We start from the raw sequence: 142,449 nt of genomic DNA, 5'->3' as shown, positions 1-142,449 counted from the left end.
AATGTCTTTGTTAATTCAGTACTTAGTGGCCTTCATCAAACACCAGCAGACGTCCATGAGCGAGTCGAGGGCCACGGCGAGCTCAGACGTGTCTGTGACAGCAGGAAAGAGGAGCTAACGCTGTCGAAGGGTTGAGACTGCAGAGGTTAAAGATGGAGAGCTGTTTTCACGGATGTGGACGAAACCAAGTAACGGAGTATGCTGCAGCTAGAGCTTTTTCTGTGCTCACTAAAGAAATTGTTTGTTTAACTTTGTTAAAATCACAAAGGTATCAAGTTCTAATATCCAGTCTGTTGTAGTGGATGGAATGGAAAGCAACACACCTCATTTCTCAGACAGGCCGATGAAAGAAAAGCTGGACGAGCGATTTCGCTGAGTTACAGGCGCCAGTGGAGCGGAGGCTCGGCCAGGAGATAAGTTCAGCTCTGAGTGTTCAGCAACAGAAATGAAGATGGTCGGGATTAAAAAAATGGGTCGTTGTCGCGCTGCGAACGAGGGCACATGGCCACAAATGGCACAAATCAAGTGACCTCTCCGGCAGATAAAAGCCTCATATGTTTCAGATGCTTCATACTGCAGGGCTGCGGGTGGACGCTGAAGATGCAGTGAAGCCGGCCTGAGAGGGAGAATAACAGCAGGTTCTGTTGTAGCTCATAAAAGTCTGTTGTGCTTTGTTGCGAAATGTAACAGAATCCCAATTGGTCACGCATAAACATATCTGTGCTGTGAAAATTAGCCGTGATTACTAACCAACAACAGACATCGAGCCGGGGAGGGCGTTCTCGCGTTAGCTTTGCTGTACCTAAATCAAACTGACCCGACATGTTTTTTTCTGGCGTCTTACTTCACTTCCAGTGCTCAGATGTGCGCTTGCCAGGGTGGCCTTTCTCTCGTAATTACTCGCTCGTTCGATTGGCTCTCGTCCCTGCGCCGTTTCCTGAAAAGAAAATCAATGTGTATACCAACAAACAACGATTCCCCCGCGGGGTTCTCGTAAATTTTAACACTCCGATAGTTTGGCAGAGGCGACACTCGACAAAGCCAAAACAGATGTTCCAAGATTGAAAAAGCGAGAAAAGAGCCACGACCCCGGAGGAGCGCTGGAGATCAGCCTCAGGCAGGTGTAAACGGGTTTATTAGAATGATGGAAACGCTGTCAGGAGCTACAGAATCAACTCGAGAGCTCCTCTGTGATCATGTGCTGCTGAGTTCATCCCATCTGCAGTAACAGAGGCAGTTATATCACCTGATTTCAGACCATTAAGGCTTGAACGTATGTGGACGTGCACATATACAGACATCACCCAGCAGGGGTCATATATGTGGGCTGCTGTGCAGATGTGAGGCCGTGAGACAAAAGGCAGAGTTGGAGCACATGCTGTCGGATTCATAACTTCTGCATGAAGTAATTGGATCTAATATTTGGATGTCCTGCTTAATGTCCACATCAACCGTCCATCTGAAACTTCTCAGGACAAATATATGGACAGAGCGCTTTGGCAGGACGCCATGCGGAATTGTCCGCTTGCTTTGGACTGTCTTTCAACGTTTCCCTGCCCTGCTTTTTTAAAAACTGCAGTTTACAAAACTTCACAAGTAGAAAAACAGAAATCAATAAATGTAAATAACAGACAACACAGACAGAGAGGGGATTTTTGAGGTCTGGCGTATCAACCAGCATTCCTCCTTTGCTGCATTTCAACCTGCCAGAGATGGAAAATCTGTCCGTCTCTCTCCCTTGATGTCGACTGGCACTCAGCATGTCCTCCCAGACAAACACAGGTGGCAGATAAAATAACTTCAACCGAAAAAAAAAATCACTTTCCTTTGAAGTTCCTTAATAAAAATGGCAAACGCTTCAACCTCGATGCCATTTTCAGCCGTAAAAGACGTCCGGCAATTAGCGTTTTAATGTGAGCGTTCTCAAAACAACATGGGACAAATAATCCGGCTTCAAAGATGTGAAATTGTGTGTGACCAAATTCCAAAATTGTTCGATAAGTCCTGAGGAGCCGTCTGGAGAATTATGAGACCATGTGTCAAACACGCAGGCGAACTGCATGAGCAGAACACAGTGGACATTAACCCAAAAGACTCAGCTAGCCGGCGTCTAAGCTAACACGACCTTTAGCGTTGATGCTGCCGTATTTGCTCATAATTCAACGTCTCCTCCCGCTCAAAAGTGAGCATTGCTCATTGTTTCGTCACTTGGATGTTCGAGCTGGAATGATGTTTGTCACCTTAAATCTGAGCTGAATGAGCTCAAGTCCCAGCAGGATGTCCAGCACACAACTTGAAACCTCCAGTTTACAGAAACACAGAATAAACTCTGCATCTGGCAGCTACTCTTGTAAAAAAGAAACACGTTTAGCGATTTTCGACTTTTTCATGAGGGAGACGGAGTGGATGTGCTGTCCGGATTTCAGCCTTAAAACATCTCTTCAAAGTCCCTTTTCCTGAAATGTTTACATCACTCTGTCTACATCAGACAATGTAATTATTCTAAATATGAGACGAGAACAATAAGATGAAAGTGGCGGCCCGGGTAGCAGCTGTGCCCCAGAAAAAAGAAGAAGTTCAGTCACTGTCACCCCTCTGTAATCAAGCACCAGCTCATGCTATACTTAGACGCACAGACACACAAGAAGGACGTGATTGCAGATGACAGGAGGTTTCTCTGGACGCAGCTTTGGACGCATCTGAAGAAATCATCTTCTCATTGATCAGAACGAGCTTTAAGAAGTGTGAACGCTTTGAGTGCAGCTTCACTTCAGTTTTTCTACGTATTGCAAATTAAATTACAATCAATCAAAAGTAGCATAAAGGAGATGCCTCACAGTGAACCGAAGGTAGTATTCCTTACTAAATGCAGTGTGTTTTCACACACAGTAAACATTTTGAACTGCAGGATTCATTACAGTCGACCTCACGCTGACTCAAAAATTGCAGGTGTTTGGCTTTAAATTACTAACAGCTAACAACATAGCGACCGATTTTCAACCAATGTGCTCGGTTCAGCTGTGATCTGACAGGCCGAGTGCAGAAAGAAAGACAGAAACTGTCATATAAACGCTTTCTGTATCCCAGCCCAGGAGTGGAAAGCACCCCATCATCTGCTTCTGCCGCTCACGGACCAAACAAACCCGCGCTCGCGTCACAGCCTGTGATGGACGAGGATAAACAAATAGATCCGCTGACTGAAAGCGTTGCGTTGAGACGTTGGTTAACGGGGAGGGAGAGAGAATCGCAGAGGGAACTGGGAGGATTTGAAAAGCGCAAATACAAAGTGAGTGTTGTAGATGGAAGGAACACGGTGGTTTTCAGAAGATAAGACATGATTTGCTCATCAGTCATGTTTAATCTGTCATGACATGACACAAACTCTCTATAAGACACTTAGTGCAGCGTCTCTGGCGGTTATTGGACTGCTGTTACACACACTGTGGTATTTCCATTAAGGACCAATGCAACTGTTTAATAACGGTGCAGCAGAGATACTGAGAGCTGACAAAAAGCAGCGGTTGGCCAGGCAGGGGTCCAGGGATTGAGAGTTGGCGGGGAGATTTCATCTATTTGGATAACCTCTGATGTAAAAACGGTTCTTTTCTTGGAGCAAACGCTGCAGCAAAGAGGGGTCGTGGAAAATAATAGCCGTGGACCTCGCTGGAATGATAAAACGGAGACTCTGCCAGCCGTAATGAATGCTTCAATCAGAGCAGACGTAGATTTAGATAGAGAAGATAAGCACAGCGGGAGAAGCCCCCAGGCCCAGACGTTATTCTGCATGTGATGCAGCTTTGGCTCAGTCTTTACGTTTGTAATGCGCCTTAATAAAAGCATTTTCTCTGCATATAACGATCCAAAGTGGCTTCTAGGAAAGTGGATGTTTTATTTATTTTCAATCAAGATTTACAGACATATTTCCACTTTTCTCCGTGACATTTCATTAATCCCTCCACTAACATATTCATCCTTTGAGTATTTCACATTTTATGCTCCTTTATTCTTTACACTTAACTGCATTTCAGAGGGAAATAAGTTTCCTTCGCTACATTTACTTGACAGATATAGTTACAAGTTACTTTTCAGATCAAGATTTTACATAAAAACATATGATAAGATTATGAAATCCAACAATTTGTTAAAGATTAAATCAGCAGTTCCCAAAATTTTTGGTTTCTGAACAAAAAAAAAAAACCTGGGTGCCCACTTGGGGCCCCTTGTCACATTTCAGATGCCTTTGACTTGTTAGCATTTCCACTTTTTCCCCCTCTTTCGAGTTCTCACATGGTTTCATTTAAAAAAACATTTGAAGCCCAAGAAATAAAGTTATCCTTCATTTTGCCAGAAAGCAAATATTAGGGAAAAGTCAAAACTACAATTACAAATTTCTGCAGCAGAACGTTGTTTTTCCTTCTTTCCAACCCCATTAATCATCTGGTGACCCCTCAGATTTATATGGAGGCCCGACCCCCACGTTGGGAAACACTGAGCTAAACTACCAAATAACAGTAACATGTAAATCAAATTAGCTGCAGCTCGCTCAGATACAACAGTAAAATACTGCTTACATACTGAAGCATCAGCGCTAACAGAGAGCTAACAGTGAGCTCATCAACACTACCTGCATAGTTGGATGCATTTAGATGCAGTTTATGACATATTTTCCTTTTTTTTTGTCTTTTTTTACTTCCTGCAGAATAAATTACTGCTGTGATTCCCTTTTAATCGCAGGGTGAAAGTACGTTCCTGAACGTTCAGAAAAATCTCAGAGTGACCAACGGGCCGAGTGGCAGAAGGGCAACATGTCGCCAAGCGTCCAACCACATGTTTCCTGTGGTCAACCAAACTTTCTTCATATGTCCAAGAATTTTCACTCAGGACTTTCTGGAAGTCTGGCTTTGCTCAGGATGAGAATGTGCTTTCTTGCTAAATGAAGACATAGAGATTGATAGAAGCGTGGGACGAATAAAAGCCATCTCTCTGCCGTAATTGTCCTAAAACTGATCATCGTGGGCTTGTTTTTTTTTGACCCGAAACATCCCACACAGATGCAGGAGTCCATGTGATAAACTCATGAAGCCTGCTCGCTCGAGAAGACTTTTCTTTCTCTGCCACAGTGAATGATATGAGCCATACAAACCCAAATTACATTTATGATTTACACTGTGCCAACACGGGCACCGAATCAAAGCCTTCCACTGAATCGTTTAGCATATTTATTTAGCTGGCAGCTTCATGGGCAGTGAAACCTGTCTGTGTGAACTCCTTCATTTGTATTTTCTGCTGACACACGCTGGAAAGTGCAGAGCCAGTGACAGTCACTCTCTCATTAGCAGGTTTTTGGTGGAGACTCCAGAGCCCGTGGGTGGCCTGGAGCTGGAGAAAAGCGCCTTCTGTTGGTATCTACCTCCTCTTTCCATAGAGTCTCCAGTCACCCTGAATGTACCCTTTCCAGTGTCTGTGCAGATAAAAAGGCGTCCAGTATTTCAGCAAAAAGAAACCTTATCCAAACAAAGGTAGGGTAGAGTCATTACTTTCAATCAAAAGCACATGTGAAAAAAACTGAGTGGACACTCGCTGGATTGAAAACACAACCTTGTAAAGTGCCGAGCACGGAGTTTGCTGCTGAATAATTATTGCAGGTTTCTGCTTTTTACTGTCCAGGAATGTGAGAAAGTGATTTACTGTCTCTCTCACCACCTTAAATTGAAAAAAGGTAATAAAATATCCATCAAAGCTGAGCGCACATGGTGGAAAAGTCCTTAATAATTTCTGTTAGATGACATTGCCGCTATTATAAGAAGAAGACAAAGAGGGAAAACAGAAGAAGAAGAAGAAGATAATGGTGTAAATGGGTATACCTTTAGGAGTCTGCACCTTTTTTCAAACACAAATATTGAACATCTGGCGAACACGTTTACATAAGAGGTCGCTCCCAGTCTTTCCACACAGTCTGTAAAATAAGCTAATGACTGCTGAGGAAAAATTGAATATGCATTATTAAATGATTTATAGAGGACTTAAAGAGAGACAACAAATTAAACCCAGCAGCTATTTAACAACAGCACTCTTGTACAGAAGAATATAATGTGTGCTCCGGTCATTTCATGGTAGCACCAGATGTTTAAGCTAAAGAATTTTTACTTCCTGATCGCAGTGAGCGGAGCTTATCTTGGCATGCTGGCTGCACTGTAATGTAAATGTATACTGAAGGTAAGGCTGGAAAATTTACTGCACAAAACTTGTAAATCACAAATAATATTGCAGTACATATATTGTAGCGCCGCAGCGGCTTCTAGGGCCACGTGAACCCAACATCTGGCTCAAAGTGCATTTACAACAATCCAAACAAGAGCCTCAGAGAGGTGGCGTTACTGCGAAGAGCGTTTTCAACAGCTTTCATTTCGCTCAACATTTCTGTCGTTTGCAGCATGAAAAGCTAAAAGTCTCCTGGCTGATAAATAAAAACTTATTTTGGCCGTAATGAGACACCCTGAGGAGAACAATGGCAGCCCCACAACGATGCTGCTGTATTTGATGTTTTTGCAAGTTGCACATCTCCTGTTAGAGATGATGGAAAAAATATGTCACTCTCTTGCGAGCAGGACCCAGCGAAGTTGTATAATAATGTTCTAAAAATTGTGAGTTTTGTCCACAAAGAGGCCTCTCGGAGAGCTTTCAGCACATCGTCTGAAGTGGTGAGGAAAGCAATGGCGTTCAAAGATGTCGTTAAGAATCCCCAAATTTCTATTTAATCATATTCAGCGTATCATATGCAATAAAGCAATGTAAGTGGTCTCCACCTAACCAAACATGTCCTGCACATTTCTGCTGTAAGAGGAGCAAATCAAAGCATATTGTCTATAGATCACATCTGCAAAGCATCAGGCCATAATGGCTCTTATGAAGTCTTATTTGTAGTCATGAAAAAATCTCCAAATGCAGACGCAGTCAGCCGGTCAGCCCGACTCCAAAATTCATTTTAAATTAGGATTATTTCATCTTGGATTATGTGGTCAGTTGATGTGGTAGCCTATATAAACTCATATACATTTTAACATTTCAGAGCCCTGGTCATCACACTTCAGCACTGCAAGACACTTCAGATTTATGGATGCGGCTTTAATTAAAAAGATTATTTTGTATTTCTTATGAAGGTTCCTTATCAGGATGCTGGACTAATAGAATTAATACTGTTTATATTTAGCTGTGTGTTTTTATTGTTATGGAGAAAAACTTAAAGGTGCCCTGCGCTCATGTGGAGAACTGTTTTTATGAGCGGGTCCCTGTTTTGTTTGTCTTGTGCATGCACACAACAACACAAACACACTCTCCTGCCAATGGTTTCGTATCATTCCACTGATCTGCGAGTAATGGTAGCGCGCCAAGAAACAGCGAAGTGCAAACAAAACGCAAGAAAGCAGAAGATAGCTAGCCAGTAAACATGGTTATAAACAACTCAATGTTTCAAACTGCTCCAAAAATCTGCTTTTCAAATGTTTTCAAGAGGAAGGAAATACATTTAACAACACATTTGTTCGACCTCCAGGATGCACACAGCATGTTTTGGTGAGTAACGCTGAACGTAAACATAACTTTTGTTTGTTTACATGAAAACTTCACAGGGGGCCTTTAATATCTGAGTTTTCAGGAGCTTTAATCTTCATGTTAATCAAGGAAACAGGTAAACGGCCTGCGGCTCGTTGGAAAAGTCGAACCTTCTTCTTGATTTTTTATGAATTTAACTTAATTATTCAAAACGTGAACACGAAGCATTTCTCACTTACTGTTCGTTGGTTTAACTTCCTGTTTTACATGATTCAGCATAAGAAGTAATAAGCAGCCACATGCAGCCAGTGATACAAAATACATTCTTTTATTCATTCGTCACTGTAAATACACAAAACAAAGTATTAACACAAACAATATTTAGCGGGATATAAATCTTGACACCATTTACACGCCATTTACACAAACTATTCTGGAAATTAATGTGCTTGTCTCTACTTTTGGATTTACCCTTTTGGTGCTTCCAGTCCGTAACATCAGCCAAAGCTATCTATGCCTTTCCCTTTTGTCTATACGCACAGTTTTTATCGTTTCAACTACATTATTTAGAATCTATCCGACTGTGCTCATCCCGTTTCATCCCTCGTTACTCTTCTCACCTAGATCATTTTGCTGCAACGTTTAAGGTTCATATTTTTATTATATGTACATGATATACACTGATTCTTAAATACGCTTTCATTGTTTCCAATCTATTTACAATATAAGAGCTTATTGGTATCTTAAATGGTTACAAAATATGTGTAGTTGATGCTCTAAAAACATTAAAGCAGAAGAGGCAAACGTGATATTATATTGACTATGTAGGTAACGAGTGGTTGTTTAAAGAAGTTGTTCTGGGCTAAAAAAAAAAAAAGGCATCGCTTCACCTCCAGTACAACAGAACTACACAGTATTTCATGAGAAGGAAGACTGCAGTCATATTTGAAAAACAGGAAAATAAACAGGGCTGCGCGCCATCAACAAAATGTTGACTCAAACTGCGATTCTCTTTGAAAACATCAGGTTTACGGAGCCTTTTTGCAACTCTAATCAATCTTCTCGCGTCTCCATTCCCACTGGCTTTGTAAACGGAAAAAATTGCACTTCCATCGTATCCTTGAATCCCGTTCATGTGATTGGAAAAGCAGAACCATTCTGTGTGTATCGGAACCGCTAAGTCTGCAGCAGAGCACTACTGCACCTCAGTGCAAACTGTTTTAACCCACACAGTTGTATCACAATAGACTGCAGCTGTATCTGACAGATCAAACGAGGTTTCCACGACGGACACAATGCATTATCTCTCTTCTTGTGGCTAAAAAATCGAGCTGATGTCCCAGATGAAACTCATCACTCTGATGTAAATGTTCTTGCATTCTTTGGTTTAAGAGTATTATGCTTCGCGCTGGAGTCTCAGGATGCTGTTACAGTACACAAGTCGAGCTCTGGGGTAAACAGTGTATGCAATTAGCTCCTCATATGATATGACTGGTATTTGGTGGGTCTGGACATTGTTACTGGTTGTCAATGTCTTGCATAGGAATGGCTGAATTCCTCAAGACTTAGACAACATGAGGAGGGAGATTCTGAGACTTGACAAAGCAGACAAGACATGACGGCGAAATTCAGATCCAGTAATGAAACACAGGTTATTACAAATCCGACCTTTGACACTGGAGTTTGGTAAAGTTTGTACTGCGCGGTGAAAATATGGCTTGTCTGTAAATGGTCTATCTGTGTTACTATTATGAGCAGAAGCCTGCTACGTCTGTCGCCTCCATCGAGAAAAGGTCCACACCTATCACAGCATCTACCGGCTAACTTTGTGGCTCCCTGAATGTCGTGAGAATGTGTAAAAAGTTTGTCGTATTCGCGAGCGAGCACACCATGAACTCTCTGATCTCACGAGCCCATCAGATGTGTGTGTGCTTGTGTGTGTGCGAGGGTGCGTGTTTGTATGTGGGCGCAGGGATGGACCACTCACAGTAAACACATTAAAGCAATCCCATTTGCTCTCCGCTTGCCGAATAGCGAGCTTGAACCCACACAGTCTGTTCTGTCTCTTGTTAGTCTCTGTCTTTTACTCCTTTCAATACAGCCACAACCCATCCTTTAAAAAACTTTCCCTGGCAGATGGAGACAGAGGCCTCTACGCCGACAGCAGCTGCCTGCACTTTAGATCTTCTGGCACATGTGGAGCCTGGACTTGGACGAGGAGGTGGCGTCTTTCCACACCTTGCAGGAAAGGCCCTTGGCACAGTCACAGCGCTGGAAGATTTCCAAGCCGTGAGAACCTTTCTTCCTCTGCTTGGTGCACACCTCTCCCTGCCTCAGCACCGGCTTGCAGATTTTGGTCCAGAAATGGCGGGCGCAGCAGTAGCCCTCTGAGCAATCGGACGAACGCAGGCAAGGGTCGCCCTCGTGCCCTAACAGAGGAAGACGAGACACAGCGCTGGTCAGTGGGGAACCAGCAGACTTCACAGCACATCTCCAAAACAGTATATGAGTCTGGTATATTTAAGGAAAAAACGAAACAAAGGCTCCATCACAGACTTAAAAGACCAGCATGAAATTATAAACCGTTCAGCATCTTGCAGCTATAGTGCTCAAGTTAAATAAAGCAAAGGAAATGTATCATTATTGTTCATTAAGCCGTTATGTTTTCCATACGGATAAGTTTATGCAACCCTTTCTTCACGTTTCAGTTCGGATTGCATTATGTGTGGCCGTGTCAGAGACAAAAGAAATGCACGGAGCTGTCACCATAAATCAAGCAAACAATTTGCTTATTCTGTATATTAACCATATCGTCCCATCTGGAATTGGTCTGATATTTTGGCAGGAGTCTAGCATTACTCTTACGAACGCATAATTACTGCAATTTTGTCGCGTAGTCGCTTTTTTTCCTCACTTTTAAATGTGCATCACCTCTCCCCAAAGGCTGCTTCACCCTTCAAACAGAGCCACCCCGCTTCGCTGACAAAACCACGCTTTGCTTTGTTCAATATGAAGATCCAACCATCAACGCAATGGACTGCTGAGCTCGTTCGCCGCTTTAACACCGTTCATCCTCCTGGTGGATTTCTCTCCAGCAGTGAGTTGCATAAGGCCATTATAATGTCATAATGTTTAAGGAGAGGGAGTGAGTCAAGCACAAATAAAAGTAAATGGTCGTATTTATAGCGACTTTAAGTAGAGCTGCTATTTCCCCATTGATTTTACCGCTGCGGCCTGCTGTCTTGAGGGTGCATTTAGAGTTGAGTAATTTAAGTGTCTCATTAAATGTATTGCTTTATGGATAGGCCTTTACATTAATTTAAATAAGGCGACTTGGATGCTAAGCAGGGGGCTATAATCGCTCCATACCTGCATTCTGTGGTTTTCACTTGTGTATCATACACTGTGTGCTGTCAGTGTTAGTGTTTGTATGGCTTTATGTAGGTGCAGAAACAGCAAGGGCATTGTGGTTTCTTCTCGGCTCCCCATGCTGTGCTTTGGGCTCACAGACAGTGACATACGAGCAGAGGGGTAATTATCAACATAGTTTGTGGACTGGCGGCGCCCATGAACTCTGTAGGACACGCAGACAGCGAGGACGACAGCAGGAAAAGGGAAAAAAACAACAGCGACAGTGTTTAAAGGTGGCAGGGTTTCCAGCGAACACGTTCTAAACATACCTTTAAGAGAATGCTTAGCGTGGGCCTTCCCACTCTTCCTCCAGTTCTGGTCTTTGGTGGACAGTTTGTTGTGCTCGTCCAAAGCTGAGATGTGAGGTGAGAGGACACTCTCAGAGATTGGGACGCAAATATCTGCGGACAGAAAAAGACGGGAACAACATGAAGGTCAAACATCTGCTGACTTTGTCAAGAAACTACAGATCAGATCAGATTCTTAAACGATGGGATCAGTGTGAGTCACGATACAAGTCTGTGTGTCAGGTGCGTACAGTTACTGCAGCGGTTCCCAGGACAACACATGGCATCTCGATGGCAGCGCTTCTTCCTCCTGCGGCAGGTGAGGCAGCGAGACGGAGCCTGCTGAGGGCTGTGGCAGTAGCTTCCCACGCTGCACTCCTTATCGTTGCTGCAGGGATACACCTGCTGAGGAAAAGGATGCAGGCACTCAGTCTGTGAAAGCGTATATTTACTGGGGTTATGAAAGACCCTCCACTGTACGAGTATGCACCTGCTAATGATGGGTTATACTTCTTTCAACTAGTCTTATTTCAGAGGTGCAAGTTTGTTTAATCATGGTTGCAGCTGCATCGTCCACCTGCTCAGATTATGTCAAAGGTGCGCGTCCCTTTTTGTGAGTAACACACATTCAGCAACAGGAGGAAACTCCAGAAAGGCGCCATGGACTGCGAGTGGACACCCCCCTCCCATGGCCACACTGCCAAGCTGTGTTCAACATCTAATGTCATGGAGCCTTTTTATTAGGCAGTGGATCTTCATGGAGTGTAAACCAATGTGTCATCTCCTCCCAATGAAATTTAAAGCCCCCCTCCACTCAAAAATCTGTTTTTCCTCTTGTTCCTACAGTTGAATGTTTGCGCTTCACGGTGCAGAACAAGTGCAGAGTTTGACACTAAAAGGCTGGAAGTGCAAAGTTTCTCCAAAAGTTTAGTTTTAAAGCCAATCCTGATCCCAAATTCAACTTAACAAGCATGATATCATATTGGCATAATCATAGATTCTAAGATTTAACAAGATAATTCAACAAAAACCGTATCAGAAACACATTATTGGTCCAAGTACAGTGTTTTATATACATGTTCAAACATGTCTTTCATTAAATGAGGCTTATTTTTGATAGTAGTGATTCTGTATTTCCCACACAAGCACATCAGCTACGTCCACAAAATTTCTACCTAATTTTCCTCGTGCCGTGCTGCAGAAGCCACCATCGTTAAAGTGAAGGAACATAGCGGACCCAGCAAACCTCCACTTACCCAGACCAAACACAATAACTGCATTCCTTCTAATTCCAGTCCATGCACCTCAGGTCGCAAAATTAAAATTCTAGCAGTTAACAAGCCAAATAAAACCCTTGTTATGTTCAGGTTCGAGGTCTTTGGAGACCAGAAATCAGACGGCCCAACCCAGCAGAAAGAGCCATGGTGGGTACACACCTTCCAGTCCACATTAGCTCTTAAATTGCTGTGTAATTTAGTTAGACTGCTGTTGGACCAAAACCAGGGCCTGAAAAAAGACTCAACTGAAGCCCAATTTAAATGTAATTCATCATGTTAGAATATTAGATTTTATATTAACAACATGACATTTAGTCACGGAGGCAGTCAGTGCATGAATATCTAATAAAAGGCTATTTTATTTGTATTTGTGTGCGTTAATTTGCATCAGTGGCACTTAAATGCACATGAATAAGCTCACTGTCTGGAGAGAGAGATGTCACGGATGCTTTGAACGTTCCGCTTACTGTAAGAGTCATTTTGGACTGAAGCAAAGATTTCCTGGCTGCTTTCTCATTGTTAACAGACTGAGACCTACAAGTACGATTGTTTCCGGAAAGAGACGTTGCTGTTAAGTATTACAAATGTAATTTTTGATGTTTTGGACATGAAAACCAAATGCTGTTCACCCTCATTGTACTGAGGCGGTGGCAGAAGTCTCAGCGGCGTGCAGAGATCTAAAGTCTTGGCAAATTAAGGCAAAACTCTCTTCGAGGCTAGATACCATTGGGGGTAAGTGGGAAAATATGTGGGTTGTTTGTGTTTGGGTGTACTGACTACAGGCTGTGGTCCCTCTGCACCCAATTTTAGTGGACAACATGCTGTAGGGATTAACATGTCATGTCATTTTTTTCAGGTCCCAGACAATAGAGCTATTAGAATTCCCAAACCAAGAAAAACCACTCGAGTTTCTCTCAAAGTGCTCGGTCTTAATGAGCCTACTGACATAATTGAGGGGTGATTACCGATTACCGCTAGTCCTGCTCCATTATGGTGGTTTTTTATTTAGTATTCTTTGTTTATACAATGTAAGTTTGACATTCAGTTGTGCGGCAAAGCGCAGTAAGGAACCTTTAAGTCTTTTCCGTAAGAGGGCTGAAATGACCGCCGTGGAAAAGCCACCACCTTCACAAACATAACATCCACTGTCCACAGCGGTGGGAAGCACAATTAAATCCAAGCTCACTTTTTCCATAACAAGTGTGTGCACCAATGGGAAGTTTTACTGGAACCGCTGTCTTGATATAATTCCTTACACATGCAAATCCTGTCGCCATTGGACTTGGAGCGGGAGCAAAGGACTTTGACATAAATCGTATCACAAATCAAATGAACTCCGCAGACAAATGGAATAATGTCACACATTTGTACTGAACTCATCAAGAGAGGGGGACATTTCGAACAGCTGCAGGAAAGAGTCAGCGCTCTGGCTCAAGTCCACATCCGCTGAGTGAGACACAATACAGGTCAGGCCACTGTGTTTCTCCAAATGCTGCACATCTTTATGTGATTTCAAACCATTCAGTGTGATTTCAGGCTATTGTTATTACAGCAGATGGACTCAGTTGTCAGACATTTGCACAACACAACACCTTTTCAAATATGCAGATCAGCAGAAGTGAGCGGGACGTGTTCTGACTGTGTAAATTATGTCCAGTGCAGACTGACATTAGGACAACATGTTTGGCTGGCACACCACCACCGGCACCACAACCACATTTTAGCTGGCACTGCACTGACAGATCGGATTTAGTGTGGCTTACCACTGACAAACATGGAACAATAAACATGAGAACGAACAAGGAAGAGGTTTAAATCAGAGTAAAATCATTACAGCCACAACAAATAGCAAACTCCATTTGAGGTATAAAGGTCAGCTGTGGGGGGGGGGGGGCATCATGTCCAGAAATACAGACAGACGTGAATGTATGAAAAAAAGAAAATCAACTCTCAATCATATCAGTATTTCAACACGCTCAAAGCTGCTACTTGACGTGCTCGCACTTCAGAAAGTGAGAGAGATTGAAGTTGCTGGACGGACGCCATGCTGACTTTCTCAGGCTGGAAACACATGGAGGCAATGTTACAGGCATAGAAAAATGAGCAGGAATATTAAACTGAATGCTCATTAATCATTATGACAGAGGCTCATATTGCAGATGCTTAATGTGTTGATGAAAGTAACAAAGCCCTGATGTTTGATGGATTGTAAATATTTCTTAATTACTACTGTGTTCAGGACTGTTCTCAGAGAACTCAAAGGAACTACTTTAAAGGGACAGACAGGACCAGTTCACCACTCAGCAGCTGCATAATGTCGTCTGTGGTTCTGCAGGAACTTTCTAACCCATGAGAAAATAATCCTGCTGATGTCATTACGTTTGTCTTGGTTTGAGGTTTTGGGCTTTTTTTGCTTTTAATGGGGAAAAATATTAAAACATTTACAAAACAAACAAACATACAAGTTTGCCAGGCAGGAAGGATCGAATACGCCATCGAGTTGCAGTAACAGCAGAGATTTTGACCATTTCCTGTTTTAAGCTCTTCAAACCTGACGTCCTCTTTCACAAGCACAGACGTTTACAACCTTACAGGAAGAGTTTGACCATTTTGTCTTCCGTGCAAAGAGTTTGATGAGAAAATTGTTACGACTCTCACGTTTGTACATTACGTGTGGAGCGAGAGGCAAGAGGCAATTAGCCTAGCTTAGCATAAAGACTGTAAGCAAGGGGAAAGCTAACCTGGCTCTCTCTTCAAAAACATGGCCACCAGCGCCTCTGAAGCTTGGTCATGTTCCTCCTTTGTTAAATCTGCCTCTTCTTGACCCACCCCACCCAGCAGCCTTTTCCCTGCACAGAAATGCCCAGCAGACGGATAAACCAAGTCCATGACGTGGTTACTGCATGTAACTAAAGCAATGAATTTCCATTTTTGCATTTAAGATAAGAGATAAGATAAGATGTTCCTTTCTTAGTCCCACAGTGGGGAAATTCCCAGTATTACAGCAGCAAAGTGGATAGCAAAAAATAGAGGGCATCAGTTAAAAAGGAATATTGAAAAATATGAACAATTTAAACAAGAAAGAATATTTCTGTTTTGGTGTACAAAGTAAACAACATTTAGCGTGTTAATACCAGCTGGAGGAGCTGTGATTGGTGTATTTTGGAATTTATTTGGGAAAGCCAGGCTAGCCATTAATGCTAAGCTAAGCTAATCACTGCCAAGCTGTAGTTCTGTTGCTGTAGTACCGAACTCATCTGACTCTCAACAACAAAGTGAAACTCAGAGCTCACTTAATAGGTTTTCATCACATGTCACAGTCTTCCTCAGCTGAGTTTGCTCCACTGAGAAAGACCATTGAGATTTAAGTCGAGGCTATTTTTTTTGGCACATTACTGTTTGCAAACTCGAGGATGAACTTTTCTGTTTTAACGTCAACGTCGTTCGCACATTGCCACGGACTGTTGGCATAATCACAGCTGAGGAGGGAAGTATGCTGCAAATATGGTCTGAGGAGAAGTTGAAGAAAGTCCAGCGGGAGTTTTTACTTTGACATGAAAAATGTGCTGTTATCTAAATATGAAGACAAATGGACTCGGCCACGTGCAGTAGTCCTTCACACTACCTGCTCTGATTCCTATCTGTCTTTCTGACCGGCAGGCTTGGATTGATTACAGCGCGCAGTGCATATTGAGGGGGGAGAGAAGAGAAAGAGGAGCGGAGCTCACCTCTTCCATCACAGCTCAAACCGCAAGACAGCCCTTTGAAACCCAACGACACAAGGCCGACCCCCCCCAATCGCGGCTGATAATCTCGCCTTATCATGTTATGTTTTAAAACGCCTCATTCGCAACTTCTGAGGGACGACGCTTCATTGGGATGCATCTCATTCATCTCGCATCTCTCTCTCTGCTGCTCCCTTATTTTTCCCTCGATGGCCTTCACACATAAAAGCGCAGGCCTGGATCTTGAGCAGGAAGTGGGTTGAAAATTGTGTACTCTGCAGCCTCTCTTGGAATGCTGGTGAGACGATAAAGGAAGAGACAGACAGAGCCATAAGGGAAGCCCCCGGCCCTGTCTCGTGCTGCTCTCGTGCTGGTTAAGCGCCGTGGCTTTGAAGAGGAACCTCAAGTGTGCGGGAGCAACAATCTACAAGGGATTTACTGCAGGATATAAAAGGCTTTGAACCCTTCCCCCAAGTCTTTGGGTCCCTTATTTACTTCTGTAGAGTCATTCCAAAGTGCTGATATAATTCGAAGGAAATGCCTTGTAATGCATTAAAATAACACAAGTATGTCTCCTCTGCTTAGTTTGAGTCTGAGGGTTTAAACATTAGGAGCAGTATGAGAGTTATTGGGATAGTGAGTGGGGGCTGAACCTTATGTTTTCGTTTCCCAGCATTATTAATGTTTTCTTTGAGCCCTCCCGCTGACTTAAAGAAAAAGTGCATTGAGCAGCAGCTGGACCTCCATTGTTTTCACGTGAGGCCAAAAGCACCAAAAGCTTAAGCGAAGGACGTCTTCGCACACTCAGAGCACACATCCGCACTCCTTGAGCTCCGTGTTTGCACTTGACCTTCAGAGATCAGGCGCACAACCTGAAACCGTGAATGGTGTTAATGAGTGGCAGGGGCCCTCCGGAGTCAAATAAACGATGTCACTGAACAAACAAACTTCAGATGCCCTGAAAGCACAGACAGACGGTATCAGATAACATAGGGATGGCTGCGCACAAGTCACGGGTACAAACGTCTTCAAAAACATCTTGGCGTCTTTCATCACTCAAAACACATGTGTTTATGGGCATGTCCTTTTGACTGCGCCAATCCAAAGTCTCCAAAAACTAGACCCTCCTTAAGTTAAGTATACATTGTGAGTTGATGTTACTCATCGGACACGCAGAGAGGCGCACAGTCAGCGTGCATGACTGCCATCTTCAAAGGCTATCAAAGGAAAAGGGGAAAGCTCTTGATGGTAATCTGGGAGGTGTGCTGCTCTAAAAGGTGTAATCCTGTGGAATGAGAGGTGAGCAGGTCTCCTCTCTCATTAACAGGTCCAATTACAGTAAAGGAGGTTTCCACAGGAGGCCCCTAATGGCTCCGGTGCGGGGCCCGAGGGACCCGCAGACTGGGAAGGCCACAGGACGGGAGACTGGAGCACAAACCGAGCCGAGCGCTAACAAGCGCTCACACCTCTCGCTGCCTTTTCTCTCTCTTTCTCAGCTCATTAGGATCACTTAACAGTCATTCTAGGTTAAAGCGGGGGTCGGGCAGGCCCGAGAAAGGGAGAGAAAGGACTTTTATAGGCCGAGCCCTCTGAGATCGCTTGTTTAAGTAATCTCTGTCTTGAATTAAATGAATCAACAAGCTAAGGCTGACCGACCGGCTACTGATGCTTTGCAGACACGTACGGCATGAATGCCGCCACGCTGTCGGTTCCCTTGTGGGATCAGAGGTTACAGTGGTGAGCACTGCCTGCCCGTGCTATCCATTTCTGCTGGTTCCTTTCCAAGCAGCCAACGGTGCCACCCACGAGCACGGCTGTCAAGGCCTGAGAGCCGTTTTGGTTTTGCCGGTTTTACTCCAGTCTGGTTGATGTGAGGAGGGTGAGACAACAGGAAGGCACTCAGCAGTTCGCCAACAGATAGCCAGAACCTGACCCTGGTTTGTGTGTGATTAATGTGACCCGTATCGCCAAATGTTGTCAGCAACTACAGGAAATAAAAGCACATTAAGCTGTCAAACGCTTCCTATAACCAAAGGCTTTGAGCAGCGTCTCTAATCTGACGGATAAAACACCAAATTACACCCTTGTTTCCTGCTGCAGCGGCTCTTCTCCGCGGGGTAGCTGGACTCTCTCCCTCCATGATTTGCTGCATTTGAATGTAATCCAATGAGGGCAATTTGGGGGGAAATTTCTCGTAATTTTCTGAATTTGCTTTAACTTTGAGAGATTTTCAGGCCTCCAAAGAGCTGCCTCACACCATGTCTATTTTTGTGTCTCACCGCGGGGTTTTAAAAAATAGCCAGCGTTGGTGAATTATTGACATTTCTCGCTCACATAACTGGCACGCTCTCGATCGCTCGCCGCCTGAACACCACTGTGAATCCTCCAGAGGTGTGAAAATCTGCCAGCTATTCCTCACCAAACGTAACGAACGCGGCAGCAAGACAGCTTGACCGTAAATCTGCTTGCAGGATATCGCCATTGAGGTTTCCCATTATGCAGATGCCAGAGGAGTAATTTCACTTGATGCATGCCCATTTTCCAAACTCACACTCCAGCCTCAATCAGCAGTGATTCACTTCACAAATGCGGACGAGGATGAAAACATTTTGGGGTGCCTACTGTGAACCACTTCAGAAAGAAAATGACTCGGTGATGTGCTGCTTTGTGCTACGCAACCTGTTCCAAAGCATCTATCATAAAGAAAGAAAACATAAGGTAGAGTAATTGCAGTTGTGCGCTCCCTGTGATCACCCCTAAACTAAATATATGCCACACTTTGCCGTTACAGCCTCATGAAGAGAGCAGACGTGTTATCTTTGATTTACTCTGCTCATAAATGACCACTGTGTGATGAGATGCAGTAGGTCAGCGCGGTTTGCTTGCCAGCGTCAAGCCGCATATCTGGCCAAGGCTGAGCTGTGGCTGTTACTTTACAAGTCTGGAAAACCTCCTGGCAGCCAGAACACACACACACACACACACACACACACACACACATATGTATACATACCCCCGTCCTCCTATAAATGCTATTAGCCCCTTCATTTGGACACACTACACCATGACATTTCTCTTTTGTAACAGTATGGTGGTCTCTGCGCACACATATTGTTTCCCCTCAGTCCACTCTTCCAAACCGCTCCAGATTATTGCAATGGCAAAGATGTAAGCAGGCGTTCAAATTGAGGTCTGGCAGAGTTGCTTGAGGTTGGGTCTCCACACTCCGCAGAGGAGAGAAAGTGGCTTTTCCATAATTTCTTCTGTCTGAGCTGGATGTCAGAGCGCTGCTCTCAGCACTGCGCGCCTCACCGATATCCAACACTATCACTGCTGCAAGTGATATTACAGACCGCTGAACGGGCCAAGTGTAAACACAAGCTAGCGTTAAATCTAGAGGGTGAGACCATCAGGAAAGCAACTGCTTCAGAAAGTGAGCACAGCGTCCTGAGCTGTTCCACTGAGCTGATGTACAGACTGCTGCGGGGGGACGGAGATGAGGCAGTGCCATCTGCTGCTCAGAGAGATACCGTGAGGCATCAACAGCAGCTCTGAGATGCACATAATCAGATGTTTAAGACTTAGTGGTGATCTTTACAGCAGATCAGCATTTCTTAGAGATGACAGCCTGTTTGCTTTTGTCCGTTTTTTATGTTGATATGATATGTTTCTTTTCCTCACTGATAGCAATTTTCCAAACCTTCTTCACAATAAACTAGAATATCCTGCAGTTAGAAATGTTTGGTATACAAAGAACAAGCTATAAATGTACAGCTCTAATTCCCCTCTTGATAAAAATTACTCATAATGTTCACAACTTTTTGTGTTTACCAAAATGAGACCTGACAGATCTTGACCATTTTTGATCCCACGTTTGCTGTCAGACTACAGTAATATGGCACTTTGTTGAAACAGCAGGAACTGATAACTCTTTGAGTGGGTATTAAGTAGTTGGTAAAAGTATCCCTCAGAGGCCCCACAGTAAGAATGTCATAATCCCAGCGAGCGTCTGGACGACTTTAATGACACTAAGACCCAGACAGAAAATTACCCTAAGTGTTAACTTTTTCTCACATTTCTGACATTAATGATTTACGGTGGAAGTGCGCTGCACCCGACTGTGGCGTCAGGTCTGAAAGGCAATTAGAGTTTATGAGGGGTCCATTGCCTGCAATTTCCAATAACGATTCACACGTGAGCGCGCGTTTTTAAGGCATTGTGCTATGTTACTTGTACACCTCGAGATAATCCACAGTTTTGGAGACGTACCGCACAATTACGCACGCTCATCTGTCGGCACACTCTAACCCAAACCCTTAATTAAACGGAAAAACTACACCTCTTCCCTGTCATGCTTATTGGGATAAGTTGACACTACTTTTGGAAGTTTTTATTACCACTAATAAAAAATTATTCCACTTGTTCTCCACCAAATTTCAGGCTGTGCGTAAATGTAGCGCTGACGGATCCATTTCTAAATCCTCCAACAGTTCAATTATTAAAATTACCTGCGCAAGGATGTTATATTTCTTGGTGATTCCGCTGTGGGCAGTGGTGGAGCGGTTTGTAGCGGGTGTAGGTGCCTCTTCCATCAAAGCTGGCTTAATGGAGTTCGCCTTTGGGCGCGCCTCGGATACCTGGGATGTCCCCGTCTTCAGTGTAGCGGCGAGAAACATCAAGACCCAGCATCTATTCCAAGTTAAGACGAGCATCCTTAAAAAATAGTGTAATACCAAAAAAGAAAAAAATCTGAATCACTTGAATGAGCTTAACTCTGTGCCGCAAAAAAAGAAGTTTCTCAATGAGAAGTGTGCGCCCTGCCAGTGTCCATGCGTCACGCTTGCCCGACTGCAATACAGAGACTAGTGATGAGGCCAAGTTTTTGTTCCTGAAAATCAGATATTCAGAAGAATGACGGCCATCGACACAGTTATCTGGAAAACACAGAGAGCCCAGTGTAGGAGGGAAACAATGAAGCAGTGAATCTGTTAAAACGCTGATGCTCTCAGGGTCAGAAAGAAACTTGACAAGCGGTTTCCACTCTGTCTCTGTCTGGCTGTGAGTGAGCACTTGGTCCTGCAGCCGGGTGTTTTATGATCTCGGATACTTTCTTTTTATAGGATTCTAATGAGTTTGCTTCCTCCGCCCCTATTCACCACTGACAAAGAATGAAACTGATCTGTGTGCGGCACTGCTGCTTGCGCATTGTCGTCTCGACACCGGCACCAGGACCCCCGTTGGGAGAAAGCTATAAAATTATACACTGTGTACTTTAACTGGTCGCTTGACCCTTTTTACTGCGTCGGGCGCGCAGGAAATGGAAAGAAGTCGGGGTTAGGCTGCTCTAAAGAGGGTTTGTAGATAACGTGGAACATTTTCCAGAATCACAAGAATAGATTTGTGTTTCTACCTGTGTGCGTAAAAATCTGACATCACAAAAAAAAATTCACACTGAGCCCATCTGAAAAGCAAAACGCCTCATTATGAACACTTGAAACTGGTATTAGGTGTGTCATTGAAATGATGTCCTGACTAATGTGAAATGTAAATAAGCAGGAGGGGCTCAGGGTCCATATAAGCAGCATTCCGGAATAACTGGGAATAAAGAAACTATCTGATAACCATTGTTTTCCTCTGTGGGAAAGGCTCCCTCATGATGCAAGGAATGTCAATGGTGATAAAGTTAGTGATATAAGTATTATAGAGGCTCCTTTGTATAATTCTTAGAGCCTTGTATCAGTCAGCAGATAAGTTATATTCATGTTGGTTATATAATGTGTGTGGAGGTACAATGCAGTCTTTCAGTTTCAGGCAGGTAAATATGATTTTGGAAGAATAACGCATTTAGTACAGAGACATGAGTTCTACCTGAGATAAGTCATTTTGGTGGGATCAGTTTTTAAAGTCCAATGCATTAACTGCCTTTTTTGTGTTCGTATGTTGTTGTGATAGGTGCTGTGTCAAACAGAAATATCCATCAAATCAGCGTCTCGGTACATTAACTCCCATGAAATGGAAAATATGATGCACAGCTAGAAACCGCAGTGCATGTAAATCAAGCACAGAGGCCATCTTATCAGTGTAAAAAAACACAAACAGCCAGTCACCAAAACCATCGTTCCCACAATTGCTCTATGACTCTACGCTCAATAATGCCTTAGTCTTCACACAAGTTGGAACTATCTATTCAAGCCTGGAAGCTCGGCTGGGCTGGGATGAAACCAGTATACCGGTAAAGGCTTCTGACCTCAAAAGCGATCCATCACAGGCTCCAATTCAAAGTGTCAAGTTCTTTTGTTGAAGACAATGGACAACCAACTGAACTGGGGAGTGGGAGGAAGTATTGGACTTGTTTGATGTAACTGTAGATGCTTAGAGGTGATTCTATTTTCGCCACCTTTGTCACCCGAGTGCACAGTGATTTACCTTGAAAGACTGCCAGCAGACAGTTGCTTTTTTTTCTCAGAAATACATTCTTAAAGAAATCCTCCATTTTCAAAGGCAAAGTTACCTGCCGGACATAAAGTTTTGACATTTCAGAAAGAGCGAGACCGCAGAAAATAATCTTCAGCTGCCATTGTGAATATTTCATTAACTTGTTCTGTGGGATAAATAAAAGATTGTGCTCAAATAACCTCCCAGTAAAAACTATGATTTATTCCATAAACACCGGGTGATTCCCAGCTGGATTCTGTCTGCTTGCAATGCTGCTGATTAAACAGCCGAAAAAGTCCCTGAAGAGAGGGTGAAAGTGGCTCAAACTGAACCAGAGGACAGAGCAAAGAGGGATGGGGCTGTTAGGGCTATATGTGGCATTTCAAACAGATTCGTCACTTTAAAAAAAGGAGACACTTAAAATGACATATTGCTGAAACTCTGGAGGACTAAAAGGCAGCATGTTGACTCTCTGGTGCTGAGCCGTCCAGAGGAGCCACAGCAGATGAGACGTGACAGGCCTGAGCTACGCATGATGAAGTATCCCGGTGAAGGGAAGGAGATGTGAACGTTCTGGACAGCGAAGCTTCTGCTGCTTTAGACAGAGGTCATGTGGTGACTCTGCAGGGATGACAGGGTGAGTAAGCACCCACTCACTTTTTTCAACACTGTGGATTAACAAAGAGCTTAAAGGATGTCTCCAATTAGCATCAAAAATGTGATCTCTGAAAAAAAAAAAAAAAAAGGGAGAGAGGAAACAGGCTCAGTTTCTTCACAGCTTGGCCTCACAGAAACACAGAGGAGAGCACCTGGGCCAAGAGCTGTGATTGTTTTCTTGGCTCAAACACTTGGAAAGACTTTACTGTGGGATTATCTTGTGTTCTGACATGCTATCACCACGCCGGCCTCCACGCAGTAATCACATTTTGACCACTATTCTGCAGCTTTAATGCTCTGACGACACAACCTTTTGCCGAGTCTCAGATGTTGAAAAATCCAAACCATCTGTGAAATAATATCTGAGAACATATCAATATCAGTTCACCTGACAACGGAGAAAGCAAAGAAGTGCTGATGTGCCGTCTGTTTTGAGGGAAGATTAAAGACGTTTCATGGCAGGTAGACTCCCCTGACGCCAAACTGGATAACTCTGGCATCACTTGCAGGTGAATCATAACTGGAAAAGGTCTCCTCCAGTGGAATAATAGTCATGTTAATGCTCCCAGAGACAGTCGTGTGAAGCAGGTGGTCATCTGCCAGGCGCCACAGTCTCAATCTTTGGCTCACATGAATGTTTGTGCTAGTAGCATAAATAAAGTTTAACTGGTCAAAGCTTTGAAGAGGTCTTAGATTGTTGAGTTAGAAGAGTTTATTGTATAAATGTAAAAAAAAAATTACTTTACTTCCCTCTTTTTGTTTCTGCAGCTCTAATCAATATTTTTAACATTAAAACGTTAACCAGACATGAAATGTAAAATGTGAGAAGTGTTTCTCAGAGCTTCAAACTCAGCCATTCTGCAGCTTCCCTCATCTCCACAAAGCGCTTTAGCATCTTTCAGCTCATTGTTTTGCTTTTACAGCCCATAGCCTTAATGTTCTGATTGAGTCTCACGGCTCTCATCACAGTTGTCTCCAGAAGCAGCAAAAGCTCTTGTAAATCTGCTATGTGTCACTCACTCAGAAGGACCAATAGTTAGCAGCTAGCTGTTGAATATGGTGCAGCATTTAACACTGAGAGAACTTGTGGGGACCAAACAGTTAAAAGGCGAGCGAAGATGTTTATACCAAACATGAAGCAAATGTTTTGTGGGGCGTGATTAGATGTGAAAAGGCGCCAATTTGTGTCTATTCGCTCTGGGTGATGCAAAATTCATGAATACACAAAATTCATGTCATTCGCACATTAGCATTAGATGGAAACATTCAACCTGAGCAAGATATCGGTGGAAATCATGAGCTGATGCAGATGCAGTGATGTTAGCAGGGACAACCAGAGCTGCCGCTTGCCGACAAACAGTTGCTGCGTCTCTGCAGGAAAAAGGAATAAACGCCTGAAGTGACACCAGATCCTGCTCTGATACGGAGCTGTTTACTGGCACGAGAGCTCAGAGTTTCAGTTCTACATTTGTGGGATTAGGAAGTGGATTTGTCTTCACCCTCGATTCTCAACCTCTCTGCAGCAGCGAGCAACTGTTGGGTGTTTGTAATTAGTCTCTGTCCATGTTGACTAGAGGGAAATGTATTTTACGTCATGAATGTACAGACAGGAGAGGGGAAAATAAGAGAGACTGAAGGGAAACAGAGTGTTCAGTTCAGTCAAAGGCTAAACTGAACGAACAAACACACACACACACACACACACACACACACACACACACACACACACACACACACACACACACACACACACACTGATGATGCTTTCTGTTGCTCGCTAGCTTACAGCGAATGAACAGCTATTGTTGCTGCTTGGGGTGAATAAACACATGGGTTGATCGTTTGTCTACATTGCTCATGTGAGTAACGTGAATAAACACAAATGATCCAGAGGTCAAACTCACGCAGGCAACACAAGGCAAAAATTAGCTTCATGTTTGGTGTGCACACACCATTTCATTCATCAGGTCACACAAACAGGCTTCAAATGGATGCTAATGTTGCTCAGTGTCTGTTTGATGTGTAAATAGGCAACTGTTTGCTAACACGTTCATCCAAGGACTTTATAAGGTGGTAATATGATGACTCTGTGCCACCAGCTCGTTGCACTGCCCCCAAGTGGCCAAAAAAAATCACTGAATGCAGATTTAATGCTGCTCAGAAATGCAATTTGCAATTTGCGACATGTGAATATGAGTAATGCTTCACAATATGAACATGACAGACAGCAGAAGCAATTAATTAAAGGAAAAGAAAGTTGTGGGCACAAACGTTTTTACAAACATCAACTTTGGTTAGAACTAAGAGCCTCAGAGTTTTCAGAAAATGTCCACAAACGACATCATGAATTTAACATTAGTGTGACGTTCAGAAACGAGACTGGTGAGGGCCTGAGCTCACCAGCTGCCTGCTAAGTTAGCTATAACACATCAAAGAGTGCGAGACTCATCTTTATTAACTAAAAGCACGTTTTTCAAACAGCCATCTTTGGATATTAATTATGGATTCACACGTTCACTCAAGGTTCAGCTGGAGAAAAGTAGCTTGAGCCTGTCAGCCATTTTTTTTCTTAAAGTGTCTGGATTTTCTTAATATGACTGCACATTAGCCATGTAATAGAGCTTTTCCATTGGCACCTTTTGCCAAACTGCGCTTGATTTGCATTTCCGTTACCAGTTTAACTGCACTGTTGTGCCGAGTCATACGGTCGTGCAGCTAACCGCCTGCAAGCAGGCTGCTGTGACATCAGATGGGCTTCAAGATCAATCAGGGACAGTTCAGCTTCATGTTAAACAGCCTCTGCTGCTATTGTCAGACATAACAGACACTTGATCAGTTTCAATCATCCACCCATAGGATGGCGAAGAAAATCAAAAACAACAGCCTGAAAATCCATGATGATGGGGAGCAGCAACAGCTGCACACTGTAATACCAAACAGAGGGCGCTGCTTTTAAATGTTACCAGCACATCATCAGTTAAAGACACACCTTCAGGTGGGTCGCCCTGCTGTAATGGAGATGCAAATCCTTGCTGCGCTGGGCTGACACAGCAAGTCAAAACGGGTCAAGCGAAGCCTGCATGTGTGTGCAGAAAAGGGCTGTAAGGCGACGCAAGAAAGGTTTATTTGCACCTTTCAGGTTCAGAGGTAATTCAAAAGCACTCAACATAAGGCAAAGAAATGCATTAGAGGTCCAGGCTGCAGATGAAGTTCAGCATCTATCCTCTGCTCGATATCCTCTCACTGAGTGTGATTTGCTGTAAAACACGTGTTAAATGTCTGTGACACCATGTACAAACCCAATGAAGTGACATTCATGAAAGCAGTAGTGTTTACACACAGCCTCTTACATGCTGTGTGAAGTCCCACTTTCAGATTAAAATGACTGGATTGAGGTTAAAGCGATTGCGGCTTGATCCTTTCGTGTAACTGACGACAGTGTAAACCAGTTTGACTGTGGCACACTGAGACTGGTTCTTATTAATGCATCACACAGTCCAGAAATGGTTTCACCCTCCTGGTTGACCACCCGCAGCCACGCATCAGCACAACACATCAGTCAGCCCACCCTGAGTCTGCCTTTGATTCTGGTTTGTTCAGAAATGTGGGTGTTTATGTTCTGTGCAGAATATGGGGTTCCCCACAGTTGAGCCCCAGCAACATGTCTGTAAATCATGCTTTGTTAGTGCGGTGGAGCTCAGTGAAAGGCTGTCTTGCTGACTTTGATGTGACTCACACAGAACATGCATATGGACTACACCCATACTAGATGATAAACAAAAGATCCAAGAGACCGTCTCTCCGTTCTTTACTCCATCGCTACCTCTGTGGCCTGCAGATGTGAGCTGGCGGCGCGATGACGAGGATCATACGGCAGGTGGCTAACCATGAGCGCGACGGGCCAACAGGAAGCAGGTCTACTTCCAGAAAATGAAGCGCTTGAACGTCACAAGAAAAACACATTCATCGGGAGTTGTTTTGATTTTAAGGGCAGATGACTGTTCTTATTTTTATTACCGGAAATTTTCAGGATGACAGTGTGATGATGGATTATCTGGAGATCTCTTTTCATTAAGAGCTGTTTCCGAACAGGATCTGGATTTGTTTCATTCATCGATTTACTCCTCTTTTTTTTTTCACAATAAATTTAGATAAGAAGCATCAATAGTAGAGATGCAGAACTGGCAAAAGCGCTTCCAGCTCTCTCCAAATAAACTTAATTGATTAACTTTACAAACGTCCAGTGCATGTGTTTGTAATAAACAGTAAGCTTTCTGACAGATACAAGAAGTAGCCAGAAATGAAGAAACTTGGGAACAAAGGGTCTTGTTCAAACTTGACTGTAGGAGGAGACAAACACTTGTGTTTTGCAGAGATAAGCAAGACTACATGCACTTTGTCACCTCTGTAAGGTGCCAATTCTGTGAAGACTCCCTGTTCAAACACCTTTAATGGACTGATTCGACCTTATACAATCAATCTTATCTCTGAGTTCATCTTTTTAAGGCTGTATCTTTATAAGCATTTGTAATCATTCCTGTTGTTGGACATTGACAGATGTCCTTTCCAATGTGAGCAATAAGGGATAAAAACACACACTTGCATACAGATTCTTAAGTTCAGCTGAAGCTTGTATGAGTCTTTAAAAGTCTGACTGATGCAAATCAGGTGAGTCTTTTTAGTGTGAAATTCCCTCTTCGTGTTTCCTTTAGTCTGATTCATAAGCCTGCCATTGGCTAACTGTTTCGGTTGGTATTCTCCTCCCATTTCGCTCTCTGTGTTACTGTTTTCAGCGTCCCTGTCGCTATGAGAAACAACAACAACAACAACCTGAGAGTTATCCGAACCTTAACCTGGCCGCCAATGCTACAAACAGAAACAACAGCAGCTTTCATTGTGCAGGGAGTTGGCCATTTTTTTGTAATTTTGTAAGGGCGCCGTCGCTGCATCCTGGACGGATCTGATTGTGATTAGTTTCAAGAAATCCCAACAAACCAGTGTTTTTCCTCCTGTACTAGTATGATAATGGCTTCAGACCTTTCTCCAGCACTGGCACAGGGCTAACACCAAGCGTAGAGATGGGCACTGCAGCAGAGTGTTAGTAACACAAAGAGGAAATTTTATACTAAAATGGCTGCAGCTCTGGACTTGAAACAATTACAGTGACCAATAACTGTTTCAATGTACACACGGGCATGTGAGTATTGTTTTAAGCCCGACTTGAAAAACTGTGAACCTATCATTTAACAATGGGACTCAGTGCTGTTAGTCATGCAAAGCGAAAATAACAAAAGAAGAAAGGCAGCCTATGAAAACACAGACATACACACACAACATACACTAATTATAAGCCTGCAAGAGCAGCAAAGTCAGCCCGTTTGCTTTTGAACGTGGAAACCGTTGTGACTGGATAAATAAGCAGGTTTTTTTGGTGTTTTTGTTTCAGTCAGAGAGCACAAACGCATCCTTGCCAGATCTACAGTACAGAAAACCACCAGCTGATAGATAACCTGCAGGTCTGGAGTCAGTGTAGCCAAACCATTAGGAGCTTTAAGGATCATGTGATGCATGAAAATAACCTATGAGTGTTTTCCTTACAGCTGTAATCTCAGTGACACAAAGTGCTTAATTATACCATCTGTACTTGGGCAAAGGTACTTATTTTGTCATTATTGTGGTATAAATTCTGATTAGGTAATCTCTGCCATATGTTTATGTTCATTAGTCAGTGAATGAAAGTCGTTTGAAGGTCTTAACCCAGCATGCAGCTCTGGATGTTCACTCCAGTGACTATAATGGTTTTGAGCCACTGAATAGCCTCTGAAGTCAAATGCTTCATTGTTCCGGCAGTGTCCAGTCTACATACAGTGCACATCCTGGCTCGTTAACAACGTCACTTTAATCAAGAGTCCAACACTGCTTTCTTAACTTTTTTCTACAGCACATTCCAGGAGGATGAACTGCAGGCTGCAGCGAGCCGTCGGCACGGCTCCGTTTAAAAGAGGACATGATGCTTGGCAGATAATTGTTCCTATCCTCTCATTTCCCAGGAAGATGGATTAGGCCATTTCCGAAGAGTCGGGCCATCAGTTGGGAACATGAATGCGCCCTGTTTCTGCCTTTAACCGACTCAGATGATTTAATCGATAACAGTGACCCTTCTCTGGCAGAATGCTGACCACATGAAAGCAGGCAGGGTTCTGGTAATCAAGGCCGCAGAGGGCCGTCCTGCCTCTAAATCAAACGATGCCCTCTTTGCCTCGGGCGGCGGGACGTGGCGACACACAGAGGCGCACTGTCACTGCTGCCCCTGTTATTTGAAGTCTCCTTTAAAGATGCGGCGGCGCGTCCTCCTGAAGTTTCACTGCAGGCAACTGATATGAGAGAAAAGGCAGCTCTGACATTCCACCATCATGTCTCATGGGCAAATGCAAAGTATCCCAAAAAGACATTAGAGCGCAGGTATCACACAGAACAATAGTTTGCACACATACCAGCCTTTTGTTCATTCTTTAACACCATGGCCACTGCAACAGTGCATGGGTGGAGGAGGGATTAAATATAGTTGTCTATGCTGAGGTTGACAGATTTGAAAAGAAAATTTCAGCCTGTGGTTCGGACTTGTATGAACCATGAATAACAGGCACCAGGTACACACTGAGCAGAGCAGTAAGCGCTGGGGCCAGACTCTGGCAGCTTGTGGCCGACTCTCCAAATGAGATTTATGATGTGCCTGACCAATATAGGCTATAAATACCATGTTCTCATGATAAACTGTGATTTTCCAAATATTCCACTGAATCAATATGGTAAACCAGAAAATTAGATAATACCATCTGTGGGACTTTAATAGCATACTTAGAGCCCAGCACTGCGTGGACAGCACAGATAAATGTAAGCTTAATTATTCCTGCTGAGATCTCCATGAGGAGTGTTGATTAGTTTTGACAGTAATAGAGTTTTAATTGAAGCCAGCCCCAGCCAAATGCATGTGAGCCTGGTGGTATATATACTATGTCTGGCGCAGGCATGAACACGGCAAGTTTACCCCAAAGTGCTGCTTTAAAACGTCTGCAGTAATTACGATAGCATACAATTTTTGGCCTGTAACTGGCAGACCTGTCTTGTTGGTGCTGTAGCCAATAGCTGTATCAGCAAGTTGACTAATTTTATAACGAGTATACAGCGTGCTATAGGTGGCGAGGCTGTACGCAGATGTGCTGCAGCCAGTTCATAAAGAATCTGAGCTCTCAGATCAGCAGATATCATTTGAAGTTTATTATGTGGCTTTACTTTCATACATTTTCGAATTAATATGCTAACGTTTCTCTGCCTCGTAGGAAGGTTACAGACAAAAGACATTTTGTGCCATATAGGAACAAAAACCAGACACAAACTCATTGGGAGATCTATCCAGCAAAACATAAAGCATCAAAAATGTATTTTTTTTATTTAAAAAGTGCATTGAATTATAACATTAAATGTGAGTCGCATGCTGTGATGAACCAGCTTTGCAGCTTGGTTGAGTCTCTGCTCTTAGTGGTGTCAGTTTCAGTTGAACAAGCAGCAGCATTCAGGAAAGCGTCTCTGATAAACCTACTGAACACTGCCTGCCCAGAGTCAGACGGCAGCCAGCGGGCGACACAAGCTAACCATCAAGACTTTTCCTCAGGAGCTGGTGGAGGCCAAAGCAGAGCTAAAAGGACAGTGAATATTGGACTTATATTTATCAGGTGGACACAAACACGACTACAAATGAATGCTAACGTTGCTCCGTGCAAATAAACAAATGTTCATCAAGAAGTTCGCTACATCAACTTTGCCATATAATAAAATGACAATTTTTGTTTATAGCTTGTTTCTGCTGCCCCCGGGTGGCCAAAAATTCATGTATACAGGTTCAGTGTTTGAGTGTTATCCTTTGTTTAAAATGTTACAATTCAATGAGAGGATTCACCTTTAATGAGCAGATTTAGTACTGCAATAAGATTTGAATGTCCAAAAAACCCTTTTAAACCCTGACACAGGTTACAGGTCACATCTGAGACGTCCACCCAGCAGTGCCATGTAATCACCGTCTGTGTGTGTGTGTGTGTCACTTGGGCCTCCTCAAACACTTCCTGTCTGACTTCAGATCTGCCCATCCTAAAAGGTACCTCTTTGTTGTTCCTACAAGCAGCTGTGATGACATCATTTTTCTGTGATCACTCGCTATCAGCGTTACTGCGTAGTACTGGATTGAATGACTGCCACACAAAGCTCCATTGTCCCCAGACCTGTGATGTCGGTGCACAGGAAAGTCACGGAGGTGGACCTCTTTGTACATTTCGAGCGTGGGCTTCTATCAGTCTAATTCCCTTTTTATCCCCGCACATTTGTGAACACTCACTCCATTCAGCAGTGTGTACCTGTTTGTCTTTAATAAGCTGTAGATTTACTGAATGCATGCCATTCTTATGGAGGTGCTATACCGGTCCTTACTGAGCACTGAGCGGCTACCGAGCCAAATCCTTCTCCGTATGCACTCGTTTTTTATTGGAGATAATAGCTTCACACAGCAGAGGTGTTGGACTTTAACGGACCATACCAGTGTGTTTGCAATTAGCTCCTTAACCACAAATCATATGTACTTTACATTTTTGTTGATCATTTTCAAATGCTTGCATATTTCACATTTTTGCATGTAATTTTCTCACTCTTCCAGACAGCCAATTTTTTCTCCATGAACTTCCGCACGGTAAGAAAATCTATCAGCAGACTCACGAAACCTGCTTGAGTTGTGTAATCCATCACAGTGAACGTTTAACCTTTATTTATTCAGCAGAACTTTGCTGAGAACAAAGCCCTCTTTCTCAAAAATGTCCTGCTCACCTTCGTTCACACACTTGAACACTTTTTTTTTCACCTGCAGGTTGAAGGTCTGCATCAAAGAGCCGACACGCCGCTCCGGCAGAGCGGACGATACGAGCTCCAGTGACATGATGCATCACGATCATCAGAGAGGAAGAATAATGTGCTTTTTGATGTGGGAGACCGTGAACTATGAAGTGCTGGAAAAACTGACATATGCTGCCTTTATGATGCGTTCATGTCATATTGTTACCATAATTACAAGCGCTCGGCTTGTCATGTCAACTTGTGGAAATTGCAACCGGGGAACTCGACTTCCTAATGTGGAAGTGCCTGAAATCTTAACAAACATGGACGCCTGGCATCAGCTGGAGTCCATTGTTCAGAGTAATTAAACCCATATGTAATGGTTTCAGTGTTATATTGTCAATCCACAGTGTTTTAATCTTCACATGATCCACTCTGACACAAGCAATCACAAGTCGTCAACATGGGAATCTTTCCCATCCATCTCATATGGATTCTTCTTATTCTTTGTTTGTCCTATAAACCAGTTCTTTTCAAGCATACCCCAACATTTATAACCAAGTATGACTGTCCTCAGATCAGTTTCGAGCTCGAGAGCCTTGCTCAGTGGCTCCACAGCAGTGCTGATAAGGGAGGGGTGAGTGCTCCTGCGTGGGTCGTGTCGCAGTCACTTCCTACAGTGTTATAAGGAAGCACATACTCATTCCAAAGGAACCTCAGGGTGTCAGGAGGAAAAACTAGATACACATTTCAAATCAATATTCCCAATACCACCGTTCACCACGTCACCACAAACATCTGTAACCTCTCCTTTTAATTTCAGATGTTTTCCGGTTCAGTCACGGGTCACTCAGAGGTGTTGGCCAACGTTGGAATAGTTCTGGTTTGGACAAGTGTGAAGATATTGTGAAGTCAGAGCCCAAACTCTCAGACCTTCCCATCGTAAAGAGATCACTCATCTCCGGACATCCAGGCTTCTTGGTCAGAGACGGACAAACGATCGCCAGCATTCAGTCAACACAGCGACCACTCATCCTCAGAGGAAAATAGTTTGGTTTCTCATTGACACACACACATGGTTTAGGTGCGTGAGTCATAAATCACAGACATCCTGACATGGACCTTGAAAATGTCATTTTTCCCACTCAAGGCAGCAGGAAGCTGTAATTGTGTCATGGACTTGTTACCAAATACTGTTAAAGGATAATTCCTTTTTTATTACATCTTGGGATTTTGTGGCAGTGCAGTTTTGGCTACTCTTTCTTTTAGTTACTGTGACAGTAATTACTGAGATCTGGGAACACAGCAGCATCACCACAATGAAATCGGACGGGGCCAAGAAGCAGCCAGATGATCGTAAACCTTGAAACAAAGCCAACATCTCATCCAAAGACTTTCATACAATGTGACTTTGAGATCTGGGAACCAAAGAGAGCCTGCGTAAGATTTCTGAAAGCGTCAGAAATTTAGGACCAAATTCTCACGGAGCGGTTTCTCCTATGAAAACGAAAGAAGCGCCAGTTGTATTGCCTTTGCCTGTTCTTGCTGCATGCCAGTGGCACAAATGGATGGAGTGAGTTGACGGCATGTCTCTGTTAGATCACCGTTTTTCTGACATGCCTCAAAATTAATATCGTACCATCTGACAGAGATTTTCACCCAGATTTCTTAGTATTTTCTCAACAATTAACCCAATGAGCACCATGCTATGATTATCAATAGAAGTGAACATAAGAGGCTGTAAGAGGCGGAGGCACATGTTTGGTCTCTGGGTTTTCAAGTTCGGTGCGTGGGGCCTCGCCGAAGGGCTATTATCTCTCTGGACACCCACTTCTCTTCATAGAATAATCCTATTGGAATTTCAGGCCTCTCAAGTTGTCACAACCTTTCACCCTTCCAGCATCGGCAATATTGCCAAAGCGCAGGGCTTAACTTCCTGAGACAACCTCCGGACAGTCTCTAAAGTGCAGCTGCGTGCCAAACGTCCATCCATCAGAGAACGACAGAGAAAGAAATGTCTGCGAGTTTTTTATTACTGTCATCTGTCCTGGTGCTTGCTGTTTTTATTGGTTTGATGTGATGGGACCAGATGTCTCCAGGTGTTAACTTTGACCTGGTAAAATTTGTTTTGTTTTTGTCCCACCCGAAACCCCTGAAAGGTTGGTCAAAGATGAAGCACATTCTGGTGGTGTGTTTCTAATTTCTCTGCAGCGGTGTTGAACTGAACCAATCTGTACATGCTAACAGTGATAAGTCAAATCTGGTATCTTCAGAGAGAGCATATTTCAAGGAAAGCATTCTTTCATGTGTCCTCGACCAAATACTGAGCACTAAGCGCTCTGAGACATTTCTGGGATGACAAAATAAGGGACAGCAGTCTTCTCTCTGAGCCACCCATTCAATTAGCTGAGGGCTTATCTTGGCAGTGCATGATCTCATCACTCAAAAATGATGCTTTATGACCGTGTGGTGAGGTGCATCCTCTCCGCTTACAATATATAATCACTGGCTCCTTTGTGCCAGACTGGACAACGCTGCTGTTTACAGCACCGTACATCTTAAGCATGCTGCATCCTTTTCATCTGCTCGTCCTGCAACAGCCATCACCGAAGAAGCAGCAAAAGCCTTGAACAGAGCTGTTCAGGCTGGACAGCTAAGAATATTCCCTTAATGGTGCAACATCAACCACATGCTTCAGTTCAGCCATCGCAGGCCTGCTGGTATAAATGAAAATGGCAGGCTTTTATGACTGATGAAAGCTGCTTTCATGCGATTCTGACATTGTTTGCTTGTTGTTGAGGGTTTAAACTCATTTCATGTAGTATTATTTTCTTACAGTTTTTTTTTCTGCTATTGGGCAGTATGATTTTCAGGAACAACCAACACTGATTTCTACAAAATCTTCACATCTTAAAGCTTTCCTCCTCAGTCAGCTGTGCAGAGCAGTGACCACAGGAACATTATCAGTTTCTTCACTTACTTTGTCTTGCGGGCAAGGCCACAGATCTCATTACAACTTAGGAAGACCACAAACATGGAAAAAAACAGCGGGTGCTCACGCCCGGGCTATTATTGGAAGTATGACCAATGTAACATGCAAGCCAGCCGGCTACCTCTAAATATGGACCTCGCTAGGGATGAGATAATTCACTTTAGGTGGTAAACACGGTCTGCTTATAGGGCATGCCTATGCTGTCGTAGGACCAGTGCTCCTGCATCACAGCAGACCAACAGCCATTTTTTGAGGAAATCATCAATTGATTGCTTGAAGATCTAATCATCACTAAAGCACGTGTCCGGTATTGACTTATTTTCTTCTTTTCCGCCGTGTTCAGGATGTTCTGGGGCTGCAACCTTTGGCCAGTTAGCGTGTAGCCTGCAGCAGTGACTGCACACAGGAGAGATCAGGACTCAATAACAAAGGCAGCAACCAGGCACCAGACCATCAGCAACATTTGATTTCACTCCTCATCTGTGAACTATGGTGCGAAAAAAAACTTTTTCTCCTTGATTTTAAAGTTAATAATGTGAAAAAGTTCTCTGGTTTGGTTGTTCTTCTGCAGCTAGGACGCATGCTAAATGCAGCGACCTGCAGCATGATGCTGATGAACAGACAGTTTCTGCAGAGGTAAATCCCTCCACGGTGATCTAAATTAGCCAATGCACAGGTCAGATTTCTGTGTCTGCTTAAGGTCAGACTCAGAAACAAGTGTTTAAGTTATTTATTTGCAAAATGGAAGTTTGTTTTGAAAGTTTTTGGAGGGTCAAGTTGCTTACCCTCATGATTTCCATTGCTCTGGCTGAGTCTTTTTCCTGGAACACGTATTTATTCAGCGAGGGTAGAAAGTGCAAAGTTAGCAAGACTCCTGATGGGAATCAGGAGAATAAGACTTTAGGATGAAAAGTGCAAGAATATTCCACTAAGTTTCTCACTGATTCAATGCGTAAACTGTGTGCAGTGAGGTTTCTGTTCTCACTGGTGAATGTCAAAGCCAAAGCACTTGTTGCTTCCAGAAACGCCACTGGCTTCAAACAACGTGTCACTGGCAAGAGGGCCTGAAGAAAAAAATTAAACCCAAGATAAAAGATGAAAAGGGCTGTTGACTTCGGCTTTACAAATAAGATCCATGTGGAGGCAGGGAAGGTATGACAACTATGACTACACAAACTGTGCGATTCAGTGTGTTTATCTCTGTAAGTGTGTGAATCCAATATGTGCTGTAATAGATGCCAGGCGCTCGGCCGCTCTCACGTAGGAGAGCAATAAAGCGTAGAGGACCTGAAAGTTGACCTCCACAAACGTGAAAATGCGCCGGCGGTGGACGGGTGATGCTGCAGTATGCAAGGTTGGTTAAAATTATACAAGACAGCTTCTGTGACTGCATGAGATGACACCACAACATGATGAGTGATGTGAAGCAGAGCAGTGTGGGGCAAGCGTATTTACATAGCAGATGTTAGACTTCGTGGAGGTCTGCTACTTGAAAAGACCATTGATTTACACTGACTGTCTCAAAAACATTAGAAAGACTCTAAAAAGCACTGAGTCAAACCAAATTAAACGGTAACGGTTGGGTTGGCAGCCAGAGCAACACAGCCCAGTAAAAAAAAGGTAATTTAAATTCTCATTTTAAGAGAGCATGAACTAGTCTTCTGCAATATTTGGTGAAATTTCAGTTGGCCCTAATTGTGGTGCAGAACCACATTTGTCATGGTGGTTTTGACAACACTCGAACGCTAACGGGGTCTTGGGAATTTCTCAGAGGCATGTTGACCCATCACCTCCCCGGGGAGTTGTTGGGGGCATGTGTGATGCATATTGGGCATGTTTTGTTCCTCAGTCACTGCACAGATGCCGTGGACGTTGGTTGGAATTCTGCCTCGAGTTGAGAAAGTGAACAAAGTGTCTGTGGTCAGTGGGGAAAACCGCAGCACAACGAGAAGATCCATTCCTCAGGCGACAGTCAGGAACAAAATGTCCCCTTTGCTTTGCATGTAAATGACACGCTAAACATTTCCCAGAAATTTTTTTTTATAACATAATAGCTTCAGGCCATGTGAAATCGAAACCCTGCACCTATTACATCAAGCCCTCCAGCAGAAATCGCCTCAGACTGTGAGCGTAAAATGGAGAGCTCGGGCTGGATAAGAAGTTGAAGTGAATCCTTAGAAACAATTAGAAACTACTTAGTATCATCTCTCACAGCTGAATTGAATTAAAGCATGTGAAACGTGTATTATAAAGTACCATCGAGCGTCACAAAGTCCTGCGTCTTTGAGACAGACGTAGACTACAGGGCTGAAACATCATGCAGGATAATTACAAGAGGAGACGATGTGTCAGCGTTGTGCCGAGGATGTTACACAGAGTTCAACTCACGAGCCAGTGACAGCACACAAGTTTGATTTCTTGTAAACGGTGGCTGCAGGACCTGAAATACCTTTTCCAAGAAGGGTTTATGAAACCCAGAGTGCAGCCAGTCAGACCAGCAAACAAGCCGGTGAACTAAGCTGAGACTGATTCAGATCATGCAGGCAGGAATCTAAAGTATGCCTGCTGGATACCAGTTATCATGAAAATATTAACGTGGCCGCTCCACAGGACTGAGCGGCTCTGCTCAAAAATGGATTTTGAATTATTTACAATAAATGCTCTGTTGAGGTTTCAAATGTGAGCAATGAGGCAAACTTAATGTGCCTCTTTAATCCTGACAGGATCAGAAAGCTGTGAATTATTTGGTTTGGATCATGTCTCCTCATCTGACTGAGTGTTGAACCAGAATTAAATGAGTCACTATAAGTAAATTTATCCCACATCAGTATCAGCCAGTCCAGCTCCGGTCAAACGCAGACGATGCAGCAGCGTTCACCACACACCGACATGAAAGAGGGCAGTTTTGGTGAACAGGAAGCACTTTCTTCCTGTGTCATGATGCATGTTGCTGCTGTTATGGTGTAACCTCATAACTCATCATGTTTTCACATCATTTTGGGGGTTTATGCACTGGGGGAGGAGAAATATTCAGAGTCTTAAAACCAACTGAACTCAGACTCGGATTGTCAACAACACTGGAATCACAATGATGGTCAAACAATCGATCCCTGAGCTTTGAGCCAGTGTATTTGTTTATGACATAATAGACCATTGAACACCTTCAGACTGCAGCTGGGGCTTCCTTTTGGGGTAAATACTTTCTTGCTGAGAGTCAGAAGGAAAACTGATACCACTCTTATATCTGTCGATTAAATTTGAAGCTGGAGGCAGCAGCAAGCTAGCTTAGCTTAGCATAAAGATTGGAAACGGGGGGAAACAGCTAGTCTGAACAGGTAAAACAGGCACTTTGTGGTTTTACAGTGGGCTCTGTGTGCAGCTATTTCTATTTCTCAAGCTTTTGGTTCAAAGATGTGAATTAACATTCACTTTAATCTTTGTGTTCTATTTTCATATTTTATATAAACATTTTTATTGTTAAACACATAATACTCGGATGTGCTGAATGACTTTTACAGTAATGTAAGTTCATTGTGTTGCCTTCATGCATGACTCACGCAGTGACTTTGGAGTATGTCACGAACATTATCTATTACGGTTAAACCCCCTTATTACCCAGACACAATATCACGAGGCTTCACCTGAATTTCTGAGGTTGAATCTGAGACAAGACTGAACACTGCTTTGGACAGAATTGTGCCAGAAATGGGCCAAATGGAAGTGTAGTGGAAACAGTGGAGGCAAAACAAGAAGCCTTTTGAAAGGGTTGTTAGAGTGAAAAACAAACGGTGTTCCTGGGAAAGAATCACAAACTCTGAACGATCTTTTTTTATCTGTTTACACTCTGTATGATATTACTGCTTATGTGTACTTACAGTACATGAAAGCCAGCAGACAGGGTGTTCATCTACTGGAGGTCCTTATCCCCGGGCTAATGCAGGATAATATTATAATGTTGAGGTTCAGACTGTAATACGACTGAAAGAGCAAAGTGAGCCTCAGGCGAAGAGCTCTAACCACACAGCGCTGGATAAATGCTCGACTTTAGAGGGAATAGTAAACAAAATTACCTTTTTAGGCATTAACTTCACCTTGATGTATAGCTAAATTAATTTGAGGGCAGTTTATTACAACAGACTTGTTTGATTTTCAGAAACTGCAGAGAATATGGAAAAACACAGAGTCATTCACAGTGAGCTCGGATCACTTTCGTGCAAACAGTTTGATGTGAAAAGTGAAAGTTTTCTGCATACAACCAGTGTTTCAGTGACTCTACTTCATATTCAGATTCTGTTAACTGTTCTGTTTCACCCTCTCTGCTCTGAACAGCATCATTTGTTGCTGTTTTCAACTTAAAAAGCTCTGATGAAGTCACTGCACAGTGTACCTGCCCAGCACCAAAGAGGACAAAGTTACAGGAGAACATAGTGGAGCATTTAGCAGCTAAAAGATATTTCCCTCGGGAGCTGGTGGAGACCGTAACAGAGTTAAAAGGAGAGTGAATTTACTTTCATCAGGTGCCTGGAAACTCGACTCCAAATGAATGCTAATGTCTGTATCTGCTGCATGCGTAAACAGGCGACTGTTTGCTAGCACGTTTGCCTTTTTTCTTACTTAAACTCATTAGATTTCTATCCTAGCATGAAGCTATTTATCATACTTGAATTCATTGCTTTGTAAGGGAACATGTAGAACATTAATGTTACCTTTCATGTGTTTAACAGAATCAGCTGAAAGCTTTTCATCTGCAGCCCTTTGGCAGGCCACTCATATCATTAGCAATTTCTTCATCACAGAGAGGAGAATATATCACATTTCACATTTCATTACTGCCATTAGTTACAGCGAGCGAATCATTTCTGTGGCTAAAAGGGAGACAGAAATAAAATGTTTTCGTGATAACAAAATTGAGAGTTTTGAAACAAAGCTGTGCTCCGAGCCCAGCACTGAAACGAGAACATGATTTCCCTCCTCGACACTCATGTGGTAACAGGCAAAGGCAGAATTGATCTCTGTGAGCAACATTAAATCCCGGCCCTGGAAACGTCAAGAGTATTTATGTTGAACAGCAGTGTTCACTTGCAGAAGACAGTGAACAAACCGTCTTGAGGTGGATCATTACACGTTGGCATCTGAACATACCACATCATAAAGTAATGACCTCCCTCGGGATACACATTTGATACTGTTGGTGGGTGCATATTTCCCTCGCTGTGTGCTGAGGATGTTTTCCAATAAGAAATGTTGTGGAAATCAACCCAAGTGTTGCACAACTCACTGCGAGGCTGGAGCTCGTTCTGAAATCACTTTCAGTCTTGTTTTCCATCAGAAGAAGCTCTTTTCGAGGCACTGGCAGAGACTCTCTGTCATTTTATTTTGAAGCGCTGCTTTTAGTCCGGGTTTAGAGTTCCCGTAAACTTTATTATATGCTGTAATAATCCAAAAAGCGCTGTTCAGTCCTGAATACACATTGAACATTTTATCTCACACTAATGCGTAAGGAGTTTGGTTTGAAATTCCTGGAAGTATGACGTTCCCTAGATCTCGACTTTTGGCTCAAATCCCAGCAACAATGGTCGAATCCCAGTCATATTTTTCACATCAGATCAGTGTGTGTTTGGCTTCGTAGTGACTCAATCAGAAATATTTTGTAAATGAAGCAGTCGTCTTCCTGATGTGGGTCACGTACGTCTACTTTTTAACCGGTTTGTCATCGCCTCAAGGTCCATTTGGTAGCTGATTCAGAGCTGCATCACATGGTCCTCACTGGCTAATTGAGGTTGTAATGATGGACCTTTAGTCGGCCTGACATCCTTCACAACCCTTTGTTTTCTATGTAAACCCGCAACTTCTGCTGTCTGTGTCTTACATGTGGTGTCAGCACAGACGTCAGCTGACAGGACGCTACAAGACGCCACTGATGTTTGCTGCTCTTTGGACTTCTCATCCACGAAAAGACTTCGAACAGCACAAAACGATCTCACCTTAAAGTGACTTCAGAGTAAGATGTTTTGAAGTGAGAAACTCAACGTGCTGATCAGGACCACTGCGATTCAGTCAAAAGCTCCAGAACAGCGACTAATGGATCTTTCTGCTGCAGGAATTGCACTTCTCTTCCAAAAATGGCCAATAAATCCACATCGTCTACAGCGACTCCTGACGCCTCTCTCTCGGCAGGACACCATCATTTGTCCGTGCCTTCGCAAACTTTTCAGCTTCTTTTTTTATTTTCTGTCGCAGTTTGGTTACGTTGAGGCAACAAAATGACTTGGTTAGGTTTGGGAAAAGATCACAGTTTGGGTTAGAAAAGAGCCTTTCACAACATTAACCATGTGTTACAAAGGCTAACTTCTCGCACATTCGTGTTTTTACGATCTTTTTCCTCACAAAGCTTTGAAACAGCCTGATTGGTCAGTCGCAGTGATGGTCCTGGAGCAGCACAGTTACGATGCTGTAATGTCAGATGGTGCTTTGTGGGCTGACAGCACTACGGTCTCACAAAGGCAATGAAAAATATTAGTTCATATTTTGCTGGCTGCCAGAGCAAACGTGATTTCAGACATTACGGACAAAAATCTACCAAAAATTTCCCGATTGAGTTCAGTGTTTCGTGTTCAGCTCCAGTCTGTCTGATGTTCAGAGACCGGAGGGAGCTGAGGATGATCGGGTCTCTAACAACTTCCGTGTCCTGACACCACTGGAAGAGTTAGATCTCACATCATTAAAGGTTTTTTGGTTATAAATAGAGAATTTTTGGAATTTCTGTCACCATATTTTTGGATAACCACAGTGAGGTTCCACCGCGGCCTGATGTTTAATTCCCAGAGACGGAGGTTCATGATATTCCAGGAAGCTACAGTGCAGTATGACAGGAATTCTAATTACTAAATTTTATCACGGTAGACACGCAGCGCTGGGGATTCAAACATGTTTGTTTCCTGTTGAGGGGAGGCTACAAAGGACATCATTTTTGTGTGAAGTAGATGAAAGGCCGTGTGGCAAGTGGGGGGTTAATTGTGTGGCCCCTGTACTATTCAGGGACCAAAATGAGTCACACAGCCTGTTGTTAGTCCTGATTGCTGCTGTTTTCCAGAGTCCATAATGAACAATTCCCTGTAGTCACGTCTCAGGTTCTGCTCATTTATTTATTTGTGCCTTGAGACGAAAGGATGAAAGGAAATGGGAGGCGGAGGAGGAGGCAGAAACAGATCTGGTTCGATTACAGAACACCCTGTTTCGTTAGCACGTCCGGACTTAAGTGATCCGATGCTAAGTGGCTGCACACTGGTAGCCGAGCTGCGAAGTGTATTGTGAATGAAAAACATAAAGGCTGCATTTAGTCGGGCTTTTCATCGTCTCACCGGTGCTCCCACGTACTGTAGGCCTCTGTGTTGGTTCTTGTGTATGCACCAGCTTCTCCTGTTCCACGCATTGTTTCCAGAGGGAAGGATAAGGCCCAGAGTAATTACTGCAATTTATGATCAAAGCTAGAACAATGTCCAAGACAAATACAATCGTGGCATCGGATGGCAGTACATCTGATGATATGGGGAACCTGAGATTGCCTGAGCGAGTTGTGCCAGGCAGAGGCTGAAACCGCATCAACACACTCCTCTGCAGGCAAAAGCGACTGGAAGTCAATCACAGGTGCTCATTATGTCTCCATGTACGAGTCGACCTCATGAACCCAGAGTGAACTGCGGCGTGTGATTTACAACAACATACGGATGTTGGATTACACAAACTGGCTGTCACACACATTGTTTATGAGTGCAGAACATATGACCAGAGAGTCAAGACTCTTTCTGAGCTATGAAGTTACGATATGAGGACGCTCTCCTGAGCAATGTCATGTCTGGTGTCAATCAACGGATCAAGTGGCATTCGCACCAGTGCATTAAAGTTAAACCATCATATTTAAACAACTAATTAATCTCTGTCATAGTTCAAACTAACTTCACACTGACAATTTTTAAATTAATCATTCAATGCATTTTTGATACACAGATTGAGGAGCAATTGTTATTATTCTGTATTTAAACCCTCAGTCAAATAAAAAAATAAGAAAACTGTTCAACTAAATAAAAGTTTGTTTGTGTCTTTATTGGTTTTTGTCTATACTCAAGTGCTTTAAGTAAGAAATCCCCGGCAGCATTTGCTGAGAATCAGAGCTGGCCGGCCTTCAGCAGAGTCTACTTAAAAGACAAATTTAATGTTTATTTGATTAAGGCCGCAGATTTGTCTTTGTGCTCTGATCCCAACATGAAATCAAGTAATAAGGAGAAAAATCAAAGAGCTGGTCCAGGCATTAGCTAGAGGATTTGATGGTAAATGAATAAATGCAAAAAATTTCCCTTTCATGCGAAACAGGAAAAAAATACAGTCATAGATAATCAGTATCTATATATAATGCTCATAATCAGTACATACCCTGCCTCACACAAGTAGGCTGCACAAATAGAGGATGGAGCCTGAAGCCGGTGCCTTAAACCTGCATTCTTTCTGTTGGCCAGCAGGGGGCAAGACCACTGGCTGCAAGAAGAAGTGTGATTATGTAAGCTTATGAGAAAATGACCTTACTTCTCACTTGATTTATTATGTCATTAAATAGTTTCTTAATGAGTTTCTGGTCTCAATCACTGGTTTCAAGTCTTCTTCAATACAGCACGATGTTCATTTTGTAAATTATGTTCCCGTTTAGAGGAAAATACACAATAAAGCTGTGTACACTTTAGCATGTGGCTACCTGAGATTGACAAGTCACTACCAGGGTGTTGCTCTTTGTCAGAGCCAGTCAGGATAGAGGTGGAGGAATGCGCATCCTCCCCAGTTCCACCCTCTTGTCCAAATTTGGTCACTTCTGGCTGCAAAAAACCAAGATGGCGGCAGCCATAATGCCCATTGACCCTCTCTAAAGGATAACCAGCTATAGAGAGTGGATATTTGCCTGAATGCTCCCTTCTCTGACAATAACAGCCTAAAAACATGGAATACATAACACACATAGAGCATGTAAATGTAGAAGTAAACACAGTGTGAGGTTTACACAGCTGAGGAAAACAAAAGCAGGTGGAGGCTGGAGCGACGAAGGCTTCTGCCAACAGCAGCAACAGTAACGAGCAAACATCAGTGTCCAGCGAGAGCGACGGTGTGAATTCCTTTGAGCGGCTGCCCGATCAGCACCCTGAGACGTGTTGGGTGCGGTTGGCCGGCCATCAGCTGACTCAGCACAGTGTCATTCTTGACTTTATGTCCTGCCAGAAGTCATTTAATCTGCGCTGAATCAGAAAATGTAGGTTAATAAAATGCAGCCAAAGTAAGGGGCTTATTATATGATTAACAACTGGGCAAGCGACTTTCTATCAAATGCACCAGAGCTTTAATTTACCTGGTGGTCTGACCTCCTTATGCCCCTCTGCCTTTGACCTACATCCATTTACTTTAATTACTCCAATGTCTTTCTGGATCAATTTGTTGTTCCTCCTCTAACAATGGAGGCACTCCTTTGCTGGCTCGTTCTGTTCAACCACAAACTCGGTTATTTAATTTGTTCAGAAACCTTTTGGAACGAGCTGCTGCTGAAGCTAAAGTAGTCATATTTCACATTCCCTGTAAGGCCTGCTGGGTGCAGCCCTCCCCGCCGCCTTCAGGGAAAACATGCACTTATTTCCACATCCAGATGCTGCCTCGCTCTCGTCCGTTCAGCTGCAGTGAAGTGCATTTGAATAACACTGAGCATTGTGATTCATCTGCTCAGCAGCTCCCTCACATTTGATCCGCTCTCATCGCACTTATTTTCCAAAGGACAAACAACTGCGCTTCAAATTTTATCTCTCCCCTCCCAAAATAGGGCGGTTATTTTAAGTTTGCCATGGCCCACATGAATCAGAAAAAATAATTATCTCAACATTATAATTAAGCTTTCTTTATTGTGTGGACGCGAGTTGCCCATGTGCTATGAGAAAAGACTGTTTTGATGCATAAGATGAAACTGTAAAGCAACAGTTCGCCCAGCCTCTCCTCATGTGAGGCATAACTTCACTGTAATCTGACGACTGAACACGTAGCAGGACGGCCCTCAAAGTTCCATCTGTGTGCTAATGTCATACGGATGTGAAGCATTTTGAAGGGACGTCATCTGACTGAGCTTTTAACTGCCGAGCGTCCAACACAGGATCATTTTAATCGTATGTTTGTCGGCTAAAACTACACCTTGGTGCAGTTGTATGTGGGGAGCATTGTGACTTCTGAGGCCTCATTTCAGATTGTTAAAATCCTTTATTATCTGTATTATTAGAATGATTATGAGAATAAACCCGTGACCCTCACAAAGCTCACAAAACTATGTTGAATATGCTTTTATATGCTTGTTATTCATAACTGATGAAACTCATTTTGCATAAAACTGTAAAATGTTAAATGCACTTTTGCAGACTTACTATGTAATACAGTTAACAACATAATAAAAAGCTATTAAATCTGCTCTGCAAACATAGTAGGCTGACTTCAGATCAGTGTAACTTTTAATGCCAGGAGTGTTAATAAATAATGATAATGTGGTTGTTTTTTTTTTTCCATTTTATCAGTGTGTCTGCAGTCAATTTGCGCTGCACCTTTCCCAAATTTTGTTTACTTTGACACATTAAAAGCATTTCTCAGCAACATGTGAGATTTTCTCAAATCGAGAAATGCTCTGCTGCAATCAACCAATCCAGAGCCTACAGTGTGATCTGCTGAGTGGGCTGTTTTATGCCAGCAATGCTGTCCTTCTTCCACTGAATTACACCTGTGAATACACACATTGTGGAACATCTGTAGGGAAAAAGCAGAACCATGTTGCCTGTTACAAACTGTCCATGTTCAATAAGCCATTGAATTTCAATTAGGAATTGGCATGACTGACTAAATAAGACACATTCATGTTGAAGGGAATGACAGAGATTTAGTACATTTAAGATATATCCAAGAACCACATGCAGCTAAACAGAAAGTTCCTCCGATATTCAATCCAGTTGAGTGTGATCCAGTGTTTGTTCAAGGCTAAACACTCTGTCCCAAAGATAGAAACCAGAACAAGTGAGATGACAGCCTGTGACACGTTCAAGAGACAAAACCTTGAACCACACATTGAAAAGTCTGGACACAGAGGCAGAGAAATGTGTCTCTATCACACTCTGATACAAAGACTATTGATCCCTGTTCGTCTTCAAAGAGAATCTGCTGTGTCTCAGCCATGAAGCAGCGTGTGACAGAGTGCTAATCCAGACTGCTCTGTCACAGAAAATGGGTGCTCTGGACATTGCAATAACATGCATTTTAAGAAACAGCTATTGATTTAGTTATATATAATTTTATGTGGCTGTTTTTGCGTGCTTCAAAGACTCCTAAAAAAGACACGCACATCCCAGCGCCCAATAGGCTGCGTGCTGCATCAAAGAAATACCTCGCAGAGCTGAACAAATGGCGCCATACACCAAGTAGCTCCCGTCAGGAGGATTTTAATGCTGTGTAACATTTCAAGGCTCCTCCTCAGACGTCTGATAAATACAGAGTCACCATCTTAAATACCTACAATGCATCTACCAAGCACATGTCACATACAGCACCCAGTCATCAGTCAGATAGTAGTAAGAAAATAAATGTCAGATAAAACATCTAGGCTACATATATACAAATAGGTTTGATATTAGACCATTTTCGTGATTTATTTCTTCTTTTTGCATGTTGCGTTCCTTTTCATTTTTGAGTCTTTTACTTATATGGTGATTTTCTTCATGTACTTTTTGTATATGCTTAATTTTGAAATTTATTTTCTTACTTCTTTTTGACTGCCCATTAGCAACAGGTGGTATGCCATTTATGCTTGTAATATGCATTTAGTATTTAGTCTCCGTATTACAGGTGTTTATCCTGAGGCCTTTATGGTGTGAGCGTCAATTGTATTTACTGTATGTAGCCCAGTCTAAAAAAATACTTCATTTTAGAGCAGGTAAATAAAAAGAGATGAATAATCTCAGTGTTAAAAAGCATTTCTTTGAGAATCAGTTAATTTAAATGGGTGTTACAGTGTCATGGTGAATTTAAAAAAAACGCAATAAGCAGTTGAATCAATCTTTGTCACTGTTGATAAAGTTCTTTGAAATTTAAATAGTTTGTTTGCAGTGAACATATAAGCAACGTCGTCAGCTCACACTCTAACATCAGGTTTTTTGTCATGACATTCTGTTAATTTCATGGGACGTTGCCACATTGTCAGCCAATCAGAAAGGTGGAAGGGCGGAACGAAAATTCGAGCTGTAGGGCAGAGGAGGAATTAGCCTGAAGAAAAGCAGACAAGCTATGTGAAATGTAGGCTAGACGCCGTCGGATGTTTCTTATATAGTGGACGCAGAGTTTTTTCAAGGTGTAAGAGACATATTGAAATTCAGAAGGTAAATAACCTCTCTGTGTGTCTATCTTTTGTATCTCTTCACAACGATGCGTGTGTAAAATGCATGCTAACCGCGATTAGCGCATTAGCATGCTAGCTATATTAGCACGTATTTCCGTGGTGTACCAGCTAATGTTACTGTGTGTGGACAGTGTGTGTTGATGATATAAAATAGCTTAAAGGTCAGACGAATTGAGTGAGAAGTAAGAAGCTTTATTAGGAGTTAAGCGACTGAGAAACTTGTCATGTACACTCGTTAGACTGAGGACCCGGAAATACTCCGTGGACTTCATGGAGGAGCGGAGGATTCCCGCTCAGCTATCCTTCCATCAGGAGTGTTGTCGCGCGCCAGCCTGTACCTTCACTCACCTGTCTCCTCATCAATCCTGGCTGTTCTTCATCCTTCGGCCTGTTTACACCTTGTGGTCTGTGAGTAACACTTTACAAGTGTACCTGATATTTTATCTGTAGCTTGACTGTCAAGCCACCTGCCACAGGAGGGAGTAATTACTAAATAATAATAGTAGTAGTAATACTAAATTCTTAGCCGCCATATTCTAGAGTTCGTGTTAAAAAGGTAAAAGCTAGAAATTTCATTTGTTGCATGCAGGTTAGCACGGTCAGCCATAGGTAAAAGTACCCAGGCCTACCTATAGTATTACAACCCTATGTTATGCAGTAATAGCTATCTAGTACATGGGACGGGTGTTACATGTATACTGTGATTTTCTTTCAGTTCTGCCAACTCATGTTAACAAAATTGCAAAAAAAAATCATTAATCATTTTAAGTCACCTTTACTCATGTCGTGTCAAGCCTCCTGTAATTTATATCTGTGGATGTTGAGCAGCAGCTGTCTATCCTCTTTGTTTATACACATATACAGTTTCCTCTTTCTCAGCTTTTGCATCCTGCTCTGTAAGTAAGACCCTCGCTGAGGACGGTCATGCCCGCCGTGGGGGGTGCTGCGTGCTGATAGCCCACCTTTTGTGCCTGCCAGTATATCTGCTTTTAGGAGCCTGGGATTCTTCTTTTCCAGTCCTCCAAGGTTGTGAAACAGATGCTTTTCTTTGAAGTACTCACAAACCTTGATGCATGATCTTTCTCCCTCTGTATAATCTCTTCATATTGAGCCTGAGGTAATGTTCTTGAGGCTGTCTAGCCTCACTCTGACGTGATGTGTTGACAAGACATCCATAAGGCCGAAGGATTTATCAGGCTCTGGTAATCTTGTAGTAATGAGTGTCTGCTGAATCCCATATCAAAGGCCTATGTGAGAAAGAAGTACAGCATACATGATGGTGGCATGACGGATGATTTCTGGCTACCATCATGTACTGTACATAAACATCAAAGGGCTTATGAAGTGTTTGTCAAGCGTTTATTTGCTCTCTGACCTTTGCAACTTGGGCCAATGATATCATCAGATCATTGAAATTAAACCATCATGCATCAATTTTATCCGTTATTTAACACTAAGCTGCACATCACAGCGTATCATCATATTATGATGAGTCAGTAAATGATCACATTCAATACATGTAAATTTCCATGCAGCTAAGATAACATATTCCATAATTTGGGAGCAGAAAGTGAAGCATATGTGTGGACAAGGTATGATGAGGATAAACTAAACCTCATGTGTCCACTTGCTTAGACATTGGTAGAGGATGTATTCAGTAGATAGGAACGAAACAGATATTCCAATTTTGGCCAGTTCATATGTAATCTTTTTAATCTAACAGACAGTGGCTGAATTTCGTCTTTATATGAAGACTTAACTCCAGGTTGAAACTGCCTCTTAAGATCATGCCAGTGCTGTATGTTAGCCATATGTCAGAAACACATATGAGGTTTTACTGGAGCCCATGAAACAATATGTTAGATAGAGATAGCTATTTCCACTGCTGTGACGAAGATTCAGACGATGATACAAAGTGATTTGTGCTGATGAGCTCGGGCTCTGCCCTGCACACACCTCTGAGCTCCTTGAATTTTAACCATGTCCTACATCACTGAATTGCATTTTGCAAAGTAAAGCCTGTTTTTATCAGGAGTGGCTTTGAGTGAAACTCAAACCAGATGGAAGGAAATTGGAGATAAATGCAGCTGGAGTCCATGTAGGAGCAGAACCTTTTGGTGGTATGGGATGAGACGGCGGTGATGTCATTGCATACGATGCTGCTTGCGTGTAGGATAGTACATGTATGGAGGAGAAAGCTTACACTGGTGGCTTTAACACACTTCGCAGTGACTCTTGCAATAGGTGCAACTTTTTATTTCTGGTGACACTTTATTTTATAAGTTTGATCATTTCTAAGTAACTTTCAAGAAGAAGAACTACATTATTCAGTACTAATTTCAGAGAAAGATAGAGGCAATATTCTGAGTCAGTGCACACAGCAATTTATGTACCACTCATTTAATAAAAAAACAGGAAGTTATATGGTAGCCATGAAAGAACAGCTGAAGTTTTAATGACTGGAAAAACTGGCTGAGATTGAAACACAAGATTTCAAACATTGGAAAAACTTTACAGAGACCCTTTATTTTAAATAACCACAATAATTCAAATAACTAGCTCGACCAACATTTATATGTATATCTTATTCTTCATTAGTCATCACTGATGCTGTGTACTGGCTTATTAGAATTTTACAGTGCGACACAAAGATTATATGAACTGTTCATGCATACGGTTTAAAGCTATTTATTGGTACATTAAAAACTACTGAAAGCATGACTGCCAGGTCATGGTAAGTGAGGTGACACCAGCAAGAAAAAAGCCCTTTATGAATGTGTATTTATCAGTCATGTCTTATATATATCTATACTAATGTCTGTTTATCTAACATCTAACTTCTTTGATAGACCCTGGTTGCAAACTGTAAACTCTGGCATTAAACTCAGCATCCTAACAAAAAAAAATCATCCTTCAGTTTCACTGCCTGTGAAGAAATGTTGCTTTAAATAAAGGTTTAGATTAAATAAAGGTGAGCGAAGGCGTACAGTTCGTCGTGTAAACAGTAGTCAGAACACTGTAAATTCTTCTGACACCTTCAGCTTTTTCCTCTGGCAGGATGCCACACTGTAGTAACACTCAGAGAGCTGAAAAGTTCCAAAGCAGGATCTGATGGTGGTACAAATAGACTCTGCTAGTAAGATAACATCAAGACGTTATGATACACATAGAAACAGACACCTGCATTACACGGAGAGCACTGATCTCCTCCAGACAGTTAAAAAAGAAAAAACAACAAAAATCATAAGGCAACCTCTCCAAAATCATTTGATCATTTTCTGCGTGAAAACAGAGCTCGTCTTTTGAAGTTGCACCGAGGACCCAGCTTGATTACCATTTGAGATTGAACAAGATCTGGCGAAAGGTAGAAAAAAATGCTGCTGGCAGGTCTCTTCATTACATCTTGGAGTTGGATTAGATGAAGTATCCAGGGTATTTCTGACAGAGCCACTCTTCTCGGGCTGGATTTAACCCTGTGTGCTCCACTTTCACTGTGCCGCTGCATCTGGAAACCAGCTGCAGCTCTTTGTATACAGCGTGCGAGTGTGTCTGAGTCTGATTAGGGTCACTAGAGGGTCTGTCTCATTCAATATACAGCTGATTGACCAAACGGGAGGTCACAGAAGTTCCAAAAGGCAGGGCCAAAGAGATCATAGACATTAAATGCTGAAGAGTACACCTCTCATACACAGTAGATGACAAAATACACTTAAAAGACGTGGAGAGATTTGGAGCTATTGAGTCGTCAGAGGCTGCTGAAAGTCGGTGACATCTCATCAGTGTAGCGTCTAAAATACACCAAATCCAGCGCTGTCACTTAAAATTAAGTTGAGACGGTTCTATATTTAAACCTCTTCAGTGTGCTGCTAAAGAAAACACGTACCTAACGGTGTGTGTAACAAACCCAAAGATTACAGAAAGGAAAAGTAAACAAATTGTTCTTTTTGCTAAAAATGGTTTATTGGACAAGGAAGATTACAAATCTGATCCCTTGATGGTAACCATCAACCATCTGTTTATACAGGCCAGCTCTTAGAATGAATTACCACATGGAAAATATTAGCAACCCGGGAGGGAGGGAAAAAAGATAGAAATGATGAAAATGTAACAAGCACCAAAACTACATGCACATAACCGTTAAAAAGAGGAAAAAAATGCAACGTTAGGACAGAATAAATAGACTAAATATGACCAAAAAAAGTTAAAAGTTTTTCTAAGGAGTTGCAGAAGGTTAGGGTCTCACATCCCAATAAAAAACATCTTTAATGCTCATCTGTGCTGCAGACCGTCTCAAACTACTGGACCGTTTCAGTGTAACGTTAAGACAAATGGGACAAGAAGCAGGTGTGTGTGTCCAAATTCAAACAAGACATCATGTGAATTCACTTTCTGAGGACCAAGGCACTCAACTTTTACATCAAATACTTGTGAACACCAAATTCTGAGCAGTTTCCACCGCCACTGGCAAACGTACAGTACAGAGCAACTCGTCCGGGTTTCCATCGTGAGCCAAGTGAACTCTAGCAGGTGCAGTAACGTCTTCAATGTGGACATCACGAATACTCAACATTCATCCGTGTACGCCTGTTCAAGTACTGATCAACAGTACTTTCCACAGAGGTCATCACAAGCCTTTTTTTTTACACAAGTTTTCTGTAAGCAGTCATCAGAATATACAGTTATAAAGTTAGTGAGAAACACAAACATCTACTTTGAAGCATCTTTTTTCATTTGTTCTCTGACCTCTTCTACTACAGTACAGTTCACAGAGTAAGTTAAGTTACGTAAAGTACATACAGTTAAAACATGATAAGACTAAAAACAACTGAGTGTACAGGTGACAGACAGAAGCCAGAGTGTGGTTTTTCACAGGAGATGAGTGGTCCCCACGTTCCTCATTTCAAGCCATCGGCAGAAACCAGTGTGTTTCCATGCCTTTAGGCCTTCTCCAGAGACTTGTAGTATTCCTTCAGCACGGCCCAGGCCTTTGGCGCCATGAAGCCGTCAGGAGGATTCTCACCCTCGCGGGCCATCTTACGCATGCGCGTGCCTGAGATGAAATCATAATCTTGATGGCTGAAAGAAAGAAAAGATGTTCTTGAGTAACAGACATTTTTCAAACCAGTGAAAAGATGATTATCAGCAGCACAGGAAGTACGAGCCAACAGCTGCCTGCTGCTTCAGCTTCAGGCCCGTTAGCATTTCTGCAAACCCTGCCAACCCTTTAAAATAGGCCCGGATTGGACTCGATACTGAGGATGGCCTCGGATCTTTACATCCTGCCCAGTGAAATGAGACATGACGGCTCTGTTTTGATTGCTCTGTTCCTTCAAAATATCTTGCTTTTGTTTTTGATATTTAAAGGGTCATCCCTGTATTTTTAAACCTGAGCCCAATTTTTACACATTTTTGAGTCAAAATCACTTATCAGTACGAAAAGCTTTGAAAGAATTGGTTCAGGAGATCGGCTCAGTCGGCAGCAGCAATAAAGGCCACAACGGCGGCAGCACTTTACTTCAGATCCAAACAAACCAACCAAAGTCACACAAAAACACAAACAAACCAACCGTTCGAGGCGGCGGTGGATCAGCTGCTTTCGGTAGCTTTGAACGGAGTGGCTGTTTTTGGTTATCAAAAAGGATCTTACTCTTTGACAAGGTCCATCTCTGTCCTCTCCATAATGTTCAGTGGACGTACTTTGACGGGCACATTAACCCACAAGGATTACGCTGCAGCCGCTTCATAGCTGCCGACTGATGAGATCTACTGGACCAGTTCCCCAGCTTTTTATTATTATATCAGCTGTTAGTCATGTAGACACCAAAATATGTAAAAGTAAACAATTCAGGACTCCACCAAAGGTGAAACGACCAACAACAAACATCTCTGACAACATTCTGTTTACTGTGAAGAAAGGAATAATTACTGGAGCACTTAAGGTGCCATTTTACATAGAAGAAAAAGGAAAGTGCGATACGATGCATTAGCTCACAAAAAAACACCCAACATTGAGCAGATTGGTGCAACCAGCCAACTGCTCTTCAATGCAGCACAGCCTGATTCTCGTCTATGTATGAATTAATGTATGAAAAACAAACACTGCTGCAAACGCTCGATTAAATGAAACCCTGACCACTAGTTTAGACACATTCAACTACCTGGATTATCACTTCAGGGTATCGCACAGTCCTGTCAAACATCCCACCACCAAACTGTCTGTCTGCATGAAGGAATGTGGCTTCAATTTAAAGGCTGTCAGGAAGCTTCTTCACCATAGTCAGATTGTAGATCATAACTTTCAAACATTCGCATGTCCACTTCGACGGCTTCCTTCACAAGAGATATGCACAACTCTGTTTGGAGCGAGCAACCAATGACAGCCTTCATCTACAACCGCTGGCACGAGTTCATCACATCTTCGATGACTGTCAGCGATAATCGAGACAGTTTGAGACATCTTGTTAGCAGACATGTACACTTATCTTGCATTACACTGAAAGCCCTGCTGTGTATGAGAAAAAAAATCTACTCATTATGACACAACAGAGCACAACACGTTCCTCTAAAACAATGAGAAACTGGGGAGAAGACCCGACAGCTCTCATGGCGTGAGGTAAAAGAGCTCCAGGCGAATTCTTCCGAGAGCGTTTTTATACAGTGTCAAATTAGAAACAGCTTGCCTGTGATCTGAGCCATTACACTCCACAGAGAGACCGAGGGCTTTTGCTGGTGATTAGGATAAGCATCCATATTCCTCCTGAAATTTGGCAAGGCGCTGTCAGCGTGCATGAGAGGGTGGAATGCCATAAATCTAACGGAGTGACGACTACAGGCTTCGGAAATCCAGTTACCATCTTGCATTTGCTCTGTGGCGTTGGCGTTAAGATGGTATCAGGCTGCAAGGTCGATCAGATTCAATAATACATTGTATTTAATGAAGGGAGAGATTTCACAGGACATTCTCAGATGTGTTTTAAAAGCTCACTGAAGGCCAGCAAGGTGATTCGCCATGTTTTGATAACTAACGAGCATATTGTAAACTTGCGCATACTTTTTGTTTGCACTCCAGCCAATCCTTCCTCCCTTTATGATAAATAAACTTAGAACCCTTTTCTCTTCAGACTTTTTTTTTTTTTTTTTTACCTGGTCATGTCATAACTTCAAAGTCATGGAAACCTAAACAAATGAACAGATGGTCGGTCACATCTTAAAGCAAAGCACTACATGTTCCCAATCAACAATCTGCTTTGGACTCAACGTCATAAATACGCATCATGGAAAACAAAGCAAATCTTCTGATTATTCTGGCCATATTTACTTTTAACTTTCCTGGCCAAACTCAGCTATGGTTGCATAACCTGACGGCGGAGGCGGCATCAAATCCGGACGAGAGGCAGCGAGACTGCTCGATTGTTGTTAGTCATCACGCGCAGCGTCCATACACAGGCTTTAATTAATAGCAGGTCTTTGTAATTTCTGAGCAACAACAAAGCTCAAACTAATCCACAAAACCTTTTAACTGCATAAGAAAGAAAAACAATTCTTGTTATTCTTGGCTTGCCTTTTTACTGTAGATAGGAAAGAAAATGGATGAAAGGCTTTTTTTTTAAAAAAAAAGACAAGCCTAATGAGTAATTAATTTAGAGAATGTAATTTCTGTTTAGGCTGCAGGCTCTAATTGGGCTAAATGAGAGGTATTATTCTGGACTAAATCTACAAATAAGCCACTTAATTTAGTGTGAGTGAGCACTGCTGCTTTGACTCAACCGGTTCCTGTATTCCAAGACCTTAATGAACTTGAAGTCTATGGGAAACGAGACACAAGCAAAGTTAGAACTGAAACAAGGACTCACTTTTTGGGATCGTAGAAGTCCATTGCTCTTTTGACCTTGTTGTAAGCAGCGACTTTAAAGGGTACGATCTCCAGGGTGATGAGGCCCGGGGCCATGGTGAGGACTTTGGCCCCATGAGTGGGCTCGTACAGGTCCTTTCCTGTGTCAGGGTGGGGCATGCCAGCGGGGTCGCGGCCCACGATATAGAAGTTGGCTCCGGCCACCATTCGAGCTCTGCAATGCCACTGAACCTGTGGATGAGGAAGAAAGAAAGAACAGTCAACGGCAGAGAAGAATTAAAAAATAAATATTGAATTTATTTTCTTAGACAGGCTGCGAAGAGAAACTGCATTTTACTGCATATTTACAGAACTGCCGTAATCCTTGCTCTGAAACAATCAGAGACAACAGAAAAATAAACTTATAACATCAGATTATTACTATTGGGTGCATGGCTTAACATTGCATAACCCATTTATGGAGGCTGTTGGGAAGTTGTGATAAAAATGTGTCTTTCTGTTGTGTTTGTACTCAGCCTGCCTCTCATTGTGTTTGCTGTAGCTTACATGCAGTGTGCTGGGAAATCATGCTGCTCTGTTAAGTCTCCAAGCGATGCATGACACCTTATTAAGTGTCAGATGATCGACTTTCTCTTTGTGCTGTCATAGAAAAACTATATTTTTGTACACTTTGTCCCAATTGTGTTGACCTTTAAGTGTTTGGAGGCTGCAGTCTGTGGGTGCTACAGCATCTCACTACAGCTCCAAAAATTATCCAAAAAATGTACAAGATTAAGTGAAATCTGACATATGAACATGTGAAAAAACAATCTCAGCTCCGTTCACCACTTCAGCCAGCCTTTAGGAATGTGCATCCACCATCAGCACTGAGGCTCCTTTTCTGTGTCTCATTATCAATAATTGCTAGATTTCCACATCGCTCCTTGACAGTTATTGATGCTAGTGCCATTAGCTTCCTGCCCATACAGTTTGTGTATTTGGGGATCTACAGTTTAAGGGAAAACAAGTGGAAGTCGCAGGCTTTCATTGTGTTGCTCAAGACCATTGTGGCGAGGCAAACACTGGAGAGATAGTTTTAATATTTGAGTGGCAGAGAGACCACTGTGGTGGTATGTTGTTATTAGAGGGTAAACAAGGTCAGAACAATGATACTAAAGCTGGGGCTCCGTCTGGCTCTCTAAACCTCTCATTCAGAATTACAAACTGAATAAATCCACTGCTCGACGTCCACCAGCCTCCAATCTGCTCTCAATAATTTGCGCTGTAGCTTTTCCATTATCATAAGTGAATGATTAAAAGATTCCCTGTTACACAGCTACGCTCAGTCACACGAGGTGGTTTGCATATGGAATGGAAACACTAAACAGAGCGCCTCATGACAATTGTAAATCCCCTTTCCTGCCACTTTTAGCCCTCAAAAATTTGCAGACACAAAGTATATGAGAGCATCTGTTGTCATTGCTCGGTGCTGCAGTCGAATTTTTTGTTCCATGACAGTTTTAAGGAGAACATGGCTGTTTTAAAAGAAACCTCAAGCATGGAACTGCAAATACAACATTCTTGATAATCATCACCTCAGTTGGCCCGGCATACATCATGGGTGAAGGAAAGATAGCCACGATGGTAGAGTCTGGATTCAGGACACCCTCCTCCAGCACAGCGGCATGCTGCTTCATTCGCCACGGCAGCGGCACATCATCGTCCTTGGTCCAGCCTCCCAGCGGGTGCAGCAGCAGGACAGGCCGACGGTAGCCCTGCTCGATCAGACGCTTGTGGGTGTCCTGCATCAGGAGAGCATGGCCGTTGTGGACTGGGTTGCGGAGCTGGAAGGCAAATACAGCATCTGAACAGAGAGGAAGAGGGAGGATGGGAAGGGTTTGTTAAACTGCGACCAAACACATCTGAACACATCTGTACAAAACAAACAAAAGGCCGCAGTGTACCCAGAGATAATCAAGCAGCTAAGTGCCCAACCACTGAAACCACATACAGTAGAGGACTGAATCACACCAGAGCGCTCTCTCCCGTGACTTCTCCACTCTGTCTCCCTCACTGCCTTCCCAAAGACTAAACAAAGAACAAAAGTACTGAAGCAAGCGGATTACCCGGCATGTCCTCGCCTTCTTAAGAAAAAAAAAAAAAAAAGGTAGCAGTTTATAAATATTGTGACACGACTGTCTCTCTGAAAGTCCCTGGTTAAAGATCTCATCACCGTTTTATGGACAGAAAACAAACAAGCACCAGCAGAACTTGGCCCATACCTGCATTCATTTCTTTAAACTTCTGTTTGAGCTCAGTGGGCGTCAGTCGGTACTGATCCAGTCCATCGTTCCAGCGGATCCTGTCCAGAACCTGCAGGTCTCCCCCGACCAGCCAGTCCCCGCTTTCCATCACCATCTGAAATGGGAGTCACAATCATCATGACGGGGAACACAACTCAAACATAATCCAGACTTAAGACACTGTGGTCCATAAAACCTTCACTGTGCTGGAAGCAGGCCAGCGTGGACTCTAATAAACCCCAGAGTTATTACCCAGTTGCAATGGGGGCACACCAGCATAAATCAAAGGCCGTGTGGCGTTAAACGACAAAAACTCAGGCGTTCTGCCTGTTCAGCACTCAGCCGCACTGACTACCTTAATTTCAAAAACAGAGCAGAGACAAAATGCGATTGTATTCCACGATATAACCTGGAGATGAGCTCATGACCACAGCGGAGAGAAATTTTCCCCTCAGGAGATTAATCCAACAATGTCACAGAAGTGTTCAGGATCCAGGCAAAGGCAGCTATTGTTTCAGAGAAAATTCTCCTTCTGCCTCTGGTGAGACTGTAGCTAGAGTTACTGAAAAAACTGGCCTGTGCGATGTTAATGTGATACGAAGTGACAATTCTCTACAGGCTGTGGAATCAAAGAATCACAGCTCACAACAACAGGCCGCAAATGAAACTGTACGTTTCAAGGCAACGCAGAAAGCCGAATTGGAAATTGACAAAAGAAAAAAAAAAGAAGATATTAACTCATTTCATTGATATTATTTATAATGCGAGCATACTTTACATACAGACTGACTTCAGTTTGACCTGGCAAACTATACATAAAAATCAGAAAGCTGTCAGAACTGCAGGCGACTACGTGATGTGATCAATAGCCGCTTGGATCCATCGTAAGAAGTTTTCAGGATCGTATCGTGATTTGTTTTCCACACTTCGAGTAATCCAACCTGTCCGCTGCTGGCCTGAGGAGAGTCATGAAAGATGCGTAGCGGTCTTATTCTTTGGAGAGATCGGCAGCACAGACAAGTTGCAATTTATCTCCCGAACGTAAGTGAATGGAAGACATAATGTCTGCGTGGATATACCAAATGAGCATGCCTACACATACACATGTGCTCTGTTTAACGGCTGCGAGCGCCCCAGGACTTCACATGTGAAAAGGGCCTTAGTCAAATAAACAGCCACCACACCACAGTTTCCGATGGAGGGGGCTCCTGTCTGAGTGACGGACAGGTAAACAGGAAGCAGTGGATTAACTATGTGTAACATAGAGCTGGTCGTTTCTGCTTGGAAAGGGACGGGATGAAAAAAATGCATCGCTACCAGCGCAGGGGTGTGCTGACAGACTGGCTCCGGTGTGGGGAGTTAAAACACACTTATGTATACATACACACACTCTTTAATGAGTGAAACCTTAATCACAGCAAGCTGAACACACATGTTCAACTGCGACAGGTTAAGAGTGGATAAAGAATGACAGTTGTAGAAATACAGAGCACTCAGCGTGTGTTTAAAGCCAGCACTGGGACATCAGGTGTTGACACTGGAGAGTCATGGTACCAGTTTATGAAACTGGCAGCCGCTCGCATCTTTAAACATATTACCAGGCCAGGTTTAATCATGAGACAGAAAAGATATCTGCTGAGATTAAAAGTGTCTAGTAACGCGCTGAAATATTGAGACAGCTGTGGGCTGGTGTTCAAGTTAATGTGCATCCAGGATTTTTAGCAGCGTAGAGCTTTAAAAGGAGCCAGCGAGCCTTACAGTAAGTCTGACCCCAGGGACTAAAATCACAAAATACCCCGTAGGTTACTATTAATATTGTCTTGCACCTCTGCCAGTGTACAAGTGGCCAACCAACTGCACTAATCCTGAAAACAATAGGATTTAAAGCCGGACAAGCAACTTTTAAAAGTAACCTTGCGGTCGCTGTCCGTGCAGATGGGTTTACAAAAAAAGCAATCTGGACACTATATTTGCCTGCGACATCAGTCTGTTCGAGCTACAAGCCAATGCCACTTTCCGCAGGATCATTTCAGGACGTTATCTCGCCACTGAGTCTACCTGAGCCCCACAGCAGTCGATAGGAGACAGATGGAAACAATTCCCGGGTATATTTGGAGAAGGGTTGGGTGATCGGAAAGGTGGAAGCTGGCGGGGATCCCACAGCCCGTTGAGGCTGAGCAAGAGGCTCAGCATCCAAATATAACACCTGCAAAATGAGGGTGGACCAAGAAGATCAAGTGATTACACTGGGCGTCCTGACAGACTGCGAGAAAAGCTCCGCTCCTCCACCTATTCAGTCTTTCCATAAGCAATGGGAAAAGGCCAGCTAAGATCTGTGTTCTATCAGTGCTGAATGCGTGGAGGCAGGCAGTTTGTCTTCACATGCATAGTGTTTATCGCAAAGCACACTGAGGCAGCGTCTGCGGCTCAGCTCACTACTTTCCAGCGTTGAGCTCCAGGTATTCTATAGCATTTCCCACAAATTAGCCTATAATGTAGAACGACAGCTGTGACCCCAAAAGCGTCATCTCAGAAATTTACCTTGATGTAGGGGTGGTCCTTGCAAGTGGTGCCCCACTGGCGAGCACATCGCTCCTCTTTGCGGTGCTCATAAAACTCGGGGTTGCGAAGGATGGCCACTCGTCTGCCCTCGTAGACCAAAGCCATAGCCGTCACGCCATCTAAACGTTCTTTATCTGCAGTCGACACTGGCAGCACCACGGGCACAGACAGGTTGATGACGCCACCTAGGACAATTTTAATGAGAGGAAAACGCAGAGAGTTTTCAGGTCATTTGCTTGAATAACCAACTTCTTTTGCCTTTAAAATGCAGATAATAGCGAAAATGGTCATTATTATTTTCACATAGCCCAATATGACATATTTAATTGCTTGTTTTTTTCAGTTTACTGCCAAGTAGAGTTCAGGGATATCGGTCAGTCCATTTACCATCAGCAGTAAAACCAGCTGATGTCAAAATCTTTGCTTGAAACATGGCCTACTCCTCCACTGATTGACATTAAATATGCTAATTAATTTTCTGCCAATCAACAAATCCAGAATTAAGTGTGGTACTCATTATATTAATCATCATATTATCCATTGAGTTAACATCCTGATTGTCCTCTCGTTCCACACAGTATGCAAACAGCACAATCCTTGAGTTCAAGCACCATTAAAGGCGCCCTGTGGAGTTTACGAGCACCAGTAGCACTATGGAGTGAGTTCCCCACCCCCCCTTTTGTCTGCATCATGCATGGATACACAGGCAGCATGATACACAACCCTGCCACTGATTTCAAGCTACTCAACGGATCAGCAGTTGGTGGCAGTAACAGATCAGGAACAAACACTGCACAACTTAAAGTATTTTCTAAAGAACAGCTTGCAAATGTGAGTAAGGAAATGCATTGAACAGGGTTCATAAGAACTCAAGGATGTACAATGTGTTTTCATGAGAAACACTGAATGTTTGTTTACAAGAAAACCCACCAGCGCACCTTTAATATCAGCTAAAAATGCAAGAAAAGCGATGTGAAGGATCCCAAAGCAAAGCGCAGCGACACTGAGAACAGACGTCCAACAAAAGGCAGGTTAAAGTGTTCAAAGGTTAGGTATCAACAAAACAGCTCAACCATTCTAATTACGTTTCCATGCAGTACCCCTTCAGGCTAAATGTGGAATATACAGCTAAACCACAGGCTACAGTGAGTCTTCAAGGCTGCAATTTAAGAAGCTTGTGGAGGAAAATCCCCTCTTAAGCTAAGCTGGATCTTGACCCTTTCTCATTTTATGATTTGGGGCTGTGTAGCGACAGAGCTCTGTTGGCGGCTTCGTTTTGCCGTCCAGGTTGATGAAAACGTTTTGGATTGGCACGCTTTTCACATCACATCAGATCAAATGCAGTGGAAACAGGAGGACTGTAGCCGCCACCCCCCCCCCCCCCCCCCCCCCCCCGGACCCTCTTCTCGTCCCCTCTGTCACAGTGGAGGGCTCACAGCTGGTTCCAATAAAAAACACACACAAGACTGCAAAATGTCCAAGTGAGAGAGACACAAGCTTGAATTTGTGCCCGTGTTTATTTTTGCAGACTATTTGATTAGTCAAAAACGCTTTTTTTTTTTTTTTTTTTTTTTTTGGTGTTGGAGTGCAGGCGATCAATTCTTTCACTGTCAAATCCCTGGAAGGAAGTGAAAATGTAAAAAAAAAAAAAATGGCGGTGTGTGGTGTCAATCAATACAGAAGCCTCTTCCTCTGCGTCCCTCGCCCTCCGGACAAACGGGAAAAGAGGAATCGAGACTTTTCACGTCAATATGTGTTTCTGCCTCTGTCTTACCCAGACGGCTCCATTTCGGAGGCCAGCTGTGGTTCTGGGGAAAGAGCTGAAATCATCTATGATTTTTCTCTGAATCTGATGGTTTTATCCTTCAGTGAGGACAGTGGTTGTATAATATCAGTATGTAGAGATCTGAAAATGAAATACAGGCTATGTTAACTTTCAATTTATTTTATGGATTTTTCATTTCACTGCGTGTATGTAACTAAATATTTGGCGCGACAACATACAGCTGAGGTTTGAGTGGTCGTATGGGAAATAAAAATAAATTGACTTTTTCTTGGAATTTCAAACAATACATGAGGAATTGCTGTAATTACACCAACAGACTCTGCAGCAAAGTGCCAAAAAAACTGAGGCATTCCTGAGACTTGGGTGCAAACGGACTTACGTCACCAACATCATACGCAACACCATCATTCTTCAAATTCTGCCTCTAAATCAGCGTAATTCTTGATTACATCAGCGTGCCATGGTGCCACCTAGCCAATCTGTACACCACTGCTGTGTAATGGAGCACTTCTCCAGCCTCTCAACACATCCAACTGTGCGAAGTACGCATTGAAGTTCACAGGGACGCATGCAGGGAACATTTTTTCATCTAATTTAATGCTTCACTTAATCCAAGAGCTCAGTCTTTATTGGAATGAAGTCAAAAATGTTATAAGCAGACACAAAGAGCTATAGCTGATAGACATTTGAGATTCAGCTGATGAAAAGAGCACTCCTAACCGTGAAATGAAAGATGCTTATGGATAAACCCTTTGGCTACAAGCTAACAGGTAAACTAAAAAAGGACAAACTGTGAGCTGATGGTCCCACAGAGGAATCCATTCTGTGAGCACTCATCTCCATCTAGTGCCGTTTCTCAAGTATAGCAACACTGATTTTTACTGTGAAATCACAAGAGATTGTATTTTTCTTAAAAACACAAGTGTCTTACCATCCAGCAGACAGTCAAAATGAAGACACTGCAGATACTCTCTCTCTCTCATAAAGCCATTTAGAGGAGTGGCCCAGCCTTCAGCCAGCACCTGCACCCACTGCATGTCCACCTGAGGATCACATACAGTGGGTTATATATTGACCAACAACTGATCCTATATGCAGCTCAAATTAAAAGTAAACGTATTAGTTTCTAGATAAATAACTGCTCTATGTAACAGGCTATCAGTAGTCATTTAGTGTCATTCATCCCTTCAGATTCATTAGAATTAAACGAAAGAAAAGCAGAAGCACCTTCCCAATCTGTACAGCCGGCAGAGTCTCTGCGTCAGCCTTGGCCAGGTCCAGTTTATTCTCCTGAACGTACAGCTCTTTGACTTCATAAGACGCGTCAACAGGAACTATATCCTGCACAATCAGAAGAGTGAGAAATTAATCATTACAAAAAAAATCACTACAAAACATCCCACATAATCAGCACTTTGGTAAAAGTTTACTATTCACTAGAAAAAAAAAAACTGCTTTACATGACAGTGTAGATGCAATGACACCAACAGTCATACAAATATGAGGCATTACTGCCCCCTAGTGACCAATAGAGGAATGACGGCACAGTTGTGTATAGAAGAGTGAGCTTCTAGCCTCTTGTTATCTCTGTGTAAATATTCTTTAAAGGGCACACAGCTAATGAAAACAACAGCAGCTGGTTCTTAACATGACACACGCATTTCAAACACACTAAAGCAGGACACGTCAGCCACTCACCCTCTCCTGAAGCAGGTCAACAAGCTGCTGAATGCACTCATTCACGCTGCAGGAGTCCGTCTTCAGCACCAGCTCTGGAGCCTCTGGCTTCTCGTACTCTGAGTCAATCCCAGTGAAACCTGGTTAAAATAAAGAGAATTAAATGCCGAGTGTGAGTTTTATCCTCTGTACAAAATACGCAACTCCTAATTGACACGAAAAGCTTTATTCTACTTCCATTGTTATATGGTTGCAATGAATACTGTATAGAAGAGGCGTGATTAGACACGCAAAAGATACAGCGAAAAACTTTAATCAATAAACACATAACCATGATTAACAACTACTTTATCCATACTCTTGAATCAAGAATTACTAAATGGGTTGAGCAGGGTTTCAGCTAGGAAACAGCCATTGATTAGAAAAGAGATTTAAGTTACAATAAATCTGAATTTTTCATGTTTCTCAGGGATTAAAATGAAGTTCAAAGGCTGAATTTCATTTCATTGATAAAAACGACGAGCTAAGACAGAAGGGAGACTAACGAAGGCCAATCTGCTCTCTAGAAATGAAAGACCGGATCACCACAATGTGATAAGTAACACTTCCTCCAACAATGATGCATCACTTTTAGTGTCACTGTCAAGTCATTTCTGTTTAACTTGATAAGATAAGAACTAGTACGAACACAAACTGTGGGAAATTATTGTAACTACGTCACATACAATGAGTCTTCTTTGGTGCTGAGTACTATGTAATGTCCAAATGTCACCGTATCTTAAACACATAACAGATTACAAGGATCCAGACCTCGGGTCTTTGATGCACTGCTCATAAACAGTATTAAACTATACTCCACCTCTTATCTCGCCTGCTCTGGCTCTCTTGTAGAGCCCCTTCACGTCCCTCTGCTCACAGACGTCCAGCGGAGCGTCCACAAACACCTCAAAGAAAGGCAGCCCTGCAGCCTCGTGGATCTTCCTGGCGTTGAGGCGATCCTGACAGACAGTAAGCAAATACACAGCGAGACATACGTGATTTAGCCAAAGAGTTAGTGACAGATAACGTGTTATCAAGGCTGATCGGGTCTGAATTAGTTCCTATTGCAGAAGCACAGCTCAGAATTGACTTCTGATAACAGACAGCAAAGAGAAAACACAAGTAGACTGTGCATCACGCACCAAAGTATGGCTGCTGAAATGTAAATGGTATAATCCAGAATATCTGTAAATAATAAAGTTAAATTATGCATCTTATTTTCATTTAGTTTTTCTGTAAATTAACATTGATAAATGGTCCAGAACGTATAAAATCCAGCATTCAATGCTGACTTGATCATGCTGCATCACGTCAGCTTCAGCAGGATAATGCTGACGCACAGTGACATGATTGGTAAAGTCACCATTATCAACCCAAGATCTACAAGAAATCTAAAAACAGACGCTGTAATGCCTGTTAGTGCCAGTTTCCTGCTCACAGAGGTTAAATAAAGCTTGTTTAATAGATATACGAGAGTAGATTTAACATGGCCGTCATCTTTTCCTCTCATTCAGCTGCTGATGCTTTCTTTGGAGAGTCACTCACCCTGCTGTAGGGGGAGATGAAGCTGGCGATGCAGACCAGCCCAGCATCAGCAAAAAGCCGGGCCACCTCAGCAATGCGTCGAATGTTCTCCTCGCGGTCCTCTGGGCTGAAGCCTAGGTTTTTGTTCAGCCCCTGGCGGATGTTGTCCCCATCCAGTGTGTAGCAGGGGATGCCGTGACACACCAGGTACTCCTCCAGAGCCATGCTCACCGTGGTCTTCCCTGCACCAGATAAACCTTGGCATGGAAGAAATGAACAGTTATGAGATGACATACAGGTGCAGAGGGGACACCTTAGACTCTGGCTTTGTAAATTAAAGTCGCTGACATCTCACAAACCTACCGCTCAGCCAAACAGTGCATCCCCTGAAGCCTCCTCTCGTGCCCACAACCTGCCCACGCTTGTTTCGGCTGACATGATGAGCTTGATAGGTGACATTGGTTGCACGTTGCATTCCCTGAAATGACACAGGTTTACTGTTAGTTCAGCTCATCTGCAGCCTAATTGCTCGTTTATGAAAAGGAAAGCTGTTTAAAGTGGTTTGTAGGTAAATAGGCCGCAATTATAAAGTGCTTTTCTAGTCTGACAACCGCTCAAAGTGCTTTTACAACACAAATCTGTGCACACTCATACTGATGGCACAGCATCTTGCCAAAAGTTTCTTCGACACAGAGGCTGCCGAGGACAGGAATCAAACCGCCGACCGTCTGATAAGTGGACAACCTCCACCCCTGTAGGCTGTTTTATATTATGACGAAAGCTTGGAACACGCATGTAGAGCTAAAAATAAATATTTTCAGCATCTATTAACCTACTGATTATTTTCAAATTTGGCCATTTTGTTTGTAAAATGTCATAAAACCATCACATATGAATGTGATGAGGCTACACATCCTGCAGGCCTTCTTCCCTCTAAAAAACATGAATCATTAACAAAACAGCTGTTGGTTAATCGACCAATTGTTTTTATGTATTGTCTGCTGTTATTGTTTGTTATGTCTGGTGGACCACAGTGCATGAAAGATATATTTTTATCCTTAATGACTGTAAATACAGTTCAGACTTAGCGTTAGTCTGTTTTTACCATCAGTCAAATACGCAGCTTCAGGTTACCTGACAATAACAAACACGGTTTTGCTAACAGGATGCTGCTGGCACTGATGCTGGAATGATGAAAGGTAACGTTATCACGGCTGTTATCCGGGCATTAACCACACAATTATGCCCTTCTATTAACTGCTTTAGCCACTGGGTGTTAGCCACCTCTTCAGTCACTGCGCTGCTAGCGACTACATGTAAGTTAGAGCTAGCATTACTGTGGCAGTATGCTAGGTATGCTAACTAGCTACGTGTCTGACCGGTTAGCCTGTTAGCTCATTAGGAGGTTAGCCGGTTACTGGACGGACGTGATGAATCGATGCGTTCAATTAAAACAAGTTGGCCAAAGAAAACTCACCCAGCTCTCCGCGGCGTTGCTTAGCTTCTGTTTCTTGTTCGAGTTGCCGTAAGTCTCCATGGCGGGCAGCAGTCCGCAGCTGTTTCAACCGGCTCCCTCTTCGAAAACGTACGAAACAACAAACCGCGCGGGTCTTTGTCTGATACTTCAGGTATGTCTTGATTGTTTTTGGCACAGGTATCTCCGGTGGATGGAGGAGACCGGACCAGAGGAGCCTGGCACCACAACCGGGAAGAGCTTTCCTCAGCCGCCACGTCACCGGCGACAGGGTGACGTGTTTCCTCAGTGGACGGTCCCGGTAAGAAACTGATCTGAAGTCAGTTTAGTGTAGAGAACGCAATCTGTCAGCGCAGTGACTCAGCTGGTCTGAAGCCAGTTCTTACAAAGCAAACGGTTCGTAGTCGCAGTGAAAAATACAGTTCCTGTTAAGAAATAATGAGATTTAATTTGAACTTTATATATGTTGAAGATAAAAACAGTATTTATGGCTGGATATATGTGAAGTGACTCAAAGGAGGAGGAGGGACTCAAGGCTTAATGAGCAAATGCATACAAAAATTAATTTTAATATTGTTTAATCTAATTCTTTCATTTTAGAAATGAGTAAAAAATAGAATATAGCCTAGTTTATCTCAATAATAAATCCAAAATTACCCACACATAATAAGACACCCTGCTTGTCACCCACAGCTGGTTTAAATATGAATATTTTAAAACCCCTATTTCAAAATGAGCAGAGTTACAGGGCGATGCTTGGGCTGATTACAGGACAGAAGCTGAGAATTAAAGGGGATGAGAGGCAGGAGGCTGCGTAAGGAGGCTGGATGGATGCATGGAGCTGAGAATATGCGGGGCTGCGGGGAGGAGCGCTCTCTCAAAAGCGAGCGGCACCGCCGGGGATGTAGCAGTCCAGGCTGAGCGGAGCAGCGAGCACACAGGGCGCAGCATCGGGGATTCAAGGACCTGCAAGTCCAGGAAGAGGCAGCAGGAGGCCCGAGGAAGGCAGGTAGGATGCTGCGATGTGCAACATGTGAATCTAAATACAGATCCTCTCATCGGCGGGCATGTTGTTCATAGATGCTGTGAGGCAGGATGCTGCACTGGATTTTCTACTCCTGATGGCATCCAACTTTTTTTTTTTTTTTTTTTTTAAATCAGTGTTACAGACACAGAGATAGATACGTTATAAATTCTGGGCATAATTAATCTTTGGATTTCCATTTGTTGGTTAGGGCTTGTGTGTTCACGTGAGCTAAATCCGCGCAAAAAGTTTTATTAGGTGGATCATCAGACAGGAGCTGCTTTGGTGTGATGATGTCAGTTAGCCTACATTCAGCATTTTTCCGAGGTATTTCTCAGTAGGGTCACGTGGTGCACAGAGATGAATAAGTTGTCACATATGAAGCTCTGAACCTTTAAATCCAGATCCAGAACGCGGGTCCGGTATTTGCTGCTTGTGCCGCAGCCGCGCTTTGCTTTAATGCCGTTTTAATCGTTCATTTGTCAACTCCCAACTGCAAGAGACTGAAAACGAGAGGGCTTAATTACAGGACAGCAATGACCTGTCGCCCCACCCAGTAGCCTCATGTGGAGGTTGGTGTTCAGCAGTGTGTGTGGGGACACTGTGCTACACCCCAAAAGTAAACTTCAAAACCGGCTGCGGCGCACGCGTCACGTGACAGACTGCCGCCCTGTAATATATGGGAGGCTCAGGAGACACCCAGTCCTGAACCTGACATTACCGCCAGCATCCACCCCACATGTGGTTCTGGCATCCACAGAGGCGGGCCGGCCTCATGTACACTGTGGCCATTTTGGCTTGTACGCTGTAAAGTTGGATGTCTTTTCAGAAAAACAACACAATTTATTTGTTCTGTCAACAAAGAATATGTATGTGTGTGTTTTGGTGAACGGCTTTGCAGTCAACTGGTGTTATGGCTTCATGTGCTGGGAACCAGTCTGTCAGTCACATTGGTGTCATGACACGTTTCCTGGTGGATGAATGAGAAAGATTATTATTTATGACAAATGCGTATAATGTTACTATGATATCATCATCACATGACCACACGTGTACTTTTTCTACTATTACTACTTCCTCTCATGTCCCCTGCTATCGCTGCTACTCCTCAGTGGTAGAAAATAACTACGACCCCGATTCCAAAAAAGGTGTGAAACATAAATAAAGCAGAATCAGTCATTTGCAAATGAACTGTGTTTACAGCAGTTTCCTGAAGTGTCTCTGAGCCCATGTGTTCATCTGCTTCATCCAGTCATGTGTTCACAAAGTGGTGAACCTCGCTCCACCTTCTGTGAGCAACTGAGTCTTTCCAGGATGCCCCTTTCATACCCAATCATGACCCTCTCACCTGTTACCAATGAGCCTGTTTACCTGTGGAATGATCCAAACAGGTGTTTTTGGAGCGTTCCACATCTTTCCCAGTCTGTGAAACGTGTTGCTGCATCAGATTCAAAATAAGCAGATATTTACAGAAATCAATGAAGCTGATGAGGTCAGACATTAAATATATTGACTCTGAGCTGTTTTCAGGTCAGTTTGTGTCAGAAAGGATCAGCAAATGATCACATTCTGCTTTCTTTCTGTTTCACACAGCACATTGAGAGTTTTACAGTTACCCAAACAGGCCTACAACGTTGATATACGTATACAATTCATTTAAACTGTGTTCATTTAGTTGACAGCTATGAATACTTTACAAACTAAGAGTTTGGGCAGATAATGAGTTTATAATATGATGCTTTGTTTTATACTTAACTCAAAAAGTGGATAAAAGTAGCTCCACCTGAGTCAGCTACAACTCTGAAATACTACTTAGATATTACACCACTGACAGTCCAATAATATAAGACTCAGGGGCAGTTTTTATGGACAAAGAAAACTTCAGCATTTTTTAATTTAGGTACATTTTTCTCACAAATGCTTTTGCACCTTTACTTGAGTAACATTTTCAGAGCAGAGTTTTTCCTTTAGTGTTTTTAAATTGTATTGTTGTGGCTTTAACTGAATTAAAGGATCTGAACTTCTCACACTGGTGCTACTAATAATAATAATAATAATAATCTTTGAAAAACAGACTCATCCCATGATTTGATCACAAAGCCATTTATTAGATGTTTTTCTGTTTATTGCAGATCCTCAAAAAGCAGTGTACATGTTGCCAGTGTGCTGCACGAACTTAAGTCACAGCCTTTCCTGTGAAACTTCTGAACTCAACATTTAACATTTTGAGTATCTCCAACTGAAATGAAACGAAACACGTCGGAAAACAAAACTTAAACCTGAACATCGTGTATGCTGAACGTGTTTTTTCAAGGTTTGATTTACAGAAAGTCCGTTTTATAACCCGCATTCAGCTCCTCCCTGCAGCTCCATGAGGGCAGGGCCACCTCTCGGTGCGACTTATTTTTAACCCTCCCTTTGATGAAGACAATCCGCATGATGTGAGGAAGAAAATGAGTGGACAGCAATAGCAGCGTGTTATTATGAAGGCCCCAAAATGGAGTCAAAACCCTGGTAACCCTGGAGTAAAGTACAGCCTTCAAGGCAGCTGGGTGGCTTCTCTTGAAATAGCCTGAGTGAGCAGACGCAGCCAAGTTATCCATTACAGCGCTGTGACCATGTGGAATAGGTTTTTCTGCCAGTTTTCCATCACCACCCATCCCTTTAGAGTGCTGGGTGCTCCGGCTGGTGGGAAAACACTGCGTACTGTACACTGGGGAGAAGAGGACCAGTGGAAAACTAGTCTAATGGACACACTCTGCTGACCTCCGTCTGCAGTGCACATGTGCAGACTCAGTGAGCGCTGCAATAAATATCTCCATAAATACACGAGCTTTACATTGAATATCACACTGATCTGTCACACTGTGCACAGATAAAAGAAGCTATAGTAGGACATAAAGACTTTTTCTAAGGGAAAATCAGGCCAACACAGAAAGTATTGTTCCTTTCCAGCCACTTTGCTCAGTAAAGTCAATATTTACAACAGCATTGCTTTCCATAAGCCAAAAATAAGAGCGTCAGGACTTAAAGAGACCGTCCTCAGCAGAAAAATGACAGAACAAACTAAAATATGTGGATGTTTTCGTCACACAGCTGTGTGAATAATAACTTGTTGTTCACTGTGAACCATGACCTTGAACCTTTGTAACCTTAACCAAGTAAACGTGAAAGATAAAAATTGACCTTTGAAGTGGTTGTTTGACAAAGCCATCCAAGCTCTAAGAAGCCTTTTCAGTAGCTTTTTAACCCAGCCTCGATCTCTCCACAGCCTGCAGTGTCGCTTCAGTTGCTTAAACCTTAGAAATGTAACAGCAGGCGTAAAAGCAGCATCACACTCGTGATGTAAACCCACAGCGACTGCACGGCTGTGTTTGCCACACAGGATCACAGCTGGCAGTGTAACTGACCGCAGAGCTGTGATGTCACTAATAACAAAAGGGACATGGCATTGTAATTGGCTTATATTGTTTGTCTGCTCCTGTTGATCTTGTTTGCCATCTTGGTCAGTATTAATATACCTTATGGCCCCTTTAACTTCCTTAACGTCTGTCAGACTTTGTGCTGTACCCTGTAGCTATCCATCAGTTGCATAACAGAGGCTGAATCTGCTGTGGGTTAGTCAGAGGCCATTCTACCATAAGCCTCTCTACACTGTAATAATATTTTCTCCAAAAATTGATCCTGAGGAAACTGATACTTTCAGCGGCTCTCATGTCTCCAGCCGTTCTCTATTTCTATCCCATCTTTTGTCCGAGTGCCAGCGTCGTCTCCGAGCGAGTGTGCCGTTGTGTATGTATCCCAGATGACATTTATTGTGATGCATTTTATGGTGGCGTCCTCAAATCCATTAATGGAGCTGTTAAAGGGACTAGAAGCCTTTTAGACATGAAAGAATGAAAATGCTCATTGCTGCAGTGCTCTCTCAAGTCCTTTACTGAAAAGAGCTCAGCAGCAAAGTTGCACCAGCTCGTGTCCTGCGTCGCTCGTTCTCTGGGTGTCGTTGCTAATCATTCATCTCCAGATGCCTTTGATTTGATTCTAGCTTAGCTTATCTTAGCGTAGCTCAGTTGAGTGAGTTGTAATTTGCTCTTCTTGATGAAATAGGAGCCGTTTAGTAGCCGCAGCATTCAATCGTATCTCGTCATCTTCTTGGAGTTTGCTCAGTTGTCATTGACAAGAAGTCCTTAAAGTGTTTAGAGAAAACGGCTTTTCTGCAAATTGTAACGCCTTCTGCAGAGAAATATGACAGAAAGCGGGACAGCAGCTACTAAATGCATCCCTGTTGGTGGTGAGATGAGTTTGTCAGCTGCTGTTTTCACGGTCAACAATGAACTTTCCATCTCAACAAGTTCAGTTTAATGTAGTTCAATACAGCTCTGAACTTGTAGAACGAGCAGGAGAATTCTTCTGCGGCAAAAGATGATGTTTGACCATGAAAACCGCTGCGACCGTGGCAGCTTCTTGTTGAGGACAAAATCAGAGAAGCAGTGTGGCGGAAAGACTCTGGAAGGCCAAAATAAGAGTCTCAGCGCACGTCCAAACAGAAAACTGTCATGGTGGTTCTGGTGAGTGTCCAGGGAAAGGAAAATATAACACACGGAGCATTAACTCTCACCACCACATCGAGAATAGCTGCCTGCTGTAAACTCAGAAATAGCTTTTCAGTCTGAAATGGACATTTGAGTCAGAGGAATCGAGACCTTTGCTTAAATAAAAGCTCCATCTCTTTCTCTGCTAATCCGTGGGATAAGGAGGAGTGGAAACAAAAGTAAATTACAGCTCATCTGCCTGCTTCTCATCATGCTGATTTGGCACTCTCCTGCAACCTGTTTACTTCTGCGCTTCTCTGTCTTGTGCATATTATAATAGCATGCTTGCGCTTTCCAAACCGAAGAGTCTGTCCGTCTCCAACCTTTCGTTTTCTCTCACGGCAGCTAAAAAGCCTCAACCCAGAGGAGCGGCGTCTGTGGATGGACAGTGCAGGCACCCATGGCATCGCAGGAGCTTGTGGATGCGAGAGACTCTGCCACTGATAATCTGAACCCGGGAATGGAGGGTGGCGCTGTGCCCAGCAGCGGTAAGACATGCCCTGTCCACACCCCCGGCGGAGAGGACACAAAGAGAGGCTTTCGGAAAGGCATCGGGAGGCATAATGACTATGTGAAGATCTCTGTGCCCGAGTCCAAGGTCAACCGTCTGCCCATGGAGTGGTGGAAGACAGCGGTCGCATTCTTCTATGCTGGCTTCAACTTGGTCCTGACCACAGTTGTCATCACTATAGTCCACGAGAGGGTCCCGCCCAAAGAAAGCAGCCCACCCCTTCCTGATAAGTTCTTTGACTATGTCGACAGGGTCAACTGGGCATTCACAGTGACAGAGATCAATGGCATGGTGCTGCTGGTCATTTGGCTCATCCAGCTGTTCTTCTTCAGATACAAGTAAGAACCTCTGATGCTACCTGTGGCGCACGAAGTCGGGATTCATCGAGAGGAACAATAAGGAATATTATCATCTTTTAATGTAGTGTCAGTGTCAACATGTCTTTCAGAGACACCTGAAAATGAAATGAGTGGAGAAGATTTAATTTCACTGCAGAAGACGTTGTTCAGGCCACAGCTCTTCCTTTTCGTGTGGGCTGCAGCTACATGCTATAACTTGTCTACGGCCGACATGTCTCTTCCTGTTGCTCAGGAAATGCATCATATTAGTCTACTGCATCCGTCAGGGATGAAATTATGCTTCTCTCTTTTCTGCAGTCAGGATGAGCAGTTCGGAAAACTGTCCCAAAACCAGAGGTTAAAACCTCTGTCGATACATGAGAACACCTGAAAATGGGCTTAAATGAAAACATTTTTAACATGATTACATCATATTATGGAGGATTTTTACTGTCATAATTCAGCTTGTGCATCTGAACAGGAGCCATGTTGATTCAATGATCAGAAGTAGTCACTGCAGAGTCTCTGTGTGTCACTATGTGTCTCTAATCATGTCCGTTTGCAGGTCAATAGCCAGCAGACGGTTCTTCTTCCTCATCGGCACCCTGTACTTGTACCGCTGCGTCACCATGTACATCACCACCCTGCCCGTGCCCGGCATGCACATGACTTGTGCTCCCAAGGTGAGTTGCATGCAGACATCAGCTGTCGTGGAGCGGCCGTGCACTCTGCTGCAGCCTGCGGGACTCATTTTGCACAACCACGCAAGAGAGGCAGCTGTAAAAAAAAAAAAAAAGCCATTTTGACTTTTTGCTGCCTCAGGACAGCAACAATATTGAGGTGCATCAGTGTTTGATCACAAACATGTGCTGCTGGCAGCTGTTTGCTGGCTGTCTGGTGCAGGAGGATCAGAGGTTGGACAGCTTAGTTGTTGTTTTGTTCCCAAGATCCTGAAATGTTTTGGACAGCGTGTGCGAGCCTTCAGCTACCTGTAAGAAGTGAGTTATCAGCAGTTCTACTGGCAAGAGATGAGCTGCAGGCGCGAGACACCAGATTCCATCAGGCCTCGTCGATGATGCTGTTGAACTCGTTCAGCTCCTCTTCTTTTTCACGACACATTTCCCTCCGTTTGTTCAAATTATGCTGCCCTGAGCTGAAAAGATCAACAGAAAATTAAAGGACATTTTGGCTAATCCATTTATTTCTTAGCGAGAGTTCGGTGAGAAGACTGATAGCACTCAAGTGCAATTTAATGAGTCTGACGAACGGCGTGGGCTCCAAACGTCACTGTGGATGCTCTATTAAACTGCACTTAAGGGAGCTTCAGGACCTGTTTCCATGTTTTCATTGCTGTCTTTCATCGGTCCGGCAGCTGCCTTTAAAGGTGTTTGGATGTGAAGCTGCAGCCTGTCAGCTGAGCTCAGCACAAAGATTTGCTGCTTTTCTTTGATTTACCTCACTGTAAATTTAATATATTTGACTTTTGAAGACGTTGAAGATGAATCTAAAGATGTTATGTTGGGAATTCTTTTAATTTCCTTTTTAATTTCTTCTGACGTTTTGAAAAGTAAAGGATTCATTAATTGAAAACCATATTCAAGGAACAAACTGATAATAAAAATAGGGGTTATGTGCAGCCTTCATGTTGCCGCTGACCCTGCATGTGTTCCTCCTGCTTTATGTCCACTTCCTGTTCTCTAACAGCTCCACGGAGACGCCCAGGCAAAAATCCAGCGAATTCTGCGCCTGGTCTCGGGTGGGGGTCTTTCCATTACGAGCTCCCATCTGCTGTGTGGAGACTTCCTCTACAGCGGACACACTGTGATGCTCACTCTCACCTACCTGTTCATTAAGGAGTGTGAGTACTCGGAGCTGCACTTGTTTGTTGTGTGTGGAGTCACTGAAGTGAATTTCCCTTGAATAATGTATGAACACATGGGCCTTCTGGACACTAATGCGGTTCAAATAGGTGACGCGTGTTGCCACCGTCTGTATTAGGTTTTTGCAGATGCGTATCTTGTGGAGCTGCATGTTACTGGATAAAGACTCGCTTTCAGTTTATTAGTGACAGCTCAGCAAACAGGCCTGCAGTAAGTTGTGCCGTCATGAAGGATATAAAGTTCAGTTTTAATTCAAACTCTTTTAGAGAGGCGTTCATTCGTCTTTATGGGCGTTTTTGAAGGCTGTGGTTTCCGGTGCTCTTGAATTATGCTGTGTTATACTGAGAGGTGTCTTCAATATTTTACCCACAGTACAAATGAGGGGAGAGAAAATGTTAAAAATACCTCTCAGGATAATGCAATGCAATTCAACAGCGCCAAAAGCTGAGTGTCTAAGAGTTAAATCCACGCCTTTATTAAACAGTTTCAGCACATATTGAATGTTATTATCCTCACGTGAACAGGACTTCTTTCATTCTCTCCTTATTCTTTGCAGGGCGTTTGTATCATTTAGCTGTAAAGTGGCAGCTGAGTGTGTGCTGGGTGTGCAGTACAGCTGGATGTGAGAGTGTAAAGTACATATATAAAAAAAGAAAATGCAGAAATGTGCTGTGAGGATGAGATTTCTAAGTTGCTCCTCTAACGTGATCTCTGCTGTAGCCCTACTCGCCCGCGGTGCAGAAAATCCCTCTTTTCTTTTTTTTGTACTGAAACGCCGCAGACTGCCTTGTTATAGCGGAAACATGGAGGACCAGTAAATATTGCCGACACTCTCGTCTCTCCTTCCCTCTGTCTCAAGACTCGCCGCGGTCGTTCTGGTGGTACCATCTGATGTGCTGGCTGCTGAGCGCTGTGGGCGTGGTGTGCATCCTGGTGGCACACGAGCACTACAGCGTGGATGTGGTCGTGGCCTACTTCATCACCTCCCGCCTGTTCTGGTGGTACCACACCATGGCCAACCTACAGGTCTGAGCACAGGGCTGAGCGCTGGGTGGCTGTTTGTGTGTGTGCTCGACGGTAAAGAGGAGCTTTCAGAGCTGGAGGCTCCCCTCTCATCAACCTTGTTGCACGTTAATCATTACGCAGAGAGGCCTCCACCGTCTGCCTGGTGACACATGGCTGTATTTTGTTCACAGAGTTCACCTCAAGCGTAGCTGCTGAAGGTTACACGCCAACACAAGAATTTATGACAGTTTATGTTTAAAAGAAATGGTCCATATATTACATATAATTACCTATTTACAGTAAGTACAAGGTATATTTTAAAGTGTTTGTCAGAATTCTCCTGTTCCTTAAAACAGTCGGTACATGACTTTCCAACATGGTGAATCACCCCCCCTACTGGACAGAAAGCAGACAGTTGATGTGTGTGGCACCAAGCAGAAGTGTTTTTCAAGTTATGTTCATGTATTTATTTCATGTTTGGTTTGGCAGCAATCGACTCCACTTAGTAACATATATCAGTACATAAAAGGATAAAGAAATGGATATATGCATAAATGTAAATGATTATCATGTGCAGTATAAATAGTCATAATCATACACATGATGCATGAAATTATACTATATATACTAATACTGTACCATACGTGGATGTAAGCATCGACAGGTTTTGGCCCATGGGGGCATGTGAATATTGTTTTAAGAAGATAAATATAAATAATATAAATATAGAAATATCTGACATTACATTAAGAAGTCACATCATGTGAGTGTTTGGAACAAGAGCTTTTCTGCTCACTGATTTTATTGAAATGATGACTTTTATTCTCCTGACAGACTCTGAAATGCTCACCCAACAACTACCTCACCAACACCTGGTGGAACCCGCTGTTCAACTTCCTGGAGAGGAACGTCCAAACCTCGGTGCCGTGCTCTTACAGCTGGCCCATCACCTGGCCCCCCGCCTGCCTTAAGAACCCCTGCAAGAAGTACTCCATGGTACAGAGCACACGAGAGGAGTGACCCCGAAGCCCCTGCAGCGCTGCCTGATGATCCATGCAGCAGTGTTCCTTCGTTCGGTCTGGTCTGCCGGACGGGAACAGAATGGTGGCGAATGCGTCGCTATGAGAGAAACCTTTCCTCCAAAATGAAGGATAATCACGTTGTCTGTGTGTGTTCATTGTCGGTGTAATTTATTTATGAGAACCTGCGAAGCCGCCATCGTTTCCGTGACTGATTCTTGCGTCGGCTCCTTGTGCATTTCTTACAGGAGCCGTCAGTTTGTTGCAGCTGCGGTAGGTTTGTTGCAGCATCTGCAAGACTTGTTTTGCATTGTTTTAGATCTGCTACCATTACTGTTTCATACTGTGCGTGTCGACGGGGTTTACCTCAATATGATATCAATGTGCTCAAGTCACAAGGTGCCTTAGTGTGTTTAATGTCAGTAGGTGTTCTGAAACTGCCATTATGACTCTTGCTGTATTTGGTTTTTTTTATGAGTTTTTTTTACTTAATATTATTATTGATATTGCATTCATGTAGTAGCCTTGAGTGTGTATATCCTAGCTGTAGTCTCAACATTGTATTATTGTATTAAAATTTACCCAAACTAAGGCTTCAGTCTGCTTTTTGATTGAATGAAATCGTCTGTCAGAAACATTATGTTATATACGGTTTTAGACTATTTTATTTGTAATGAATATCCTCAACTTTGAAGAATCTCTATTTCTCACAAGTCACAATAAATCTGTTTTTTCCTAAAATAATTCCTACGATAAATGAAAATGAAGAGGAAGCCACAGGACTGTGTAAAGATCTGCATTTTTACACTGTAGATCCAGCTGGTCATGATAATATCCACTAAACATTACCAAATTTAGTTATTTTTTTAGTTTATTATTGCTAAATTTGGATGAAATATTTAATATGGTCCCTCTTCAATCTTCTAAGTATGTCTTGAACAAATATGCACATTGTAATGAAATTTGCAGTTGCAACATAGAGATGAGCTAGTTTATACATGAGAGGGTAGCGTTAAAAAAACAACACTAAACAACAAAGAAGTCGAATGGAGAGCCTGATATCATGAAACTGATGGATTAATGTTCAGCTTTAGTCACGTACAGTCAAGAGAAATCCCATTTGAGCGATTTAAATTCACTAGTTAGACCGGCTAGTTAGACATGATCCTGTAGAGAAATATGTTCTGGACTCTGTCCTTCATGTCCACAGAAGATAAGATCACACATAGTGCACTGTGAAAGAAAAGATGTCAACATCTCATTAAACAGCTGGAGTGAGGGAGTTGCATGAAAATAACTTCACAACATCGATACTGATGACAGGAATTTGATTTTTACCATAGCCTGTGTGTATATTTTACAATAAATTATGACTATAAATGTATATTTTATGGGCATTTATTCCCTGGAATGTGACTTTGTGGCAGCCCTTCCCCAAGAGGCACTTGAGCTCTTATCATTTGATTTAATTGAATTCAGTGCTGTCTTGTTCTCCACTGCACGTCTTCCTTTCCAGACCTTGTGTATCATTGCAGGCGTATTAATGCAGGACCAGCACACATGCTCTGGTTCTCAGTTTAAGATTATTGTAAAAGAAGACAAAGTCTGATTAATTCTACAATTCAAAGATGGGTGACCTCCCCATTAGCACTGATACCTGCACATTAATATGTGTTTTCTGTGAGCCAGTAAGTGACTTTTTAGAAATTAAGACAAGACAGAAAAATGAGATGATCCTATAATAAATATATTTATCAGATAGGATCCAGACATGTCTCACTGCGGTAATAACATTAAGACCAAAGCAGACTGTTACTACGCTAACATACAAAACATTCAGTTCAATAATATAATAATATAATTCTGGAAATTATAAGGTTTAGTATAATTACATTGACAATTCAAGTGACACACGGGGGCACAAACCAATCATTGGTCAAAAAACTGCTAAATTTGGCCGAATTCTAAAAGTCAGAGAGGAAACTTGAAGAGGAGCCGTTTGGAGTCTAAAGAGTCGATTCTTATTGGTGAGCCGAGCCAAAAGGTCTGACTCACTAAACAGAGCCGAAACTCCCATCACTGCCAGGACGTTACATTGTAGCGGCCGGTCTCGCTGTAGCCTGGAGGAGCCCATAGGCTCACTGTGGACCAATCACAGCAGGTTCAAGCGCAAGCAGCCAATAGGGAGCCAGCATCGGCTCACGGTGTTTCACAACAACACAGGAAGAGTGTGAGCTGCTCAGTTTGATTAATGTGGCGGAGGAGCGTGTTATGAGTGGCTTTATAAGGACTTCACGGACAGTCTGGAGGATGGGATGTTTTCTTGACCCCCCTGCCCCCAGTGTCTAACACCATGGGGTGGCCGCCATGGCTGGAGCAGTTGGACAGCTCTGTCCTGTCACAAATAAGCACTGCAGCGTGTGTGTTCTTCATTGTCTGTTATTTAGTACGTTTCTATCAGAAACGGCGGGAGCTCGCAAACATCCCCCCCGGTCCGAGGCCGTGGCCGGTGCTGGGCAACTTCGGCGGCTTCCTCATCCCGCCTGCCCTCCGGGGGACGTCCGGGAAGCGGTCAGCGGACAGACACACTGCGGGTCTTCTAACGGAACAAGCCAACGTGTACGGAAACGTGTACAGCCTGTTTGTGGGGAGCCAGCTGGTCGTGGTGCTGAACGGCTATGAAGTGGTGAAGGATGCGCTCTCCAACCACCCCGAGGTGTTCTCCGACAGGCCAGGTATCCCCGCCATCACCATCCTGACCAAACGCAAAGGTGAGGGGCCACCAAGCGGCATGTCGGCGTTTCTCAACCCGCTGTGTGTTCGGCATGTGATACACCCAGGCAGAAACGCAGTCAGTGTCCACTTTATTAGGTACACCAAGCTAAACCAATGCGGCCCAACGAGCCCTGCAAGTTCTTCTTTAAACTTTAGAAATGTGTTGATCCTGGTTTGTTGTAATTTTGGAGTAAATGGAATAAACAGGATGCACTAATATTTAGAAGCACCTGTCAGTGAAGCCACAGCCACATTAAAGGAGATGTGCACATTTCCTGCAGTGCATCTTAATAAAATAAACATCATATTTAAAAGAGTTTAATGCATTGAAAGAGTTCTGATCATAACCTGATCATAACCTCCATGAAAGGAGGATTTTTTTTCATTTTTCAGGATTGTTGTAAAGTTGTACTGCCAACTGATCGTTCACATTTACAGTGTCAGTGCTGCTGAACTTGACTTGTAAGGAACATATTGAAAATGTAACTGAGAAGAATGAAATCTGATGAACCTGAGCCTCATGCCTCCCCTTCTGCTGTAATCCAGGAATAGTCTTTGCACCTTACGGGCCGGTGTGGAGAAAGCAGCGTAAGTTCTGCCACGCCACGCTCCGTAACTTTGGCCTGGGGAAGCTGAGCCTGGAGCCCTGCATCCTGCAGGGCCTGGCCACCATCAAATCAGAGCTGCTGCGACTGGACAAGGAGTCTGGTGGCGCCGGCGTGGACCCGGCCCCGCTCATCACCAACTCCGTGTCCAACGTCATCTGCTCGCTGATCCTGGGTCAGCGCTTCCATCACGAAGACCACGAGTTCCGCGCCATGCTGGACCTGATGGACCGCGGGCTGGAGATCTGCGTGAGCAGCGCCGCTGTCCTCATCAACGTCTTCCCGCTGCTCTACCACCTGCCTTTCGGGGTCTTCAAGGAGCTACGGCAGGTGGAAGTAGACATGACAGCGTTCCTGAAGAGGATCATCGCAAAGCACCGGGAGACGCTGGACCCCGGCAACCCGAGGGATCTGGTAGACATGTACTTGGTGGAGATGTTGGCTCAGCAAGCTGCTGGAGAGGAAGACAGCAGCTTCTCGGAGGATTATCTCTTCTATATCATCGGTGATCTCTTCATCGCCGGCACGGACACCACCTCTAATTCAGTTCTGTGGATTCTGCTCTACATGGTCCTGCATCCTGATGTCCAAGGTAAAGTCTTCAGTCTGTCCTTTGGCAGACTGCTTACATGCAGTTATACAAGTTAGAAAATGATAATAAGACAATTATCTCTTTCTATTGGCCATCCAGAGTATCACCTCTGCTCAGAGCTGCCATGGCACAACGTATGTCCTGAGTTTATTCACATTCATATTTCTTAAGATAGTTCATTTTGACCTCTTTATGCCACTGAGCTTGCTTTGTGTAACCTGCTTGCTGTAACGACTAAATTTCCCCACTGTGGGATCAATAAAGTCCTATCTTATCTTATCTTATCTTATCTTATCTTATCTTATCTTATCTTATCTTATCTTATCTTAATTATCACAAATCAACACAATCTAGTCCAAGACTTGAATCAAAGTTGCTTTTTGTTCATAAGCAATAAAATAAAATACATTTGCAGGTGGAAAAAATTGTCAAGCTTCCTTGGCTTCCACATAAATTGGGAAAAGGGAATTGAAAATCTGCTGCACGTCTCAATGACTTCCTGTTTCAGGACAACATGTCTGGCTCGTGCGTTTAACCACTTCTCCAGCTGTTTCTCCACCACATCAAAACATGAATTCCGCTCTCTGAATTTCTGCTGATTCGTTGAGTTGAGATTCGTCGACTTCGCTGACCCTGCAGGAATGATGCGCTTCATGTTGCTTCCGCTGTTGATTTCAGACCGGGTGCAGGCAGAGATCGATGAGGTGGTGGGCACACAGCGGGTCCCGTCTCTGACTGATAAGGGAAGTTTGCCTTTCACTGAAGCCACCATCATGGAGGTGCAGAGGCTGACTGTCGTGGTTCCTCTGGCTATTCCTCACATGGCCTCCAAGACAGCAGGTAAACATACACACCTGTGACCCCCCAGGGTTCACAGAATCCTGGGCTGATGGGGGTCTGCAGAGCTGGTCCTCTGATTCAGGAGCCTCTGATTCACTGTAATGTGGTTTGTTTTTTTCAGAGTTCAGAGGCTACACTATTCCCAAAGGGACGGTTGTTTTGGCCAACCTGTGGTCCGTCCACAGAGATCCCACTGTGTGGGACGACCCAGACAGCTTCAACCCAGCGCGCTTCCTGGACGATGAGGGACACTTGGTCAGGAAAGAGTGCTTCATACCGTTCGGGATCGGTACGCCGTTCGTCACTCGCCTGAGCTCAGTAACTGAAACATTGATCTGTAAATGAGTTGGACCAGGTTGCAGTGATTTGTCCCGTGTGTCCCGCAGGCCGCAGGGTGTGCATGGGCGAACAGCTGGCGAAGGTGGAGCTGTTCCTGACGGTCACCAGCCTGCTGCAGGCCTTCAGGTTCAGGCTCCCGGAGGGAACGCCTCCCCCTTCCCTGCAGGGCCGGTTCGGCCTGACGCTCGCTCCCTGTCCGTACGCCGTGTGTGTGAGTCTGCGGAGATGAAGACTGGACAGGTCCTCTGTACACGAGCGCTTGATGGTCAAGGTCTGGAGGAGAGGCTGAAGATAGCTGCTGAATATCTATTAATATTTCATCGTTTCAGTGTTTTATGATTGTGACTGACAGAAATGAGCGCTCCTGTCTGTCTGATTAATGTCCTTATTGAGGCTTTTGGGAAAGAAAGATTTTAGCTTTTTTTAGTTTTCTGCCCCAGAGTTCAAAAATACATTCAATCAATGTATTATTGACAACTAGAAACAGATGATTGTAATCAGAATCATTTCAGTTGATCATGAATTTTTGTGTTTGGCTCCACTTTTTGCTCTTTTTAATGTTTTTCTTTTAAGTTATTGCCTTAAAAGATGGCGCTCAGTGCGGCCCAGTGAAGACTTTACCCTCCGTCTATCAGGACAGTGGAAGAAACAGTCGACTGTAGTTTCTCGATGCTGGAAACAAACAAACAAACAAACAGCGTCTGTTGTTCTGTGTGTCAGAGTGATGTTTGTGTTTTGAGTGCAAAGCCAGTGTGAAATTAAAATGTGAACCTTTAAATATCATCATTTCAGTCACTTTGCTTTATTCTGAAAAAACAAACTGACCCTAACTTTCATTTTACATTAATAAATATCAGTAATAACAGTATTTTAGAAATGCACAGCCTGATGTTCTGGCACCACACGATGTAACTCTGAATTCCAGAATTATAAAAAAGTACAAGAAGTACAAGTACCTCATATTTGCCTTTAAGTACAGTACTTGAGCAAACGAAGCCTGTTTGCTTACAAGTCACCCTGGATTACTGTTTGAATACAGATGTCAAATTAATGAAACAGAGTGAAAGGTTCAGTATTTCCCTCTGAGAAGTGACGGAGTAGAAAGTTAAGTGACTAAAGCTGCAAGTAATCGAGTAAACGTGCAGTGAAGCGCTGAGAGCTCACATGGAAAATACTCTCCATCACTGGCTGCTTAAGATTAGACAAAGTTGGCTCCACCCTGAGCTGCTGCACCACCTGTGAGGAGGACTCATCAGATTTCAGGATATTTATCAGCGGATCTGCGGCGGAGGCCTTTAGACGTAAACGTTTAGAAGTCCAGTTTGCTGCCAGAAATAAGTGAAATACAGGTGTTTTTCTCACAGGGCCTGAACACCTGTGCTCCAAGTGCGTGAAAGGTCATGCGAAGCGTCCGCGTGGTCACGTGACCGCCGACCTTCCTCCCACTTTCCGTCCGTCTCTCAGTGTGTGTGAGTCCCGCAGCAGTCCATGGCTTTCCTCTCCCACCAGGTCTGCAGAGGCTTCTGCTCCTCAGCCGTCAGGAATGTGGTTATCAAGCAGGTGATGATCGTCGGAGGCGGACAGATGGGCGCGGGAATCGCGCAGGTAAGCGAAGGAAAGCTTCCGGACTGTTAGCGAAGCAGCTAGCAGTTAGCTTCAGTGCAGCTAGCCGCTGTCATGCTACAAGTCAGTAAAACTGTGAAGATCTTGGATTTTTATAATGTTTTCATACATCGAACAGTGGAAACGTGGACGTTTCACGTCTGTTTATGTGTCTTTCATTCAGATAATATTAAATAAAATAACATGTCGTGTAACCTTTCAGAATAAAAGCGTAAAGCGGCGCGTTCCTCTGATGTTTAGCGGCTCTGTTGACTCGCATCAGCCATTAATCCTGTAATAAATTATTAAGAAGAGTCCAGTTAATCAATAATCTCAGTTGTTTGGTTGTGACACAAGAAGAGATTGAACTCTGATTCCCTGCAGGAACTTTGATGCAGATGCTAAAGTTGACCACCAGGCGTCGCTGTCTGTTTCCAGAGAATCAGCTGCTCATGTTCTTCACAGTACTACTGCATCCTGACTGAGTACAGCTCAGAGTAGAACAGCTGCAGTACTTTAAAAACTATGTATGTGACTGTTTTCTAACTTTTGTACAAATGCTTTTATTTTGGTTTATTTTCCGAGATCTTCCTCCAGCTGTTTCACCACATCAGCTGCACACTGAAAAAAATGCAAAGTGATTATTTTGAGCATTTATATCATTTCTTGTTTCTGGTTACTTTCGCTGTTTTACGTCCTTCCACCTGGTCAGACAGGCAGCAGAGGACGCCACTGTCATGTCAGGTTTAGATAAGATAAGATAAGATAAGATAAGATAAGATAAGATAAGATAAGATAAGGTAAAGATGGACAGCATCAGTTTATTCGTGTTTCCACTCTGAAAGGTTGCTGCAGCAACAGGCCACTCGGTGACGCTGGTGGACATGAGTGACGACATCCTGAAGAAGGCTGTCAAAGGGATTGAAGGGAGTCTGAAGAGAGTCGCAAAGAAGAAGTTTGCCGACAAGCCAGAGGTGAGAGGCGGCGGCGGCTCGGCGGACGCGCTGACGGAGGAGAAGCAGCCAGAGGGTGGAGTTAGCGTCACTAATGGGAGACTCTGCTTTTGGCTCGTTTCAGGCCGGTGAAGACTTCCTCCAGAAGACGCTGCAGAACGTGTCCACCTCCACTGATCCTGGATCTGCCGTTCAGGGCTCAGATCTCGTGGTGGAGGCCATTGTGGAAAACCTAAAGGTCAAACAGGATCTCTTCGGTCAGCTTGACAAGGCGGCGCCGGCGTAAGCGTGTTCGGCTCATTTTAAAGGACGATGACACGGAAAGTCCTGCTTCCATCTGAGCCGCCGTCCACGTCTCATCTGATTCTGCATTTTGTGTTTCAGACACACCATCTTCGCCAGCAACACGTCCTCCCTGCCCATCTCTGACATCGCCAGCGCCACCAACAGGCTGGACAGATTCGGCGGCCTTCACTTCTTCAACCCCGTCCCCATGATGAGGCTCGTGGAGGTGAGACCCCCAAAAAGTCGGTGTGTTTATTTTCATGTATTTGGGGATAAAAGCAGCAGAAGAGTGTGTGCGTGTGTCTAATTAACATGTTATGTTATTAATGTGCTAAATTTAGTTTAAAATTGAATCCAGATTTAAATTTACAGGATATTTTGTATCAATTTTATTTTGTTTATGTTCTTTTTCTGCATTTCCTTCTTTACTCTTACTGTCTGTGACGTTGTTTCCCTACCGTTGGATCAATAAAGTTTTATTTTCTCACGTATTTCACAGCGAGCTTTAAAGTTGTTGGTTGGGGGATTATGCGTCAGGCTAGCTGATCGCTCTCCTCCCCATTTCCATTCTTTGTGTTAAGCTAAGCTAAGCTAAGCTAAGCAATACAGAGTGATACAAAGTGTCTCATCCAGTAGGTGTTTTTTTTTCCCAAAATGTCTTTTAAAAAAAAAAAAAAAAACATTTCTGTAACCACCAATAAATGAGCAGGACGTCTGTGATGTCATGTGATTTAATTCTCGAGGCTTCTGTTTCAGTTCGTCTCGTTCAGCTTCACGAGGCCGAGCAACGTGTCGCAGCCCGATGTGAGATTTTTATTCATCTTCCTCAGGTCATTGGAACCTCAGCAACGAGCCAAGAGACCTTCGATTCGCTCCTGAACTTCAGCAAAAGTCTGGGAAAAACTCCAGTTTCCTGCAAGGTAACAACCGCAGAGTGAAGTACTTTTTACTCTGCTGCTGTACTTCATACACAGTCAGTGTATTTTAGAGTATTTTATACAACACTGCTCCTCACTGCACCTCAGAGGCAAACACAGTCATTTTTACTGCACTACAGCTTTAGTTACCATTTGCTGAATTTGAACTTTTCTGTTCCTGAAGTGTCTCGACTCCTTAAGCTTTGCTGCTGATATTTACATATTTTGAACGCAGGTTTTGAACGCAGCGCTTGTTCTTTCTTTTTGTTCAGGACACTGCAGGATTCATCGTGAACCGCCTGCTCGTGCCTTACATGATGGAGGCCATTCGGCTGCACGAGAGAGGTACGTGTACCTGCAGCAGGTGTGTCCACAGGAAAACTTTATTGGCATCATTCAAGGGGACAAAGTGTCCAGATGTTTGTTTCTGGGGGATTTGAAGAGGATTGTGTGTGATGTGTGTGAACTGTCAGGAGGCGTTTTTTTTCTTCCTGTGGTGGTGTTGTCACGTCTGAGTGAATGCGAGCGGCTCAGGTGAGGCTCTCTGCTTCACTTTGACTCATTTCTGCACCTTTACTCTGTTTTCCTGTTTCTTGCTCAGGTCACGGATCCAAGGAGGACATCGACATCGCCATGAAGCTCGGCGCAGGTTATCCCATGGGGCCCTTCGAGCTCGCTGACTACGTAGGATTAGACACGCTGAAGTTCATCATGGATGGTGAGTGAATAAAGGCGACGTGGTGGTGTCGATATAAAGGTGTGCTGTGATGATGTGAGAGTGAGCTTGTGTCCTTCATGTCATCGCAGGCTGGAGCACCTTAGAACCCAACAACCCGCTGTTTGCTCAGAGCGAACTGCTGAACAAGCTGGTCTCTGAGGGCAAATTGGGCAAAAAGACAGGAGAAGGATTCTACAAGTCCAACTAGTTCAGTCTCTCTCTGGTTTTGTGGGAACGACGTCGCTGTGACGCTGTTGAACTTCAGAAAATGAGCCAACAAACGAGATCAGAACTGAAGAAGTGCCTGCAGAGAAGACTGACTCTGTCTGTCCGTCCATTTCCCAATGGACGTCCACTAATTCTGTCATCTTTGTGTTGACGTGTGCAGAGATCAAACCTGATTAAATAGATTTTTCAGATGCTCGCTGCCCGTCTGTCTGTCTGTCTGTCAGTCTGTCAGAGTGAAGAGTTTTCAGATAAAATCTGAACGCCTAAAGAACGTGTGTCGCTGTTAAAGATCTTATGTGACTGAGGTGTTCGGCTTAGATATGATTGATTGATTGACATTGTGAACATTCACACTTTACATTCAGTGTTACCAAAACTTGTTTATCCTTAAGTTTATCTATCGTCTTCTTCTTCTCTGCCTTTGCTGGCACATTAGCACCACCTGGTGGTCAATCTGAAGCCAATGTGAAGTTGTTAGATTAAGTGGATATCTTTCAAATTTGCCACTTTTTGTGTTAATATTCCTCCACTGCAGCTCCAGTAAAACACATAAAATATTGGTACTCATGAAGATTTCTGCTCTGTGACGTCTAAACTTTGACATATATTTTTGCTCTGACAGAAGACTTTTGTCTCCATCACTTCCACTGAAAGGGATATTTTAATGAACAGGAAGCTGCAGCAAACAAACAATCTTGATGCTCATTCTGCCACCAGACTGAGAAAACGTTTGAGTTCCCTTTCAGACATGTTTTTAATTCATATGAAGAATTCTCCACCTCTTTTAAAAATGGCTTCAACTCATTAGAATCTGGAATCTGCAAAGATGCAAATACTCATTTCAGTATCAAACATTATTATTATCATTCAATTCAATTCAATTCAATTTTATTTGTATAGCGCCAAATCACAACAGAAGTTGTCTCAGGACACTTTCCATATAGAGCTGGTACAGACCAAGCTCTTTTATCTACAAAGAAACCAACAATTCCCCCATGAGCTAGCACTTGGCGACAGTGGCGAGGAAAAACTTCCTTTTAACAGGCAGAAACCTCGAGCAGAACCAGACTCTGGGTGGGCGGCCATCTGCCTCGACCGGTTGGGTGAGAGAGGAAAAGCAAGAGAGGGAGAGTCAGACAGACAGACAGACAGACAGACAGAAATGCAGTCAGAGAGAGAGAGAGAGACAGAGACAGAGAGACAGACATGCAGTCACAGTAACAGTGACAGTGGATGTAATAACAGCAGTAGCAGTTGCAGTGGATGTCAGGCAGGGCCAAGGCAGGAGACGCAGCTGCAATCCACAATCCAGATTCAGCCACTGTCCATGGGAACCTGCAAGACGACAAAGCACAGAGACTCCGGGGAAGGAGCTAAGTTAGTAACACGCCATGGTAGGACATGAGAGCGTGCGGATGGAGAGGGACAGAAGGACAGAGGAGCTCGGTGTATCTTTGGAGGTCCCCCGACAGTCTAATCCTATAGCAGCATAACTAGGGGCTGGTCCAGGACAAGCCTGAGCCAGCCCTAACTATAAGCTTTATCAAAAAGGAAAGTTTTAAGCCTACTCTTAAATGTAGAGACAGTGTCTGCCTCCCAGACAAAGACTGGAAGATGGTTCCACAGGAGAGGAGCTTGATAGCTAAATGCTCTGACTCCTGTTCTGCTTTTTGAGACTTTAGGAACCATAAGTAGGCCTGCATTCTGGGAACGCAGTGTTCGAGTAGGGCAATAAGGTACTATGAGCTCTTTAAGATAAGAAGGTGCCTGGCCATTTATGGCTTTGTAAGTAAGGAGGAGAATTTTAAACTCTATTCTAAACTTTACAGGGAGCCAGTGCAAAGTGTCTAGTATTGGAGAAATATGATCTCTCTTCCTGGTTTTTGTCAGAACACATGCTGCAGCGTTCTGGAGCAACTGGAGAATATTCAGCAACGAATTTGGGCAGCCTGATAGTAAGGAATTGCAATAATCCAGCCTGGAAGTTACGAATGCATGGACTAGTTTTTCTGCATCATTTTGAGACAAAATATGCCTGATTTTTGCGATATTACGTAGGTGAAAAAAGGCAGTCCTTGAAATTTGTTTTACATGGGAGTGAAAGGACATGTCTTGGTCAAAGATGACTCCCAGATTCTTTACAGTGGTGCTGGAGGCCAGCGCAATGCCAGCCATAGCTGCTATGTCATCAGAAAGTGACTTTCTAAGATGTTTAGGGCCTACTACTATAACTTCAGTTTTGTCCGAGTTTAGCATCAGAAAATTGCAGGTCATCCAGGTCTTTATGTCCTGAAGACATGCTTGTAGTCTAGTTAACTGACTGGTTTCTTCCGGCTTCATTGATAAATATAGCTGGGTATCATCTGCATAGCAATGAAAATTTATTGAGTGCTTCCTGATAATCTTACCTAAAGGAAGCATATATAAGGTGAATAGAATTGGTCCAAGCACAGAACCCTGCGGAACTCCATAGCTGACTTTAGTGAGCACAGAGGAGTCATCATTAACGCGTACAAACTGAGAGCGATCTGACAAGAAGGATTTAAACCAGCTTAGCGCAGTTCCCTTAATGCCAATGAAGTGTTCCAGTATCTGCAATAGGATGCCATGGTCAATGGTGTCAAATGCAGCACTAAGATCCAATAAGACTAATACAGAGACAAATCCTTTATCAGATGCAATTAGAAGGTCATTTGTAACTTTAACCAGTGCTGTCTCTGTGCTATGATGCACTCTAAATCCTGACTGGAAATCCTCGAATAAACTATTATTGTTTAGAAAGTCGCACAGCTGATTGGCAACTGCTTTCTCAAGAGTTTTTGAGAGAAAGGGAAGGTTGGATATCGGTCTATAGTTGGCTAAAACCCCTGGATCAAGAGTAGGCTTTTTAAGTGGCGGTTTTATCACAGCTACTTTAAAGGACTGTGGTACATAGCCTGTTGATAAAGACAGATTGATCATGTCAAATACTGAAGAGTCAATTAGAGGTAATACTTCTTTATACAGCTTAGTCGGGATAGGATCTAAAATACAGGTTGATGATTTTGATGATGAAATTATTGAAATTAGTTGGTGAAGGTCGACAGGAGTAAAACAGTCTAAAACTGCGACAGACTGAGTAACAGTTTCTACGATTTCTGCGTTTGAAGACAAAACAGTACCTGTTAACGGCAGGAGTCGATGAATTCTGTCTCTAATAGTTAGAATTTTATCATTAAAGAAGCTCATGAAGTCATTACTGTTCGGAGCTAAAGGAATACATGGTTCAACAGAATTATGGCTCTCTCTCAGCCTGGCTACAGTGCTGAAGAGAAACCTGGGATTGTTCTTATTTTCCTCTATTAGTGCAGAGTAATAGGCTGCCCTGGCACTGCGGAGGGCTTTCCTGTATATTTTAAGACTGTTTTGCCAGGCGGACCGAAATTCTTCCAAATTGGTAGAACGCCATTTCCTTTCTATTTTCCGTGAAGTTTGCTTTAATTTGCGGGTTTGAGGAGTATACCATGGAGCTAACCTCCTCTGTTTAATTTTCTTCTTTTTTAGGGGAGCAACAGAGTCAAGTGTCATACGCAATGAACCTGTAGCACGATCAACCAGGTAGTCAATCTGGGAGGGACTAAGGTTAGCATAAGACTCCTCTGTTGTATTGAGACATGGCATTGAATTAAATACTGATGGGATCATATCCTTAAATTTAGCTACAGCACTATCAGACAGGAGTCTGGTATAAGAATTTTTGCCTACTGGCTGGTAGTCTGGTAATATGAATTCGAAAGTTATTAAATGATGGTCTGATAAAAGAGGATTCTGTGAGGAGACTATTAAGTCTTCGATTTCAATGCCATATGTCAGAACAAGGTTGAGGGTGTGGTTAAAACAGTGAGTCGGTTCATGTACATTCTGGCGGAAGCCAACTGAGTCTAATACTGAGATAAACGCAGTGCTAAGGCTGTCATTATCAACGTCGACATGTACATTAAAGTCACCTACAATAATTACTTTATCTGTTTTAAGGACTAAACCTGATAGAAACTCCAAGAACTCAGCTATAAATTCGGAGTAAGGACCAGGAGAGCGGTATACTACAACAAATAAAACTGGCTGCACTGTTTTCCATTTTTCATGAGAAAGAGTGAGAACAAGGCTTTCAAATGAGTTATAGTCGAATTTAGGTTTAGGGTTGATCAAAAGGCTTGAGTCAAAAATGGCTGCAACTCCACCTCCTCTGCCGCTGCCTCGAGGAATGTGAGTATTAATATGGCTCAGAGGAGTAGCTTCATTTAGGCTCACATACTCTTCAGGACACAGCCAGGTTTCAGTCAGACAAAATAAATCAACATTATGGTCTGATATTAACTCATTTACTAGAACAGCTTTAGAGGACAGAGATCTGATGTTAAGGAGTCCACATTTAATTCTCCTATCTTGTTGTACTATTGTAGTGGTTGTTTTAATTTTAATTAGATTCTTATGTTTAACTCCTCTTCTCTGTACTTTTGGTTTACTTAGTTTACGTGGTCGGGGGGCAGACACAGTCTCTATGGAGTGTTGGGTGGGTAACTGCTCTAATGGAGGCGCAGAGAAGCGTGTAGGACTGCAGCTCTGCCTCCTGGTCTCAACTCTGAGTTGTCAGCAGTTAGGTTCATAAATAAAATCGGTCAGATTTCTAGAGATGAGAGCTGCTCCCTCCAAAGTGGGATGGATGCCGTCTCTCCTAATCAGACCAGGTCTTCCCCAGAAAGTCTGCCAATTATCAACGATCAATGAAGGCCACACCGTTTGCTGGACACCACCTCGACAGCCAGCGATTGAATGATGACATGCGGCTAAACATATCATCACTGGTCAGATTTGGCAGGGGGGTACTTGAGGCTTGAGCAAACGAAGCCTGTTTGCTTACAAGTCACCCTGGATTACTGTTTGAATATAGATGTCAAATTAATGAAACAGAGCGAAAGGTTCAGTATTTCCCTCTGAGAAGTGACGGAGTAGAAAGTTAAGTGACTAAAGCTGCAAGTAATCGAGTAAACGTGCAGTGAAGCACATGGAAAATACTCTCCATCCCTGGCTGCTTAAGATTAGACAAAGTTGGCTCCACCCTGAGCTGCTGCACCACCTGTGAGGAGGATTCATCAGATTTCGGGATATTTATCAGCTGATCTGCGGCGGAGGACTTTAGACGTTTAGAAGTCCAGTTTGCTGCCAGAAATAAGTGAAATACAGGTGTTTTTCTCACAGGGCCTGAACACCTGTGCTCCAAGTGTGTAAAAGGTCATGCGAAGCGTCCGCGTGGTCACGTGACCGCCGACCTTCCTCCCACTTTCCGTCCGTCTCTCAGTGTGTGTGAGTCCCGCAGCAGTCCATGGCTTTCCTCTCCCACCAGGTCTGCAGAGGCTTCTGCTCCTCGGCCGTCAGGAATGTGGTTATCAAGCAGGTGATGATCGTCGGAGGCGGACAGATGGGCGCGGGAATCGCGCAGGTAAGCGAAGGAAAGCTTCCGGACTGTTAGCGAAGCAGCTAGCAGTTAGCTTCAGTGCAGCTAGCCGCTGTCATGCTACAAGTCAGTAAAACTGTGAAGATCTTGGATTTTTATAATGTTTTCACACATCGAACAGTGGAAACGTGGACGTTTCACGTCTGTTTATGTGTCTTTCATTCAGATAATATTAAATAAAATAACATGTCGTGTAACCTTTCAGAAGGCTCTGTTGACTCGCATCAGCCATTAATCCTGTAAGAAATTATTAAGAAAGAGTCCAGTTAATCAATAATCTCAGTTGTTTGGTTGTGACACAAGAAGAGATTGAACTCTGATTCCCTGCAGGAACTTTGATGCAGATGCTAAAGTTGACCACCAGGCGTCGCTGTCTGTTTCCAGAGAATCAGCTGCTCATGTTCTTCACAGTACTACTGCATCCTGACTGAGTACAGCTCAGAGTAGAACAGCTGCAGTACTTTAAAAACTATGTACGTGACTGTGTTCTAACTTTTGTACAAATGCTTTTATTTTGGTTTATTTTCCGAGATCTTCCTCCAGCTGTTTCACCACATCAGCTGCACACTGAAAAAAATGCAAAGTGATTATTTTGAGCATTCATATCATTTCTTGTTTCTGGTTACTTTCGCTGTTTTACGTCCTTCCACCTGGTCAGACAGGCAGCAGAGGACGCCACTGTCATGTCAGGTTTAGATAAGATAAGATAAGATAAGATAAGATAAGATAAGATAAGGTAAAGATGGACAGCATCAGTTTATTCGTGTTTCCACTCTGAAAGGTTGCTGCAGCAACAGGCCACTCGGTGACGCTGGTGGACATGAGTGACGACATCCTGAAGAAGGCTGTCAAAGGGATTGAAGGGAGTCTGAAGAGAGTCGCAAAGAAGAAGTTTGCCGACAAGCCAGAGGTGAGAGGCGGCGGCGGCTCGGCGGACGCGCTGACGGAGGAGAAGCAGCCAGAGGGTGGAGTTAGTGTCACTAATGGGAGACTCTGCTTTTGGCTCGTTTCAGGCCGGTGAAGACTTCCTCCAGAAGACGCTGCAGAACGTGTCCACCTCCACTGATCCTGGATCTGCCGTTCAGGGCTCGGATCTCGTGGTGGAGGCCATTGTGGAAAACCTAAAGGTCAAACAGGATCTCTTCGGTCAGCTTGACAAGGCGGCACCGGCGTAAGCGTGTTCGGCTCATTTTAAAGGACGATGACACGGAAAGTCCTGCTTCCATCCGAGCCGCTGTCCACGTCTCATCTGATTCTGCATTTTGTGTTTCAGACACACCATCTTCGCCAGCAACACGTCCTCCCTGCCCATCTCTGACATCGCCAGCGCCACCAACAGGCTGGACAGATTCGGCGGCCTTCACTTCTTCAACCCCGTCCCCATGATGAGGCTCGTGGAGGTGAGACCCCCAAAAAGTCGGTGTGTTTATTTTCATGTATTTGGGGATAAAAGCAGCAGAAGAGTGTGTGCGTGTGTCTAATTAACATGTTATATTATTAATGTGCTAAATTTAGTTTAAAATTGAATCCAGATTTAAATTTACAGGATATTTTGTATCATTTTTATTGTCTTTTTGTTCTTTTTCTGCGTTTCCTTCTTTACTCTTGCTGTCCGTGACGTTGTTCCCCTACCGTTGGATCAATAAAGTTTTATTTTCTCACATATTTCACAGCGAGCTTTAAAGTTGTTGGTTGGGGGATTTTGCGTCAGGCTAGCTGATCGCTCTCCTCCCCATTTCCAGTCTTTGTGCTAAGCTAAGCTAAGCTAAGCTAAGCTAAGCTAAGCAATACAGAGTGATACAAAGTGTCTCATCCAATAAGTGTTTTTTTTCCCCCATAATATCTTTTTTTTTTTAAAAAAAACATTTCTGTAACCACCAATAAATGAGCAGGACGTCTGTCACATGCAGAACTCACCTCCTCTGTTCTTCTGGTTTACGTTTTCCAGCCGTGGACAGAAGACGTTTTTATTTTTTACTGATTCAGTTTGTGTGATTTAATTCTTGAGGCTTCTGTTTCAGTTCGTCTCGTTCAGCTTCACGAGGCCGAGCAACGTGTCGCAGCCCGATGTGAGATTTTTATTCATCTTCCTCAGGTCATTGGAACCTCAGCAACGAGCCAAGAGACCTTCGATTCGCTCCTGAACTTCAGCAAAAGTCTGGGAAAAACTCCAGTTTCCTGCAAGGTAACAACCGTAGAGTGAAGTACTTTTTACTCTGCTGCTGTACTTCATACACAGTCAGTGTATTTTAGAGTATTTTATACAACACTGCTCCTCACTGCACCTCAGAGGCAAACACAGTCATTTTTACTGCACTACAGCTTTAGTTACCATTTGCTGAATTTGAACTTTTCTGTTCCTGAAGTGTCTCGACTCCTTAAGCTTTGCTGCTGATATTTACATATTTTGAACGCAGGTTTTGAACGCAGCGCTTGTTCTTTCTTTTTGTTCAGGACACTGCAGGATTCATCGTGAACCGCCTGCTCGTGCCTTACACGATGGAGGCCATTCGGCTGCACGAGAGAGGTACGTGTACCTGCAGCAGGTGTGTCCACAGGAAAACTTTATTGGCATCATTCAAGGGGACAAAGTGTCCAGATGTTTGTTTCTAGGGGATTTGAAGAGGATTGTGTGTGATGTGTGTGAACTGTCAGGAGGCGTTTTTCCTTCCTGTGACGTCGTCGTCACGTCTGAGTGAATGCGAGCGGCTCAGGTGAGGCTCTCTGCTTCACTTTGACTCATTTCTGCACCTTTACTCTGTTTTCCTGTTTCTTGCTCAGGTCACGGATCCAAGGAGGACATCGACATCGCCATGAAGCTCGGCGCAGGTTATCCCATGGGGCCCTTCGAGCTCGCTGACTACGTAGGATTAGACACGCTGAAGTTCATCATGGATGGTGAGTGAATAAAGGCGACGTGGTGGTGTCGATATAAAGGTGTGCTGTGATGATGTGAGAGTGAGCTTGTGTCCTTCATGTCATCGCAGGCTGGAGCACCTTAGAACCCAACAACCCGCTGTTTGCTCAGAGCGAACTGCTGAACAAGCTGGTCTCTGAGGGCAAATTGGGCAAAAAGACAGGAGAAGGATTCTACAAGTCCAACTAGTTCAGTCTCTCTCTGGTTTTGTGGGAACGACATCGCTGTGACGCTGTTGAACTTCAGAAAATGAGCCAACAAACGAGATCAGAACTGAAGAAGTGCCTGCAGAGAAGACTGACTCTGTCTGTCCGTCCATTTCCCAATGGACGTCCACTAATTCTGTCATCTTTGTGTTGACGTGTGCAGAGATCAAACCTGATTAAATAGATTTTTCAGATGCTCGCTGCCCGTCTGTCTGTCTGTCTGTCTGTCTGTCTGTCTGTCCGAGTGAAGAGTTTTCAGATAAAATCTGAACGCCTAAAGAACGTGTGTCGCTGTTAAAGATCTTATGTGACTGAGGTGTTCGGCTCAGATATGATTGATTGATTGACATTGTGAACATTCACCCTTTACATTCAGTGTTACCAAAACTTGTTTATCCTTAAGTTTATCTATCGTCTTCTTCTCTGCCTTTGCTGGCACATTAGCACCACCTGGTGGTCAATCTGAAGCCGATGTGATGCTCCAGTTGTTAGATTAAGTGGATATCTTTCAAAGTTGCCACTTTTTGTGTTAATATTCCTCCACTGCAGCTCCAGTAAAACACATAAAATATTGGTACTCATGAAGGTTTCTGCTCTGTGACGTCTAAACTTTGACATATATTTTTGCTCTGACAGAAGACTTTTGTCTCCATCACTTCCACTGAAAGGGATATTTTAATGAACAGGAAGCTGCAGCAAACAAACAATCTTGATGCTCATTCTGCCACCAGACTGAGAAAACGTTTGAGTTCCCTTTCAGACATGTTTTTAATTCATATGAAGAATTCTCCACCTCTTTTAAAAATGGCTTCAACTCATTAGAATCTGGAATCTGCAAAGATGCAAATACTCATTTCAGTATCAAACATTATTATTATCATCAAAGCTTTTTTACTTGATGTTGTAATTGTACTTCTGTCCGTGTTAAAGGGTGAGTTTTATCCAGATTGAGACGAAGGAGGTCGTCAGATGCTTTTGGTGTCACTCCCCATCACGAACACAAGGTGGTGCTGTTTCACATGAAAAGACATTCAAGAGGCTCAATTCTCATTTGTCTATAAATAGATTTTCCCTTTGATCTCGACTCTTTCATCAAAAATGTTGTGTATCAAAAAAACTCAATTGTTAGCTGAAGAGTTTTTACAGAATTTGAAGTGAGTTCACTCGACCGTCTCGACAAACCAGAGAAAACCTGTTACTGACTGATCCGTTCTCATACTCAGACTTCATTATTACTGCAGTATTACCGTGGAAGTGTACCTCGAGGTCGTGTGCAGCAGCTCCTCTTTCCACCACACGAGTGATCAAATGGGCCAATGGTGCCTTTTTATTTTTCTTACAAAAAAAACAAAACAAAACAAAAAAAACATGTCGGAACAGTTCAAATATGACCACTTGGGAAGCAAAATGCTACACCAAGATGACAGTGACCCAAAACATGATAATAAAAAAAGGAATTCATCAAGAAATACTAAAATAGAGCATTAAAATCAAAATGTTACAGAGATGCTTGCATGGAATAAACAACATGGCTAAAGACCACACTATCAGCTACCAGAGAGAAAGACAAAGGTCCATTGCAATAAAAGAAAGACTGCCAAGTGCTGGGGTAAATATATATATCTGCTTCATTTGTCATGTTTTAGAACAATAAAATATAGGCCTCTGAGCTCTCACTCCGCCTTTGTCCTAATGTTGCCTGCAAAAATACCAAGAAAATTGACATATCCTGACAGTTTTAAAAAGTACACATACTGAGCATTATTTTACATCTGAGCAAGACTCGAGGTCACTATTTGTTACAAATAGTTATCAAAAGAAGCCTTAAGTTTCAATTTTCTGCAAGACGCTTCAACAAGAAAAATGGCTTTCCTGTGTCCAAAGCTTATTTTCATATATACCACTATATAAAAAAAACAATATTTAAAAAAAAAAATCACTAAAATATACACCGAGAAACCGAAACGAGGGTTCAAGATACAAAAAAGCATTCAAAACAAAAGTCAGTCTAGAATGAAAGCAAATCGAAATGTTGATCCTTTTTTGCACCAACTGGTCGGCGACAAGCTAGAGCGGCGTCTCGAGGACGTTTTCTTGGACAAGATGAGATCCCTCCGTCTTCCTTAGTGCAGTCTGAAAAGAGGTGTTTGGTCGGTTGGGCGAAACCCCAAATGGTCTCAAAAATCCAGGGAGAGAGCGACGGGGGAGGGCGGGCGCGGCGCGGCGTGGCGGGAGCGAACGCCGGCCTGATGGACTATACAAAGCAACCGAGGTGAGAAATAAATTAGTGAGTTCGGAGCGTTTGGGCGGCGTGTGGACGACTTTGTGCTGCTGTTTTTTCAGTGCAGTGCCTTGGGTTGCAGTAAAGCTGATTGTAAAGGACAAAACACAGACGTCAAATTGATGCTTTTCGGTGAGAGCGTGGCGGCGTGAAGGTGCTCCTACTAATCGTGATTGTCTTGTTCAGTGTCTCTACAGCAGGAGTGGAGTCAAACGGTGAAGTGTTTCAGGTGGTGGCGTGTGACTGGTGGAGGAGGGGGAGGGGGGTTAGGTGGGGTTGGGAGGGGTGGATAGGTTGAGGGGTTGGGGGGTTGGGGGGGGGTCCTCTGAGAAGTGGAGGCTTCAGGTTGGAGATTTAAGGGTCTTCATGGAATCTAACAGGCCTCCATCTCGAGCAGAGGGCCCGTAGCTGCTGCCTTCGCTTTGCATGTGGAGAAACTGCTTCGCTTTCCTCCTGAAGAAGAAGAAACAGAGACAGGGACAAAAAGACGTCAGTCCATAGCGCTGAGACACACACACACACACACACACACACACACACACACACACACACACACACACAAAGATGGCTGCCTTTCTCCTCATCAGAGGAGGAAAATAAGATTTCGAAACCCTTCGGTAACCCAAACCAAACGCTGCTCACATTCGCGTCACGTTTAACCAAAACCAGACGCGTCACGATGACTCAGAGTGACTGGAGAGTGTCTCACCCTGCGGGCGTCTCCCCTGCTCAGGGAGGGACGGACAAGCGTCCACACAAGCAGCCGTTTTTTCCTCCGCGGCCTTACAGCTGATTGGATGAAAGCCTCTGCAGCTACAGAGGGGTTAAAGGTCAGCGGCAGGATGTGGGCCGGCCGGCTTTGATCTAGTCTAACATGGGGGTTGCCGTGACCCAGCTGGCAGCGCTCGGCTCGTCTTTGCCCTCCCCTGGCTGACTCATTCCTCCTCTCGCGCTCTCGAGGCGAGCACCCAATTGTTCAGCTTCTGGTTGACATTTCAGGCGGCCGCTGCAGGTGGGTGTTGGGAAGACAAGGCGAGGAAATAACTCTCCACGCAGGAGGATCGCCGTGGAGCCAGTTGGTGAAAACGAGCAGAGATCACAGAATTATGTGGATAATTATATGAGCCAACGCGGTTCAGGTGCAGATTGACGCGGCGGTGCAAAAACGGCACTTGACTGCTCAATCGACTTCACAGGACTCGTGAAATTGGCCCCTTTCCCTGACGGGGAAATTGTTTGTCAAGCTGCAAAAGTGTTCTTTTCCCTCTCGTGATCCGGGCTCGAGCTAACATAACACAGTTAGCTTCAGTTATTGACAAGCCAAGGAGAGTTATTTTAGACCCGAGCAGCATCAAATAGAATCTGTGATCAAAGTGGAGAGGCAGAGACAGAGGTGGATGGATGCCTCCTGCGACTAAAAAGATGGATGTTTTGTGAAGACGAGAAAAGGAAAAGAAACGGTATTAGTTTGCTTTTCCCTTGTGGCAAAGCCAAGAGTGTGTTTTTGTAGGAGAGGAGTCAGCTGAGCCCTGCTGCTCGCACACACACACACGCACACATACACGCACACACACACCACCCTGCAGACTGCTTTGCCACATGTGGATAAAAGGGAACAGGACAGAGGCCACCTTTCCCGAGGAGAGCTGACCCCGAGCCGCACAGAGCCGCCGCTGAAAGGAGGGGGGGGGAGCGGGAGAGAGAGGGGGAGAGAGAGAGGGAGAGAGAGAGCCCCTGTCGCTTTTATTTACCTCCGCCGCCCTCGCTCTTTTCATCCCAGGATCTCAAAGCGGGCCGCACGCCCGCCGCTGCACCCCGTTTCCTGGGGAGCATTTTTCCTTCCCCCACCACAGACATGAAACGCTCCGGCCTTCCTGCCTGGGGAAGAGGCCTGAGGGGCTGTGTGTGTGTGTGTGTGTGTGTGTGTGTGTGTGTGTGTGTGTGTGTGTGTGTGTGTGTGTGTGTGGTGGTGGTGGTGGGGGTTTAAAAAGGTTGGTGCTAACAGCAGGGGTGTGTATTTGCGTGGTGGTTGGTTGTAGGGGGCACCAGGCCAGCTCTTCACAAGGTCCAGCCGACACAAACACTGGGATTCAGGAGCAACTTGACCCCTCCTCTCCTCTCCTCTCCCCTCACCTCCCTCCATCTCCTCCTCCTCCTCCTCCTCCTCCTCCTCCTCCTCCTCCCCCCTCGACATTAGTGCTCAGGAATGCCGGCTGGACTTTTTTGCAGGAAATGAAACGCTCCTCTGTTCAGAGGGCTAGCAAAGGTTTAGTCTCCCCCCTTCTCTCCCTCTCCCCCAATTCCTTTCCCTCTACGGGACAGAGGGGGGAGGGGGGAGGGGGGAGGGGAAGGAGTCGGACAAGCTCTCACCCAGCTTTTGAAGTGTGGGAGGTTAAGATAACTGGCACAGCCTCGCGTCTCAATCGGCGCTTTCACCTCCCAGGCCAAATCAAAGCGCCCGCAGCTGGGGCCCGCCTGCCTTATAGCCCCCTAACCTCCAAACCCGCCGACCCACCCGCCTCCTCAGCTCCCTCCACAGCTCTGGGGTTTCTTTTGGTGCCATTAAAAAGGAAAACACCGCCGACAAATTACTCTAAAAATAAGCCAAGTGGAGAGAGGCGTCTCCAGCACGCTGAGACAGACTTTACCATGGCAGAGAGGAGAGCGGAGGGCCGGGAGGGGGGAGAGCGAAGGGCCGCCATCATCACAGCCTCCTCTTCTTCTCACGCGTCTGGACATCATCTTCATCAGGTCTATGACGCTGCGCTCTGCAGGTTAGCATCGCTCACTGAATGTGAACACACCTGGAGTTTAATGATTCCTCAGGCGGGCTCTCAACTTCATCTGAACACCAGCAAGTCGTTCTGTAAACTGTTCAGGCTGAATATTTGGGTCATGATCACCTTGACTTTTGTCGTTTGGCTCACCTGAGCGTTTGGATGCTACCTGTCTGATCCTCACTTAACCCAGCCAGTATAAATTCATTGCCATTCACGTCGGCTGTAGAAAAGATGTTGAATTTACGTCAAACTAAACAGGAAAGCAGCTGAATTTTTAGCAGTTTTTTGTTTGTAAGTGACTCAAACTCTTCAGTGTGAGAGCCATCACTGATTGAAGTCGCTTCTATCAGCGTCTTTCAGACCTGACGAGTGGATCGATGATGAAACCGCTGCCGCTTTGACTTCAACCTGAGACCTTTCAGTGCCAGCCCTTTGTTACATCACCCCGTCGGCTCAGGCTGGCTCAGGCTCTCGCACTTCAGAGCTCTGCTAAGTAATTGTCCACACATTTAGATTAGCGTCTGGTGCGGTGGCGTGTTGGCAGCGACCTTGGCTCGGATCGCACAGCTGGCTTCGGTGACACCTTTTCAAACGAGCCTCATCTCCGTGCGTTTGCGGCTCTTAAAGGGAAAATAAACCGGCAGGCCAATAAAAAAAAAAAAAAAAGCACCTGGAAGACAAAGCGGTGTCTGAAACAAAACGCTGCTCAGTCAGCACTTTCTCTGGCTGGGAGACACTCAACATAAAAGAAATCGGCCCTTAGAAAAAAACCTTTGAAATTTTTAACCTCCAATCAAACGGCGAGCTCAGGGGACGCTGAAGCTTTTCCACAGGGGCTATCAGAAAGTGAGGCGGGGGGGGGAGCACAGAGAGAGAAGATGGTGTCTGTGTTAAACGCTGGAGAGAAGGGAAGGGTGGGGTCTGGTTGTGGTCAAAAGGGGAAAGAGGGGAGGGGGAGTCACCAAAACCCCAAACCTCAGGCATGTGTGGGTGAGACTAGGGGAGTACAGGAGGGTGTGGGAGGAAGAGGGGGGCGGTAGTGGGAGGCGTTGCCCACATCTGAGGCGGCATCGCTGGGGGCCCGGGCAGCTGGAGTCTGGCCGTGTGCCCCCGCACGGCTCAGTCTGAGCCGCTGCAGGCCGGGGGAGGCGGGGGAGGAGGGGGAGGAGGGGAGATTCAAAGAGCCGGCACAATGACTGCTCCCTCTGCTGCGGTCTCGCTTCAAAGGCCTCCACCGCCACTCATATTCCCCGTCAGGACGGAGGAGCAGGAAGAGGAGGAGCGAGGAGAGAGGAGGCCCAAACTGAGTGACGGAGGGAAGAAAAGATGGAGCTGAGGGTGAGGTTCTAACAACGGCCAGACCGACTGGAGGGAAATAAAATGAGGATCGCTCCCTTCAGCCCCACCGTCCTCTTCCTGTCTGCGGCCCCGTGGTACCTGAGGGCCTTTCGCTCAGAGATAAGCATCTCACGAGGGGAGCGCTTTTATAGGGTCACATATCTGCGCCTCCTCCTCCTCCTCTGAAGAAGGCCTGCGCTGCCTCAAGGAGCCGCGGGAGTGAGGCTGAGGGGGAGGGCCCGGCCGGCGAGAGAAAGAGAGGAAGTGGAGAAGACATGACAAAAAGCGGCGAGCCTGGACCCTCATACTGTTCGTGCAGCTGGCCAAACCGCAGCACAATGGGCTCGTGACTCAATCCAAACAAATTTCAGGCCCCAGTCTAAACAATGGCTGCACTATAGCTGCATTTCTCGCATGTAAACAGCCCTCTGAGAGGCTTATACCCCCCCTTAATGGTTTTTTTTTTCCCTCTTAAAAGTGTCAAACAAGGTTGGCGGGCCGGGATGAGACGAGGACGTCGGTGTAAAAGGCTTGTGCTCCTCAGCTACGACCACATACGCCTAAACTACATCAGGTTTGACATGCTGTCACCCTCTGGATGTGAGAGACTCCTCCTCACAGAGGAGGCTTTGTGGAGGTCAGGGGAGTGAGAGGACGGGAGGACCGCGGGGGTGAACATTTCCGATTCCATTTCCTATCCAGAGAAACATTAGCCGGGGCGTCGCTGTGATTTAAGCCCACACCTCCCTCCTCCACCTCCCACTCACAACCATTTTCCCCCTTTTTTCGTCAAGCAGCACAGTTTTAAAAACCTCCTCTCGTCTCCTCCGTGCTGCTCAGAGCGACACCCAGAGTCAGGCTTTTTTTGAGATTCGGATTCCTTCCCCAATTATCCCAGGTCACTAATAAGGCGGGTGTGGAGGCACTGGGCTGTGCCGCGGTGGCCTAAAGGCTCGGTGCCAAATTGAAACGACTCGGGAAATAGAGGCAGACGCCGAATCTTGCCTAATTGCGGCTGGGTGTGTGGATGGCTGCTCGTATGTGTGTGAGGGGGAGAAGTGTGCAGAGCAATGAGGGTCTGAGAGAGAGAAGATGAGAGGCAACAAATAAAAAGAAGACGAAGGGGAAAGAAATGAGGGATGGAGACTGAAGCATGAGTGGCAGGCGGTCGAGGGAGATTGGCTAAACTCAGAAGTCGGGAGAATGAGGGATTTTCTTCTGGCCCTTTTCTTACCCTCCCTCTCCCCCTAACTCACTCCCACCCTCCCTCTCTCCTCCTCTCCCCTCCTCGCTCATCAAAGCCTTTTGACAGCTGACTTCTGGCTGCTCACATCAGAGGGAGCAGAGAGGGGAGGAGAGAGGGGAGCCACCAAAGCTCCTGCTCCAACAACACTTCCCTTCACGTCTCTGGACCGGGACGAGTTTCAAAGGACGTCCTGGATCACGAATCGAACGCACTTCTCGACTTGTAAAGGCGTCCACAACAAAAGAGCGTCTGAGCAGACAAGTCGTGCAGTTTTATGGCACTTTGCAAGTGTTTGCAACTTCCACAGCCCAGATTAAAAGGCCACCTTTGTTACCAGTGTCTCCCCCCTGTGAAAAAAATGCGCAGTGGCCGAAACGGGAGAGAGCCTCGGGGGTATGAATGTGTCTCGGCCAGATAACTATGTCAAAGGCTGTGAATCAGCGGGCTTAGTCAGACAAAAGGCTCGAGAGGAAGCCAGGGAGGGAAACCAAACGGAGGAGCGGCGAGGAAAGGTGGGGCGAAACTGCACATGTCCAGAGAAGAGGGGGCTGAGCGACGACATCGTCAGAGCTCCTCTGTGGTGAGAGCCAGCTGTGCGGCGGGCCCAGTGTTTGACACGCTAAAGATAACAAAGAGAAGCGACGGCGAGCCATAAAACACAGCGCGGCCACTCAAAAAAAGTCAGCAGAGGCCATAAAATATGTTAATATGAACGAGCAATAACCCCTGATCCCTTCAGAAAAGCCATCAAGGCTGGCACATTTCACTCATCGTGACTGAAAAGAGAAAAATGTCCACCGTGTTTGGACCCTCCTGCTAAAAGGTGTTCAACCTGCGCCTTCTTCACGTGAAGGACAGACAGACAGACGGACGGACGGGGTGGAGGCCAGGCCAGATGAAAAGAAACAGACAAACGAGTTCATTTGAAGATGTTTTTTGGCGTCTACACCAAGCTAACCTCAATCCAGCTCTTTGGGATCTGCATAAATTGAGGGCTTGGGGAGTTGTGGCAGTATCCTTGGTATTATGCATATTAGTTTAAGGCTGTCACTGAGAATCAGCAAGGGTGTCCATCCCGCTGCGGCTAGGCGCTGCTAATTATTGGATCAGAGATAAAGTGCTTTTTAGCGCTCGCTCTCTCTGCGCTTTTGAAAACCGGCTGTGGCGAGAGGGGAAAAAAAAGAAAAGAAAAGAAAAGAAAAGCAGCCCAATTTTGGGTTCAGAGAGAGCCACCGGGTCAGGAATTGATCAAGTGGAAAGCCTTTGTCTGGTCAGGGCGATTTCGACGCGAGGCCAGATTTGTCACATCTGCCTGGATGTTTGTGCTGCCGAGAGGCGGCGGAACAACAGGATGCTACCAGGCTCGCAGGGAGGGAGGTGGAGAGAGAGAGGAAGACTCACGGAGGGAAAATAGAGTTGCCTTCGCCACATATTGGGAACGTTAATCCTTCTTTCGGCAGAAAAAAGCACAAGTGACAGTTGGGTGAGGGTCTGACACGTCATGTGAATCAATATATCTCAACAGATCATTCATATGTGAAAAAAAGCAACTGCGGAGCTCCTTTGTCGTGAAGGCATTATAGACACCCCGAAACCCCGGATAGCATGAAATCTTATTAAGGTATAGCATCTCATTAAGTTCCTGCCAAACAAGCTGCTGGATGCCGCTCTGCCTCACAAAGATGCAGAGAGCAACAACACATGTAGTCCATATGGGGCTGGGCTGACATCTTAGCCTCCACCAGCAGTTAAAAAAAACTGTTCTGGGCTTGTAAAAATGCTCTCAGATGCATCATTTAGTCCGTGTTTAGACGCAGAGCGGACGGGATGTTTGATTTATTAAGCAATCATTTCGCTTTTTATTCAGATGCACGGAGGAAGAAAGACACGCCGTGAACTGCTGACACGACATCTGACCTTCCATGCAACCAGTACCCAGCACAACCAGTTCAACGTGCGCACACACACACACACACACACACACACACACACACACACACACACACACACACACACACACACACACACACACACACACACACACACACACACACACACACACACACACACACAGAGGGAGAAAATCCAGTGCCTATTGTGCTGAGGCCAAACTGCACACACACAAAGCACAATCCCTCTTCAGGCCTTAACACCACTGACACAATGACCATGGCGACGTTAGGGTGGACCTTTTTAGGATTAGTCTGTGAGTACACACTCTCAAGTCAGAGTTTAGCAGTTTAAAGAGACTTGACATATATTGAACTGATCAGACAGGGAGGGGGTGGAGGGGTGCTCTTACCATTTTCTCAGATGTACGCCGTTTTCATTCTCTGGCCTGTACCTGCAGAAAATGGCATCTTTTTAAAAAATTTGGAGGTGTGCGGACAGCAGAGATCTCTACCGTCCATCCGGCCTGCACAGCGTACAGACCGAAAAAAGAAATAGAAATACTGACATTTTACTTAAGATGTAATTCTCAATGGATTACAGGTTGCAGTTCTGAGAGGAGGCTCATAAGCGCAGCTAAACAAGGTCAGCAGAAAGACAGACTGGAGAGCAGCAGGCAAACAAATAGTGCAAAGCCCAGAATCGGTAAGTAGTCGCACAGAATGGACAGACTAATCCCAAAGTAGGTGTAATATGTGAAGACGGGGATGAGAGAGAGGGAAGGAACAAATGGATGGAGGGATGTATGTATGTATATGACTATGCTGCCTGCGCAGGATCAAGCCAGTCTACTGAAGCCAGAGTGAGGACAGTGGGTGACATTAGCTCGACTTTCTGGGAGTTCGTCCCTTCAACGGGGAGATTAGTTGTCTTTTTGCAGTTTTACAGAGTGCAGTAATAAAAGAGGCAGCAGTGTGCTGTGAGAGATGACGTGTCGTCCGTGGAAACATGGTGGAGCTCACGACTTCAAGATGCGACAGACCAGTGAGAAAAGAGGAGGGAGTGGAGGGAGCGTTGGCTTACCGGGGGCTGTTTCCTGCATCTTCTCCCTCTTCCGCTTCTTCTTCTTTCCCTAAAAAATATACAGAGGAACACATAAAGTGTGGCTCCAGCACTCACGCTCACTAGACCACTCTGGTATCCTGCTGCTGACTGCCATGTTCACTCATCCCCTGCTGGGCAACCAACCAGCATCCCTTGGACTCCGGACTCCACCAGCAAACTGCCACGCTGAGGGGGACGGACCAAGCGCGAGTCTGGGCCGATGCTAAGTGTGCTCCCCCTCGTTTCCAATCATTTTCAGGCCTTTGTCCCGAGCAGACAGAGGCTCGGCTCGTCCTGCTGCTGTGACCAGTCTGAGCCGCGTTTCCACTGCCTTTGAAGTCCTCTAATGACAAATATTAACATGAAGTGCAATTAAAAACGCTCACTGTAATTAGGCTAGTCTAGCTCGATGGCTGTGAAGAGCGCCACTCTTTTTCCAGCGAGGTGGTGGGAGTGTGTAAGGATTTATAGCTTATGCTAAATCCCCAGGGGGGAGACTATAGGTATAGATAGCAGCGTAGAGTCGTTCTAGTCAAATATGAGCAGCACTTTGGTTTCCTGCTGCAAAGTCTGCTAATCCACTTATTCATGAGCTAATCTGCCTTCCACTGCTGCGGCAGACAGGGGAGAAGAGACTAAGTGAGAGTGGGTGAGAGAAAGGATGAGAGAGGGGTACACAGCAAAACTATGAATGCTGCACGCTCTCCATGCCAGTGCCTTACCTATTTTGGGTGTTTCCAGGCATGATGCGCCGTTCCTGTGCTCTGCTGAGGATTTTGATTGGGGGGGGGGCACAGAATAACGCTTGCAGGGGTTCAACTTGTGAGAATATTTAGCATTACACGTATTGTTTCCCTTTATCTCTCTGGCGTGCCAAGCAGAAAGCCATTCCTCCACCTTTTCCCCACCTGTCAAGCATGTCTGTGCTAACAAAGCTGGAAACTAAATGGAACCTGGCTAACTGTCACCGGCTGACGTTGTGCATCTTTAACTGTGCTGTGAAAACCGTCTCCCCCCTCAGCGAGGCACTTTGGCAGCGGAGCAGTGGAGGCAGAAGGAGGCGGGATGCTGTCGGTGTCCGAGGGGAGGCAGATAAACACCACAAAGCACTTTGGTGGTGGAGTGAATGTGAGTGCCGGAGCCACACTTTTAATAAAGGCTGGTGCTCTCTCTCACAGACTCATACACGCCACATTCTCAGAGACAGACCCGACAACTTCCACGCAGATACACACAACGCGCACGCACGCACGCACGCACGCACGCACGCCGCAGAACAGACTTGCATCTTAAATGCAGCTGAACCTCCCACATTCACAAACAAAATGGGCAGCTAGAGGAGCAAAGGTGGTGCTGCTGAGCGCTGTGTGCCATCCAGCCTCCTCAGCTCAGCCTAACAGGTGCTTTTTACATCCAAAGCTCTGCGCTGATATGGAACATCAAAGACTAGCATAACCATTACCAGGCAGTTTTCACTCACTGTGGCAATAATAATGTCCCTGATACTACAATCCAGTTTAGTAGAGCAGCGAATCACAGTGTTATGAATTACACATCAGGCTGAAACAAAGGCCCCACAAATGGACCCCATTAGCATGGAGCCGACCGGCCTGGATTGGTGTGCGTGTCATCACTGTGCGCCGTTTTCACAACAAGTCATGCAACACGGACATAAACAAACAACATACATTAACATACACACACGCACGCGCACCTCTGCCAATCTGTTCTGTTGATACTTACATAATTGTCTCGAGCGGACCAGCCGGGGTAGAGCTGCATGTGGAGCTGCCGTTCCTTGCGGGCTAACTCATAATACTTAGCTTGCTCTTCCCGAGATAAAGCATGCCACTGTTTCAGTACAAAAGGGGATTAGGGAGAAAATAGCATATAGTCAATTACTGGCATGCACTTGCATGTTCCCTGCATAAAGAAGTGTGCTGGTGTTTTGGTAAAAAGAAAAAAAAAAAAGCTTCTTTTCAACTTCCAAACGTTTGGTGTAGAAAAATGTGGGGGGATAAAAGAGAGACAAAGAAGACGGGGGGGGGGGGGGGGACACATGATGAAGAGATTAACATGCAGAGAGTCAGAGAGACGGAGAGAAGAGAAGGAAAAAAACTTTGATTTCATATCAAAACACTGGTTCCAATTTAGCAGCGCTTTTTATTCAAACTATGTCAGCGAGCAATTACCCAGCGCAGGCCACAAACCAGGCTTTGCTGTGGCTGGCTGCCTCGACCGCCGGGCCTATTCGTTAAGGCTTTTAACACGGCTCTGTGGTTCCACTCTTTTCCCAGTCCTCAAAAGGAACAAATTTTGTCATTTCCAACCGTGCCATTATCCAGGCATATTTTATTAAAGCCAATTTGATTAAACGTCAGTTAGATAGGCGTTCTGTATCTGTGCTACTGAGAGGGAGGTAATTGGCCGGGGCGATCATTACGACAATAATCACAACTAGTTCATAAAGGACTGCGTGTTAATAGAGAGGACTGCTTGGACTTTTCAAACTAACTGGGCCCGAGACGGCGTCCTCTCTGGAGCCTCGGCGTGAGCTGTGATCTGTGTTTTAACTCAGTCAACAAAGCTAAAGCACGGCGGCAAACAGAGCGAGGCCGGGGCACCTACCCTCCGTCCCAGGATCTGGTTGATGGCGGCGCTCTCCTTCAGCGTGCACTCGGCGACCACGTTCGCGCGCATCTCTTTCATGTAGAGCATGAAGGCGTTTAGCGGCTTCTTGATGTGCGGTCTTTTGGGCTCCTGCTCCTTTCTCTGTTCGTGCTGGGGTTTCCTGTAAAGACAAAAACAACAACAACACGGATGGAGGTAAAGCAGAGGAAGAAACAAACGAGGGAATAAAAGAGCAAAGCGGCAGAGGAGGGAAGCTGTGGTGCCACAATGACGACAAAAGCAGCGAGGGTCTGGTTGCTCTCAGCCAATGGGTGAGGCAGCGTGAGAGGGGTTGCCACGCCATGGGCCCCTGCCTCTTTAATCATGAGCAGTTGCACAGTTGCAGCCCTTCATGCGGAGAGATTAGTTTGCCAGTAATGACAACCAAACCCTCTCGTTGGCACTTGCTTAAAACCGACGCGCACTCAGAGACGCTGCTCCAACTCCTGACTTACTTTCTAATAACCTTTTGATACTTGTACAGTCTTGCCACTAGGACGGCCATGAATAATGGAAATATCAGCGATAACCACTTCAGGGCGCTCGCAGCACTTTCCACTGCACACACTGGGGATGTGAATTCAGCTCAGCTCTAATCTCGGACCTGTATCTGTTGCTGGCTAAGTGTGTTGTGATCCCTGAGGCCAAATGAAGCATAGGCCTGTTATCAGCGGAGCGCGGGCCCTCGCTACTTATCTGCTCACATCAAGGGAATGAGAACAAGGCTCTGACAGAGGGTCTGTTCAGCGGCGGGCCGCTGCAGCGGTGGAGCACACAAATACCTGGAAGTGTGTCGTCTCAGAAAGCTGCTGATAGAGGATGTGAGGCGTGTGTGATGAAGGTCTTTTCAGGACTCACATGTGCATGATGTCTGTTTCATGCAGAGGCTCGTGTTTGACCTGTGGGTTGACGATGGCCGGGTGGGGGATCCCTGTGGCGTGGGGACCTGGGGGGCCGGGCACCACGTGGTGGGAGAACCTGCAGTGACAGACAGTGATTAATTAGAGAGGGCGCAGAGGGACGGCAGCACCAGAGTGGAGGAGAGAGCAACAGCAGTCACAAACGAGGAGAGAAACTGTCCATGCAGATTTATTTTCTGTGCGGTTCTTTCAGCTCCTGCAGCATTACGAGCAGAGGAGTGGAGCTTTAATGTCCCCGAGGGGCAGTTTGGATTACAGACAGCAGTCGATAATAATTCTAATAATATCCTGCTGGACACGTAAACAAGACCACATGAAGATCTCCCTCCAGAGTAGGTCGCAGGACGAACGCCGTGTGTCGACAGACGGTCGGACAGGAAGGAAACAAGGAAACTAAAAACGATACGTTTCTATTTCTATTTCCAGTGGAACGCTGTCCTCTTACCTTTTCAAGACTCGTTAACATGCAAAGGTTCACAGTCACATGTTTGTTTTGAACTCTATGATGAACTCATCGATTAATCTGCTCATCATGACTTCCCAGAGCCCAAAGCGACATCTTAAATTTGCTTCTTTTGTCCAACCGTCCAACAGTCCAAAACACAAAGAGTCTTCATTTACAATCAGAAATGACAAAGAAAAGCAACAAATCCAGACATTTAGGAAGCAGGAACCAGCAAACGTTTGACATTTTGGCTTGAAAAATGAACGAAACAATTCATTGATTACCTAATTAGTTGGCCATTAATCCAAATATCCGAGGTACTTTCGTAAACAGGAGAGGAGGTGACAGACTCCTACTGTGGGAGTATTTTTAAAATCTTTCAGTTTGTTTGAGTTGTTCCCTTCAGAGCAGCTTTGACTTTACATTTCTGCTCATCAGACACATCTTCATCACCGTCTCAAACTCTTCAACACTCTTCTTCTGAGACAATAAACAGCAACATTTGCTTCTTCACTGGGTCTATATCTCCATTTTGTTCCATTTGGCAGTTTGACTCAACACTCACTTCTTCACTCTGTGTTACGCAGTGTTTCCTTTGTCGACGGGACTCATGAGGTATAAACTATTACTGATCCAACAATCGGAACGAGGTGGAAAAGTGGGAAAAGCTCCTAAATTTGAAAAAAAGTCCCCAAATCAAAAAATACTGCATGTATTCAGGGGGTCTGAGGAGAAAACAGGAGACGTTAGCTTCAACCGTCCCTGATCCTCCACCTTCCATCTGGCTTCACTCAGTGTGAGCCTGAAGCCCCGTCTTTACAAACATCACGCTGACAGAGAGAGAGATGGCGAGGAAGAAGAAAGGAAAGGAAAAAAGGCACAGGAATGCCAGCGACGAGGATGCAGTCAAAGAACGAAGAAAGAAAAGTGGTGAAAGACACAAAAAAAAAAAGAGTCTCACAAACATGAAGCGAGGCTCAGAGAGTGAAGTGCTTCCAGGAAGCTTTGATGGAGGTTAAGCAGCCATATGGTTATGCAGGGGCACGTATGATGTGATGTGTTTGACATGTGCTGGGCACACGGAGCAGCGGTGTGGCTGAAGCCGCAGCAGCGCAGCAGGAACAGCCAGAGGCGGACCTCCCCTGTGCTCCGCTGCAGGCTGCTGCAGGCCACCAGCCCTCCGTCAGCGCGCAGAGCTAGCACAGCGTCAGCGTCATCTGAAGTGAGGAGACGGCACGCTAATCGCTCCTCGTTTACGCCAATCAACTGTGCACGCTCTCATTTGTGTTTGTCTGTGACTCACCATCCCAGCGGGGGCGTGATCTGACCCACTCCTCCAGGAGACAGGGAGTAGAAGTTGGGCATGTCTGGTCCGGGGTGATGCCTCATTCCTAGACACACAGCGACACGCGACTGTTAGCTCTGAGGTTCGATCAGTGTTACAATCATTCCTGCATCCTGTGGATCGAAGCGCTGCACATCAGAAGTGACACCTGCAGCTTAAAGAACAATGTCATTGTGAGGCTGTTTGTGGCTTAAATGAGGATCATTAGAAAACACACATAACACCTGAAGAGATGAGAATGAAAGAAAAAACAATATAACACTTTGTATTGACTCTGTACTTGGTATAATTAGAGTTTATTATCATCTGTCTCAGGAAAGAAAAGTTGGATCTTTGCATCCATATAATGAAACAGCATCTTAACAAACTCAATGTCTGCTTACTGCCTTTCTACAGAGCTTTCATCCATAACAACTGAGCAAGCAAAGGCCACGAGCTACTGTTGAAAACTCCAACAAAAGCAAGTAAACGAACTTTGAGTTTTGTTTGTTTTGTTTACTCCACCTTTCCCATCCTGCCTCTCTCAAACGCAGCGCCCGTGTCGGGGCTTGAACGCACCCCCTGACCTCACATTATCAACCAGTAAGAAAAGGATAACATTGGCCGCTTCGCTCCAGTCCTTCCACTGTGTTTAAGCTGGTTAATTGAGGCTTCCTCTTTGTGGTGGAGGCGGCAGCTCTCCCTGTAGACACGGGATTGACTTGGACTAACTGTCGGTGGATCTTCAGGACTAAGCTCCTCCATCTCCGGGTTTCAAGGTCGAGGGTCTCTTTTTGTAGGAAGACTAAACCCGGAGTGAAGCTAAAATGACTCAAATTTAACTCGTCCAACACTTGTTTGTTTTCCATTTCAGAGCAGAGCGAGAAATAATGTGATTTTAAGTCTGTAGATTCTGTGAAATACTGTTCATACACACACAAGTATGCTCACACACACACACACACACACACACACACACACACACACACACACACACACACACACACACAAAGAAAAGAGGGCAAATGCCTCCAGATTAGCACCATCTTCTAATCCCTGCTGGAGCCTCCTTTTCTCCCTGCCTCTATCTTTTCTCCTCCTCTTTCTCTCTCCAGGCTGTGGTCTGGAGGGGCCCCCCTCCTCAGAGAAGCAGGGCGAGCAGGGGGGCTTATATCTCCAAAGCCAATGTTGCAACGCTGGATTCATAGCGTGCATAGCACTACCCCCTGCCCACTAATCCACCACGTAACACTCCTGAGGGCCCTCCCGAGGGCAGGAGGGAAGGAGGCAAGGGGTGAGGCGGCGAGGGAGGAGGGGGGAGCCCCAGCGTGTTAACCTTGTCACTCACACCCTGAAGGTGGCTAATTACTCACTCCCCCCTTCACACGTTCCCACCCGGCAGCGTCACACTTGCATTTCCTCTCAACAAGCAACACAAACTCATCGTCAAACCTGCAAATAATAAACATTCAAATGAATATTTAAATTCCTTTAAACAAAACACATCTGAGGTTTACATGTAAAATTCAATCTCCCCGACCCCCCGCCGCCCCGCTCGACCTTCCTTCCTGCAACGCGGCCCTGCGCATATTAGAGCTCATAATGATAAAATCCATGATTGTTTTTCATAATTAACGAGCAGATCAAAGTCTGAGGCCGCCGAGGAAGGACCGAGCGGCGAGCGGTCGATACGAGAGCGCGAGAGGAAGAATGAGAGAGATTTGGTTTTGAGCATCTTCAGCTTAGCTCTGCTCGCATACGCGCGCATGAATATGCCTGGGGAAATCATTTGCAGCTAATTCTGCAACTGGATCGCTTGGACATGGATTTCTGTTGGGCTGCGAGTGCAAAGATCAAACACAGTAAGAGAAAGACCTCCGGGGGTCCTTCTCTGCTCCTCAGTGTTCGTCAGAAACTCGTGGATCTCAGTGGACCAGCGGCAGCAGTGAAACGTGGAGCATTACCTCATAAATTGTACGACATGACAACAAATTTCTGAAATCAAACGCGTGCGTGTGCGCTCGGTGTGTTTACCGCTCCGCTCCGTGTCAACACAATTCTTTCCTGCTTCCATTAGAGAAAAATTCAACTAAAATGTGTCTGCCGCATGATGCCTCTGACATATGTGGAGCACAGCTTCTTTATGTGTCTCGCTCCCTTCATCTCACTACACTGTGTACTCTTGTGCTCAGTTACACATTGTTATTTATAGCCGGTCCCTCAGAACCACCCAGACTCCTCATCATCGCCATCGCCTACATCCTGTCTGATCCCTCTCCTCCTTTTCAACTGGCAGCCGCAGGAGAAGAAAGCCAGGAGAAGAGAAAAGGTGCGGGACCGAACCACATCGGGGCCCACGTCGCGTTCGCGAGGAGCTGCCAGAGTCTCCAGCTGCGCCGCGGCGAGGAGCTCGTCCAAACTGTTGAGGAGCTCCTCTGCAGCTGTCAGAGCGAGGCTTCATGTCGCTACTGAGAGGCAGGAAGCGCAGAGGGAGAGGGCAGCCGAGCTCGGCGCCGTCCCACGGGCGCCTTCAGACGGCTTCATGTTAGCAGCTGATAGAAAGGACGACTTTGCTGTGACACCTTTTGGTTTGTGAGTCTCGGCTGATTCGTGACAGCGCTGACAGAAAGAGATGTTAAAGAAAAAAAAACATCAGGTATTCAGGTTCAGTTTAATGCCGCCTGAGTTCAGCGTTAAGCGCTGAATAAAATCTCTTTATTTCTGAATCTGCACAGCATAAACAAGCGCTGAGGTGACCTGTTCAAGCCCATTTCTGCAAGAAGACTTCCTGAAGACTCTGAACGTCAGTTCAAATAAAATTCAATGATGCATATTGACAAAACTGGGTGCTGTGAGTCTCTCCATTAAAGCTCTACTGGGGAGGAACACACAAACCAGCCCATTACAATAAGAATATAACATTTCTGTTAGTAACAACATGAACTCTCTTTTTTCATATTTTAACTTTAAATTAAGTTTCCAATCAAATTAAGTTGTCACTGTTGGTCTCACTGACTCTAAAAATTAAAAATTTGGGATGATGCATAAACTATATCCCATTGCATGTTTAGAGGCTCAGATTCAGATGAGGACATCAACACTGATCTTATTAAGTGGGTCAGGTATCTGGAATTAGGTGACCGTTGACAAAAAGTACAGATTTTTCACTGATGTTGTCATAAAATTCAGTGTTTCTGCTGTCAGTTATATTCATTCAGTCATGTCAGGCAAGTTTTTAGTCTCTCCGCTCTAACAATGATCTCAATGAGTCGTCAGACCCTGAGTGGAGGTCTCCGAATCGGCCTCCGGAGGGAAAAAGCTGCATCGTCTCCTGAAGGAGTTTGACTGTGAAGCAAAGATCGTTCACACTCACGCACACTCAGTTTGCCGTGTCTCGCTCTGATTCACTCGCTCTCTACCTTGTTTGTTGCCGGCATCCTGGGGGTGATGACCAGAGTGGGACCCCGGGGCGAAGTGCTCGTCGCTGTACGTGATCAGCGGGGTGAGTGGGTGGACTGCATGGGACGGCTGCACCACGGGGACTTTGTTGGACTGTGGAGAAAAATACAAGATTTTAGGATAATGTGAAAAGAGCGATGACGTTATGCAGCAGATTCAGCTACGCTAATCCATGGGCAATATGGCCCCCGCTCCCTGCCACATGATCTGGGGGGCTGGTGCTGCTCACACAGAACGGGAGCTTTGCCTCTTTGCAGATGTGGGTAAAGGAAAAGGCAGCTAAAAACATTTCTTTCATTTCTTCTCTTTTAGTGGCCTGAACCCAGCACCTCAAAACTTAGTTTAGCTTAGGTCAGCAGGACCGAAACCCCTCCCCTGAAAGAAGGATGAAAAACAAGTCAGAGGTGCACGAGCATGCTTGAGACAGCAAAAGAGAGTAAAGACGCCAACAGAGCTGGAGCGAATAGGAGTGAACAAGCGATAGAGCAAAGAGAGGGGAGAGAAAAGAGAGATTCAGAGGGTAGAGTTAGAGCAGAGGTCTTAGGCGGGAGATCAAAGGCAGTCATTAGCTGGTGAATAAGGGGAGTTCATTACAGAGCAAGAGCCGGGGGAAGCAGAGATGAGGGATGGAGGAGGAGGAAGAGGAGAAGGGGGGCTGGCAATGGAGAGAGAGCGCAAGTGAGACAGATGTCTGCAGCGGTACTTAATGCAGGGGTAATCACGTCAACAGTGGCCTGGCCACAGGCCCCCCCATCCCCGGCTGACTCACAGAGACCTGCCTCCTGACAACTAAAATAGACTGAGCCGGGCCCAAAAAACCCAAACACCCAACCCCCAGCCAACAGCGCTTACATGCTTCAGCAGCACCGAACACATGGTAATGCTTAGCCATGCTAAATCTACTATTCACAATCTGAGCCCAGAGCTGAGCTGGAGTCAAAATATCACCTCCACGGGATATATGGCTAATCTGAGAGACATCAGTTCACCGCTGGGTGAGAGACGTCTTACACCACACAGCTCCCACGGGCCCCGAATCAAAGACTTTCACCAAATTGTAATGAGAGGCTCTCACGGGAACGTCACCTGACTGATAATGTCGTTGGAGATACTTTAATCTCAAACTAAATTTAGTGCGAGTGAACGTTTCTGAAGAGACGAGACAGTCGAGCGCTCGCTTTGCTGTCCCAGCGAGGTGTCTGTCAAGGTGACATTCCTGCAGTGCTAAGTGGTGATTGGTGGTCTCAGACACTCACTCACACACACTCACTCACACACACACACACACACACACACACACACACACACACACACACACACACACACACACACACACACACACACACACACACACACACACACACACACACACACACACACACACACACATGCATGAAACCCCTCAGACACAGGGGTGGCTGGAATGTCTGCATTTCCCTGAACCTCTCGCAGACTGGCACCGGTCTCAACTTAAGACCCTGCTCTCCTTGCCGGGAACACAAAGGGTGGCGTAAGTGTGTGTGTGTGTGTGTGTGCGCGCGCGCGCATGTGGAATAAGGTCTCAGTGTCCTTAACCACATGACGCGTCACCCACGTCAGACTCCTTATCGGGCTGGGAATCTCATCTCCCAGGGCCAGGTTCTTTCCCCGTTGCTCTCCTGATAATAGCTCATCTGGCCACATGGCTCCATCTGAGATCGCCCAGTTCAGTAGAAATAAGACATAAGACCCTGAACCCTGAGAACTAATTAAGGCACGATCCAGAGAGTTTTCACATTAGCCCAGGTGAGTGTGGCTCTTTGACCCCAGACAACAAGAGTCAAAGGTGACAGGATAATCTGCAAGTGTGGGAGTGTCAGAGCTCATCCCACAAAGGGGAGGGCTTATTAGCGAGGGCTGCTAACCCTGAAGGAGGGCTAACGGGACGCCGGTGGCCGGAACATGCCTGCACCAGGGGCTAAACGATAGCATTCTCGCCCATATTATTTTACGCCTCTCCACTCCCATTTGTTATCCTGTGGGAATGAGATAAGAACCCGGGGGATTATCATTTTAGCTGGAGGTCTTCTCCAACTTGTAGCAGAGAGAATAGAGAAAAGAAGCCAGTGGAAACAAAGCTAGTGTCTCGTGCTTGTTCACACATATACGATACTGTAAAAAAAAAGAAGAAAGGTGAACGACTCTTTAGCACCTCAGGAAGCTCGAGGCTTCTGCCACAGAAGAGAGGTCCTCTTTCATGCTTCTCCCAGTTACAGCTGCCAAACCCCATTTTTCTCAACTTCTTAATAAACTGCCTCCATTGCAGCAAAATCCACCAGGGAAAAACCTCTGGGAACAGCACGAAACTGACGGCTGCTGGGTGCACATTCCCGTAAACTGCACGCCACAAACCGTGGTTCACTTTGTGCAGAGCGGCTGAGAAATGAATTGTCATTTACATCTTCTGATCTCTGAGCAGTCGCAGGGGAAACGTGCATCAGGGTGAAGTCACATCCTCACGTGCTTCCACTGTTTCACGGTCGTGACGTGCTAATAAGCCGCCGTGGAGCCACCATTTTAATTCTTCCAGGTGGAGGCTTGCTGGCTTGCTGCACCCACTCTGCAGCTCTTGGCAAGTTTGTACACAAAAATCTCACGACACCCTTTTACCAATTTCCTGGAGGAAGTAGCTGGAGACACTCAAGTGACCACAACCGTGAGGGTCACGCCACGTCGCTGCAATTTGATCCCCTCTCATCCCGACCCTGACTCTAAAAGTCCTTAGCAGCGGTGTCGAGATGGAGGGCGGCCATATTGGAGGTCCCTTTTTATTGTATGGGAGAAATAATAGGCTTAGGATCTTTCTATTCATATTTTTCAGGGAGAGCGAAAGAGGAGAGGCGGCGAGGATTGAAAAGAAAACGTTCCATTTGGAATTTCATATCCAGGCTTGGCCGGCCCTTCTAAAGAACCTCTCAGATGTGGTTTTAAGAGAAATTCATTGTGCGGAACTGGAGCTGGCAGGGAGCCCTCCATGGAGGAGACACTCCAGTGTGTTTCAGCACGGGGAGCCAATGACTTGGCGTGCCGTCTGAAATTGGGGGTGGGGAAGGGAAATGGGACGTTTCTTTTTTTGTTTCTTTTTTGTTTTTTCTGACGGAGGATTTCACTGACGGCACGCCGGTGTCTCTGAGCGTGTACTCCGTCAGATTCCTCCAACATCCTGCCGTGGTCTCTCAGTGCGTGCGTCTATGTGCTACATGCAATAACTCTCCCTGCGATATTGCCTTTTTAGCATCACTCTCCCTCTCTCCCCCCACAGCACGGCTTTTGTACTCCACTCAATTATACCACTTCTGCAGAGTGGAGTGGAAAAAAGGGAAAGCGGGAATTTTATAATAATCACTTCCCACTTCTGTAATTTATATGCAATGAGGACTCTTCGCGCCTGCAGCTACAATCAAGTGTGTAGAAACCATGTGAGGGGTTTCACAAACAGCTGGGGAGACGCAGCTCAAGTGGTGGCTATGGATTCCCATGCTGCTAAATCTTTCCACTAAGAAGCCCTTCTCACCCCAAAACCCACCCTCACCTACTCACGGGATTTTCTGCACTCTGGAGGAAAACGATGCACCAAAAAAAAAAAAAAAAAAGGGCCAGGATATTAAAAAGATGAGGCAAGAAATAGTTCTGTGATTGCAAACAGTTTCATCAAGAGTTTGCCGTAAATTTTCAATAACACGATTCCCAGCGCCTGAAGACATGATTTACAATAACTGGCAGAGCGCACACGCCCTCTCTGATTGTTTAAACACCATCTCTGGCTACTGTTTCCACTGACAATGTGATCATAAAGAGGGCCCGATTACAGACGGAAAGCCTCCGTAAAACCAAAAGCAGGAGTATGAAGTCAGGGTGTGCCCGCGCCCTCAGACCAGGTGTTCGCTCTCAGGTGTGTTTGTGTGCAACTTGTCCGTCCTCTTCCCAACAAAAGTGAGCAAACACTCTCGTAGTAGCTTTGCAGCACAGAAAAGAAAAAAGAAAAGGGACTGTACCGCCCCCCCCTCCCCTCCCTCTTTGGCAAAACCAGTAGAGACCAACCTGAGGAAGCTTAAATAAATAACCAATTACCATTCGCAGAGCGGGTTGAACCCCACCAGCTTCGAGTGGAGTGCTAAAAATGGAATGTTTTATTGGCAGGACGGCCCCTTGGCCAGGGGGCTTAATGTAACGAAACCCAATTAATGGAGAAGAAAGCCCGGCCGCCAGCGATGGAGGGAGCGCCACGCGCCCGGGGTAATGAGACGAACAAGCGAAGCCAACCACAGGGACAGAAGTGGAGGAGGCTACGAATAACAGGAAAAGCCTGCCCTGGAGAGAAATTTACATCTGTGAAGCCGCCCAATCTCTCTTCCTCCCTCCTCCTTTCATTTCAATCAGAAAACCTGCGTGCGAGTCACAGTCCGGAAGTTGAAGAGGAGCAGTGACGCTGAAGAAAAATGGAGAACAAGGTGAGGCTCGCGCACATAAAAAGGTGTAAAAGGAAATCACAACCTGGAATCAGAACGCTTGACTCAGAGAAGCTCAGCGTTCTGGTTTCAGAGGCTAAGTCGCAGCACACTTCTATCATGCGAGGAAACTCGTCACGCTGTCCTCTAAATACCACGTTACACCCACACACTCACATTAGCACACATGACTGACACATGCCACTGCATAAACATGGAATCCACACGCACAAAAGGCACGCAGCTGTAAAATATGGTCACGGTACACGGCGGTCAGGGTCTGCAGTAACCACACGGCTAATGAATTTAACACATACATGCGACATATGAACGCAGAGGCACCGCTGACAGCTGACTGTCTTCTTTCCCACCGCTGAATGGGACGAGGTGGATTACCCATCATCCTTCAGTTGGCATGAAGAGCGTGCGCTCCAAGCAAACCAATCACATGAGCTCTCGTGCTGACATTCTGAACATGCAAAGAAGATAATTTGTGTGAAATACGCCTGCCCCAGATGAAAAGACTCGATCCGCTTTTTAAAGTGTTCAACTCTTCATTTCTATACGTCGAGGAGCTATTAAAAGACCATCCAGCTGCTCTTTCTCTTCCCTGTTCGGTGGGAAGAGTAACGTAAACGACAGCAGCCCGTCTGTTTTCAAAGAGCCGAGGCTTTGAAAAGGTCGGGCGAGAGGTCGTGACTGTTTGAATTAGAAGCTGCAGCACCGACTGGGCGAGAGTCCAGGACAGACGGACGCCGGTGAAGTCAGGCCACATCTATATGATAACACAATGTTACGGACTGAAGGACAACAGAGTCCGACGTTGTTAGAGGATGAGTCAACGAATCCTGAAGACCAAAACCAGCAACGTTTCAGTCATTTTCTGTCTTCAAACGTCCGTCTGTGGGTCATTCATTAACACTGATGACGTAAATCTTTAAAAACAGATCATGAATGCTGGACATGCAAAACCTAAAACTGCTGGGTGCTGCAGTTTTTACAAACTGGGACTTGAACAGGACCAAAGTACTTTTCTGGGGATTATTTCCTACGGTGAATGATTACACAAGGGTATTAACAGCAGCAGGATGGTGCATGTTGGACTCAACCAGGCATCGGTTTGGGTTGCTGCTGTTTGGCGTTTTGGCTTCTGCTTTGGTTCATGAGGATGTTTCTAATTGGTTCAGTCTGCGGCACAGAGGAATCAGGTATTGGAAACAGACAATATTTAGCAGCAGCATCAAGTCATTGTTGGCTCTGTTTGGCCTGTTCATGGGATTTGTTGACAAAGAGGAAAAATCTAGAATACCAATGAGCTTGTCCTTTAAAAACGAACGACATATTCCACATTGTAGTGTGTGCTAGTTTGGAAAAATGTTGACAGTGGTCTCCATTTTCATCCACACTGCCAGGCCCTGATGTGGACGCACTGCATGGAGGTACAGGTGTGGATTTGGGGTTTTTGTGTCACATGATTGACGTCATGTTCGCGCTATTCAAGCACTGCATGGAAGTTGATCAGCGCAGAGTGGTCGACTGCTCCGTTGTTGTGTTTGCAGAGTGTGTGTGTGTGTGTGTGTGTGTGTGTGTGTGTGTGTGTGTGTGTGTGTGTGTGTGTGTGTGTGTGTGTGTGTGTGTGTGTGATGGAGGTGTGGTGGGGGTTGGGCCGCCGCTCTGGCAGAGCCCTGGGCGAACGGCAGGATGTTCACCTTGCGGCGGGGCACAGGGCTCATTATCACAGCAGGACCTGGTCACATCAAAGGACTGAGGAAAGGGCAAACATTCTGCTGAAGTGCCACTGTCAGCAGGCCTGCGAGCACACACGCAAACACACACACACACACACACACACACACACACACACACACAAAAGGCAGACCGCACACACACTTGAGCACCCTCTAGGCATCTATACCCCCACAAAGAAGATGGCTGCTCTCTGTAGCACCACTAGCACAAAAGAGACATTAACACCTGGTGTATCTGGACACTGTCACTGTATGCGACTGTATTCAAAGCTGCACCTTGGCCTCAGTTACCTGATCAGCTGTGTGTTTTGCACCGGGGGGAGTGCGAATCTTGGGGCCGCGTGTTTGAACTGACCATTAAAGCTGACCACGAGCACGAAATGTTTGGAGCACACTTTATTTTTCTTCCTGAATCAATCGGCATCCCTCTCCGGCGACTATTTATAGCAACCCTGCTGCTGCATTAACACACTGCATGATTTATCATTAGCAGCCAGCTCTGGTCTGCTGAGTAGCTACATTCATGCCAGGCGGCGCGGCAGTGCCAACATCCACATTCAACAACAACACTCGACGGCCCTGAGAGATGTACACAAATAAATTCGCAGCACAAGCTAACTTTGTGTGGCAAGCGCGCTAAAACCTTAGCCTCTGCACAATACCAGCGACGGAGAGGAAGAGGGAGAGAAAACGCAGTGCAGAATGGGGGAAAAGTGCTGATGAGTTGCCTTATGCAGGAGCTCCATAGATCCGTCGAACAAGAGCGGATTTGCCTGCTACACCTAGATAGTGTTTCCCCCCCTCAGCTTTTGCCCAGGTATTCTGGGCATGAATGGCTGTCAGTTTGGATTTGGGAGCTCAGCGTTGAGGGGGAAAAATAGAGTCTGGTGGGGGTCTTTGTGTGTCTCTACCTGTGGAGACGAGAGCCAGAGACAGTACGCTTCTCACTGAGCCCGAGCTAGCTCCGATGCAACATTGCACGCTGCGTCCGCGGACAGGAAGGGGTAAATATTAGCATTGCTGGCTAGCCAGGGAGAGCCGGGTGCAGGCAGGCAGCAGCAGGCTGTGGAGGCGCTGCCGTGTTTGCAGGGACGGTTTTCAATGGCACAGAGCAGGAAAATGTGGATGGGGAGGTGATTTGAATGAGAGCTGCCTCTGCCTGAGCTGTAGAGAGTACTGACCTAGTTTTCCTTCTGTATTTCACTCAGACAGATGCAGAGCCGCAAACAGAGCGTGCAAGAATAGAAAGAATAAAAATACTGATGGGTTAGTGAGTCTGAACCGTTGACGACTCAATGGGACAAAATAAATGACAAAAATAAAAGCCATCAATGGCTGAATCTTGTAAATTTCCTTTGACGGGGGTTAGTCTGAAGGTTATGTAATGTTTGAAAGTGCAGGTCACCAGAGGCCTTGTTGCCTCAGGTGTAATGACACCTGTGCCCCGGCCTTGATCTGAACTTTTGACCTCGCTGTCACATGATCAATGAGCCTTTCACCTCAGTGAACCATCGCACTTGAAGGCTCACATGCCGTGTCTCCTTTCACTTTTTACAGAATTACACAAGCAGCCAGACAAAGCTGCGTTTTTCACCCTGTTCCAAACGCTATCCGACCGTTTTCATGGCGGTCATAACGAGGTAAGGTTCGTGCCACCGCGCTCAGAGGACGCATTCATGGCTCAGGATCACATTGCAAACCTTTCGGCTTCCTCACACTATGGACCGCGCAACAATACCAGCAGCCCACTGTTTGGGTGTGATTCCACGTTTTAAGGGATTAACTGGTAAAGACTACCAACAACTGCCTTTCAGCCTGGAATTAGTCATTAATCAAACCACACGTTTTAGGGCTCCTTTCTAGGCAGGCGCACACGCCCCTGTTAAGATCTGAATGAACAGCACAAAGCTATTCAAATCTGATCCCCTCCGAACAAATGGCTTTTCTCCATCCCCACAGACGCAGGAACACTTCGAGGACCTCTCCAAGGATCTGAACGGTCACACGGAAACTCCGCCTCGTCAATTAGCTTTGTGGCAGGGTTTTGTGGGCTTTAATACAAACAAAACAATGACCATGTACAACATGGCAACGGACAACGTCTGCTTATCCCCTGATACCTCTAAAGAAATGGTAATGGTGAATTTCTGGAGCACAAAAGGGACTCCTTCGGCTCGGGGCGTATGGTTACAGCAACATTATAGGCCACACTCATGCACCTGATGCCGCAAATGTGAATGATAAGCTATACAATGAGCACACCGAGGCTGTAATTCAGCTCTTAGCTCGATTTATTCAGAGGGGACTGTGCATACGTTTGGAAATAATCTCATTTGTCTATTAAGGAAGCACTTTTAGATTCAATGCGCTGCCAAACAGTCAGATGGGAGGACTGGATGTCCTTTTCCGTACGACAGTGAACTGATAGTAAATAGTAGATTTTACATCTTTGGGTTCTGGACTGTTGGTCACATAAACAATATTTCACCTTTCATTTTTCTAGCCTGAAAATTTGAGCAGATGTTAAAATGACACTTGAACCATGAATGTACATCTTCGATGTAAGATAATAGCTGGAGGTTTCTACAGTACACACGTGCATCATCCAATGAAACTGAGCCACCTCCTGACATGTTAATGCTCAGCTCTGCTCAGGTCACGTACAATCATGTTCACGCATCTCTGAAAACATTCACCATTAGCTAGCTGCTTATCAGCTTTATGAGCTATTATAAATTCACTCATTAATGCCTAATTCTAGCGGTTAGGGTTAAGACTTTAATTCATGTACAACAGCTTCCTTATTTTCTATCAATAAGCAGTAATTAGGAGGTTATTGAGGGAAAAGTCTTAATTAATGGCCTAGCATCTGTAGAATATGGTCATGCATAATGAGGCATTAATAAGTGCTGCATAATTACTACTAAAGAGCCAGTAAGATGCTAACAAGCTACTAGTTAATGGTAAATGTGTGTTCCTTAATATGAAGTTCCACGCTTTCCTAACTCAGCTGGTCAGTGAAGCACTGCTGAACTCTTCAAATTAAAGTCAAACACAACTTCTTCATGGACGCTTCGATGTGGAGGGCGTGTCGCTGTTTACAATGGAGGACTGAAAGTGTGGATGTGCGTGGAAGGGCGCGGCGGGCACTCAGATTTCTCCCCCATCTTTCATCTGGAGAGATGGGGATGTAGTGAGGGTGGATTGATTTGATGTTTTTGATGCATTGTTTGATGACGGGCAGCTCAAAGTGGAGGAGGGCTCTGTGATGTTTCTCCATTGGAGGACATGAAAAGCGTCACCTGGCCCCTGAGCTGAGGGTTATGGCTGCTGGTGGATTTAAGGGCTCCTGCTGAGCTGGACGGTGGCTCCATTGATGCCACATAATCCATTCAGCGTGACCTTTATATTTTTAGAGGCAGCTCCACTTCCCTGTCAGCCTGCCTTGTTAAAACTATTGCAGACATCAAGGTCCTGATCATCTACGTTCTACTACAACAGGACGGCATTTCTAATTTATTCAATATGTACATCTCACGAGGAAAATAAGTGCCTTCCATCACCAACCGAGTGGTCCAATGATCAAAAGAAACACGGAGCACAAGGCGAGCTCATCAGATGAACAAACACATTCTTGCTAGATATCTTTGTGGGTTTCATCATCCTGCATCAAGTGACTGCTGAGGAGAAAAAACAAAGCCTTGTTCTCATCGCTGGGACATCAGCGCTTCCAGACCGAGCGCAGGGAAGAATCAAAGCCCAGCAATCGTACAGCTCTAATTAAATACCAATAATGTGAATCTGCGAATCTTCCCTCTGCCCTCCACCCAACCTCCAATTAATTGTTTCTAAAATCCCACTTGAAAATATCACAGGCTCGAAAAAAAAAGTCATACAAATAAATAATCCCATAACGTACGCTAGGTGGTATTAGTCACGAGCATCAAAAACTCCTACCACATTCTAGATTTGCCTAAACTAGGAGCAAACATAATTGGGATAAATCTCCTCAGTAAGCCACATGAAAAAGCAGAGGGGTGTAAATTGTTCCACTGCTGTGTGTTAAGACACTGAAACAGTTGCACAGATCAGACGAACTGCAGCAGCAGGGAAAGAGCAGCGTTCAGCTCTGCTGTTTTCCTCTGTGACTCGGGGCCACTGAGTTTTTCCCCAGCCATAGTAAATTGGGCGCCTGGGGCAGGAGCCTTGGCCGAGCTCGCATTTCGAAGCCGGCTGCGGAGGGCATGAGGGATAGAGATACGGCACTGGAGGGGGGACAGGGCGGCGGATGGCGGGGGAGGACTGGTGACATTACGCACATGTTTTAACACAAAAAGGGGACCTGGCTCGTTAGCGCACCGACTAGCGAGCTCCACGGCAATCGGCACTCGTCGTCCTCTCTGTTCCCTTCATCCGCCTCGTCATAAATACGGCTACATCTGCAAGTGTAATCACTCCATTGTGCTCTGATTTTCTGCTCTGCTGGACGGCAGCATGGCAGCCTGCTTTTCAGCACCTCTCGCCCCCCCCCCCCCGATCCCCTCCTTTCCCCTCAAGTGCCCTCGCCCGCTCCTGGCTGCTCCTCTGCCGGCGAGGCCGGTGTGTCTCACAGATTACAGAGCTCCGGTCGCTCAGGTAACAAGAGTCACTAATCTGGCCGGGGTTGAATTACACATAATTGCCTCGGCACCGTGATTGATTTCAGTCCTGGAAAGGAAAAGACGACGGCTCTCCCCCCACCCCGCCCCAAAAAAACACCCCCACCTCCCTCCCTGCCTCTCTCCAGCGCTCACGAGCGGCAGCCAAGACTCTCCATCTAGTAGGAGGCAGGAGGCTTTGAAGAGATCAAAGCCAAGGCCGGGAGCAGTTGCGCGCCCTGGGAATACGGGAGAGAGGCTTTCTGCTCCTCAGCCCTATTTTCTAGCGTCATGTCGGATTGCAGCTGTATTGCATTTCGCCAGTTTTCTTAATGCTCTTGGTTTTGACTTTGACATCAGTGATCCCCCTCGGTTTCTTCAAAAACAAGGGGGGAGGAGAAAAAAAGACAGTGACTGAGGGAGAGAGGGAAGGGGGGAAGGAAAGGAAGGAGGGGGGGGCGTAAAGAGATCTACAGACTGATTTTTATTTTCACAACTCCATAATTGGCCAGTTCAAAGGAGGGGGGGGGGGCAGGGATGAAGCATTTGTTTTCAATTCTGCAGCCGATATGAAAGGAGCGACAAACTTTTATGGGTTTCCCAAAAATTAAAGACAGGCTTTTTTCACAGCCAGAGAACAGGGTGTTTTTTACGGCCAAGACCACACAAAATGAGCTGATAGCAGAGCCCTCCTCTTTGTCCTCCCACAGAACGCTCAGCAGAGCGGCGTAGCCCTTGAGCTCGCGCACGTGGGTGCGCATGTGGAAAATGCCCGTTCGGCGCGCGTGCGCGTTGGAAATCGTCGGACGGAGGGAAGGCAGTTTGATGTTTAGCGCAAAAACACAAAAGGAGGCATGAAGAAGGAGCGCAGGCTATATATCCATCTATTCGTTTAACAGCTTGGCTAATAAAGCCTGGTGGCGAGAAGGCACCCTTTGTACTGTAACTATGCAGGCCCTATACCAACCTCCTACACTGGGGACCATTAATATTTCAGTGCTGTCAGATACACATTGCATGTGAGCCTCTTTAGCACTCACACCCACAGCAGAACGAAATAATGAGCTTCTGAAAAATATGAAACAGCACAGAGAAGGAGGGAGGGCGAGAGAGCGCCAGAGACTGACCAACTTCACACAACAGAGCAGCTATTGATCACGGCTCTGTGTCTTAGCCGGACAAAGTGAGGGCTGTTTGAGCCTCTCTGAAGTCCGGACACAGCCGGCAGGATTTGCACCCATGTTTCACTCCTGTGGTCCTATTGTTCCCTCTGCGACAGTTTACTAGCTGGAACACTGCTCGCCTCTATATAGACCTACAAGCTGTCAGCGTGAAGTCAATAAAGCTATTCATGTTTTTACTCATTTAACGACTGTATTGGGCAACAGTGAGGCCCTGTGATCAGCTACGAGGGACCACTGTGGAGCCTCAATCACAGCTTTATGATGGACCCGGGTCAATTACATGAAACTTGTGCTGTAGGGGCACATCGAGCGTATTTTTAGATAACAAGCAACGTCTATAAAACTAGTTTTGAAGCTTGAGTTTTCAAAAGTATTAAATCATTCTGCAGTGAGCTGAACTCCAACAAACCGACCGTCCGGCAGTCACACAATGAACTGACATAAAAACGCTCCACACATGCTCACAGCCGCCCTCCAGTCTCCATTTCTGATCCACCCTTACAGGAAGTCCACACCCAGGCCGTTCAAAGCAGAACTGGGCATGAGGGACAACCTTGGCGAGGCCCTGCGCTGACCCCTGGAGATCAGCGGCAGGCTGCTGGTGAAGAGTGAAGCCCTCTGAGCAGGTGCTGCCGGCTCGGGCTGCGGACCGCCCGTGGAAACCTGACTGGCTGGCTCCAGGCAGCACAGCTTGATTGGTTAAGCTTCATCCAGTTCAGTGGGAGGATGGGGAGCGAAGACAGTGTCATCATCTACGAGTGCTCGGCTTTGAGCAGGAGCGCTGGCCCAAAATAAACATCACACTGGGGTTAAGTGTGCGCCGGCGTGTCACGCTCATGACTGTGACACACTGATTTCTTTACTCACACACGTACACAAACACACATTTTCGGCACTCTGAACTTCGTCATTTTAACTTCTTCTTCATCTGCATATCATTTTTAAACCAGCAACAGACAGAAGTCACAGGTTTCTGATTGCATCTTCTGCTTGCTGTTATTTGATTTTTTATGCAGTTTCACTGCCTTAAAATTGGTGTGTCAGTCCTAAAGTAATAAAAATAGCACTGATAAAACCACTTTTATCATCTGTTTAAGAGCATAAACACAACCACCTCTCTACACTCACGCCATCAAGAAAAATAAAATCAAGCAGAAAGTTCCCGTTCCTGGTAGACAATCGCCCTGCTGTGCTCCATTTAACGAGATCAAACACACTGATAAGGTGATTGCAACCACATGGCGTCATTAGTGCCGTGCATATGGAGTAAATGTGTCAGCCGGCATCACCGTGCAGCCGAGGACGAGGAGAAACCTTGGCGTTAATGGCGCTGTTTATAAAACACGGCGAACCGGCGGCACTACAAAGAGTCTGAGGCACCAAGTGTTTCTTCTGCGTGAGGTCGCGGGCGTGGCCCTTCATGTGCACATATTTCGCCATCTGATAGCGCTGCGCAGCAGATGACATCAATGTCAGCGGGACCCTTTGATATGTAGGCTGATTTGATATATACAGCAGAAAATGAGCCAATCAGACTTCTGCCTGTTGACAGTCAATATACTCTTTTTATTTTTAGGCTAAAAAAATGGAGAAATGAGAGATGAAGATCGTATGGGGTCCAGCTACGTTCAGCTGGAGTCAACCTACGCAGCATGTCCACCCTATAGAGAGACATTAAAAAAAACTACAAGGTGCCATAAGCTGCCATCTAGAACATTATGTGTGGACATGGAAGGCTGCTGGTAAATGTAGTGTTCTCTTTAACAGGGATCTTCCACGGTAGTGCTGGGGGCATGAGCTCAGGACACACATGGCACTGAGGGACACCAGAGCGGTCCTACCAAATCCCGTTAGGTAAGCCTGGGTTAGTGATTCCACGCTGCGAGACACTGGCTAGCAGATCCGTCACGTTCCCACTACATCAAAGGGAAGTACAGCGCTGCACCCCCCTCCACACCCCCCCTTTCTCGCCATGAGGATCTGCAATTGAGGGTCCAAAGGGAAAAGGAGTGCAAGGAGAAAGGAGAGGGAGCTCTCTACGCTACCCCTCACCCCTCCACCACAGCAGCAGCAAAACTCGGTTTGAAAAAAAAGAAAAAAAAAAAATCAGCGATTCTATCCGTTTCTCTCCTCAAGCTGTTGCACAGACCAACAGACTCCTCGAACGCAGCTGGAGATCAGCAGCATCTTCACAGTCAGGTGGAAACCTCGTACTGTATCTCTGCGCTATCAACGTTTCAGGGCTGCGAGCAGGCGGCTGCATCTTTATCTCGCCGACCGAGTGGTTCAAAGGGTTTGGATGGATGTCGCGAGCTCTGAGGTTGCGGGATTTCTTTAAACCTATCGAGGAGCAGTTAAAACAGGATAGATTTCAGGTCGTTTCGAAATCCAGCGCGTGCATGTTGATCTTTACTTAAGTTGCCATTTTCAAATTCTCACTCCTTGAGTTGAGGAGGCTGCAGGACCACCACCACCAAGTAAAGACAAAAACCCCTCAAAGCAGTGAGAGAGGACACCCTGAATGCTCTGAAGACCATTATCATCAGTCCTACTATGAGGTATTATGATCATTCTGACCAAAACCAGTTAAAGCACATTTCATTTAGAATCACAGGAGCCAGAGAAAACACAATCCTTCAGCATTTTCATAATAAGCTTTACGAGTTTTACACACCAGAGGCCAAAGTTCACAACAGCAGCAGCATGAATCAGTGCACGTCGTCAAGTCTCTTCACATTATCTGATGCAGCTGAACGTGCTCAGGTGGGCTTCAGTGAGAGAGACACACTGATCCTGAAAAGACAAACTAACGCGGCTGGATTCCTCCTGGACAAATCGGATTTCTTGATGATATATGTGCTTTTAACTGGGCTTTAACATGTGCACATCAGGAGAGCCGGGACAGGAAAACACTGCTGTTGAGGTGGGATGAAAGAAAAGATAATTCTGAAACTCATCCAAGTTTTATAATTCAATGATTGAATCTTTAAAAAAAAGCTTGGTTTCTGCAGCCAAACAGGAGGCAACTGCAAGAGTAACACACGAGAGCGATGAGGAACAACTCTGCTCAACACAGTCCAAACACACACAACACCTAAAATACACCAGCTGATTAACCTCATGCCTCAGAATATGATATTTTTCTGTGTGTACATAAATGCAAACAATCACTTTAAAATCACATTCAGCTACTTTGGCACCAGTTCCAAACGTCACGTCCCATAAACAAAATGCTCCTCTCCAAGGAGCATGATGATGATCCAGCTTCAGAAGCCCTGCAGACCCACATCCTAGGAACGCTGTAGGTCTATGGGGACATCAGGGTATTGGTACCACAGCAGGACTCTCTGAAGTGGTCCACATTGTTTTAAATCCATGTATGTGCAACTGAACACCATCAGGCATCTTGACGCTTAAATCTCAGCTCTTGTGGCGGAGGCAACTTATCAAGCTAGAAGCCCCAAAATCTGCTGACAATCAGCTACTCCCCGACTGCTCCATCATGACTGGACGGCATGTGCAGGAATGTCATGGTCAATGGAAATCAATCTAAACTACTGGGATTGGGGGCGGCGGCGGGGCTGGGGATGGAAGAGAATGAAAGAGAGAATGTGCCTTTGATCTGGGTGAAAACCGATCCCAGGCCTGCAGATACTGAGGCTGCGGTGGCCAGCAGCAGAGGCAGCGAGCTGACATCAGTGAGAGAGCCAGAGGACTCGTGTTCCGCGATCCTTCCACCGAGCCCCGGCTCTTTTTATTGGATAAGTGAGAGAAACGTATATAAAATGACTACCGTTTTATTGAAGACAGGGTGAGGGGGGGAATGGGGATGGGGGAGAAAGCAGCCATGGTAAATGAAATGAAAGCGGGGCTTTAAAAGTTTTGGCAGCGAGTGCCTGGCCTAATTCATCTGCAGTGAGGGGTAATTTCCTCTCACACAGTCAGCTGGTCTCCATACAGAGTTTCTCGGTGCGCACGATGGAATAATTGATAAAATTGACCAGAAAACAAGGCATAAAAAAGGAACTTGGAAGGCATCACAGCCCAGATTTCATAAAGCATTCTATTAGTTAACTGAAGAGGGTGAATCATGAGGTAATCAGCGTCACGTTTTCCCCACAGTGTCACATCCTTTCACCCTCTGCAGCTTTGGCAGAGGGGAAGCGCTGCAATTTTAACATCATTCCGCCATCGAGTTGCGTGTGAATGGAGCTCCTTTACACGCAGCATGTGGCATCTGCCCCCGACAATCACATCTGCCTCCGAAAGCCGATTCTTACAATAACACACAACTCACATTTCACAACTTTACCCTGATGAAACCGACCTGCCTGCACTGCAGAAGCACAAACAAGCCCGAGCCGCCGGGTCCTCTGCACCATGTGTGAGCGCTTCCTGTGTGGAGGCACCAAAAAAGCACAGCCAGACCGAGGCCGCTCGTCCTCCCGAGTGCGACACGGAGACGAGGACCAAACGGGATTAGAGTGGACAGCTGCCTGCGTGCTCGCCGTTTTATGTCTGTCTTGCGAGGAGAAATTTGCAAACGGGACAGACACAGGAAGCCGCCAGTGAGAGACCTGCAGCTGGCCTGAAATTAATACCGTTACAGGGACGATATCTGCACCAACACACGCCGCCCCTGGACGCTACTCTAAACTCCTCTGCAGGCCGATGCTGCCTTCAGGCCTCCTGTCACGCTGGGCTAATTAGAGGGCTTACTTGGGTCATGTAGACATGCATCACTCAAGATTTTAACAAGACGAGGAACACTGAACATCTCATGTTAATCTCCTGAAAGGTATGGCGGCCGTTCGGTTTCCAGGGTCACGTGTGGCGGTGAAACGGACGGGGAGTCAAACGATGCTGCGACAGGAGCGAAAATATTGAGGAGAGATATGCAACAACACAAACATTAAACATCACGAACAAGGAAGTGACATTTTTCATTTAATTTGTTTGAGAATGTGAAGTTTAAGTTTGCTCGTTTGGAAATCAAGAAATGTGATCTTACCTGAACGGCTGCCTTTTATTCACTCATTTTAACCCCTGTTCATCATTTCAGGTGCAAGCTGTTGGTTTTTCGTTAAACTCTGATATTCTAAGTTAACTGTGTTGGTTTGATAGTGAATTCAAAGCAGCTGATGAGTAAAAATTCTGAAATATTTATTTGATAATATATTAGGTTTCATGCATTTTTACCCAAGAGCTCTGGTGAACTATAGACATCCTCTTTTCTGTGAGAGGCCATGAAAGCAGATCTTTTTCCACATGCAGGGAACTGTCCTCTCACCCATCTGATATGATTTTTTTTAATGATTTAATTGCTCCTAAAATTTTGGAAAATTAACAAAAACGTATAAGTCATCACAGCTCAAGGCAACATCTCATCTGCTTATTTTGTCTGAAAAACTGTTCGAACCACAAAGCATTAATTTGCAGAGACTGGAAACAGTGAAACAGAAGCAGAAGCTCACAATTGAGAAGCTCAAAAGCAGAATCAGGTGATAAAAAGAGGCCCAGAAATACACAGGTGCACATTCTTTTGATTTCTAGCTGTTCAGCATGGAGCCAAAAACAGCTGATACACCAGTGATTAATATCATAAGCAAGGTGTTAAAGGTGACGCAGGTAAAGCAACAGGTCGCCTTCCTTCTCCTCTGTGTTACGATGACTTTAGGAACAGCTTTGCTCATCTGGCTTCACTTTAGTTCGTCTTAACGTGTGAACTCTAAAATCCAGTTTAACCTGAGCAGCACCATGTTAACCTGTGCTGGTCAGTCAACACCTGAAGCCAGCAGCCTGTTAACAAGTTTTAACAGTGAAAAACAGAAACTGTAACCCAGAAAAAATACAATTCACGTCTCAAAAGAACGTCACTTTTCTCGCCTCTGATTAAAGTCAGCAATTTGTTTTCTATCAGCCGACTGATCGAAGTCTGATTTTACCTGCTGTCCATCGCTGCCACGCCATATTCAGACTTTTCTTCTCTAACTGACACATTCAGGTGGTTTTTGTTTTGTCTGACTGCGACAAAAAGCGCTCAACTTCACCAGCAGCTTCTCATATGAGGACACATGAAGAGGTGGTACTGACCGTTCTGGGAATGGGCGGCGAGAGGGAGCCATTGTTCATGTACGAGTCGTTCATGTTGCTCATCATGATGTAGCCTGGGTAGCCCGAGTATGGATGGCCTTTACTGTACAGGTCCTGGAGTTTTCCTGATTAAATAAAAAAAAATGTTTGCAAAAGGCTCATTTTCAATTCTCTGATTAATCAACATGGAAACTCTTTGAGCTTTAAACACACAAACAAATCCTACAAATGACTGATTCTCAATGTGCTTCAGTTAATAAATCAGACACATAACAAAGAGCGCAGAGTTGGCCTGCCTGCCTGTTTTGATGCTGTAATCATATCACTGTCGATCGCTTTAACCCGTGCCCCATTTTGCCTCGGCCTTTTGTTTGTGCCCTTTTCTCTCCGTCTTGGAAAGGAGGGTCGTATTATGCGGCGGAACAATGGAGCCCCTCTGTGCCAATTAGCACCAATTAGAAGAACATACAGACTGTGTCAAAACAGGAGACGCCCCAACTGTTCCTCTACGCCTCTGACCTGAGAGGGGGAGTTTTATACAAGAGGCCTCAATGCAGCGCCACTCGCCACTCAACTGCACGCTGAGTAATAAGGCCGCAGGGAGGGGGCTGGGACTGTTTGTGCTATATAGCCTGACAGCAACATGGATCTTGTTGTGAAGAAGCCAGTGTTTGCTTTGAGGGGGATCCTATTCAGGAGTGAAAGGGGAACAAAGAGGGGCCACACGCCTCCTCAGAGCCCCGACGATGACCTGCAGCAGCAGAGAGCGGCGAGCCCCGAGCAGGAAGCAACATGTTACAGATGTGACAGCGCCACCGGGAGGAAGACCCACATGGAGGAAGAGTTTATCAGGGTAACTGCTTCATAAGAAACACAGGAGGCAGATAGAAACGGGTCTGAATCGGGCACAGGTGAAGGCTCGAGGCAAAATTAGCATCCCCAAATTAAACCAGGAGAGAAGTGCACGTCCACGCTCCTTTCCGCTCCACTGTTCTTTTGTTTTGTGTTTCTGCAGGCGCCCTCATCTACGAGGGAGGTAACAGGTAGCGCTGTCCATGAAGGTGGAGCATGCCCTGACAAGAGCTGCATCACAGATTATCGGCCTGAGAGCTGCAGAAACGGGGCTCTGATAAGAAAGAGGACCAAACAGTGCAAGAGAGTGTGTGTGTATGTGTGTGTTGGGGGGGGGGGGGGGGGGGGGGGGTATGAGGTGGCACTTTCTCACACCGGCCCCCTTCACCTCAACTTCTCAGGCTGCAGCGAATTACTCTGAAAATGTGGGGCTGTGCAGCCGCCGAGCGACACGCTGGCTGTCCTATAAAAGCATGCTGATTTAACGAGCTGTGGCCCGAGGCGGCGTCACTTACCATCTTCCGGATGGTCTCTGTGTTTTTCGTGATATGAATCTTGCGGTATTTGGGACTGTCTAGCTGCCTGTAAGAAAATAAATAAAAATGTGAAAATGATGGAGAATCAATTAGGAGGGCCTTCAAACACAGTTACACACACAAGACACGCTGATACGGTCAGACACCCACAAACAAACGCCATCACACACACACACACGCACGCACACACACACACACACACACACACACGCACACACACACGCACGCACGCACACACACACACGTGCACACACCTATCTACAGAGGGGTGATGGAGCAGCCTGCATCAAAGCTTCAAAAGAACCACTTAATTAAGCTTCATGTCCTTAAGGAGCTTACAAATTAACTTGTTTCCAGGACCACAGGTCCACTCTCGTTTTCATCTCCACTTTGAGCCTCCTGCTAAATTCAAATAAACAGCGTATTTGTGTTGTGAATTAAATGCTTCTCTGCAAAGTGAAACAAAATCAGGCCATAAGAAGAGAAAATGGTGGAAGGAGTTTTTGCCTTTTTTTTTTTTTTTTAAATCCCCTGCTTTTCTTACATCCATTTCGTTTCTCTTATTGGGGAGGGGACCTCTTTTTTGGGAGCTCAGACCCCTCAGGATGGCTTCAAGCTGAGCGAGGGAACTTCACTGGATTCCTAATTAACATTCAGCCTCCGTCCTGTGCGTCTCTAGGACATTTGCTGGTGAATGTGTACAGTCTCGTTCAGGATGTGCCCAAAATTTCATTAACATTGCGGTTAATGACAAAAACAGGTGTGTGACGCGGCGATGGGGAAGCTGCAGCCTGCATCCTGAGGTCAGCGCACGGGGTCGACGGATGCAGGAAAAATTAAAAACACATTTTTAACTGTGCTGTTTCTGTGGCTGATGAACTGACATCGTCAGAATAAACGGAATATAAAGCATGAGTGATAATTTTAGAGGCATTAAAAATTCACCATTATTAATTCTTCCACTGAGATTCTGGATGCATTTACATCCACCATGAATTTATACATTTAAGCGTTTCCTCTGACGGAGCCATTTGGTTTCCTTTTAATCTGATCAGTAAAAACAAATAAAGCTGTAAATGTGGCTCAGAAATTTCTCCCCAAAAGAAAGAAAAAATAATTCACTGGCACCATTAAACACAAACACACCACGAGTGAAATTTAAGAATGACATCAGAATCAGACAATCAGGACATCCTGGTGACAAAATCACTGGACGTTGTCCTTTTGTTTGGGCTGAATTTTAGAAACGAGACCTTTGAAATAAATGCATCGTCTTGTTTGTGGATGCAGGTTTTGAGCCACTAAACGGATTCATGTGCTGCTTCTCGTGTTCCCCAGCAAACACAGCTATTAGCCTGCTTTACACAGGCAGCACACCAGGCCCCAGTTCTTCCATCTAAAAATATCTTTTCTATCATTCTTTCCAGATTTCACCACAGACTGATGAACAACAACTGCCACAGACGGTCAAGTGTGTGTTTGGGCCTCTGAAGGAAGATTTTGGGTGTTCAGGATGTGACATGTAGAAGAGCAAAGGCTGAGTGTGCAGACTGTCACTGATGTCTTTAAAACCGTTAATTTAAATTAAGAAGGTACAAAGTGAGAAATGCACCTGAACTTTGCTTATTTTTATTTATTTATTTTTTTTAGTCTGAGAAAAATCTCTATGATTAAAAAGTCTTAACATTCATTATTTAAACGCAGCACGGGCTTCACGTGAGGAAATGAATTTTAGGCTTCTGCTCATCCATCTTTTTAAGCTACCAGAGATTCAGACAAACCCAGAGTAATTAATATGAAAGAGGCCCGAGCTGAGTGAAAAGCAGGTCTTTGGGATGATTAAGGGATAAAGAGAAGTTTGCTCGCAGGCTGCTCGCCCTCTCTGATGATGATGATACCCACCTTCCCTCTTCCTCATCCACCACATCAGTGAACACAGAGTTACTCACGTCGTGGCTGTTGCTGTTGGGGCTGCTCTCTGACTCGTTGACCAGAGATGACTTGATGTCTGCCAGGTCTCCCTCTTCCTCCGAGTGGCTGAGCTCGGCGAAGATCTGCTCCTTATGCGGGTCCCCTTCGTCTTTGAACGGGATCATTTCGTCCGTCGCGCACAGCTCCGGGTCTCCGCCGCCGCCTGATAACTGGGGCATTTTTATTTATTTACTCTTTACTCTTGTTTGTTTCACCAAGAAAACTGAAGGCAGCACAAACACCAGCACTGTCCGAAACTACAGGAGGGAAAACTCCCACTGAAATCCCCCGAAACCGAGTGAGAGAGCGTCCCCCTTCTGAAGCGGAGCGTCGGGGAGGAAGCGGCGTGCGGACACGCTGCCGGTGTGTTTCTACCGGAGCAACAGGAGGAGTGTGGCCGGCGTCGGCGTCCCTTCACCGCGGCTGTTTTACACTAAAACGACCGAAACTCACACCCTAAAAACTTGAGACGTAAAGGCTCAGAGGGACTCCGATGCACGCTTCAATGTCATGAGGAAAAAATAAAAGAGGAGCCGAAGCACGAGTTAAAATCTCATCACTAGTTTTTCTTTTTTCAGTCAACACACACACGACCAGCGGCGGGTACGGTCCACAGAAAAAACGGTAAAAAGTGCATTTAAAAAAGTGAGAGAAATATCCCCCCCTCGGTGGTCCAGTGAGGAAGATGAGGCGTCCTGGGAAAAAAAAAAAAAAAAAAAAAAAGAAAAGAAAAAAAAAGTGTGCTAACAAAAGCAGAACACCGTCTGGAGGTGAAGAGGTAACTGATGGAGGTGCAACTTTGAAGAGAACAGTTTTAACAGTGAAACGAGACGAGAGCAGAGCGGAGGCCCCTTCAAGCTCCAAAATACATCCTCCGAGCGGCTCGATGAGGAGGGATGAAAGCAAAAGTCAGAAAACAATCAGAAAGAAGGAGACAGAGAGGAAAACACGTCGCGGATCGACTTCCCACTGCTCCCGCACCGCTTCCACACTGTAATCTAACCGCTGTGTGTATGTGTGTGTTGGTAATGTAGCCGTGCTCCCTCCTCCTCCTCCTCCTCCTCTTTCTCTCCTCAGTCATTGGGAGGAAGGAGAGATGAAAGGGAAGCCGAGGCTCTGATTGACACCGCACCGATTGACACTCCTCCAGAGAGGGAGAGATTTATACACGGCTCACAACAAATGGGCAGACAGGAGGAGAAGAAGAAGAAGAAGAGGAAAAGGAAGCGGTGAGGCTGTCTGTGATTGGCTCAAACAATCATGATAAATAAAAATGAGAGTAGAAACAGAGGAAAACAAGACGAGCTCCGACTTGTTTGGCCGAAGAAGAAGTGGAATTAAATCCAAACGCAAGAAGTGGCAACAGAGTTAAAGTGAGAGGAAAGACCCAAACGAGCCTGAGCACAGAAGAAGAAGAAGAAGAAGAAGAAGAAGAAGAAGAAGAAGAAGAAGAAGAAGAAGAAGAAGAAGACATATTTAAAGCTTGTCCATGTCAGAAAATCAGGTGTTTATCAGGCTTTACATTTACAATGGATCCATAGATTTATCATTTATTTCTGAATTAATTCAGCACATCAGGGCAGAGCAGTGTGTGTGTCTGCTCTCTTTATTTTGTTTTTTTACTGACAGTTTTCTATATTCTGTCTTTGTTTTTTTTTGTTTTTTTTTACAACAATTTGTGAAATTGTTAAATTTATGCTACTCAACAAAATAATGTGCACTTTAGTATTTTTCCACAATGGGGACATGATATCAGAAAGCCACACGATGGTGGAACGAAATCAGTGAGAAGAGGCCAGAGGCCCTCTGAACTGTAAGCGACCCCAAAATAAGTCAAGTTTGAGGTGTGAGACACTCATCTGATCCATCATCTGTAAGGAAAGACAGCAGCGACGAAACATCTGATCATTTTCACTCATTATTAGCACACACACACACACACACACACACACGCACACACACACACACACACACACACACACACACACACACACACACTAACAAAAAGGCTCAAGGACCCAAAACAGTGTGGTGAGGAATGATTGGCCCAGCAGAAGTCAGCTGTTTTCCAGCTATAACTGGAAAAACTGCGCGCACACAGATACACAAAATAAATGAACTGGGTAATTAATTAGGGCGGAAACATGTGGGCAAGAAAACAGGCCGCAAACCTACTAAGAAGAGGGGTTAAAAGAAAAGAAGAATTCAAGTCTTTGAGAGGAACATTTCATGAGAAAATAGAGGAAAAAGAAAAGGAAAATAAAGCAAAAAAAAAGCAGCAGAAGTGTGTCTGAGCGGGGAGAGATTGCGTGAGAATCAAAGTTGGGATGGGGAGGCAGATCTTTATAAAGCGCGGGGGTGGGGTTAGCGGGGCGGAGCCGCGGCTGCCTTTGATCTTGCGGCGGCTGGCTCTTTCATCCCCGACTCCCCCCCGCCCGTTTTCCCCCACCGCCTCCCCCCCGCTTCCCTCCCTCCATCCTCCCCCCTCGCTCTCCCTCGCCTTTGTATGACTAAATTTGGTCCGAGTGTGGAGCCGGGCCAACATTTCCACGTGTGCGTTCATCCCAGCTGAGAGAGAGAGAGAGAGAGAGAGAGAGAGAGAGAGAGAGAGAGAGAGAGAGGGAAGGAGGGGGACAGAGAGAGAGACAGAGAGAGAGAGACAGAGAGAGAGAGGGAGGGAGGGGGAGAGAGAGAGAAGGAGAGGGGGAGAGAGAGGAAAGAGAGGAGAGAGAGAGAGAGAGAGAGAGAGAGAGAGAGAGAGAGAGAGAGAGAGAGAGAGAGAGAGAGAGAGAGAGAGAGAGAGAGAAGGGGTTCTCTTCCGGGTAAGGAGACAGCGAAAAAAAAAAAAAAAAAAAAGATCAAAGGCTTTTCGGTTTTGGAAGCCGAGTGTGGATTCAAAAGAGCCGAGACTGGCTGCATTCCAGAGTATAGCGGAAAGCGCGCGCTCACACACGCGCCCACTCACACGCGAGCACGCACGGACGCACGCGGCAGCCAGGCACCGACGCACGCGCGTAAACACAGCAGTGAAAGACAGAGAGTTAATTAGAAAGATTTCACAGAAGCAGACCCGAACAAGCGAACCCTCCACTGAAAAAAAGCCTTCAACGTTAGATTTCTTGTTTCCAGCCAAAAAATCAGAGGAAGAAAAATGTCATGAAAGGTGTAAACTCTGGCTGTTTTCCTTCTACTTAATTACTGTACTTCTTTAATTTAATTATCCGCCACTTTTTTCTGGCACAATCTGAAATGATGCTACCTACACCAGCACCCTGAAACCATGCTAGGAACAACCTCATTGCCTTGAAATCTATTTTTTTCTTCTTCTGTGTCTTTTACAGCATTCACCTTGGATATGCTTTTAATCATAAAATTAGGAGAAATCAGGGGGAAAAAACGCTTTTTGGTAGGCCTGTTAAGAAAGTAAAAAGAGGCAGTGCAGGCCTGCAGGGCCTGAGGTAAGAGGTGAGGAGATCCAAACTGTGAAAAATGATTAAAGAAAGCACAGGACTGAATGATTCATGTTTGCTTTTTTGGCTTTGGTTTGTTGGCATTGTAAGATATTCTAAAATGCAACATTTCAGACGTTTGTCAGGGAGAACTTTAATCCTAATGTTCTGTCCTCGAGGCCCCGAGCCCTCTATAACAGCACACTTAACACTGTTTAATCACCTTTATACTTCATGACTTTTCATATTTTTATGAGAATTGATTACACACAATTTTGACTGATGACACTTCTGCTCGGGCTCTCAGACAATCCTCCCCCCCCCCCCCATCCCAAATGAGTCTATTTGAATTTCTGTAATTGAAGTTGCAATGTAGATCTCTTAAACATCAGTTATTCAAGATAACATACTGTACATGCCTTTTTGGCAAACAAATGAAATGTGCATTTATAGACATTTATATATTATACACGTACACTGTACAGGCTAATATGTAATTTTTTATGGGCATTTCTGTCAAGTTTGTAGCCAATGGGAGCGGATATCTCCTCGGTTCTTTTCTATTTTAATAAATTAATTAGAAAAGCAAAAAAAAAAAAAAATCCAAATTAAAGGTTGATTTTTCAGTGATAATTATTATTTTGCCACATGCAGCAGTGGGTTCTGTGGGACTCCAGCAAACAACCAGGAAGTAAAGCCAGTGTAAACAAAACAAAGGAGTTAATTAAGATTCCCTGAAGACCAACTAAATATTAGAGATTAATAAAAGCTGAAAATTCTAAAAAAGCAGCATAAAAGCCAACTGAATGACAACATTCAAGCTGCAAACATCAGAGAATTAAGAAGTAAAATAAAACTACTTGACTCAATTTTTTGACCTATAGGACATTATTGCAAAATATTACATAATGCAGTTTGCAGGGTGCACATTAGCCTCTGAAGGAACAAGAAAAAAAGACAATCAGAGATTCAATTAAATTGTTTTTCCTGCACAGACATTTTCAAAATTACCCAAAGCTTTCCTAGAATTTCATATTCTGGTCTTGCAAAGGGAAGTGAGTGAGATTCATTATTTAATGCCCTGTGCTGCATGATGAGAGACCACTGCAGAGAAGGCCTGTGAGGAGGGGTCACGCCTTCACCGCTCATGTGCATATTTCACTGAGCAATATGGATTTTCTCTTCCTGTCTTTTCCATGTAGGGAATGAAAATTGTTTGCAGAGGCAGAATCAGCATGTCAGCAAAAAGCCGGCACAGATTCGAGATGATTCGAGTTCAGCCACTTGATGACGAGGCAACAAACTGATGAGGACCCCCGTCAGAGGCACCTCACGCGCTTTCCCCTCACATCGCTATACGTCGTATTCTCCAGCGAGGATTTTGGGCATCGCAGGCCTGCTTGTTAAAACAGGCAGGAAAGTTGGAGCAGAGAAAAGAGAGGAGGAAAAAAAAACAGAGCTACATTAGCATTTCTCTCCTAATGAGTTCATAAGAGTGACCCCTCTGGATCTCACATGAAAAGGAAGATTTCCTGCTGCGTTGTGACCTGAATTCAGTTGTCTCTCACTTTAGATACTGCATTCTGCATGTTATATAAGGCAGGAATATATCTATATACAAGGCATAATCATCAGCGGATTCCCGTTCCTGATCTCTCCCCTCGATGTGAAGAAGGGCAGAAATAAATCAACGGTCTGCCGATCTTGGTGAGACACGGTTGACAAATATTTAGCACATTTTGTTTTATATGATGCTTTTCGTGCTCTTATAAAGTTGGGAGAGCGCATCAGTTTAGGAGACAACATGAATTGTGTCAAACAAAATGCTCTTTGTTGGAACAACATTCAGTCAAGGTCCTCTTTAGATCTATTATTGTCTCATCTTTTATCTGTGCTATTTTCATTGCAATGCATAATACTTCAAACAGAAATTACCCTAATTATCTCTCGTTCGCGCTTTGTGCTGTGTGTGTGTATGTGTGTCTGAATGTGTGTGTGCGCGAGCGTTAGCCTGTTCAGCGTGATGATTTGTCAATATCAGTTCCTAAATTCACCTGCCAGGTGAGTTCAGTGGTGAAATCCCTGCTCTGCTGTCTATTCCACCTGCTAGTCATTCATAAAAACTTCCTTGATGTAGAAATTACAGCCCTTGAGCTCGCAGCCATCTCCAAGAAAACGACAGGAAACAAACATCAAATCATGATGAAAAGAGCTTGCAATTAAAGCTGAGAAAAGACACCATTTATCAAACGTGCAAATCAAAAACAGGGGAGGTCCGAGGTGAGTGATTATTTGTGCCGCTCTTTGATTGGTGGAAGGTGAGTCATCCTCTTGAA

The 142,449-nt window shown here is 44.9% G+C and overlaps 7 protein-coding genes across 9 annotated transcripts; 4 read left to right on the top strand and 3 right to left on the bottom strand.

The window, feature by feature from the left end:
- Positions 1 to 9,322: 9,322 nt before the first annotated feature.
- On the bottom strand, positions 9,323 to 20,984 carry dkk2 (dickkopf WNT signaling pathway inhibitor 2). The gene is made up of 4 exons (XM_070985213.1): positions 20,760 to 20,984; positions 11,501 to 11,654; positions 11,232 to 11,363; positions 9,323 to 9,980 (listed from the first exon to the last, which is right to left on the bottom strand). Exons 1-4 carry the CDS (start codon positions 20,961 to 20,963, stop codon positions 9,730 to 9,732), a joined length of 741 nt encoding a protein of 246 aa, XP_070841314.1. The 5' UTR covers positions 20,964 to 20,984; the 3' UTR covers positions 9,323 to 9,729.
- A 30,614-nt stretch (positions 20,985 to 51,598) lies between these two features.
- On the bottom strand, positions 51,599 to 67,128 carry papss1 (3'-phosphoadenosine 5'-phosphosulfate synthase 1). Its single transcript, XM_070983795.1, has 12 exons — positions 66,863 to 67,128; positions 65,749 to 65,863; positions 65,407 to 65,642; positions 64,682 to 64,820; positions 63,844 to 63,962; positions 63,373 to 63,486; positions 63,077 to 63,188; positions 60,339 to 60,544; positions 57,777 to 57,912; positions 57,090 to 57,358; positions 55,517 to 55,746; positions 51,599 to 52,739 (listed from the first exon to the last, which is right to left on the bottom strand). The coding sequence occupies exons 1-12, from the start codon at positions 66,920 to 66,922 to the stop codon at positions 52,601 to 52,603; spliced, it is 1,875 nt and encodes a 624-aa protein (XP_070839896.1). The 5' UTR covers positions 66,923 to 67,128; the 3' UTR covers positions 51,599 to 52,600.
- A 465-nt stretch (positions 67,129 to 67,593) lies between these two features.
- Positions 67,594 to 77,817, top strand: sgms2a (sphingomyelin synthase 2a). The gene is made up of 6 exons (XM_070988232.1): positions 67,594 to 67,868; positions 72,821 to 73,324; positions 73,890 to 74,007; positions 75,029 to 75,182; positions 76,064 to 76,230; positions 77,044 to 77,817. The coding sequence occupies exons 2-6, from the start codon at positions 72,876 to 72,878 to the stop codon at positions 77,227 to 77,229; spliced, it is 1,074 nt and encodes a 357-aa protein (XP_070844333.1). The 5' UTR covers positions 67,594 to 67,868; positions 72,821 to 72,875; the 3' UTR covers positions 77,230 to 77,817.
- Positions 77,818 to 79,439: 1,622 nt separating this feature from the next.
- Positions 79,440 to 83,161, top strand: cyp2u1 (cytochrome P450, family 2, subfamily U, polypeptide 1). The gene is made up of 5 exons (XM_070988219.1): positions 79,440 to 79,999; positions 80,550 to 81,200; positions 81,879 to 82,040; positions 82,162 to 82,329; positions 82,427 to 83,161. The coding sequence occupies exons 1-5, from the start codon at positions 79,582 to 79,584 to the stop codon at positions 82,606 to 82,608; spliced, it is 1,581 nt and encodes a 526-aa protein (XP_070844320.1). The 5' UTR covers positions 79,440 to 79,581; the 3' UTR covers positions 82,609 to 83,161.
- Positions 83,162 to 83,610: 449 nt separating this feature from the next.
- Positions 83,611 to 87,274, top strand: hadh (hydroxyacyl-CoA dehydrogenase). Its single transcript, XM_070979092.1, has 8 exons — positions 83,611 to 83,984; positions 84,827 to 84,955; positions 85,059 to 85,216; positions 85,319 to 85,445; positions 86,050 to 86,139; positions 86,409 to 86,481; positions 86,738 to 86,854; positions 86,944 to 87,274. Exons 1-8 carry the CDS (start codon positions 83,868 to 83,870, stop codon positions 87,060 to 87,062), a joined length of 930 nt encoding a protein of 309 aa, XP_070835193.1. The 5' UTR covers positions 83,611 to 83,867; the 3' UTR covers positions 87,063 to 87,274.
- A 5,108-nt stretch (positions 87,275 to 92,382) lies between these two features.
- On the top strand, positions 92,383 to 95,894 carry LOC139342877 (hydroxyacyl-coenzyme A dehydrogenase, mitochondrial-like). The gene is made up of 8 exons (XM_070980149.1): positions 92,383 to 92,561; positions 93,358 to 93,486; positions 93,590 to 93,747; positions 93,850 to 93,976; positions 94,672 to 94,761; positions 95,031 to 95,103; positions 95,358 to 95,474; positions 95,564 to 95,894. Exons 1-8 carry the CDS (start codon positions 92,445 to 92,447, stop codon positions 95,680 to 95,682), a joined length of 930 nt encoding a protein of 309 aa, XP_070836250.1. The 5' UTR covers positions 92,383 to 92,444; the 3' UTR covers positions 95,683 to 95,894.
- A 1,109-nt stretch (positions 95,895 to 97,003) lies between these two features.
- On the bottom strand, positions 97,004 to 137,668 carry lef1 (lymphoid enhancer-binding factor 1). 3 transcript variants are annotated; one of them, XM_070976167.1, is made up of 11 exons: positions 136,643 to 137,668; positions 134,673 to 134,739; positions 133,306 to 133,430; positions 115,117 to 115,249; positions 111,677 to 111,764; positions 109,867 to 109,986; positions 108,967 to 109,129; positions 108,082 to 108,189; positions 106,318 to 106,366; positions 105,647 to 105,688; positions 97,004 to 98,433 (listed from the first exon to the last, which is right to left on the bottom strand). In XM_070976167.1, the coding sequence occupies exons 1-10, from the start codon at positions 136,841 to 136,843 to the stop codon at positions 105,654 to 105,656; spliced, it is 1,089 nt and encodes a 362-aa protein (XP_070832268.1). In that variant the 5' UTR covers positions 136,844 to 137,668; the 3' UTR covers positions 97,004 to 98,433; positions 105,647 to 105,653. The 3 variants fall into 3 exon arrangements, with proteins under 3 accessions (XP_070832268.1, XP_070832251.1, XP_070832259.1); XM_070976150.1 differs by lacking the exon at positions 105,647 to 105,688 and having other exon boundaries at positions 136,643 to 137,664; XM_070976158.1 differs by lacking the exon at positions 105,647 to 105,688 and having other exon boundaries at positions 106,318 to 106,360; positions 136,643 to 137,664.
- Between the last annotated feature and the right edge of the window lie 4,781 nt (positions 137,669 to 142,449).

Source organism: Chaetodon trifascialis, chromosome 2, assembly GCF_039877785.1.
Source record: "Chaetodon trifascialis isolate fChaTrf1 chromosome 2, fChaTrf1.hap1, whole genome shotgun sequence".
Lineage (NCBI taxonomy): Eukaryota > Metazoa > Chordata > Actinopteri > Chaetodontiformes > Chaetodontidae > Chaetodon > Chaetodon trifascialis.
This window is presented reverse-complemented; position numbering and strand designations above follow the sequence as displayed.

Coding starts and splice junctions, on each gene's coding strand:
- dkk2 (XM_070985213.1), bottom strand. CDS start 20,963: ATGCTCGTCTTAACTTGGAATAGATGCTGGGTCTTGATGTTTCTCGCC. Junction 11,655..20,759: donor AATATAACATCCTTGCGCAG/GTAATTTTAATA, acceptor CCTTTTCCTCAG/CAGGTGTATCCCTGCAGCAA. Junction 9,981..11,231: donor CGCTAAGCATTCTCTTAAAG/GTATGTTTAGAA, acceptor TTCCTCTGTTAG/GGCACGAGGGCGACCCTTGC.
- papss1 (XM_070983795.1), bottom strand. CDS start 66,922: ATGGAGACTTACGGCAACTCGAACAAGAAACAGAAGCTAAGCAACGCC. Junction 64,821..65,406: donor TCATCTCCCCCTACAGCAGG/GTGAGTGACTCT, acceptor ACTGTCTGTCAG/GATCGCCTCAACGCCAGGAA. Junction 55,747..57,089: donor TGTATGCCGGGCCAACTGAG/GTGATGATTATC, acceptor CCTCATCCACAG/GTTCAGTGGCATTGCAGAGC.
- sgms2a (XM_070988232.1), top strand. CDS start 72,876: ATGGCATCGCAGGAGCTTGTGGATGCGAGAGACTCTGCCACTGATAAT. Junction 73,325..73,889: donor CTGTTCTTCTTCAGATACAA/GTAAGAACCTCT, acceptor GTCCGTTTGCAG/GTCAATAGCCAGCAGACGGT. Junction 76,231..77,043: donor ACACCATGGCCAACCTACAG/GTCTGAGCACAG, acceptor TTCTCCTGACAG/ACTCTGAAATGCTCACCCAA.
- cyp2u1 (XM_070988219.1), top strand. CDS start 79,582: ATGGGGTGGCCGCCATGGCTGGAGCAGTTGGACAGCTCTGTCCTGTCA. Junction 80,000..80,549: donor CATCCTGACCAAACGCAAAG/GTGAGGGGCCAC, acceptor GCTGTAATCCAG/GAATAGTCTTTGCACCTTAC. Junction 82,041..82,161: donor CATGGCCTCCAAGACAGCAG/GTAAACATACAC, acceptor TGTTTTTTTCAG/AGTTCAGAGGCTACACTATT.
- hadh (XM_070979092.1), top strand. CDS start 83,868: ATGGCTTTCCTCTCCCACCAGGTCTGCAGAGGCTTCTGCTCCTCAGCC. Junction 84,956..85,058: donor AGTTTGCCGACAAGCCAGAG/GTGAGAGGCGGC, acceptor GGCTCGTTTCAG/GCCGGTGAAGACTTCCTCCA. Junction 86,855..86,943: donor GCTGAAGTTCATCATGGATG/GTGAGTGAATAA, acceptor ATGTCATCGCAG/GCTGGAGCACCTTAGAACCC.
- LOC139342877 (XM_070980149.1), top strand. CDS start 92,445: ATGGCTTTCCTCTCCCACCAGGTCTGCAGAGGCTTCTGCTCCTCGGCC. Junction 93,748..93,849: donor CTTGACAAGGCGGCACCGGC/GTAAGCGTGTTC, acceptor TTTGTGTTTCAG/ACACACCATCTTCGCCAGCA. Junction 95,104..95,357: donor CATTCGGCTGCACGAGAGAG/GTACGTGTACCT, acceptor TTTCTTGCTCAG/GTCACGGATCCAAGGAGGAC.
- lef1 (XM_070976150.1), bottom strand. CDS start 136,843: ATGCCCCAGTTATCAGGCGGCGGCGGAGACCCGGAGCTGTGCGCGACG. Junction 133,431..134,672: donor CAGAGACCATCCGGAAGATG/GTAAGTGACGCC, acceptor TTATTTAATCAG/GAAAACTCCAGGACCTGTAC. Junction 98,434..106,317: donor GATGCAGGAAACAGCCCCCG/GTAAGCCAACGC, acceptor CTTCTTCTTCAG/GAGGAAAGCGAAGCAGTTTC.